Source organism: Stegostoma tigrinum, chromosome 1, assembly GCF_030684315.1.
Source record: "Stegostoma tigrinum isolate sSteTig4 chromosome 1, sSteTig4.hap1, whole genome shotgun sequence".
Taxonomy (NCBI): Eukaryota; Metazoa; Chordata; class Chondrichthyes; order Orectolobiformes; family Stegostomatidae; genus Stegostoma; species Stegostoma tigrinum.
In genome coordinates, this window is record NC_081354.1 from 123,834,137 (window position 1) to 123,948,444 (window position 114,308).

The 114,308-nt window shown below is 40.5% G+C and overlaps 2 protein-coding genes across 7 annotated transcripts; one reads left to right on the forward strand and one right to left on the reverse strand.

Annotated features, from left to right (window-relative positions):
• Window positions 1-1,098: 1,098 nt before the first annotated feature.
• On the forward strand, window positions 1,099-76,721 carry mier3b (mesoderm induction early response 1, family member 3 b). Of its 6 annotated transcripts, none has more exons than XM_048533626.2 (14): window positions 1,424-1,440; window positions 10,792-10,816; window positions 11,371-11,528; window positions 25,466-25,611; window positions 30,502-30,630; window positions 30,750-30,870; window positions 42,901-42,983; window positions 45,200-45,272; window positions 49,490-49,641; window positions 52,326-52,407; window positions 53,161-53,255; window positions 60,491-60,618; window positions 63,571-63,713; window positions 72,048-76,718. In XM_048533626.2, exons 4-14 carry the CDS (start codon window positions 25,513-25,515, stop codon window positions 72,506-72,508), a joined length of 1,566 nt encoding a protein of 521 aa, XP_048389583.1. In that variant the 5' UTR covers window positions 1,424-1,440; window positions 10,792-10,816; window positions 11,371-11,528; window positions 25,466-25,512; the 3' UTR covers window positions 72,509-76,718. The 6 variants fall into 6 exon arrangements, with proteins under 6 accessions (XP_048389601.1, XP_048389577.1, XP_048389583.1 ...); XM_059648383.1 differs by lacking the exon at window positions 1,424-1,440 and adding an exon at window positions 1,585-1,599; XM_048533644.2 differs by lacking the exons at window positions 1,424-1,440; window positions 11,371-11,528 and adding an exon at window positions 1,099-1,127 and having other exon boundaries at window positions 72,048-76,717.
• Window positions 76,171-113,539, reverse strand: setd9 (SET domain containing 9). Its single transcript, XM_048523876.2, has 6 exons — window positions 113,417-113,539; window positions 107,345-107,724; window positions 100,058-100,181; window positions 95,571-95,686; window positions 90,897-91,002; window positions 76,171-81,718 (listed from the first exon to the last, which is right to left on the reverse strand). Exons 1-6 carry the CDS (start codon window positions 113,500-113,502, stop codon window positions 81,631-81,633), a joined length of 900 nt encoding a protein of 299 aa, XP_048379833.1. The 5' UTR covers window positions 113,503-113,539; the 3' UTR covers window positions 76,171-81,630.
• Window positions 113,540-114,308: the final 769 nt, after the last annotated feature.

Here is a 114,308-nt window from a genome sequence, read left to right on the forward strand (position 1 = left end):
TCCAGATGCAGAGGTCTTCGGGTCTGGAGATGAGTTTGGTTTGAATTATGGTGTTGAAGTTGGAGCTAAAATTAATAAATAGGAACCTAAGGTAGGTGTCCTTGTTATCCAGATAGTTCAGGGATGGGTGTATGGCCAGGGAGATGGCATCTGCTCAGGCCCCGTTGCGATGGTAGGCGAATTGTCATGGATCAGGCAATCTGGGAGGTTGGAGTTGAGGTGTGTCATTACAACCCTCACAAAGCTCTTCATAATGATGGATGCCAGAGCCATCAGGCAGTAGGCAGTAAGGTCCACTGCCTGATACTTTCTTTGGCACCAAGGTGCTGCTGGTCTTCTTGAAGCAGGTGGAAACTTCAGGATGGAGGAATGAGAAGATGAAGGTGTCTCTGAATATTCCTGCGAACTGGTCTGTGCAGAACCAGAGTGCCAGTCGTTTTGCATGGGTTCACTCTCAGGAAGGCTGACCTGACATTTGCAATGGTGTCAACGCATACAAGTGCACTTGAGGCTCTCAGGACAGGTGACATTATTCCACTGATCATCTGTCCAAAATGGGCATAGAATGCATTGAGCTCATTGGGGAGGCATGCATTGTTGCCAGTGATTCTGCAGAACTTTGCTTTGTCGCCCGTCGTATTGTGTAAATTGACGGCTGAACTTATTTGAGGGGATGAAGTTGGATTAAAAATGGAAAGAAGATGTTAATTTCTGGAAAAAGAAATAACATGTTTATTCAGAGTATCCTGTGTAAATGTCCATTTCTCATAAAAACACAGGTGGTTTTACGTTGGGTTTCACACAACGCGTGATTTTATTCCCTTCTCCAGGCCAGGCATGATGGACGCACTCATGGTTCGCTTGGAAAGAAAATAGAGGTTTCGCCTTCCTGAAGAGGAGAAACAAAACAAAACTTGTGCATTCCCGTCGCTTCGATCAGTTGAAGCCTCAAAGGTAGATCGTGAGTCAGGGGAAGCCTGTCTTGGGCTCACTTGAGGTCACCCTGAGAGGTAGTTAGCACATCTACCTGGACATCCAACAACGTTCAATTATTATTATTGGTCCAGCATCGCCACCAAGTGCGGCCAATCCGCTCAGCGAAAGGCGGGACATCTCAGCATCTCCAGGTTTGTTTGCGGGAAGGTGGAGGTTCGGCGCGGTTTAGTTTTGTTTCTGAAGATTTGGAGTTTTGTTTAGTAAGCTTCTGTTGGCGGGGAGGGAGAGCCCTGGAGAAGGGTGATGTTGAGCGGGGTGGGGGGAGAAGTTGGTGGGTGATGTTGGTGCTGGGACGGGAGAGCCGCTCGAGTTGAATTGACATTTGGCTGTTTTGCTGCGGCGGCTCGGCCAATGGAAAGCGGTGTCGCGGAGCCTGGCTCTGCCTGCATCCGGGTCTCGGGCTGGCCAGCTCGCTCTCCGGGAGGGCGAACAAACATGGCGGAGGTAAGGAGACGGCGGAGCGGAGCGGTACCGCACCGACTCGACTCGACCCTGCCCGTCCCCGCTGACCCAGCCCGTGAGGACAGGGGAAAGCGTCAACCTCGTCCCGACTCCGCCACCCGCGGCTCCGAGAAGCGGCAAGGGAAGGGAGACGGTTTGCGGGTAAATAAGAGATGGAGGGAGAGCAGCGGTACCGCCGCCGGCTTCCCGGGCCCTCCCCCCTTCTCCCCACCCCCTCTTCTACTCCCTCCCCGCGTATCTGTTCCCCCCTGGGTGGGGTATCTTGAGTTGAGGATTTGTTTTTTGCTCTCCTCCGGTTATTTTCACGGGAAGGTGGGTTGGGCGCTGCTTGTTGTCGACTGCCGATGCTGATCGCCGCTAGGCCCCAGCCGGTCCCTCCACCTACCCCCACCCACCCCGCTTCTCGGTCCAGCGCAGCCCCTTCGCTGCGAGAGAGGGAGCGTCCGACCCGATTCCACTGCCTCTGGACTGCCGGCTTCCACCGGGAGGAAGCTCCACCGTCGGCGGCGGACCCAGTCCCTTGATAACTTCCAGTTTCGGCCAAAGTGCAGCGGAATCTGTCCCGCCAGGGCTGGCTGGGTTTTGGGGGAATTGGGCGCAAACATCTGCAAGCAAAAATGAGGGAGCAAAAACTAGGCGGGGAGGTGGAAACCGGGCTCAGGGAAGACGAGACGCAGAGAAGCGGAAAAGAGCGAATACAGCGGTGTAGATGCGTCAAGCAGAAGGGCAGGGAAGTGGAGGCAAAGAAAAAAGTGGGCAGAAGTACCGACCAAACAAGCAGGGAGAGAGGAACTTGAGCAATAGGAGTCAGAGTAAACGGTACAGCCCCTCGCCACCTCTACCGTTCGATACGATCATGGCTGATCATCGGTAGCACTTTTCTGTGGTTATTTAAAATTTCTGGCATCTGCACTCTATAGCTTTCAATTTATGGTTAATTCTCGACGGGACCAAATTCCCAATTTCTCGTCCACTTTTAAGAGCGTACGATTCCCAGGAACAAAAATCTGCCTTAAGGTAGTGATGCAGCGTCCACAATCCCCCTGAATAGAGAATTAAAAAGATTCACAATTCTTTTGAGTGAAGAGGTTTTGCCTCATCTGTGTTTAAATCATCTTATTTTTCTATGGTTTCATAAAGTATAGGCTGTGTTAACTCAGCCTCTCATCATAGGATAACTCCCACCCCATCCCTGACCTTTGTGCTGTTCCCATACAAATATCATAGAATCATTACAGTGCAGAAGGAGGCCAGTCAGACAATCGAGGCTGCAAAACATCCCACCCATAGCCCCATTTACTACAGCCAGTCGCACCTAACCTGCTCGTTTTTTTAACTGGGGGAGGAAACCAGAGCATCTGGTGAAAATCCATGGGGAGAATGAGTGCAAAGTCCGCACAGAGGGTCACCCAAGGCTGGAACTGAACCTGTGTCCCTGCCACCGTGAAACTGTAGTGCTCACCACTGAGTCACCGCACTGCCCATAATAAGGCAGCAGTGCTGTTTCTGCACAGTGATGAACCAGGGACCTTTTGAGTGTTTGGCAAATGTGATGACCATGAGGCGACAAAAATATCAAATATCCGTAGCATATATTCTTCCTTTAAATATGCAGATCAAAATAGAGCCACTGCTCTAAGTGTGTTCTCAGCAAAAACCTATACATTTGTGGGAAGATGTTCTTAATCTTGCATTCCAATTTCCTTGCAGCAAAGACAACCATGCCATTTGTCTTCTAAATGGCTTGCTGTGTCTATGTGTTGATCTCCTGTATATCTTGTATAAGCTCATCCAAGTCTTTCTGAACATTATCATTTAAAAGTATCCTGTCTTTTGTATTATTCTTAGAAAGTGAAGAACTCTATCTGCCACTTTATTGTCCACTTTCTAACTCGATGCACTCTGTATTGTCCTTGCAGTTTATGTAGACACTTCACGTTGAACTGTCTGCAAACTTAGATACGTTACTCATGACCTAAGCAAAGAGATTAAAAGTATAGATAATAAATCGTTGAGGACCCAGCACTGATTCTTGTGCCACTCCACTGTTCACAGCCTCCCAACTTGAATTTGCCCTACTGATCACTGCTTTGTCTCTGTCAGTAAACTCTGTGCATGATGATATGTTACTTGTTATCCTTCTCTTGGGTATAAACAGTTTGTGTAGCACATCATGAATACCTATTGGCAATTCAAATATGTAACATAACTGGTCCTCTTTCATCTCCCCTGTTAACTGCATTCTCAAAAATCTACTGTATGTGTCAAGTTTACTTCTATACATGCAGGAACGAAAACAAAGTTGCTGGAAAAGCTCAGCAGGTCTGGCAGCATCTGTGAAGGAAAAAAAAGTGGTAATGTTTCGGGTCCGGTGATCTGGATAACTCTGTTTTTTTCCATCACAGATGTTGCCAGACCTGCTGAGCTTTTCCAGCAACTTTGTTTTTTTTTCCTGCTTTACAGCGTCTGCAGTTCTTTCGGTTTTTATTTACTTTTATAAATCCGTATTGACTGTGATCTTGTTTATTCGTGCACTCAGAATCTTTCAAGGAAGTCTTTATTCAATTATTTGACTGATAACTGGTGTATTGTGCAGTTTTCTCTTCAGTTTTTAAACAATGAAGTTAAATTTGCTAACTTCCGATCTGGTTTGGACTTGGACATGGAGAAGGAGAGGAAATGGGTGAGGTCCATGAGAGCTGTTGAGCGCACAGAGGGATGCAGGAGAGGAACATGTGGGCAGAGGAGAAAGAAGAATGCGGACAAATGAGAATGTCCAAGAGAAGAATTGAGCGGTTACAGGAAAGGAATAGGGAGAAGAAGGATATCTGGGAATGTTGAGGGGAATAGGTAAGGAAGAAGAATTGCATGGGAGAAGGGAAGGGATGCTGTGAAAATTGAGGGGAATGAGTCATGGGGAAAACAGTTGTGTGGGCTAGAGTGAGGAGTTGGGCTTGGGTTGAGTAGGCACCGGGAAGGAGGAATCTGGCAAGGGGAAAGTGGGGTTGAGAGAAAATGACCATATTGGAGATGGAAGCAGGTGGATACGTGGACAGTATGGAAAATGGGAAGTGAAGAGAGAAAAGTAGAGCATGATCGAGGGGAAAGATGCAAAGGGAGAAAGGATGAGGGTAATAGGTTGGAAGCAGGGAAGGTAAGTAGTAGGAGAAACAATGTTTGCATATATTTTGAGTTTTTAAAGCAGCAAAACATCAAAAAATGTTTTTTAGCATTAGACCCCACGAAATTTGACTGTGAGCCACAGAATACGGTACTCGGTCAGGAATACGTAATTGTTGAGGAGAACTTTGAGGGGAAGTGCAAGGCTGCAAATTTTGGGAACGGAATTCCACGTCTGAAAACGTGGCTGTGAGTGGTGGAGCAATTGAAATGAGGCTGCATTTAGAGATGCACAACCAGACTTTGAGTGTTGCAGGACTGGAGAAGCTTTTGGAGATGGGAGTAAAAGCTGAATAATGCAGAAGAAAGGTTATCAGTCAAAAAAGCTGACTTGGGTTTCTCCATATGGATGCTGCTTGAGCTGAGTTTCTCCAAAATATTTTTGTTCTTATGTTAGAGAATTGAGAGGCCACGGAGCAATGTTCTCTCTAAGCCTCGTAGCAATCCAGAAGTTTCTTTGGCAGCACAAACGTCAACTTGTTTATCCACACTAAAAATTTGGAAAGGATGCTTACTAAAATTGGTGCAAAATGAAATTAGAACATTTTTGTGGGATATGAGAAAAGGAATTTTATAATCGAATCGTCAAGAGGTGAGCACAGGAGTGATGGACCAATCGGACTTGGTAGGCACGTTGCAAGCTGACTTTTCAAGGAATTCATGTTTATTTAGAATGTAAGATAGACCTCGAATCAAGAGTGTCACTAGATTCACAGGTAACAAAGGCATGGATACGTGATGCAGTAGCTGAGCTGGTCACAGTCTGGCTTGGGCCAAATAATACAGGTAAAAGTAGTTCATTTTAGTAATGGAGTCAACATGTAATTGAAGCTGCTTTTGAGGCTGGGTGGGACGCACAGCTTCCGAATATTTGGTTTCAACTTGGACAGAGGCCAGGGATGGGGAGAGCTTTGCAGTTCATGGTATTTAATTGGAGGAAATTTCAGCTCTTCTCATATGAAATGCTGGATAAGCAGTTTGACAATTCAGCAGTGGAGGGGAGCCTGACATACTTTTGAATGAATCTGCCTAGATACAGCGCGTAGGTGAGGGAAAGACCCTCGGACTGGGAGTTTTGTTTCTTGAGCTATGCATGTCGCAGATAGGCCAATGTTCGTTGTCAACCTCTAACTGAATTTGAGAAGGTGATGCTGAGTTGACTCCTCGAACCACTGCAGTCCTTGGGTTGTAGATTGACCCACAGGGCCATTCGGGGAGGTGTTCCAGGATATTGACCCAGCAACAAATAAAGGAAAGGTGATGAACTAGTTCCAGTAAGTGGCTTGGAGGGAGGCAGGGTGGTGTGCAGAGTAGTGGAGTTCCCTTGTGCCCTTGTCCTTCTCCATAGTAGAGGTCTTGGATTTAGAATGTGCCGTCTAAGGAGTGGTCGTTACTGCGATGAATCTTGTAAACGATGCACGCACCTGCCACCGTATGTCACTGGTGAAGGAAATCAATGATAAAGCTGGTAGACATGGCACCGATCAATAGGGATGCTTTGTCTTGGATAGTAGTACCATAAGAAATAGGACTACAAGTAGGCGTTCATCCCCTTGAGCCTGCTCCACTGTTCAACAGGATCATGACTGATATGAAGATCCTTGTGTCCACTTTGCTGCCTTTTTTTGCATCTCTTAATTCCTCTATTGATTAAGAGCCTGTCTGTCAGCCTTCGATGTACACAAGGACGGTGCTCCCAAAGCTCTCTCCAGCAAGGAGTTCCAATGACTGTCAACTGTCTGATATGTTGGGCTTCTTGAGTGTTGTTAGAGCTGCACCCATTTAGGTAAATAGTGGATAGCCATTAGTAAGTCAAGAAATGAGTTAATTGCTGCAAAATTTATAGCATTCTGACCAGTTGTGTCAATCCATTCAGTTTCTGATTAGTAGGAATTTAATAGTAAGGAATTCGGCAACAAAAATGCCATTGAACATCAAGAGATGATGATTAGATTCTCTCTTGTTGGAGATGGGCATTGCCCGCCACTTGTGTCGCACAAATGTTACTTAGCATACAATCAGCCCAAGCCTGGACGTTGTTCAAGTCTTGTTGCATCTGGACATAAGTTCTGATCTACTGAGGGATTGCTGGTTGGAGAATTGGTTCCGCAGGTAAATGAGAGAAGCCCTTACGAGTGCTTCTCAGATGAGGGAGGGGAGCCACAGAGATGGATGAGGAGTGCTGGTAAGATTGGGAGGAGAGGAAATTGAGACTTAGAGTCAACAGCCAGAATGTGAAAAAGCAGCTAGGAAGTAGAGGTGGTAGTTGGAAACGAGGTAACAGTGGGATAAATATAAAAACTAGGGTCAAAATGCAACTGGGACAGAGACAATGTTTAGGAGTTGAGGCAGAACAGCAAACATGATAAGAGGAAAAAATGTGAGGGAATGGGAGAGGAATGTTTCTTTCAAAGAAAGGGCAAATAGAAAACTACTGAGAGAGGATATGAGAGACAGAGCAATAAAATGGTTAGAATAGAATAGAGACGAGAATGCCTTGGGAAGGTTTAAGGGAAACTTGGAAATGCGATGATAATATAGACACAAAGGTGGCTAAAAATGACTCCTGTTTTCAATGAGAGAAATGAGGAGGGAATGAGCATATAAACCAACTAGGGATGAAGAGAAGGGAAGAAACTGGTATGTGAGGCAAAACAAGATTCAAGACCATCCACAGCAGTGTTATCATACAAATTTTGATGCTGGATTATGTGAAAATATAAGGTTGATTAACAAAAAGCTTTCTGTCTGCTGTGCATTTGAAAGTGTGTGTCAAAGGAGGGAATTGCAGAAAGTTGGGGAGATTCAGGGAATGAATTGTAGTGATAGGATCTTGGCAGCTGAAGATATTAACTTGCTGTTGCCAACTGCCATTGTTTTGTGACACTGCCTGTGTAATAGAATGTGATCAGAATTGATCCTTGTCTCCATTATGGCTTAGTGGCATTTGTGGAAGTAGGAACACTACAGAGGGTAACTCACCACCTGACTCCCCAAAGCCTGTCCACCAACGACAGGGCACAAGTCAGGAGCGTGATTGAATGATTCCCTAATTGACTGGAGGAGTGCAGCTCCAAAGAGACCCAAGAGCTTTACCAACTTCCAGGACAAAGCAGCCAACTTGATTGGCACCACATCTGCAAGCATTCATTCCTTCCACCACACGCTCAGTAGCAGTGTGCACGATCTGCATCTTTGTGCAAAATCCTTGGATAGCATCTTCCAAACTCATGATCATTCCATCTAGAAAGAAAAGAGCAGCAAATACATTGGAATATCACTGCCACCTGCAAGTTCCTCTCCAAGCCACTCACCATCCTGACATCGGAATATGTTGTCCTTCTTGCACTGTTGCTGAGTCAAAACCCTGGAATTCCCTCACTTGGCATTGTGGGTCGATCCACTACATATGAAGTGCAGGATTCAACAAGGCAGCTCAGCACCATTTTCTCAAGGGCAACTAGGGACAGACAATGCTAGCCAATCAGCAACACCCAGGATCCGAGAGAATAAAAAAAAGTAAATGACTTGTAACTGCCTTAGGTCGTGGCCAAGCATACCATTAAGTTTGGGGCAGTTAGGAGTTTACACAGCAAATCATCCTTGTCAGTTCTGCCTACACTTCTTAGAAGAATAAAGAGAAAATTAAATATCAGTCATCAAGACAAGATACTGCTGGAAACAAAAACAAATTGCAGATGAAACTCAGCAGATCTGGCAGCATCTAATGGAAGAAAGCAGAGTTCACGTTTTGAGTTCAGTGAATCTTCTTTGGAACTGACAGCAGCTAGTGAAAAGTGCTGAAGGAAAGTTTGGGAGGTGTTTGGTAGAGATGAGTAGATAGGTTGAGATGGAACTCCGAGAGAGACACATGAAGGGGCTCGGTAAACAAGGGGATTATTGATGGCAGGCCAGTGTAGAAGATAACCTGATTGTGGTAATGAGAGTTAATGTGCAGGCTGTGCTGTGAGCAGGGTGGCATGACAGGACCAGGGTGTGGGGATGGGCTTTAAAAATGGAGACAGAATCAGGCTGTGAAAGTGATTGAAATTGATGCAGAATCCCCATGTGAAAATAAGATGTTCGAGCTCGTGCTGACGCTTGCTGGAACACTGCGATGTTGGAGTGGGAACTCGGTGTATTAACGTGACAGGCAATTGGAATCTTGGGATTATTTTTTGGACAGAACATATGTGTTCTGCTGTAGTGGGGATGATACTGAACAGTGAATACGGTATAGTAGATTGAATGAAGGGCAGGTAAATAGCTTCTTTACCTGGAAGATATGCCTAAGGCCGAGGAAAGTTAGGAGGTAAATGGGAATGTGCTATACCTTCAGCGATTGTGCGGGAAGGTGCTGTGAGATATGGGAACACGTTGGGAATGGAGGGGTAGTGAACCAGGTTGCCCTGGGGGGAACAGTCCTTGCAGAAAGCTGACAAAGGAGTCAAGGGGAAGACATGAGATAATAGGAAGTGCAGTTGCTGGAGAATCCAAGATAACAAGGTGTAGAGATGCATGATCACAGCAGGCCAAGTAGCGGCATAGGAGCAGGAAGGCTGATGTTTTGGGCCTAGACACTTCATCAGAAGTGGGGGAGGGGAAGGGGGTTTTCTGAAGAAGGGCCTAGGCCCGAAACGTCAGCCTTCCTGCTCCTATGATGCTGCTTGGCCTGCTGTGATCATCTAGCTCTGCACCTTGTTGCCTGTGAAGGGGAATACATGTCTGGTTGTGGCATCACGTTGGAGACGATGGAAATGGCTGCTTACTGCCAGCAAGTTTTTAAAATAAAAACAAAAAGTGCTGGATAAACTTGGCAGGAATAGAAAAGAAAAGGCAATGGCTCGAAAAAGCACTAAGTGGAGAGAGTAAAGCACAAATTGGAAATTTGAAATAAAACTAAAATCGCTTTTGGGGTCAGACAGAATCTGCGGAGGAAGATGACCTCTCATCAGAACTGGAGAGATCAGTCGGGTAGAGATATCATAATGTGGAATCAAACTAAAATATTTTGGCGGAAAATAATGCTGGAGGCTGAAAAAGTGGGGAGAAAGGTGATATAGGCTCATAAAGAAAAACTGATGAGAAGGCTAAAATGAGGCTGACCAAAGAGAGCTTTTCATTTGAAATGTCTGCCAGCTTGGGGTAAAGAGGAAAAGAGAGATTTTGAATGTGTAGTGAGGCAGGAGGAGTAGAAAAATTAATTATCTGGACTTGTATCCAAATCTAACCAACAAATCAGATTGTGATTTGAAGTCTCTGCTACATTGTTCTCGTTCCTAGTGCAGTTCAGCCAGTGATGGACCAGTACTGAAGACTAAGAAATTGCAAGCTCTAATCTATGATGTTTTACAGTATTTTTTTCAATAAAAGTTCTAAGTGGGAGAAGATGTGAAAAAGTAGGAGAAAGATGGAACTAAGGATGTTAAAGTCAACTTGAAGATTATTTAAAACAGCTCAACTGCAAGAAACTTAATGGGAAGGAGAAAATACAGAGATGTGAAATTTGACATTAGACCCGAAACTGATAATGTCCCGTGTTAAATTAATTGCCATGCAGAGTTTGTGCTGATTGCACCGATTTGTGGATATTTGAAAGGACGATACTTCTTTTAATCTCACAATGACGTGGATAGGTATATTTTAAAAGGTTCTTAAGGCTGGCTGTTTGCCACTGAAGTTAAAGAATGATTGTCTCGTGTTATAAATTTTTATGACAGTAGAGTTATGCAAGTAGTTTTTTTTAAAAAGTTAATTTTTGTGATGCACCTTGTCTTGATCGTTTCCATATAACATTAGAGTGCAGTCCTAAATATTTGTGGTGTATTTAAAGTTTATTTTGAAACCGTAACATGTAACAGAAGGAGGCTTTGCAGCCCTAGTCTGCTCCACTATTCAATGAGATAATGACTGCCTGATGATACTGAAAACACATTATTTAGTTCATGGAATATTTTGCTTATGGCAAGATACAAGTTATTTTGAAATGAAGTTTGAGCAACAAAAACATCATTTCTGCAAATCATTATAATTTAGGCCCAGATTGCCAATTGAAGTCAAAGTGAAACCCTTGAACCGTGTTCATTGTTTGACAGTTTTATTCAAGAAAGATTAAGATTTTTTATTAATACATTTTTATAAAATTTGTTTCAGGCTTCCTATGGAAGTTCGAGTCCAGGTATGTGCTGACTTCCTTCACTTCTATTCCTGCTCCTAGTCGGAAATCAGTTTTCAAGGTGTTTGGGTGACTCTTTTATATTTTTCTCAATGGTTTGGAATAACTTACTTTTGTAAATTATGATTGGCTCTGTCCTGCACACTAAGAGCAAAATGCAGATTTGATCATATGTTATAACAAATAAGTTAGAACTGTAATCATAAATGCACAATAAATATGTTTATAAACAATTATATGTTGAGTTAATTCAGTCAGATCTCTTATTTTGCAATGATGGGAGCAGATTGTAGATTTTATCAAACTAAATTAATTGCATTGGTCAGATTTTATGAAAATTGTTTGACAGCATTGTGAACGATGTGCAGTTCTTGCTTTAGTCTTTGGCTGCTCACTTTAATCATAAGTGCAAAGATAGTCATTATTCATTCTCTTGATGTTAATGCCATTCTTGAAATAAGGACATTTATAACAAAAAGGTCAGATAAGAATTTGAATAAAATATTAATATTTATATGTTTGAAAATGTAGTATAACAATGGCAACCTCTCTTTCAGGCAAAGAAACTCTTAAGCTTTTTATTAAATTTCTTGGCCCTGGCATTTAATCAGTATATGTGCTGATTGCCTCTGGCAAATGTGAAACATTTAAGATATTGTTCAACGTATGAGGGAGGAACAAGAGGAAATTCTAATTAAATTCACAAGAAGTTGAGGCAAGTGATGCTCTTGTTAGGTTTATGATAAGATTTTATTTTGATGTTAATTTGACTTTACAGTAACAAGAGCAACTGCAGGTACACTGGAGATTGGCAGTTTTTTCATGATTAGAGCCATTTGTACAACACAGTGCAAATATAGCTGTATAGTTAAAAATTGAATTGGGTTGTATGTGTGTTCATGGAAGTACAGTGGTGTACTGTCTATGTCGCTGAACTCAACCCAGAGCCAAACTAATGCACTGGGGATATGGATTCAACTCCCAACAATGGAATCTGGTAGAGTTTCAATACAGTTCATGAATCAGAAATATAAATTTTATGTCACCAATAATAACCTTGACGACTATCATTGATCATTGTGAAAACACATTTAGTTCGCTTCAGGGAAGGATATCTACCATGTTTACCCAGGCTGGCCGACCTGTGTTTCCAAAGGCAATGTGGTTGACACTTAACTGCCCTCTGAAATGGCATATCAAGCCACTTAATGCTTTGGGTGACAAATGCTTATATTGCAAGTGATGCCCACATTCCACGAAAGAATAGAATCACTAATTGAGTTGTGGTTTTCCAGTTTAAATTAACATTTGATGGCTATGTTTCTTAAATAAATTGAACATGTGCATTTCGGTACTCGACAAACCAAGGGTGTGTATGGTGCAGGCACTATAATGTTCCCAAACTTAGTTTTATGACATTATCGTGGTAAATCGGAAGTGCAGGTTATCGATTTAGTGGTGAATCAGCCCTCTTAAGAGTATAGCTCAAGTACCATTAAAGTAGTATAGCATTTACATTCATTGAAGTGCTAAAGATTAGTCAACCCGAGTCCAGTCCATTTATTAATGAAAAGTCAGTGATATTGTTACTGTCCATTAATAAAGCATATTTTGAATTAACTTTAATTATCAGGTACTATTTGTTTACATATATTCTTTAACTCTGCATGTATGTGGAAGGAGAACCGAAAAGTAAATTTGCAATGTTGGATTTGGGCTCCATAAATCAATTTTGAGTACTGATATTTCATGTAAATATTCTGCTTGTTTGCATATTCTGTATTAAAATATGTCCCTTCAATATGGTTTAATTTGGATCAAATGCATTGATTTCTTTGGGCAGCACTCATCTGCCTTTAGAATGGAATTCTATAGATTTGTTTGATTTAATGTTCTTGAATTCAAAGGAGGTGTTTCAGGTCTCAGCAGTCATGGAAGCTGTGTGGATATTTCAGTTTTTATATCAGAAGTTCATTTTACACTCTTAATATTGTGTAGTTACCCCAAATGGTGCTATTGCCTTTCTTATTCTTTCTGGCTTCAGAAAGGGTTTAGTTGCAAGGACAAAAACAGAAATTGCTGGAAAAGCTCAGCAGGTCTATCAGCATCTGTGAAGGAAAAAAAATCAAGAGTTAACGTTTTGGGTCCAGTGACCCTTCCTCAGAATTGATCAGTTCACTCTGATATTTTTCCTTCGCAGATGCTGCTTGACGTGCTGTGCTTTTCCAGCAACTACTGTTTTTGTTCCTGGTTTGCAGTATCTGCTTTTTATTCAGTTGCTAGTATATGCACAATTGGGATAACTGTGGCAGGTGAGATATTTAGCATACTGAGCAAGATTTATTGTTTGAGTACATTCACTATTTCTGCACCCCTGATTTTTGTAAGCCATCTGCACCATGATAGTTTTCTTTACCCCATCAGGATGGTCTGAAGGCTGTCCAGTTCTTTCTTAAATTGTCCCTGATTACTACCACTCACCTTTGCTTTTCCTTAAACTCGTCTGCCTTTCTCCCAAATCAAAAATTTGGCCATGATTTTCTGCCTGGGTCCCAGTTATGACTGTCTCATTGTGTAGAATGTGGAACTTTCCTTGTTTCAGAACTACCCAGTTAGAGGGAACACTCACCTCTTTCTCTGATAGATCATTGATGCTGCTTCCTGCTCTTGTCTAGAATTGAAAATCTTAATGCGGTTTTGCGTCCACTTTCCTTCCTTCTCTCACCTTCACTTGGTCTATCTTCGCCTCTCCCCTTTCTTCCTTGACCTCTCAATTTTTTGTTTGTGGGGATGGGCTGTCCACCAACATCCATTGCAAATTCACCAACTCCGGCAGTTAACTACACCACCTCACGCCCTGTCTCGTGCAAGGATTCCATTCTATTCTTCCAGTTTCACCATCTCCATTGCACCATTTCTGATTGTCACCTTCTACTGTGGTCCTGACCATGGTTAATGCCCACCCCCTATGAACAAGAGCACGTGTGCGGCTCCTTCCTTTTCATGTCCATGGTCCTAAACATACCTACCAGTCTGCTGCTCATAAGTGGTCTCCTTGACATTGTGGAAACAAAATGTACTTTGTGGAACATCACCACGATGTCTGTAGTATTGACCCCAACCCTGTCATTTCATTAAACCATCTTGCTCCTGTGCTAATATTTCTGTCCTGGGCCTGCTGCAGTCTTCCAGTGAGGGATAACACAAACTGGAGGTACAACACCTGCTTTTCTCATTAGACACTTTACTGTATCAAGGACTCTGTATTCTGAAGCTGTGGAACTCAATACTATCTGTGTGTCCTTCATTTTTCATACTTCCTCAGTTGTCATGTTGGACTTCGCTTCCACTTTCCAGAATTCCAGATTCCTACCGCACCCTAGGGGGAAATTATTTTTCCTCTTCTCTCCTTTTAAAGCTTACGGCCCTTACCTTAAAGCTATGGCCCCTGGTCATTCACCCTCTTGTCAAGAGAAAAAATTTGTTTCTGTCTTCCCTAACTATGCCCCCTTGAGTTTTTACATCTCGATCATGTCCCCCCCTCAATCTCCTCTGCTATAAGGAACACAACCCCAGTCTGTCCCATCTCTGTTCATTGCTGAAACTCCTCTAGCCCAGGCAACATACTGATAAATCTCCTCTGCACCCTCTTCAGTACTATTACATTCCTCCTATAATGTGCAACATTAGATTTTTGTTTCCTTTGCCTCTTTGAGAGGATCAATGTTCTGAAGATTGATGTTTTTCCACATTTACGAGTCATAGTTCAAGTAATTTTCAGTGAATCTCAACCTTTTTGGAACCGGGATGATAGTTATCCCTATGTTTTAAGTGAAATTGTTTTGATCTATTGTTTTGAAATGTGCTGGATTAATGACTATTTTAAGGGAATTATTTGTTTGGGGAAAATAAAATAAACTTTTTCTCCCTTTCAATTTAGGGCAGTTTGGAGAAGTTTTGGCTAAAACCGCTTGTGACAAACTGATTCTCCTGAGAATGGGAGGTGGTTTAGGTCTGTTGGGAAATGCATTATCTCAGCATAAGGTGTTTAATTAAAAACATTATAGATCAGAACTGTTTGGTTGAAGCTCTAAATGGGTTATTTGAAGCTAGAAAGTCTAAGCTAAGGTGCATGAAGGCTCCGGGAAGAGCTCAACAGATGCTCAAGATCGAGAATTGAAACATAGTTAAATCAAGCCCAAATGTTGTGAAAGCGAAGGGACTTGTCTCTGGTGAAAGTATTGGAAAATGGCGTTGATGGGATGAATGGAACTATAGTATGCCACATGTTTCAGAATCTTTCAATTTGTGTTTATACATCAGTAGATTAATTAGTTCTATTTTCTCTTAGTTTCTTTTACTTAGGAAATGTCTGTTTTATTGTTAAATGTGAATATGCCATGTAAGACCATCTCCTTAGAATCAATGCAACCAAGATATGACCTATCAAGCCAGGTTTCAGTCTAGGACATGACTTGTCCAGTAATCATAATGATTTTTGAAATCACTAGATTAAGGAAAACCTGTATCTTTTTAAAAGTAACCGCTTTGTGGTGGTTCTGGACATAAAATCCTATGTATTATGGTGAAGTTGATTGTATGGAGTTGGTAGATGGTTATGAATGTTGCCAAGAGCTCGCTGAAGTGGAAGATAAAACAGTGGATTATTTCAAGCCTTTAACTCAAGCTAAACCGAGAGAGGTAGCAGATGAGCAGAAGTTTAAAATAAAAGTAGGATCTCATGAGAATAAGATGCCTCAAGCATTTAACTGATTATCCAACATGTCAAATCAGAAGAAAGGAAACCTTGAAATTGATACGTCACAACTGGGATTACCCAAGATACAGTCAGGAATTAGCCACTTGATTTGGTGGAGGCAGAGGGAGGTAGAAACTAAGAAAGATGAAGGGACGTAGAGTTTAGAAAACTTCGGTTGGAAATGGAGAAAAGAAGAAAACAGAAGTGGGAAAAGTGAGGAAAAAGAAACGCAGAGAAAATGGAAAGGGAAATGGAATTGAGATTGGGAACTTAGAGAGCATGAGTTGCTGAAGAAGGATTTGATTTGACTGAGGTTAACTATTAACTGTGGTTAATGCCTAAATTTATTGAAGAAGGAGTTGAAAGGTATTTTAGCGAATTGGCGAATGGTGATGGTCAAGTGAAATAGCCAAAAGTAGTTTGGGCCTTAAGTTCAAGTGTTTTGAAGACTAAGTGGTGATAGTGTGCCTCAGCTGGTCAGAAAACATCTGCAGAGTACAAAACTGTCAATACTTTAGCATTAATGCCTGAAGCTTATCAATTAAAGTTGAGGACTGTACAAGAAAGACACCTAACCTGACATGCAGAATTTGCAAAGGATAAATGTGTATTGTGGGAACAGTAATTTAACTCACTTAATCTAGAGAAAAAAGATTGAGAACGCGAAAAAAACGATGATCATGGAAAGATTCAAATAAAGCATTTCTCTAAATGTAAAGAACTTATTTGGATGGATGTCAAGAATTCAACATCAGAGAAGCAGAAGTTCTGGCAGATATTTATGATATCTTTTATGGGGAAATGGTTACATAGAAATCTACAAGGAAGTTTGAAGATTTTAAATTTTGAGGAAATCTGAGAGTGGAAAAATTACTGATTGTAGGGAATAGACACAAAGACACCATCTTATGAACAGAGAATGGTTAGAACCAAGAAATGACATAATGTCCATGCATCTGTCGTAGTAAAATAGGACATACCAAAGCTAGTTACTTGATGTTAAATGGGAAACTCATTGCAGTGGAAGCCAAGTTTCAGGAACCTTCAGAGAAGGGAATGCCAGTAAAGGAATTAGGTGTTAAAACTGTTGTGGTTGTACAAAGTGAGCATTTATCTTTAAAATGTACGAAGAAGGGAGAGATGGCTCAGAATCGTCATGAAGGAGAATCAGACCACTGGATGTTCTGGGTATTACCTCAACAGGGAAGATAGTTCCTAAGGGTTAAAATTAAGGAGGAAACAATAGAGATTTTGACAAACACTGGAGAGTGAGTTAGACATTGATATTGGTTGATGATCCTATTTGTCTTCCAGAGGGGCTTAGGAAAGTTTAAAAAATATAATTTAAGACATACATGGAGATTTTAGAGTTGGACTATAGAATGACTTTGTAAATTAAGAGCTTGAAGTAGGAGTAATGAAGCAAATTCCCGTGAAAAAAATGACCTGGCAAGTTCAAGAATATCAGATTGACCAAGTGTGGTGGAGCAACCAGTTGAGGTAAAAGAAACCAAATTCTGGCCTTGTAACTAAATCTTGGGACCATTGAGGTGCTGACAAGAAAAGGATTTGTTCACACAGGTAGATGGCTTAGAAATGCGGTGAACAGGAATCATTTTCAAAATTTAGCTGAAAAGGATGAAGTTGACAAGAATAAAACTTGGAATTTTTGACTGTCATCTTTAATAGAATTACAACAAATGGATTTGCGATTGAAAATGTTTCATCCAGTGCTTGCTCAGAAACTGAATTGGAAACAGACTTCACTGATATTATTTTAAAACTACTAAGTACTGATGAGAAAATGGAGATCTCTTCAAATATCATTGGATGAGGAACAGAGTGTAATCCATCACATGGTGGTTCTATTGAGTATTGCAACTGAATATTACCGTTGGCTTGCACAATTCCAAATGACAGGTTATTTAAGTGTAAGGGAAATACCAGCTATCATATTAATCAGGATTCAAGTTTTTTTTTAAATGCATTCATGGGATGAGAGCATTGCTGGCCAGAAAGCATTTATTGCCTATTCCTAATTGGCCACAGGACAGTTGAGAGTCAGCCACGTTGCTGTGGGTCTGGAGTCACATGTAGGCTGGACCAGGTAAGGATGGCAGTTATCCTTCCCTAAAGGACATTAGTAAACCAGACGGGTTTTCCCTGATAGTCGACAATGGATTTATCATCATCGTTAGATTCTTAATTCTAGATTTGAAATAAATATGCAGTTTTTACATCAAAGACTGGATGTCAGTCGTGACACGCCAGGTAGTGGAACAAACCAACTGTCAATTAACTGGACCCGAAACGGTAACTCTGATTTATTTTTTCTTCACAGATGCTGCCAAACCTGCTAAGCTTTTCCAGAAACTTCTATTTTTGTTCTTAATTAAACCTTACAGTTTTAATTCCAATACTAGATTTTGAAGAAACATTTAACAAGGTCTCAATAGATTGTGTTGGCCTCCTAAAATCTGGAAAGGGAACTAGTTTCTTTTAATGGTTATGGGTGTTTCTACAATATTTCCTGAAACAGTCTGAAAAAATATAAATGTAAAATTAGTGATTAAAAAAATTAGTGATAACGGGAACTGCAGATGCTGGAGAATCCAAGATAACAAAGTGTGGAGCTGGATGAACACAGCAGGTCAAGCAACATCTTAGGAGCACAAAAGCCGACGTTTCGGGAAGGGTCTAGGCCCGAAACTTCAGCTTTTGTGCTCCTAAGGTGCCGCTTGGCCTGCTGTGTTCATCCAGCTCCACACTTTGTTAAAAAATGTGTTGTTTTTTTAAACAAAGACATAGATTACCCAAAGAAATGCAGTCACATAAAGTCTCCTCAAATTTTATGTCAGAAATATTCAAAGCAAAAATGAATAGTTTGCAAATAAAATAGTATGTACCTTCTGCTCATCATGTGCAATTGTAAGGTGCATGAGAAAGATGGCATCAAAATTTGAAGACCACAATTAAAGCTTATTGTCAAAATGCCCTCATGATTGGGATGACACATTCTTTCATTACTGTTTGCAATCAGGAACATTGGATTTAGTATTTTTGAAGTAATATATGGATATAAATTAAGAGGAGCTCTTAAAACTGATTAGAAAAGTTGATAAACCGAAGTTCAGTGATTCCAACTGTGTGTCAAGTTTGAGAGAAGCTTCTTTGGGTCATGTGAGTTAGCTGAACAACATTTGAAAGATGCTCAACACAAAGACGAGCACACAAAACGGCTGAAGTAAATTTTTTTCAATGGAAGACGCTGTGTATTAGTGTTACAAAAACAGAAAATGCTGGAAAGACTGAGCAGGCCTGGCAGCATTCGTGGAGAGTTGGTGTTTGGGGTTATGAAGATGCTGTAGCTTTGAGGTTATTTTGCTGTTGAGAGGGATTGAACAAGAAGCTCTGAGCTGACTGGTTAAAATCACTTGAGTAAACAGCTTGGGAGGCCTTGGATTTATTTTATTTAAAAAGCCTGAATGTGTGTGGCCATCTCTGTCAGATTAGGATTTCTGGATGTTGGTTTTTTCAGTAGCTTCAGAAGCTAGTGGGGCCTCGAGTTGAGAGCTTCAGTGAATTTTTCCTGGCTGCTATTCTCTGAATTTTCTCTTGCTGTTTCTTTTCTTCCTGGGAATTGGAGAATTGCATGTGAGAATCTGTGTCTGAATTTGTATTTTTGCCAATGGATGCATTTATGGCATGTTGGTATTTTGGAACAGCAAATTCGTGACAGTTGATGTGTCTATTATTCTGTTAAATTTTCCAGTAGGGTTAATTTATTTTCTAACTTTCTTTCGTTGTTTGTATTTAACCAGAGTGTTTAAATGAATTGTGTTTTGCTTAATGTCAAGCAGTTTACCATTCACATTGCGCTTGGAACAGGCACTTTACATTTGCCTTTAAAATAAGAAAAAGTTAGGGTCTCGGCTAATTCATAAGATATTTTGAAGGGGTCTGGACTGGTCCATAACAGGGTTCAGTGACCCTTCCTCAGAACTGATGGTTACGAGGACAAAGTTGTTTTTTATGCACACCATAGAGTGATGGAAAGCGGTAAGGAGTAAGCAATAGGTGGAGGTTGAGCCCAAGGACAAAGAAAGAGAGTTGGATGTGATCAGCCGAGGAGAATGGTAGCCACTAGTAATCGCATTAGAAGCTATTCAGTGTGTGTAACAGCGGACCGTGAGATAACAAGGCCTGGTGTTGGGGTAAGGACATTGGGCTTCAGGCACCTTCTCCTAAAATTTGCTGAACATGACATTGAACACAGAAGGCTGTAGACTTCCCAAGCAGAAAATGAAGTGCTATTCTTCCAGCGAGCATTGCAGCAAGCCTGAGACAGAGTTGTTGTCTAGAGAACAAGGTGATGTGTTGTAGTGGCAGGCAACTGAAAGCTTGGGTCCAACTGTGCTAACAAATGCTCAGTTTTGGCAGAGCCTAATTGAGAGGCTATTCAAACTGGCTTGTTCCACAGCAAGATGACAAGTTACGTTGCCTATAATTCTTTTTCTGAGTGGACTCGACAGTCTATGTAAGGCAGCAAATTATGAAGACAGATGTCAGTGCTGGGCACTTGTTGATTGACATGTGTGGACCCTCTGTGCAGATGTGTATTAGTGTTGTTACCTGCCTCTGGGCAGCCATTAAAAGCAAGGTTCACCGGATATTGTCAAATCAGAAAGAAATTTCATGATGTTAACTACGCGATGAATATTCCACACAGGAGAGAGAATCGACGAATGTAACATTGAATAAGTTGAAAAGATATTGTGACAGATGATAGTGAGGAGAAAAATGTACTTAGAGGAGTAAAAGAAATCAGAAGTGAAACAGAAATAGCAGAACAATTGGAGAAGCAATCAAAAATAGAAAATTCTAAAGTTGATCCACCATAATCAGACTGGCAAACACGTAGTTGCTTAAACAGTTAGAAATTTTATCTTCCAGAAGATTGATTGAGCTGACTTATGAAGATTATTACAGGACTGTAAACCAGTTTGTAGAAATGGGCCAGCAAAAACGTTGGACTGTTCATGTTAGTTTGGGGGTCAGTTACCTGTAAAATAACATGCTTACAGACTCAGTCTGGAGAGGTTCGGTCAAGTGAAGGATAAGATTAAGTTTGTGATCAATAATGACGTTGTTGAACTAAGCTATAGTAACTATCATGATGGTGTTGAAACTGAATGGGTCATAAAGATTCTCTTATTACAAAAAGAGCATGATGAGGAAGACAGACTCATCTGCAATGCCAAGAGTGGAGGGTTGCATTGAATGCGTTGGACGAGTGCAATTTGTTTTGTAAGTGGTCTTGCTAAAAGGATATTAGCGAGTTCCGCTAATTGACCAAGTGCAGGAAAGATCAACTTCTTGAAACAGCAATTGGATTTTATTGATGCAAAGGCACGCCACTTGTTTGGAGAAATGCAGCAAAGACAATCACAGTTAACCAGTAAAGTCACTGAATTTTAAGACTGTATGACTGTTGCTTATAACAGTTTAGTTGATTTTGGCCAGATCTGGAAAGAACATTTACACCACTTAACCAAACTGTTTGATTTGCTACGAAAGGCCAATTTGATTATAAGTATGTTAAATGTGAGTTTGGCAAGGCAGAGGTGCCTTATTTTGGTCAACTGTGGGACAAGAGCAAATGGTACCGAGAGAAGCCCGAGGACTATTTTGGATTTTGCTGTGCCTAAAACATAATGTGGAATTTTACATGATGGCATGATTTATTCTATGACAGTTTGTTCCAAATTTCACTGTTAATGTACTTTTAACAAACTTGTTGAAGGAAGTCAGGAATTTGAATGGACACAAGTGGCGATGTGTCTGTGAAAACTTGAAAGCTGTGCTAACAAATGTGTAATTTTGGCAGAGCCTAATTGAGATGCTGTTCAAACTGATTTGTTCCGCTGCAAGATGACAAATTGTGTTCCCCGTAATCATTTTTTTGAGTGGACCTCTGATTCGTGCACAGCAAAAGATTGTGAAGCCAGAAGTCAATGCTGGAACAGATGGGTGTGTGTGGACCCTCCAAGCAGCTATTAGGGGACTGTTGGTGATGAGATTGGAAATGATCAGTCTGCCAATTAATTCACCAAGAAAATGGTGGCAAGCATATTCTGAAGTGAATATTATAAGTAAAATGTTATCAAGGATATTCTAAAGTGGAAAAGGAGCCGTTGAGTCTTGTGATTGCTCTCTAACATGGTGTGATCAACGTTAAAAAATGTCAAAGTGCCTTTGAAAATTTGAAACCTGTACTGGAAACCACCTGGTTTTGGTAACTCCAAGCTGAGAAGCCATTCATGTATTGAAAGTTCAACATTTGATCCTCTAAAAGTCTGGCAACCATAGAGATACTTAAAAGGTTAGATGTAAAATTATTGCGGAAATTTATTGAGATGAGTTATGAAGACTCTTGATTGACAGAAACGAAGTTGTGAGATCTGTTTCGCAGTTAGATGATGAGGTACGTTCCCTGTTGTTCTGTTTCCCTTGTGCACGGATCTCTGAAGTAGAAGAAACTTTTACTTGTATGGACATCAGCCTTTGATATTCTGAGAAAAACAAGTGGCAAAAAGCTGAACATTTGCTTAATTCTTCTGTCGTCAAGTTTGAAAATTGGCCATGTTTCTGGAAAAGTAAATGGTACAGTGGAAGCTTTATCAAGAGCATTGTGATGTTGTGCCCATGACCTTATGTAAAATAAGGTTGCTGTGTATGTTGTTTAATGACAAAATATTACAACTATTGGTGGGCCAGACAGTGTTGAAATAATCTTTGATAAGTAATTAAAATGATTCTTTGACAAATTTTCACTGTGTAGGGAGATAAAATATGGGTTACATATTTTAATATTTATTTTGGATTTTGAATTTTGAGCTAGTGGCACATGGGGTTTTTGTGTCTCTAAAAACACTCTTTAATTATTATCTTCTAGGTATTTCTGTAGCCATGGTGATTTTTTTAAGTGTGTGTGTGTGTGTGTGTGTGTGTGTGCGCGCGCGCGCGTGTGGCTACTGGGGATTTATTTACATTGAGAGAATTTACTAGTGCTTAAAGTAAATTGCACAGTGCATTAGGCTTTGAGATAGAAGATTCTGGAATTTTCAGAGGGATGCTGAAGGAAAATGCTATTTGCCAGGGCAGGGGTCTTTTAGTTTCAGTTCTGAGCAGTTTGCAGGCATCTTGGTCAAGGTCAATATATACACCACTGTTTCTGAGAAAGCGATGTTATTTGCTACTTGAATGAATTGGATTACTTCCGTGTGGGGATCTTAACTTACAAGTTAGAGACCAGAACCATTCAGTTAGAGATTATTTGATGTTGAGAAAATCAGGGCTTGGTTGCATGAAGACTGCACAAAGTTTCTCGAAATGAAGAACTGAAGCTTCAGGATTAAGCTGCTTTTGTTAAAGAAAATGGAATTCTCTCCAGCATGAGCATTGCAAATGAGTTTTTCTGGGATTAGTTGGATGGTGTCTTGCTGTGTGTTTCAAAGTCTTAAATTGTATTATATGTAAATAATCCATTGTTCTGTTTTGTCATCTTTGTAAAATAAACTTCTGTTTTAATATTAAAGTTGAATCGACAGCATTGCATGTATGTTTTAGTGACAGGCTGCCTTGCTAAAACCAAAAAAACCCCCACCCAACTGAGGTACCAAATGCAGGCTTCAGCCTAGGACCTGATTTGCCCAGTAATATTATAAGCTGGGATCATAATTTTAAATCATCTTTTAGTCTTCCCTTTTAATTTTTCTGCAGTCTGCCTTTCATGCATTTGGTTGTACAGCAATGAAGAAACTTTAGGGAGTTCTTTCGGTGGGGAAAGCTAATTCTGAGCTTAATTCTGTATACCTTTCTATTGAGTAATCATAGAATCCCTACAGTGTGAAAGCAGATCATTCAACCTATCAAGTTCACACTGATCCTCTGAAGAGCATCCCACCCAGATCCCCCAACCCCAAATCACTGCATTTCTGCACCACCTAGCCTGTACACCCCTGGAAACAATAGGCAATTTAGCACAGCCAATCCACCTAACATGCATATTTTTGGATTGTGGGAGGAAACCAGAGTATCCAGAGGAAACCCACAGACACGCAGAGTCTGTGTGGCATTTGCTCAGTCATTTGAGGGCGGAATCGAATCCGGGCCCTTGATGCCATGAGGCAGCAGTGCTAACCATAGCCACTGTGCCACCCTAAATTTTGATTACGTATCTTAGTACAAAAAACATGTATATGCAGAATGGCCAAAGTGCCACTGAATCCAACAGAAAGATCATGTCCCAAGTCATTAAACCTAGCTTCATACACCTACCGTCCCCTGTGCCAGGAAGACAGAAATTGGAGGGGCTCTGTGAAGTAATGCAAAATTTACTGGATTATACACCTTGATCTAAAACAGTAAATGCTTAAGACATATGTAGGCAGCTAGATTATTTTATTCAGCTATGCCTAAGTTATGAGACCCATTGAAGACTGACTGCATAAAGATGTAGGATAGTTGAATGACAACCAGAGGAAGTACTACACCAGTGCTGTCAAAATGTCTCCGATTCTCTTGCACGTTGGAAAATCTGTAATGACCAACTGTGAATCTGCACCTCTCGGTTGCCCTGCATGATCATGGCAGTGCATTTCAACTTCTGGAATTGAAACTTTTTCGTGAGCACTAGGAAGGTATCTGTAGGAAACTCGCTTAAGTTATCACCTAAAATTGTCAGGAAAATAATTTTAGGAATGACCTTAGATTTCTCACAGATATAATGGGAACTGCAGATGCTGGAGAATCCAAGATAACAAAGTGTGAAGCTGGATGAACACAGCAGGCCAAGCAGCATCTCAGGAGCACAAAAGCTGACGTTTCGGGCCTGGACCCTTCTTCAGAGAGCATCAGAGGCTCTCTGATGAAGGGTCTAGGCCCGAAACGTCAGCTTTTGTGCTCCTGAGATGCTGCTTGGCCTGCTGAGTCCATCCAGTTTCACACTTTATTATCTTAGATTTCTCACACTTAGCTTGCCATCAGTCAACACAAGGTTCCATGTCAAGCTTTAAGGTGTGCATATACTCTTAAACCTTTGGTGCACTCCATTTGAATGACCTATGTGTTTGTGATATTGGTAGTATTCAAGGCTGTTATCCGACTCATCCGTGAATGACTGTTGGGATTGAGTGACAATTTCAACAGATTTGGTTCATGAGCAATGCATTGGGCTGGCAAAAAGGGGGCAAGGTATTGACTCTTCTGCAGCCTGGTGCTGGACTCCCATTGCCTGAATGAAGACCGTATGAATTTTGCATTTTACTTAAGTTGAATGATGTTAGAATCATGGCATGATTTGGTACATAAGGGGGCCATTTGGCCCACATGCATGCACTGTGTGATGGAAACCCTTGACTTAAACTCAATGACTCGTTATTTTTCTCGCAATTTTTCATTCCTTAGTCCTCTCCTTTCTTTCTCGTGCTTGTTTTCGTGTTAAATCTCTTACTTGCTCCTAATTGTGTTAATTTTGGTTTCGTCATTTATTTGAATATAATTTTTTTTGCATATCTAAACATCAGTTTTTTCCTATCTTGGTCTCTTATCCACTTCCTTTTACCTTTTGCACAATGCCATTTTATAAAATAAATCTATTTGTATCGAAATTTGTGTGGGACACTTTTCATGCACCATTTTTAATGCCAAAAAAAGCCCTTTGCATTCAAATTAAGTGACTGACGTTAAGTACCATCTAAATGCAATTCAATTTGGTTGCCACCATGTTAACATGATACCTATTTTTTGATATGATTCAATTACTGAGAACACACAGCTGAACATATATCAAAGATTTAGGATGCTCATTTGATTTGTTTTTACTTTTATAGTTGGCTCATTGTCTTCTGAGGATCATGATTTCGACCCTACAGCAGAAATGCTAGTGCATGAGTATGATGATGAGCGAACACTTGAAGAGGAGGAAATGTTAGAGGGAGGGAAGAATTTCACATCTGAAATTGAAGATTTGGAGAGGGTATCTAAAGTTTTTTTTTCTTAATAGTAATTAAGGTTAAAGTCAAACTGTCGAAACGGTAACATAAGACAAACTGCAGATGTTGGAAATCTGGAACAAGAGAAACTGCTGGAGCAACTCTGGTCTCGCAAAATATTTGATGAGGGAAACAGAGTTAATGTTGAGTCCAGTGCCCCTTCTCCAGAATAGTTCCAGTTAACTCTGCATCTTCCTCACAAATGCTGATAGACCTGCTAGGTTTCTCCAGCAATTTCTGCTGCTGTTGAAACAGTGCAGTTGAATGTTATAAAGTTGATCAGTAATCTTGCAAATTTAAAGTAAAACTTTGTAAGGTTGTGGGAGTGTTCTCTGTGATTAGGGAGCCCATAGTATGCACAAAACAGCTATTGATCTTCTGGGTAACATCAAATGAGGTTATTAAAAAAACATTGTCGTACTCTTCACATTGATGCCTTCATGCGAGGCTCATAAATTTGATATCCTTCGAGTAAAAGAGAAAATGCTGTGAGCATGATTCGGAGACATGAGCTAGCTCCTCTTTGTTGAACTTTGTCAGTCGGTTTGTTTCTAAAAGTTCAGAGAGTATTTGATACAGAATTGTTTTTATACTAAGATTTAGCATTGAGATATCTTTCTAGAGCATATGGGCCTTTACTGTGCAGGTTTGAGAATAAGTGCTCCTTGAGGAGAGGTAAAATTAGAGATCAGTTACCCTTGACAAGATACATGTAAAACCTGTTGATAGCTAAGTAATGTTCGGCAGCTCAGTTCAGAGGGCACCTTTAGGCTGTACCTTTTGGTGAAGCAAAGTACTGAGAATTATGAGCAATTTGGGGCGGAAAGGCAAGCTTACGCTGTTGGTGTCCAGCAGAAAATAATTGTTCAAGAATGATGATCCTTTCAAGTTCAAATTTTAGACTGGTTTCTAGGCAAAAGTTGCAGTTATGACAAGTGAAGCAAGAAATATGCCAGAAGTAGAGTTGATAGCCAGAGACTTTTCCCCAGGGCAGGATTGACTGCCACGAGGGGTCGTAGTTTTAAGGTGTTCGGAGGAAGATATAGAGGAGATGTCAGAGGGAGGTTCTTCACCCAGAGAGTTGTAAGCACATGGCATACTTTGCCAGTGGTATTCGTGGAAGCAGAGTCATTAGTGACACTTAAGCGACTGCTGGGCATGCACATGGACAGCAGTGAATTGGGAATGTAGGTTAGGTTATTTAATTTTTGGATTAGGATTAATCCATGGCACAACATCATGGGCCGAAGGGCCTGTACTGTGCTGTACTTTTCTAAGTTCCTTTACTGATGGAGTCAATGAATGTGCCAACACTTGAACTAGTATGTTTTAGCTTTACAGTTGTTTGTCTATGATTTTCATTTGTCAGTTGTACCAGCATGGAGTTAGGTCAAGTTAGGGACCAGGTACTACTTTGAGGAGGAAAAAAAGAATAAGCTCATTGAGCTTGGCATCTTAGGAACCTGCAATGCTGTGATCTTCAGTGAGAGAAATTGCAGCTGGAGTTGCTCAGTTAGTATAGCATCATGTAAATAATGCTGTATGCATTTGAAATTGAAGGTTTTTAAAACTCCTATTTCAGATAGTGTCTATTAGTGTGGAGTCTTTATGTGCTTTTTCAGTTCTAGGCTTAGCTTCCTACTCCACAGCCACTCCATCACTGAAGACTTTTTTTCAATTGTGACATCAATTAGCTTTTATCTGTTCGCTGCTGAAACTCTTATCTACAACCACCCTTTGATATGTTCCCTTGTGGGGAAAAAAAATGTCATGAATAGGTTCAGAGGCTATGAATGCTCAAGTCAATGTGTAAAGATCTGTTGAAAAATGACAGCTCTTTATTCCCTTTTGAAACCGAGTATCCTAGTTTTCAGTGTTTCAGCTGAGGGAAGTAGTGTTACATCATCCACCTTGTCAGAATGAGTACGGTTCAATTAACTCACTTTCCTTCTCGCCTCCAGAGAATATTGGCCCATTCTGCTTAATATTTTTAAATGAGACAAGCTGTCAACCCAGGAATCGATCTAATGAACCATCATTGCTCAGGCACTTGCATCCGTCCTCCGGTAAAGACCAAAATTGTGCACAGCATTGTAGCCGTAACCTCCTCAGAGCCCTGCATAGTTGCACCAAGACTTCCTTATCCTTGCACTCCAATCCTTTCTTGATAAACGTTGAAGTACTGTGTTCTTGATGAATTGCTCGCTGTAGCTGTATGTTAACTTTCTGATTTTTGTACAAGGTGATGCAGTTCCTCTGAATACCAGCGTTTCTTTCACTTTGGAAGAGCAAAAATTTAAACATTAGGATTGAGTTGAGAATTTTGCTCTAGTGCACATTAATGTTCATTTGCTAGGTTCTTGCCTAATTACTTAACTGGTCTATATCAATTTGGAGCTTCTTTGTAGCATCTTCACAGCTTAGCTCTCTTAACCACCTAGCTCCTGTATTATCAATAGCAAACCGAGGTATACCACATTCATTCCATCTCTAAATCATGAATATAGATTTTAAGCAGCTGCTCCAAATGTTTTACACCTGTCCATCTTAAATAATTCCTCATTTATACCTACTGTTAACTGACCACGAAGCAATCCAGATAATAACATTACTTAGTATTCTGTAAATCTGAACCCTGTTTTACAACTTCCTGCAAATATTGATTATCTCCCCTTTTCTTCCATCAATCGTGCTCGTTAGATCTTCAAAAATTTTGAAATTTGCAGAACACAACCCGCTTCATGACTCTATTGGCTGTCCATCCACTCTATTATGATTCACATTACAGACCAGACCAGACCAAACCAAACTGGCTAGACTCTAACTGTTGTCTGATTTAATGGCAAATGGTAGATACTGCATTCTAGATATGGTTCGCTTGGCCAAACTAGGCTTCAAGCAAAACACACTTTTTTATTCTTAGACCACAATTAACATTCAAACAAAAAAGACGAATTGACGTAAGTTAAACTCTGTTGAAATAATTAACAAAATAATATTTTATTTAACTACTGGTCAACAGATCTAATAGTGTCCCATATACACAACCTTGGTAAATTCAGCAAAACAGACTCCCTCACTTGCTATCTCTTTCAATCCAGGAGAACGAATACTAATCATGAATTTAGCAGCAGAGAAAGCGCTGCATCTAGCAGCTTCACTCCAAAATCCCAACTGCAACAACTTAAAGCAAAAACTCAAATCCTCGGTCTGTGTGAACCTGAATCCACCCACTCATGCTTCTTATGACTAATTTTAAAAGAACCCAAAGCTATTTACTGTGCTTTTCATGGAGCAGTAACCTCAGCACTAGATTTACAACACCTATCATCAAAAGAAACAGGACAGAATAACTTGCTTTTAAAAGCATATATTGTCACATTTATCAAATGCCTGTTCCATATCCTTAATAGTAAATGCTAGCATGTTCTGTAAATATCAAGCGTATTGGCTTTTGTTTGTTTGTTTGTTTTTGCTCTCTCTACGTAGCAACTGTTGGCATGTTATTCAGTTACTGTCATATCTACTGGAGCCTTCCCAATGCATCCCCCAATGCACCCATTTCCTCTTCTAGCCCCAAGTGTAAGCTGTCAAGCCTGGGTGTTTGTTTTTTTAAGATTAGTTTCATTAATTTCCATGATAGCTTCACTTAAGTTCCAATACTCGAGACCTTTTACCAGTGCTTAAAATCCTTTAAATCTTCAACTTGTCACTGCTGTTTGCAGTATTGTTGTCTAATGGTAATGCAATAGTATTGTTGACTCCCATGCAGTAAGGCTGTGCCTTTTTACCAGTGGAGGTTTTATTCTTCAAGAACATGTATATTTGTTGAATGAGTTGCCTGCTTTAATGTTTGTCACTGTTTATCTACAACCATATTTTTAGCAAATATTCCAATGTACATCTGTCAATCCACCCTTCTGTGTTTGACAGTTTAAAATTCAAGACCATAGTTTCAGACTTTACTGCGTCACTTTCAATATTATGAAATACTCTCCTTATGATCAATCTTCCCCAGATGATCCTTTATTATGAGGCTATTAGTTGACCGTCTCTTGCACAATCCATGATCTAAAATGTCCCAGTCTTGGATTTGGTTTCATGGTATGTTGTTTCTTCAGAAAAAAAACAATGCATTTCAAGATCTTTTCCACCAATTTATCCTTGCAAATTTGGTTTGCCCAGTTTACGAGACTTAGTGCTGTGTGATATCTGCATTACCCCATTACAGGCTATGATTACTTCTTAGTGGGCCACTTCCTGCGAGTGTTCACACTCTCTCTCCCTCCTCCTTCCATTACTCCTTAGACTTGATCCTCTCTTCCTTCTCCAGATAATGACATCTTGGCTTGCACTCTTCCTTTAAGTTTACTTTTTGTGTACCATGATAACATACTAACATGTTCCTTTGCCCATGAGTGGTATAGAAATATAGGTTTTCTCTTTCTTTGTGGATGGAGTTTCTCCCTCTAGCAATCAAATTTGTCCAATAAGCTCTACTTACTTGGCTTGGGATTCTTATGAACATCAACTTTTTAAAAATTATTATTATTTGAATTTGGGAGATTGCTAAGTCTGTATTTAATTCCCTAGTAATGTTTTTGGGGATGAGTTTTTGGAATTTTAACCTGGCAAGGAATAAGAAATTGTAAATTCTGGTCAAGTCAGAATTGTATGAGACTTGGAGAGAAACTTTTTTTAGTTAATAGAATTCTCATGCTGTTGCTATTTTTGTCTTTCTCAGTAATAGAGGTTGGAGGTCTGAGGGCTGTTGCTTAAGCAAGTTATGTGTATATCAGATATATTAAAAATGATTAAGTGAAAATGCCAGCATGGTTAAGATTTTATAGAGTGCAACTCTTTGTGCTCAACAGGAGAGCAACATGCCACTTGATGATTTGCTGGCGCTTTATGGGTGTGAACCTCCAGTGATAGAAAATGAAAATCCAGGGAGTTCGCCAAGTGAGCTCGCTGATGAGTTACCTGACATGACTCTTGATAAGGTAAGTTTAGTAACACCCATCTTATTATGTTGATGGATGAAGATTTCATGAAATTTTTCATCTAGGTGTTCAATATGATTGACTGGTAAATGAAATTCCTTTTTATCTGAACCAAATAGGAGGAAATAGCAAAGGACCTACTTTCAGGTGACGATGAAGAAACACAGTCTTCCGCTGATGACTTGACCCCATCTGTTACTTCTCATGAAACAACAGATTTATTTCCCCGACACTTGAGATGTAAGTTTATGGATTAAAATTGACACCTTGGGGCTAGAGTGGATCTTTCGGAAGTTGCGGTTTTTAAAAAAAACGCTCTCATTAAGTTTTGAAGTGTGTTGCTAGGAATAGATAAGGATTTGACATGCTAAGTTGCAAAATAAAATTGTCACTAAGTGGGCAAACTAAGAAACTAACCTTTGTTTCCCTTTCATTAAGCCTAATATTTAATGTTTATCTTGTAATTAATAGGTATTTTAAAAATATACTAAGGAAATTTGGTTTGAATTTTACTTGAGTACAAAATTATGTCTGGCTTAAGTGGCATTGTGCACCGATATAGAAAAATAACTGACAGGCCTCTCAAACTGCCAGCCAGCCACTGACTTAACTTGGCCAGTGGATTTTTTTTGTCATTTTCCGCAAGGATCATGTAATGAAACTACTGATGCTAAACCTTAATGCTAGCAAAAATATTTTTGGTTTTCAGGAGGCTTAGAGTACCACACCAGTACAATGCTTGCAAGTGTAACTTTGTTTCCACATCAGATTCATATACATTTTTGGATACATTATTTTGAATTGTCCAGGTATCTATCTCGACTTGGTACGGGCTGTTTGCTAAGGAACTTGGGCAGAAGTTGATGATTTGGGTCTTTGGAGACTGTCAAGGGATTTTGAGATTAATGAGTCATGTGTTTCTGATTTTGGCTATCTTACCAGTGTATTTTTCGGTCATTTCATTCATTTTCCGCAAGTGGCAGTTGTTTGATTTAAATGCGATATAATTAAATTATTGTTACGCGAAAATATTAAGGGATATGGGCCAAAGCCAAGTATATGGAGTTGGGCCACATATTAACCATCATCATCTTGGGGTTGAATGACATACTCCGGTTCATTTATTCCAGAGATTCTATGTTGGAAAAGAATATTTTTATAATTTATGTTTTTGGTGTTAGCATGAAGTTTGATCAAGCAGTAAGATTGCCCCACACAATCTCTGATTTAAGACATATATCCAGCATGATACTTCATGAAGTTGCTAAACTGACAGAAATTCAAAACTTATAATTTGTTGCCAGTTAGTAAATGAATATATGCCTTTGCATTATACAATTGCATCCTCAAAAACATTGGATGTAGTTTCAGTGCAACCATTCTCTCTGTTGATGGAGAATGTAATGATATCTAAATGGAATTGGAAGCACAATCTCTTTGGGTTGATGCAACCTAGGAATTGTCAGTTCACAATGTAGTATGGTAAAGTTTTCAGTTTTGGTTTTTTAAGACTACAGCATTGATTGAAATACGTGGGAGCTTCCATTATATTTCTGGTGCAAGCATAAATATCAAAACCAGTATGTGTATGGTCCCTTGACATGATGGGCTACGACTGAGTTACTTGTTTCTCTTTGTGATCCAACAGTGATGAAACACTTTGTCGACTTATGTTGAAAATCATTAGTTTCTCCACATGCAATTCAGAAATGATTTTGTTGGATCAGTAAACTGAAGTACTTTTTTTGCCATTTGTCATGAACTTGAAAACAACTTCCAGACTTGGATACAACATTGAAATTGGAGATCTAGACCTCTCTGGATTGATTTGAGTATTTGACTAGATTGTGATTACTCAGCATTTAAATTTGTCTGTGAGAATCTGTGGGAAGAAGAAATCAAGTACAGACTCGAGATAAATGAGAATTTTATTTCCAAAAAATTACAATTTCAGTAATGGGGAAATCAAAACTCAACATTCAGTGTTACATAATCATTTGATAATGCAGAACTTGAATATTGCTGAGAATGGATGCATTTTGTCTTGCACTTTGGAGAACATTCTGCAAGTAGACAAGTTTCAAGGGTTAAGCCAGTACTTTGGCTGCATGAGAGAAGAGTGCTGATTGATCCATAGCCACAGTTATGCAGCACCCTTTGTTCCAACTAGTCCGCACCAGCTGGAAATTGTGAACTGATGAAGTCGCATTTGCTAAAGTCTCCTATCCCTCTAAGCCCTTCCTATTCATCTACCCATCCAGAAGCCTTTTAAATGTTGTAATTGTATCCTCCTCCATCATCACCTCTGGCAGTTTGTTTGATTTATGTGCCACCCTCTGTGAAGAAGTTGCCCCTCAGGTCCATTTTAAGCCATTCCCCTCTCACCTTAAACCTACGCCTTCTAATTTTGGATTCCCCTACCCTGGGGAAAGAAAACACCTTGGTTACTCCCCCTAACCTTGCCCCTCATGATGTTATAGATCTCTATAAGGTCACCTCCCCCTCAGCCTCCGATGCTCAAGGGGAAAATGCCCCAGTCTAAACTGTCTTTCCCTGTACCCAGAACCCCCCAATCCCGGAAACATCCTTGAAAATCTTTTTTGTCCCCTTTCCAGCTTAACAACAATGTTTCTATCGAAGGTTACCAGAATTCTACACAGCACTCTAAAAGTTGCCTCACCAATGTTGAGTACAACCAGAGCATGACTTTGCAACTCCTCTACTGAAAATTCTGACCAATTAAGGCAAGTATGCCAAATGTTGTCTTTGCACCCTGTGTACTTGTGATCCCATTTTGAAGGATCTGTGCACTTACCCTCCCAGGTCTCTTTGTTCAGCAACACTCCTCATGGTCTTTATCTGTGTAAATCCTGCTTTTATTTGTCTTTCCAAAATGCAGCGCATCAAATTTATCTAAATTGAACATCCATCTGATCGATGTCCTCTTGTATTCTGAGGTAACCTTCTACACCGTCCACTCCACCACCTAGTTTGGTGTCAAGTGCAGACTTACTAATCATACCTCCCATGTTCACAGCCAAATCATTTATAGAAATGACAAAAAGCAACGGACCCACCACTGATGCTTGTGGCACATGTTATGGTTACAGGCCCTAAGTCTGGAAAAAGAACTCTCTACCACTACCCTCTGTGTCTACCTTCAAATCAATTTTGAACATAGCTGGCTAGGTCTGTCTGGATTAATTATGATCTGACCTTACTAACGAGTCTACCATGCAGAACTTTATCAGACACCTTGCTGAAGTCCGTATGGACGATATCTACCACACTGCCCTCACCAATCCTGTCATCTCCCGAAAACAACTCACGCCAGTGATTGAGATGATTTCCTACGCACAAAACGATGTTCACGATCCCTAATCAATCCTTGTTTTTCCAAATGCTTGTAAATCCTGCCCCTCAGAATCCCCACCACCCGCCACCACTGAAGCCAAGCTTGCTGGTCAGTAGTTCCCTCGCTTTTTCTTACCATCTTTCTTAAAGAATGGCACCACATTAGTCATCCTCCAGTCTTCTAGCCCCTCGTCCATGGCTGTTGGTGATACAGATATCTCAGCAATCTCTTTCCTACCTTCCTACAAAGTTGTGGGATGCGCTGAACGGGTCCTGGGGATTTTTTGATTTAGTGCTATTGCGTGTACCAAGGTATAGTGAAAAGTGTTGTCTTACGTGCTTTACAGGCAGATCATACTTAGACACAAATCCATTGGATAACAGAACAGAGTGTGGGATAAAATGTTACAGCTGCTGAGAAGGAGCGGAGAGAGATCAACATTGAAGAGGTCCATTCAAAATTCTAATAACAGCGGAGAAGAAACTGATCTTGAAGCTGTTTGTAATATATCTACTTCAATGCGTGGGAAGACCTCCAGCACCTTTTGTCTTGTAATATGGACACTTTTCAAGATTGTTTGGCACATAAATTTTAATTGTTAAGCGTAGTTGCCGTGGAGAATCAAAACTGGTCAGTGTATGCTCTGAGAAATTAGCCAAAGCTTGATTTGAAGTAGGCACCGTTTGGCAAGTGTGGGCTGGTTGGGTACATGAGTATCGAAGATTTAGATGTTATTCTGCAATTGGACAAGATTTCCCAGATAATCCTGAACGTGCAAGGAATTATGGTGACAGCCAATTTAGGATTGTCATTTGGGCTCAGAGTGTAGTGCTAACTTGTGTGTAACGAAAGCATATTTATTAATTATTCTGGCCCTACCTTTTGCAGACATCAAAAGTCTGTTGATGTTGTTTGCCTGCTTCAACTCAACGAATTGGAAGACAACTGTTCACTGGTTTATTTTTCAGGGCAGTGCTCTGATCATTCAGTCAATCTGCCTGGTTGAAATTGAACAAAGTCTGACTATATTTAAACTATGAACCACCATTTATTGGAGCAATCTCCATGACAACATTTCCTCCAATTAGACTGCACTTGCTATACCATGAGTACTCTCCTCTCATGCAATTCAATAATGGTTTTCCCCTTGAATTTGTATTCTTGCACAAAGACTTGAGAGCAAGACAGTTCGGACAAAGTGTCTATTTTTCAGCAGTACGTTAAGATTATTTTTAAAACTCAAATCTGATATCCTAGGTGGTAGTTTCTTTTATCAAACAATTTATAAGTAGGCTATAAAAGTAATTCATTCTTACTCATACTGTGGAAGTATCTTTCTTTCCAGTGATGAGCATAACTGTTGAAAGTGCCTTTTTAGTTGGGCTACAGTTCCACTTTATTTCCCTTTCCTCAGTCATTGAAAGACTTTACCCTTCATCTGATGTATCGTAACATTTCCCCCAGCAGCATAAACCTAGCCACTATTTTCTCACATGGTTGAGCTCTGTGTTCTCTTGTTTTCCAGCTTGGAAAGATCATTGATCTTCAAGCAAGTTGTCTGCTGGTTTAAAACATTGCACAAAATATAATGGCATCTTCGTGGTGGCACCTGGCCACTTCAGGTTCTTGCAGTTATGTTTGAAGCACAACATGGCTTGTGCACTGTATGATTGGACGTCTCCTCCCGCACCAGACGGGAGAGTCTTCATCAATCCTCCAAGAAAAGAGTCACTGCAGGAGTGAGGTCTGGGAGCCAGGTAAGTTGGCCCCCACCAGAAACCTGCTCCACAGGTCCCAAAAAGTATGGTCCTTCTCAGGTCACCCCTCCTGCTGTGGCTCAGCTTACTTTTGTAATGGCTTATCTGAGGAGTCAGTCAGTCTGGTGCCAAGTATGCTTGGTGCCAGGATGTCACCTTTTTATTGTTAAACCTACCCCATCCAACCCCTTTTGTTGAGAGCAGGTCTCAGTCAACAAGACAGTCTGGGATGTGCAAGCAGTTGGTCAGCTACCAGCACTTAACTGCCCCATTTCTGCTGGTTGAATTCTATATAGTGAGACAAGTTGATGTTGACAAATGCTCCATTGCTGGTAAACATTTTTTTCTTGAAAAATAACTTGCCTGTGTGACTAAATTATGTGGTCCTCAAAAATAACCTTAACAGGTGGCACTTCATCTCATAGTGCCAAAGACAGAGCTAGCTCATGCTGACTTTTCGTCAAATGCTCCTTTATTTGAGACTGAGCTAGATGGTACTTGGAAGTGAAACTTCACCCATGATGGATTGCTCTTTAAATACTCTTTCTAGTCTTTCTCCATCACCTTAATCAGTTTACCCTACTTGGGATCAAAGGAGACAAGAAATCCTCATGTGATGTTCATGTGATGCCTTCAGTTTGTTCTTCTCCCCACCCTCCAGAATCTTGGTTGCCCAACAGAGTGGGTGAGAACACTGCCATTTTTGTGCTGTTGTCCCTATTAAGCTTCCGATGGTGCGAAGGAAATCTGGTTTGCTTATGTTGAAAAAAGGTTTTTGCATCCATTCTTGCATGTTAAGCTTTGTCCGGACATTAGTCCAATTCTTCATTGGTTGTTTTGATGGTTGGCTGATGTTTTTCTTGTGTATGCCAGTTTATGCAGAGGAAGCTTGTGAGTTTTCACATGAGAAGAATAACTCCTGAAATACTTTTCTCTCAGCATCAACTGTCATCTCAAATGATATTTTTTGTTTTGTGTTGCAACACTTTGAATTTTGATTGTTAACTTAGCAGGGTTGCCCTTCCAGTTACAGCAGGACCCCCGATTATGCACATTTTCATACTAAATTGTAGGGTTTTTAACAGGCTACGGAGAAATCTGAATTAATTTTTATTTTGTATCATGCCATAAATGCATTTCTGTGCTGCTGGAAAGCAGTCATTAACTGGTGTAAAATAACTTGTAATGATTGCCTTAAAATCGTAACCAAAGAAAATTTACACATGCATGTCGATCACTGGGTTATAAAGGAAATTTAATCCCTTGGATTTATGTTTGTGCATGTGTCTTTATGGGTGATGAGCCATAAAATTTCTTTTGTTCTTCAAAGGCAATTGCAACAGCTTTCTGGAAATTGATGTGTTTGAGGACTCTTAGGTGGTATAGATCATGTGATAGGCAGAGCAGAAATCTGAACTGCAATCATCAAGCACTTTTAAGCACAAACTTACAAGAAGCCCCTCTGGCAGCACTCCACGTATTTTTTCTGTTGTTTGCTAAATAATTCTTATGAATTATGTTTTTACAAGTGGCCAGGATCACAGCCAAGTTTTATGTATTCTTGGTGTGTTGATTGATTTGGCTTACATTAAATTAGCTGGATGCAAAAATTCTTTCAGTCCTCCATTTTAGATCATCTCTGTTGGCCATCTGGAGACCAATTACTTGTGTTCTATTGGAGGTATAGCCAGGTGTCACCTTGAGTCTTAAGGTGAAGAATCAAAAAGTGCTTGCACTTCTGATTAATGTTTCAACCACCCTACCCCACCCCATCAAAACCATCGACCTGATTATGGTTGCATTTATGTCAGGTTAGCATACTCAAGTATAATAGGGTGTGAGAGCCTAAGGTCTTTCTGAAATTGCATTTTCTTGCAGCTTTAAGCAAGAATCTACTTCCAGTACTCAAGGAAGAAACTGGCCTGGATGTTAAGCAACCGTAGCAGTTGGTAATTTGATCCATATCTATGCTGATTTTGCTTATTCACTGCAGGGTTATCACCTTCAGAATCACATCTGGACCAACCAGATTTTCCTTAACAGTTTATATAATGCAATACATTGCTTATTAGCCACCTCTCTCGTGGAAACTCGTCACTTGGTTACAGTGATTTGCGGTCGTGAGGTAGTTTCTGGTCTGGAATATCTTAAATATTTGCTCAGCTTGATCTGTTGCAGATTTTACAAACCCATCTTTTATAAAGTTTAATTGGGATCCATTTCGCTATATTTTCTAAAGACTATTCGTGCTGACATTCATTTACAAAGGAAAAGTTAATTGGTAAAGAGATGTTAAATTCATTTAATTAAGCATTCTTTGAGATCACAATTTTTGAATAGAAAACTTCTGATGGTCTTAATTTTGACGGACACTCTTCTCAGTTCAGCTCATCACCACTTCCGGGAGTGCTGTTTTGTGGTAGACAGCAAACGGTGGTCTAGTTAATGATGCCAATACCCCGTGAACATACAAATTTGAAAAAGTTAATAACTGCAAATAATGTAATATGAAGGCTTAACTTTGATAAATGGCATTTTTTTAAAGTGAAGTGGACTTTTAAATGTCAAGTAGTCATTTCTTAATCTATTAGTCCACATTCATGTGAAGTGAAAGAACAACCCGGATTCCACTGCAGAAGAGTGAATTTTTTTTTTCTTGAATTCAAACTTCGTGAAACTAGACAGTATATATCATATGAAATGATCTGGTATTACCGGTTATATAATACTGTCAGCGTTCAGCTATCTCCTCTCACCGGAGTATCTTTTGAGGTCATGCGTGAAAGAGTCTTCGTAATTGTTTGCTTGCAGTGTTTTGATGTGGAAATATTTTGGCTTTGGCTTTTGTTCAGGTAAGCATGTCATCCTGTTTAGAAGTCTGACGCGGCAGACACCAGTGATGCAAGCTGGATGCTGAGAAGCAAAAAAGCGAAACAATTTGCTCCTGGTAGTAGTTAATGTTTGACATTGAGATACTGCTCCTCTTGTATTTGGTTGCATTCAGAGGAATGCGAGGAAAAAAAGTGATCCAGCCTTTACAGCAAGTTTGGTGCTATCTTTGTATTCCTTTGTTTCTTGTTGAATCTGGAAACTGTTTAATCATTCAGCAGTAGGTGAGATCTATCCCAAGTGTTAGAATTATTGTGAGATTTTATTGCTGGATTGAGGTTTTTAAGTTGTATGAACATACCCTTTGGCTATAATCTTATATCAATGAGGAAAACTTGGCTTACCAAAGATGAACTAGTAAAATTCTCTTTGATTTTGTCCCTGTTGCCAGAGAAGGAAGCTTTTATTTGGTTTAAAAGAAGTGATTTTAGTAATTTAGAGACTTAATTTGAGTAAATCTCAAATTAATGCAGAAATGGCCTTGTTAACAGGAACAAAATAACTCTGGTAAAGGAAGAGTAGGCTTGTTGAGTTTTCTGACTTTTCTCCACGATCATTGTGATCCTGCACAGCTGCTGCGTTTGTCACTTCTGGTGGAAATTGTACTTGACCTGGTATAGAGAGAGATTGGTACTGTTCAAATGGTTGTAGATCACTGTATTCCCTAATTACAAATTAATTTTAACGATACATTTGAGAAGATATTATGCAGCATTGAGATACTTTTGTTCATTGAGGGGCGCTTATTGCTTCTGACTACGGTTCTGGCCCTAATTGGATCAAAAGCAGGAATGTCTGAAAACTGCACTTTTCTCTTTCCTGCGATGATGTTCTTTTTGGTGGTAGAAGTAGGATGAAAGACATACCCATAAGTATGATTTTATGGAAATGATTCAGAGTAGTTGCAATAAAATGTATGTTTAAAATTGGCGCACAAAACTGGGACTATTCTAATAGCTGACAAATAAGACAGTTAACAGTATTTGGAAAATGAAAATGGCTTCCGAGATATTGGCACCTAATCCATTTACTGTGAGGGCGAATTGTGTATGGTTTACATTTAATTCTTACAGGTAAGATTGGTCGTTAAGAAGAAATTTGATCCTGTATTTTTGAAGTGTCTGTTAAGCCTTTTTAAAATCTTTGACAAATTAAGGCATGGTCACGTGTTACTTAAAGTTACTCGTGTAGGATGTTTCCTTTTGAGTTCGAAGTGCAAAGCCTGTAAACGCGCCCAAGGTTTTCTTCCAGATGTGTAACTCTGTTTTGTGTCCTTCACAATTAGGTAAAATACATCTTTTTCATCACAAATTGTTCAAAATCTCATCATTGAACATGGTAAATATTTCTCAAACATTTCCTGTTAACTTGAACCTTTTTATTCATTGGGATGACAATGTTGCTGGCTAGGCCAGCCTTCACTGCTCATCTCTAATTGCCCAAAAGGCTGTTGGGTGTCAGCCACATTGCTGAGAGTCTGGAGTCACATGTAGGCCAGGCTAGATGAAGGTGGCAATTTTCTCTCCCAAAGGGCATTAGCGAACCAGATGGGGTTTATTTTGACAATCGACAATAGATTCATGATCATTAGACTCTTAATTGCAGTGTTTTATTGTATTCAAATTTCATCTACTGAAGTAAAATTAGAACCCAGGTCCCCAGGATATTAACTGGGCCTTTGAATTAATGGTTCAGTAATGATACTGCTCAGCCATCATCTCCCTATTGAGCCGTTAACATTATAAACATAAACAACATTTTATACTTGTCCAGAATGGTCAAGCTGTAATTGCATCCTATGATCAGTTGTGCTGCTGCTGCTGCTACTGTTGGAAAAGTATAATTGAAGTGTCAATTATGCAGAATTTTTCTCGTAAATGTCTGTGGAATTTATGATGGAAATATAAAAATAATTAACAACTGATTTGCATTGGGTTTAGTGGATCACCTAATCTCTGCTTTACCTGAGACTGTGCCTGATGTTAGCTGCTTTGTATAGCCCCATGGCAGTTTGACAAGAGAAAAGATAAATTGGATCAAAGCTGTGATGGTGAATACTTGGGTTAAGGAATTGAGGAAATGGAGGTATGAGCAATGAAAGGCATTGCATTAATCCAGGAGGTTTCTAACCACAAGTGTCAAGTAGATGCATTATCTTGGCTTCTTTCCAATGTCCCATCCCACAGATGGTAGTCTTTGGCTAATTTGATTTGCTCAGAGGGATTAAGATTTAGCTGAAGGTACTGGATACAGTAAGGTTGTGGCCCCTAATCGTATCGCTTTGTGCTGAATGCTTGTGTTTCAGAATAAGCTATGGCCCTAGCCAAACTGTTGCAGTAGACAGGTTATCGGTGTCAATCTGATAATATGGACAACAAAGTGTGGAGCTGGATGAACACAGCAGGCCAAGCAGCATCTCAGGAGCACAAAAGCTGACGTTTCAGACCTAGACCCTTCATCAGAGAGGGTCTAGGCCCGAATCGTCACCTTTTGTCCTCCTGAGATGCTGCTTGGCCTGCTGTGTTCATCCAGCTCCACACTTTGTTATCTTGGATTCTACAGCATCTGCAGTTCCCATTATCACTGATAATATGGACAGTTGCCTATGTGTGTTGTGTCCATAGAAAGTAGGATCAATCTAATCCAGTCAATTACATTTCATCAGTCTGCTTTCGATTGTCAGACAAATGAGGAAGATGACTTTGAAAGTGCTATCAAATGGTACTTATTCCACAGTCATCTGCTCATCGTTGCACAGTTCCTGGCCCCATGGCAGCTTTGATCCAAATATGAACAAAAACCTTCAGAGGTTAGGTTGGAGTGACTGTCTTTGGCATCAAGGCAGCACTTAATCCAGTGTAGTATCAAGAAGTTTTCATGGAATTCAAGTTGGTTAGAACTCGGAAAATATCTCCACTTGTGGGGAGGGGTTATAGTTAAGATTCCAATATATAAGTTCAGAATTTGAGATGTTTGCTGGTGATTTGATGTCACCTAGCAGCATTACTGCTTGTCAGATAGTAAAGCGGTTAGTGCCCATATATAGGAAAACCTGAACATTGTTTGGCCTTGGGTTGGTAAATTCAAGTAAAATTCACACCGCATAAGTGCCAGGCAATGTCCATCTCCAACAAAAGAAATTAGAACCATTTTTTATTGACATTCAATGGCCTTATCAACACAAATTCCCATCAACATTCAGCGAATTCCAGTTGATCAGAAACAACTGGCCTGACCATGGTCATACAACAGCTACCAGAGCAGGTCGGAGGCTGAGAATGCTATGATGACTGAGGAATGAGTGATCAGGTGAGTCCAGGATTTTGACCCTGTCATTGAAAGAATGGTGATATAATTCAAAGTCAGGCTGGCCATTGGTTTAGTGGGAAGCTTGCAGGTGGTAGCCTTATCATTCTTGATGATACTGGCCCCAGATTTGGAAGCTGAGGGGCTTTCATGAATTTCTGTAAAGTATCTTGTGGCTGACCCACACTATTGCCACTGTTATTGATGATGGAGGGAGTGAATGTTTATGAAAATGCCGTCAATTAAGTGGACTGCTTTGTACCAAGTGGTGTCAAGCTTGAATATTGTTGGAGCTGCATTCCTGCAGGCAAGAGGGATGTACCCCGTCACCCTGCTGAATTGTACTGAATAAATGGTGATCTGACTTCTGGGAAGTCAAGTTGAGTTACAACAATATTCCTACCCTTTGACCTGCCCCTGCTAGCTGAATTATTTAATTATGCAGCTAGTCCTGTTCATTTACTGTTCAGTGGTAATCCCTGGATGTTGAGAATGGGGGATTCAGCAATGGCAGTGCCTTTTAAATGTCAAAAATGAGATGGTTCGATTCTCTCTTGTTGGATGTAATTCTTTCCTTGGCATTTGTGTGGCATCCATGTTATTTGTCCTTTGACCTAAAACACTAGATATTGATTTGTTGTGTCTTCACTGTCACTAGCTCAGACACCTGGAACATTAGTGCGTTTGTATCTAAATCTTTCCAATTGCAACTGTTCAAGAAGGCTGTTTACCACTTGGGCACTTTGTTGTGGGCAATATATGGCGGCCTTTCCAGCAATGATCTCACTATGGATCAACAAAAAAAAATCCATTATTCACATGCATTCTAGGTATTGTCTTTAGCACTTGTGGTTGATTTGAATCTTCCTCAAGAAAAGAATTTCCTTCCATCTTGAGAATAATGAAAATATTCAATTTTATTAGCCATTTTCTGACAAGTATCTTTTATTTTCTCATATCAAGCAAGCACCACCTATGATGGTGATAAAGAATCTGAAGATGAAGAAGGACAAGATGATTGTGTACCACCTGAAGACTTAAAAAAGGTACTGTAAATTCAGCATTATTCAATCTGACCTCAGTGTACTAAAAGCTAAAATCAGCAAGACGTCTTTGGTTGTACATCAGAAGGAGTAATAACTTTGTCAGACGTAGTAAGAAAAAATTTATTCAGCTTGATTGATTCTTCAGCTATTAGAGTTGAAATGAAATTTGTTATTTAGACGAATACATGGGATGAGTCAGCAACTAAATTGAACTCCCTGTGTAAATATTCCTGAGTGTTAGTTCCTAAATCATGTTGTGATTTGTAAAGTTGATGCAATGGATTTTATTTAAATTATTTAAAAGAATTTGGGATCCCCATACACATAACCAGGACACGCCCGTTATTTATCCTCACAATGGTGGTCGTCTTAATATTTTTTTAAAAAGTAAGGCAGCAAATGAAAAGCAGTAGTCAGTTCTGTTGCCATACACTATCACATTTTTCTGATGATTTGCTATCAAAGAAAGTCCAAAGCTTTGGAATCCAAAAACTGACAATTTTTTTAGCAAAACAATTTAGTGTAAGGACTTTTTTCTTTATTTATTCATGGGAGGAGGGTGTCATTGGCTAGACAGTAATTATTGCCGGCCTAATTGTGCAGGGAGGATAGTTCAGAGTCAGCCACATTGCTGTGGATTTGGAGTCACATATAGTTCAGAGCAGGTGAGTATGGTAGTTATCCTTCCCTAAAGGATATTAGCAAACCTGGTGGAATTTTAGGATAATTGACAGTTGAATTTGTGACCATCACCAGACTCTTAATTCCAGATATTTTATTGAATTCAAATTCCTCCATATGCCATGGTGGGATTTGGACTTAGGGCCCCAGAATGTTATCTAGGTATCTGATTAACAGTCCAGCGATAATGCCAGTAGGCCTTCACCTCCCACAAAGTTAATGGGATATGAATAATTCTTTACATACTCCCAAACGTTGCATAACTTTTGAATTGTACAAATTTTGTAATAACAAAAATGCCATTTTTGAATGCCAAGAGCAGTGATGTGCATCAAACATTTCTATTTTGTGTCTCCCTACTTTCCACCTAAATGTGCTCACGTGTATTCAGACAGGATTCAAGGCACTTGCTGGACCTTTGCTATCAATTTATAATAGATTTGATTTATGAGTTTCTTGATGCATGTCTTCCTGATTCTTCCTTAAAGTACCTTAAAGTATCATCTGGCATCCACGCGTCCGACAGGAGTCTCGAGATAGGAAAATAGAGTGATGGCTGTGTTGCTTTCCTAATTAGTCTGGATGATGGCATCCCACTGTTGAATACCACTTCTATTCTGTTACAGCTGAGTTCTGACTCTGACTGGTGATCATGTAAATTCAGATTTCTGAAAAATCTAATTTGGTAGCAATGGAAACAACGATCGTTTAAATGATGCAGCGCCTCCATGATCTCCAGGTGCTTTGAAGCACTTGATTCCCAGTGAAATTGATTGTGTCATTTGAATTTGCTGCAGAATAAAAAATACATACCTTGAGGCAATCCTGTACGTTTCTTGTGGGATAATACAAAGAAAATTATAATTGTTACTGAGTTTCCCTTAATAATTGAGAGATTTCCTGCTCAAGATCCATAGGTTCGATAAATGATGAAACTATTACTTGAGCACAATAAATTTAATGTTCATTTTAGTAATGAATTCTGTGCATCTTAGTTAAGAGAGTCAGCTATTTACACAGTTTATTTTAATATCGTGACTTTGAACTTCATGTGTGGTTGTAACGGATGATTTGTCTATTTCCACATATCATGTAGATTCACTCCCTGATTTCAACTCTTGTCAGAAGTGAAGTGATTTTATTTCCTGTGGATAGAACAGGAAATGAGTTTCAGTAGAACATAGTTCTCAAGTGGTGTGATTTTTATGTTTGTACTACAGAGTGTTGGCCTTTACCATTTATGTTTTAAGAAGCCACTGCAGATCCAAAATCTGTTGCAGTGTAACCTGATGTTGGGGGGATAAACTGAAAGGGAATCACAGTTATAAGTAAGATAGATGCAATTTTCAGAAGTTAAACCATGAGCAGTAGATAATCTGAATTAAAATGATTTAACGTCTTTGTAGCAAAGACCTAGGGAAGGTTGTTTCAAATTTACATTGCAGTAAGCCACATTATGTCTAATCACAATATTATTTTATGAAAAGTAATCTTAGTTGGATGCCTTCAGGTAATATTCGGTTGCATTTATTTAGGAAATAATGGTGGGTTCGGCATATCAAGCTGAAATTCCATCCAGCTTGTGCAGATATGAAGATGGTGATCGAGGTAAGGCATGTGTTTGTGAATTAAATCTTTATTGAAATCAGTGCTAAACTTGAGTGCTCCATACATTTTTTTTTCTTTTAATCACCATTATTTCTAGATCTCAGGGATATTTTTTAGTGGTTTGGAATGAATTGAGTGTATCAGATTAGTAATCACTATGGACAATCCTTTTGTACTGAAATTAATGTCCATAACTTGCACACTATGCCTATTTATTCCTTCTCGCCTCCTCAAGGTATTGGCTCCTTGAAGTAGTTTATGGAACATAAATTGAGTATCCAATGAATGGATGTTGATTCTGGAAATAATTGACAGTGAAGATGTTCTGGCTGATGCCAGGTCTCATTCATTGATTACTGAAGTGCTCATTGAACTACACCTAGCGTCAGTCCTGGCTGCAATTTGAATATTCTAATCCTTGAGTTCACATTCCATCCATGGCATTGTTTTCGTGATATTTTTAACCTTCTCCATATCCAAAATCTTCCTCAGAAATCTGCATTCTTTGAATTCTGACCACTTGTCCATCCCCTACTGTCTTCCCATTATTATTGGCAGGCATGCTTTGCAGCTGCAAAAAGAAAGTAAACCAAAGAAATGTGGATGCAAGAAATCATAAACAAAAACAGAAATTGCTTAGAAAACTCTCTAGGTCTGAGCATCTGTGCAGAGAAAGTGGAGTTAATGTTTAAGGTCCAGTGACACCACCTTGCTTTCCAGCTGTTCTAGTATATAGGTTCTGCAGTTCTGCCCCCCCCTCTTGTTCTTGCCCTCCCCCTCGTTCTTGTCCCCCCCCCCCGATCTGCCCCGTCTTTTCTTTGCTTTAAGATTCCCTCTTAAAATGCATGGCCAAGTTTTTGGTCACTTCACCCAATGTCTCATTTAATCTGATGTTAGCTTTAGTCTGATCATCCAATGATATGCCTTTGTCCATTTTAGAATATGAAAGATGCTGTGATAATCCATGTTGTCATATAGCAAAGATATTCTTCCAGTTTCTGGCAGTAAGGTTTCATAATGTGAACAGTATTCTTAATAAAATTTGATTGCCTCTGAACTTCTGACAAAAAAAAGGAGATATTCTCGTGTCGTTTCCATTTATGTGGAAGTCACAGGGTTGTAGCCATGGGTGACTTCAACTTTACAAATATTGATCGGAAACATGTTAGTTGTAATAATTTAGATGGAACAGATTTTGTCCAGTGCATTCTGGAAGGATTCCTGACACAGTATGTGGATAGACCAACATGAGGAGAGGCCACTTTGGATTTGGTGCTTGGCCATGTATCGGGCCAAGTGTTAGACCTGTTGGTAGGAGAGCATTTTGGCAGTAGTGATCATAACTCTGTTTCTTTCACAATAGTCATGGATAAGGATAGGTACGTATGGCAGGATAAAGCTTATAATTGGAGGAAGGGTAATTACAATTCAGCTAGGCAAGAACTGGGTAACATAAGTTGGGAACAGATGTTGTCAAGGAAGAGCACTGCAGAAATATGGAGATTATTTAAGGAATGCATACTGCACGTGCTTGACATGTTTGTCCCTAGCAGGCAGAGAAAGTGGTCGAGTGAGGAAGCCAAGGTTCTCGAGAGAGGTCAAATGACTGGTTAAGAGGAAGAAGGAGGCTTATGTAGGTTTAGGAAAAGAGGAACGGAGAAGGCTCCAGAGGGATGCAAGTTATCCAGGAACGAGCTGAAGAAAGGGCTTAGGAGAAATATAAGGGTGCATGAGAAAACCTTGGCAGATAGGCTCCAGGAAAACTCAAAGGTTTTTTACACATACCTGAGGAATAAGAGAATGACCAGAGAAAGCATAGGGCCGATCAAGGATTGTAAAGGGATTTTTTGCATGGAGCCTAAAGAGATAGGAGAGGTCCTTAATGAATACTTTTCTTCAGTATTCACAACTGAGACGGACCTAGTTGTAGAGGAGGACAGTGTGAAACAGGCAGGTAGGCGAGAGGAAGTTGATGTTAGTAAAGAAGACTGCTAGGAATTCTGAGGAAGTTGAAGATAGGTATGTTCCCCGGGCCTGATGGGATTTATCCAAGGATTCAATGGGAAGTGAGGGACGAGATCGCAGGGCCATTGGCGATGATCTTTTCATCCTCACTGTCCATGGGTATAGTGCCCGATGATTGGAAAGAGGCAAACGTCATTCCCTTGTTCAAAAGAGGGAATAGGGATAACCCCAGAAATTACAGGCCAGTTAGACTTAGGTCAGTGGTGGGCAAATTATTGGAAAGGGCTCTAAGAGACAAGATTTATGATCACTTGGAAAGGCACAGTTTGATTCGTGATAGTCAGCATGGATCTGTGAGGAGTAGATCATGCCTGACAAAGCTTATTGAATTCTTTGAAGAGGTGACCACACACATGGAAGAAGGTGGAGCAGTGAGTGTGGTATACACTGATTTAAGTAAGGCATTTGATAAGGTTCCCCATGTTTGGCTCATGCAGCAAGTAAGGAGGCATGGGATAGGGGGAAATGTGGCAGATTGAAGTCAGAAGTGGCTGACCCTTAGAAGACAAAGGGTGGTAGTGAGCGGAATATATTCAGCATGGTGCTCAGTTACGAGTGGTGTACCACTCCAGGTCCTCGACTACTTGTGATTTTTCTAAATGATTTGGATGAAGGAGTGGAAGGGTGGATGAGCAAGTTTATGTTGTAGACAGTACGGAGAGCTGTTTTAGCTTACAAAGGGACATTGATAGAATGCAGAAGCTGGGCTGAGAAGTGGCAGATGGAGTTTGAAGAGTGTGAGGTGATTCATTTTGGAAGGACAAACTTGAAAGCAGAATACAGGGTTAATAGCTTCTTGGCAGTGTGGATGAGTAGACGGATCTTGGGGTTCATGTTTACAGTTCCCTGAAAGCTGCCACCCAGGTGGATAGAGTTGTTAAGGTATATGATGTGTTAGCTTTCCTCAAGAGAGATTGCGTTCACGAGCCGTGACGTTATGCTGCAGCTATACAAAAGCCTGGATCGGCCACATCTGGAGTATTGTGTCCAGTTCTGGTCACCACATTACAGGAAAGCTGTGGAAGCGTTGGAAAAGGTGCAGAGGAGATTTACCAGGATGTTGCCTGGAATGGAGGGAAGGTCTTACAAGAAAAGGCTGAGAGAGCCAGGGCTTTTCGCTTTAGAATGATGAAGGATGAAAGGTGACTTGATAGAGGTGTACAAAATGATCAGAGATATAGATAGACAGCCCGAGACATTTTTCCTAGAGTGGAGGTAGCTTTTACGAGGGGACATAGTTTTAAAGTGAAAGGAGGTAGATATTGGGGAGATGTCAGAGGTAGATTTTTTTTAACCCAGAGAGAGGTAGGGGCGTGACATGCATTGCCAGAGAGGGTAGTGGAGTCAGCCTCATTAGGGGCATTTAAGCGGCTATTAGATAGGCATATGGATGATAGTATAAGGTAGTAGTGGAGGTGAGATAGACCTTAGGTTTTGGGTAAAAGTTTGGCACAACTTCTCGGGCCGAAGGGCCTGTACTGTGCTGTACTGTTCTATGTTCATGTGGAAACATACTTTTTAATTCCTAGTTAAATACCACTTCCAAGAGGTATCATGAAAAATCCTTAATTTATTCATCAAGGCTTGTGAAACTCTGAAAGCTCTGTAGTTATCGAGCCACACAGCATGGAAACAGACCCTTTGGTCCAACTTGTCCGTCCTGACCAGACGTCCCAATCTGAACTCGTCTTAAGTCCCTCTAAACCCTTTCTGTTCATGTACCCAGGCAGGTATGCTACTCAGCCTGTCCATATAACTCAAACACTCCAGTCCAAGTGCAACATCCTTGTAAATCTTTTCTGTACCCTTTCCATTTAACAACATGCTTTCTATAGAAGACGACCAGGATTATATGCAATATTCTTAAAAGTGGCCTCACCAATGTCATGTGCAGCTGGAACATGACATTCCAGCTCCAATACTCAATGCACTGACCAATGAAGGCAAGTGTATCAAACACTGCTTTCATCACCATCAACCTGCAACTCCACTTTCAAGGAGCAACACATGATCAAGGGTCTAGGCCCGAAACATCAGCTTTTGTGCTCCTGAAATGCTGCTTGGGCTGCTGTGTGCATCCAGCCCCACACTTTGTTAACACTTCTGCTCAATGTATTTTTTAATTACATGGGTTGAAAATATTTATTGCACTAAAGCTAATTAGTAAGTTTATTTCGTTACTTTATTTCTAGTCTATGAAAATGAGGACCAATTACTTTGGACTCCCTATTTGCTTCCTGAAAGTACGGTAAAGGAGTTCTTGCATGAAGCAGCTAAAAGATCTGCAGATGAGAAAGGCATTGGTGGTATTCCTGAAGGGACACATGTAAGGGACAATGAACAGGTGAATGTTTACTTGATTACAGATCTGATATATGACTCAATAAATTTCGCTAGGGACTGTTGTTTTATTTTCCATGATGGGTTATCAATGCGGAGGTTTGGAAATTTTGTTTTTGGCTACAAGAAAAGGTAGAAAAGAGAAAGGGATGGGAGCTATTGGATGGTTGTCAAAAGTAGTGATCAAAGATATTCTTATAACTCTAAGAAGGAAATATGTACTCAATGGTAAAGAAGAAAATATAGTAGAATTAAAAAATAACAGAAATGGATCTGTTACACTTGAGGCATATGTAGTGTAGTCCATCAAGTAATGGAAAAATTAGAGGTGCATCAGAAAGATAATTCTCGATTGTTTCCAGCCCAAAGAGGAAGAAGCCGCAGCTGAAACTTTCACCTTTGGTTAAAGGGCAATTAACGATTAAACTCAAAAATGCTCAGCTGGGGGAAGGCTCATTTTAGTGAGATGAAAGGATAAAACATCAAATGTGCAATCGTAAATTAAATGTAGGGAAGTGTATCAGCTGTTCCATTTTGATAGGTAAACACAAAAGAAATGATACATGTTTAATTAGGATACAGGAACAGAAAAATCACTGTCTCTTCATTGTTTTCAGGAGAGGTGATGACACTAGGATATTGTGGCAAATATAGCAGTCCAGAGACCCAGGTAAATTCTAGGGAACTGGTAGGAACTGCAGATGCTGGAGAATCTGAGATAACAAGGTGTAGAGCTGGATGAACACAGCAGGCCAAGCAGCATCAGAGGAGCAGGAAAGCTGATGTTTCAGGTCTCGACCCCTCTTCATCTAGACCCGAAACTTCAGCTTTCCTGTTCCTTGGATGCTGCTTGGCCTGCTGTGTTCATCCAGCTCCACACAATGTTGTCTAATATTATGGGGACCTGGGTTTGAAACCTGCCATTGGCAGATTGCAGAATTTGGATTCATGAAGAACTTGGATTAGCCTCCATGAAACTCCAGACCCATAGCAAGTTAGTTTACTGTTAAATGTCTTGTGATTTATCTGGCAAGAAATTCAGTAGTATCAACCATTAAGAAGTTTTTAAAAAAGAAACTGAGGGACGACGTGGGCATGGACTACAGCACTAGAAATAACAATGACATTTGGAAAATATTAAGAGGAGTGGACAAAGCCAGCGTAGGTTAATGAACAATAACAAAAGTTGCTGGAAAACTCAGCAGGTCTGGTAGCACCTGTGAAGATAAAAATCAGAATTTATGTTTCTGGTCTGGAGACCGTTTCACAAACAGGACCCAAAACATTAACTCTGATTTTTGTTTCTTCACAGATGCTGTCAAATCTGCTGAGCTTTTCCAGCAACTTCTGTTTTTGTTCCTGATTTATAGCATCTGCAGTTCTTTCAGTTTTTATTTAATGGCAAATGCAGCTGTGCTGATCCTGCACATTTCTCCTTATGAACATGTTGGCGCTAATTCCAAATTAGAGCTGTGTCAGATAAGGAACAGCTGTCTATTACTGCTGTGTTCGCCACCCACAAAAAAAGTGATACGCAATTTCGAGGAAGCACTGAGGGAGGCACAGAATATGCTGTGTGTAGGGGACTTCAGTCTCAATTATTAGGAGTGGCCCTACAGCATGATGGATCTGGTCAAGTCCTTCAGGGCATAGTTTCTGAACTTGATCCGTGGCAAATTGTGATGGGACCAGTGAGGTGCAAAGATATTTCTCCTCATAGTCAACATCGTATCTGTTGCAGATGCCTCTTTGCATGATAGTATCAGTAAGAGTGACCACTGCACAGTCTTAGTGGAGACTAGGTCCTGTCTTCACATTGAGGGTACCTGTAATCGTGTCATATTGCATTGACACTGCACTAACTGTGATAGGCTTCAAACAGATCTAGTAATTCAAGACAAGGCATCTGTGAGGCACTGTGGCTCATCAACAGCAGCAGCATTATATTCTAATGCAATCCGCCACATTGTGCCCTTTCATTCAGTCTTTCTGTCAGTGACACAGTGTGGCAGCTGTGTGTGCTATCGACAAGATACTCTGCAGAAATTTACAAAGTCTCCCAGACAGCACTTGGCAAATCTACAATTGCTACCATCCAGAAGGACAAGGAAAGCAGACACATGGAAACACCATGCAAATTTCAGTCCCAGCTCCTCTCCACCTAGACTTGGAAATATATCATTCTTTCATTGTTGCTGGGTCAGCACCAAAGTCCTAGAATTTTGTCTCTGACTGTTTTATGGTTCTGACTTCTGCAAATGGACTGCAAGCAGTTGAAGAAGTCAGCACAGAACTGTCACTTGGGCAAACAGGGATGAACAGTAGTTGCCAGCTGTATTAGCGATGCTCACTTCGTGACTGATTTTTATTTCTAAAACTATGCAAGTTTATGTATAGACACTTTTGGAGGTGACAGGACAAATTGAGATGGCTGCTTTCTTTTTTTAAAAAAAAGTCATGCAGAATCCTTAAGGTTTTAAAATCAATACACAGCTTTTTAGATTAGTAAGGTAGTATGCAAGAGGGACTTCACTCGAAATGTGAATAATCAGTCCACTTTAAAGAGGCAGCTCAGTCACTGAAAGCCTTTTAAGGAGCTACTTCTAAGAGTTGACCACCTTCAGTTGTGAAGTTAACAGTAAACTGATTTTTAAGTGTATTTAATCCTTTTATTTTAACTCTTTCCAGGCTTTGTATGAACTTCTAAAATGTAACCATGTTGTTAAGGAGGCACTCGGAAGTTACCACTCAAATATAAAGGCTACACGAGGTGAGTGCCCAAATCTGATAGTGAGGTTGTTAGCATTTAGCTTCTTCACCAAAACCAACAGCAACTTTGAGAGTTCACAACTATGTGGAATAAAATTGAAATCTATCAACGGTTGTCATTAATTCTGTACTCCTCTATAGAATGCATTTTAATGTTCTGAGATCAATTCCTAAACAACTGGAATCTATGAAAAATTTGACTTTAATCCTGTTTAAAAATTGAAAGAGTCCACCTTGTTGAATGAAATATGACTTGGTTTACAGCAAGTGATAATTTTATGATTACAACTAAACATCTGTAAACTCCTTGAAAAGCTAAACTCTTGTAATTGCTTTAACAAATTCGCATGTTTTAAAAGTTAATGTTTTAGTTTCTATCATAATTAAAAAATCTTAATTTCATGACAAGGATTTTTAAAGCTGGTTCATTACTTGTTTTATTTTCATGGGTTTGCTGTCAGTGAGAATACTTGTGATTGGCTGTTTATCCTGTTTGTTGATATCCCTGTTTCTGGACCCTTGGAAAATTTCTTGCCACAGCAGCATATTGAAGTAGTATCATGTTTGGGAATATATATACCACAGAGATCGCAGTAGCTTTCTGCGCAACTCTATTCAAAGTCACCTGCAAATGTTAAATTGTGAAACTTAACCACAAAATCCAGCCCAGCAATGACACACTTGAAACTTAAGAATGTAGTGCTTGTAGAATGTTGTGTTCTGTGATCCTAATTCCAGTTTACATAATCCATAGATGAACGATCTGCTTGGACGGAAGAGGAGTGCAGAAACTTTGAACTTGCTCTTCGACTCTATGGTAAAGATTTTCACCTAATACAGGCAAATAAGGTAAGACAGATTTGTGGTATTTTAGAGTTTGATTTGTGTTTAAGATTATTTAATTAGATCTGTTGGGAGTCACAATACTGGCATTGACCTGGCAATGTAGAAGATTGCTTAAGTACGTCCTGTTCACTAAAAGCAAGACCAATAAATCCACCCATTACTGTCATAAATCCATTCTGAATCATCAGCCAAGTAGTGAAAGAGTCATCAAAGTGCTACCAAGCAACACTCACTCAACAATTACCTGCTCATTAAGGCTCAGTTTGACTTCTGCCAGGCCTACACAGCCTGTGACCTCATTAAATTCTTGGTCCAAACATGGATAAAAGAGTTGAACTCAGGAAGGGAGCACGGACCTTGGTAATGAGGCAGCATTTGACTGAGTATGGTGTCGAGATGTCTTTTCAACATTGTAATCAGTGGAACTAGGAGAAATCTCTCTGATTAGAGTTGTACCTGACACAAAGGAAGATGGTTGTGGTAGTTAGAGGGCAGTTTTCTTGCTTCAGGAGATCTTTGCAAGAGTTCTGCAGGGTAGTGCCTGAGGTCCAACCATTTTGAGCTGCTTCATTGGTGGCCTTTCCTCCATCATAAAGTCAGAGGTGTGGATGTTCACTGCGCAATGTTTAGCACTGTTTTTGACATCTCGGATACTATAAAACAATCAATTTTCAAAGGCAGCAAGACCTGGACCACATTCAGTCTTGGATTGATAAGAGGGAAGTAACAATGCACTATGCAAGTGCCAGACAGTGACCATCTCTAACGAAAGAGAATACAACCTTTGTGGTTTGACATTCAGTAGTATTACCATCACTGAATGCCTCCTTCTCATTCTCCTGAGTGTCACCATTGACCAGAAACTAAATTGAACCTGTCATATAAATACTGTGGCTACATAATAAGTCAAGGCTTGGCGATTTAGTGATGAATTAATCAAAGCCTGTCCAACATCTAGAAGGCATAAAGTTAAATATTAAGAAATACCACTTGCCTGGTTGAGTGCAGCTCCAAAACACTTGAAGCCTGATGCCATCTAGGACAAAATGACCCACTTAACTGCATCCCAACCACCACCATGAACATTCAGGCTCTCTCCTTCCCTCCTCACCCCCACGCGACCACCACTGTGGCTGCAGTGAAACCATCTGTAAGTTATGCTGCCATAACTCACCATGGCTTCCTAAACAGCAATTTCAAAAGCAATGACCATGACCACCTGGAAGGGCATGGGTAGCATACGAATGGGAACACCGTCTCATGCAAGTTCCCCTCCAACCCACACAGTATCCTGACTTGGAACTGCATTGGTGTTCCTTCACTGTCACTGAGTCAAAATCCTGGAACTACGTTTTCATCAGCATTGTGGGTAGACCTCATCTTGAACTGCAGTGTTTCCATAATCCAAATCAACAACACCACCTGGAGAACATCGAATGATGGGCAAAACATGCTGACCTAGCCAATGAAGCCCACATCCTGTGAAGTGGATAAAACAAACGGTTGGGCAAGAATTATGCAATTTGTTTCAAATAATTTCAGTTCATGCTTACGTGAGCATTGCAATCAAAACCAGCATTTATTGTCCATCCTTCCCTAATGGAGAAGGTGGCCAAGGAGTAATGACGAATGTCGGCAGCGTCTTGATTAGATATGATAACATGATCAGATTTATAATTTGAAGCATGAATTTGGTTTAACCACATTTGGAATACTGTGTACGGTTGTGGTCACCACATTACCAAAAGGATGTGGATGCTTTGGAGAGGGTGCAGAGGAGGTTCACCAGGATGTTGCCTGGTATGAAGAGAGGTTGAGTAGATTAGGATTATTTACATTAGAAAGACGGAGGTTGAGGGGGGACCTGATTGAGATCTACCAAATCGTGACAGGCTGGATAGCAAGAAGCTTTTTCTCCCAGAGTGGGATCTCAATTACTGGGGGGGTGGTCGGGGGGGGTCACGATTTCAAGGTTAGAGGGGGAAAAGTTTAAGGGAGATATGTGTGGAAAGTTCTTAACACAGAGGGTGTTGGGTGCCTGGAACTTGTTGCCGGCGGAGGTAGTAGAGTCTGGCATGAAAGCGTCATTTAAGATGTATCTAGACAGATACATGAATGGGCAGGGAGCAGAGGGATACAAATAGTTGGAAAATAGTTGACAGGTTGAGATAGAGGATCTGGACTGGCGCAGGCTTGGAGGGCCGAAGGGCCTGTTCCTGTGCTGTAATTCTCTTTGTTCTTTGAATAATGAGTTGGGAAGTGTATTCCCTAGTTCTGAATATAATGAAGACACCCACAAGTTTTTCAGCCCAGGGATATTTGATTGTTAACAAACGGAGTCAGAGAGTCATACAGATGAAAACAGACCCTTCAGTCCAATTAGTCCGCACCGACCACGTTCCTAAACTAAACTAGTCCCACTTGCTTGCGTTTGGCACGTATACCTTCAAATCTTTGCTAATCATGTACTTATCTGAATGTCTTGTAAATGTTGCAACTTTGTCTGATCACCACCATTTCTGGCTCTTCATTCCAGAGACGAACTACTCTGTGTAAACAAAAAAGTTGCCCTTCATGTCTGTTTCTATTTTTTTAAAAAGCTTTCTCTTCTCAATTTAAAAGTGGCCCCCTAATTTTCAACTCTTTCCCCCCCCCCCCGCAACTTTGGGGAAAAGACCCTTGCTATTCACTTCATGTATGCCACTCAAGATTTTATAGAACCTACGCAAGGGTCACCCCTCAACCTCCTACGTTACAGTGAAAAAGGTCCCAGCCTCTCCTTATAACTTAAACCCGCCGTTCCCACCAACATGCTGGTAAATCTTTTCTGAACTCTCTCCAATTGAATGAAATCTTTCCTATAACAGGATGACCAGTACTCCAGAAGAGGCCTCACCAACACCTAGCACAGCCCCAACATGAGGTCCCACTTTCTGTACCCGAAGATCTGAGCCATGAAGGCAAGAGTGCTAAACGCCGCCTTAGCCACCCTGTCCATCTGTGATACACTGGTCACAGGCCACAAGTCTGAAAAACAACCTCCAACACCATCCCATGTGATCTAACTTTATTAATTAGTTTACCATGCGAACCTTGTCAAAAGCTTTACTTAAGTCTACGTAAACAACATTTACTGCCTGCTCTCATCCATCTTTATGGTTACTTGCTCAAAAAACTGAATCAAATTCATGAAGTATGACTTCCCTCCCACAAAACCATGCTGACTATCAAGGGCACAACAGCTCTGATTTCAAAATCATGAAGTGCTTTGAGAGGTTGGTCATAGCCCACATCAACTCCAGTCTCCCAGCCTACCTCAATCACCTACAGTTTGCCTACCGACACAAAATGGCCACAGATGATGCCATATCACTAGCCCTGCACTCATCCCTGAAACATTTGGACAACATGGACACCCACATCAGATTTCTGATTGTTGACTGTAACTCCACCTTCGACACCCTTCTCCCCTCCAGACTGATCTCAAAACTTCGTCTCGATTCTGCTCTGTACAATTGGATCGTCAGCCTTCTGACCCATTGGCAGCCATCAGTGAGGAAACATGACTGCATCTCCTCCACAATAAAGCTCAACACTGGAGCCCCTCAAGGATGTGTCCTCAGTGCCTTGTTGTACTCCTTGTACACCCATGACTGTGTTGCCAAATTCCAAAGAAATGCCATTAACAAGTTTGCTAATGACACCACTGTAGTGGGATGGGTACCTAACTAGGACGAGTCAAAATACAGAAGGGAGATAGAGGGCTTCCTGTTGTGGTACTATGAAAATCATCTCTCTCTCAACATTGGCAAAGCTAAGGAACTGATCATTGACTTCAGAAATAAACGAGGAGAACACGCCCCCCCCCCACCCCCAACCTATTCTACATCAACTGTTCTGGACTTGACAGGTAGATGTGACAGTCAAGAAGGCACAACAATGCCTGTTGCTCCTTGGGTGGCTCAGGAACTTTGGCATGTCCATAAGGCCCCTCACCAACTTCTACAGATGTACCATTGAGAGCATACTGTTCTGGTGCATAACAGCCTGACATGGTAATTGTTCTGCCCAGGACCGTAAGAAACTACAGAAGGTGGTGTGCAAAGCTCCAATCAGCATGGAAACCAACATTCCATCTGTGGATTCTTTTTATGTGGCTCGCCATCGTGAAAAGGCTGCCAACATCATCAAAGACCCATCACACCCTGGTAATGATCTCCTACAATCTCTTCTGAAAGGTAGAAGAATCAGAAGCCTCAACACATGCAGAAGCAGGTTCAGGAACAGCTTCTCTCTGGCCAGTATCAGACTGTTGAACATACTCTAGCCTCAAATAATGTAACCGGCAATATAACCTGTATACTTGTAAGTCTTTTTGATGTGTGCATCCTTTGCTTGCTGTGATCTGCCTGTACCAGTCGTAAACAAAGCTTTTCACTGTATTTCAGTACACGTGACAATAAAATTCATCGATCTTGTAAATCTGTCTTTTAAAGGTGTTAGATCGGACGTGTTCTGAATGCCAAACTATTGTCATGGAAAAAATGGAGTAGGCCATTCAGCATTGGAGCTTTCTCTGTTATTAAATATGATCTCAGCTGATCATCCCCTCAGTATCCTGCTCCTGCTTTCTCCCCATGCCTCTGATCCCATTAGACCTAAGAACTGTGTCTAGTTCCTCTTTTCTTGAAAACATCATGTTCTGGCCTCACCACTTTTGCCAAAGAAATCCAAATTTGCCACTGCCTGGGTCAAGATGTTGCTCCTCATTTCAGTCCTAAATGGCCTCCTCTTTATCATTCGACTACATCCCCTAGTCTGGACTTCGCAGTAATTGGGGGTCATCCTTCCTATGTTTAACTGTTTCTCATCCAGTTAGAACTTTACAGGTTTCTGTGAGCTCTCCCTCATTCTCCTTAACTCCAATGAATGTAGTTCCAAACAGTTCAATCTCTGTGCGGAGAGCTGCCTGCGGAGTGGGTTTGTTTGTTAATGTACCATAGAAATAATTCATTGTCCGTTGCAACTTTAATTTTCTCATTTTTGAAAACTTGCTGAACTGTGTAACCAAAAAGGTGGACATGAAAATTTGACAGATTTCATTTGACTTCTACTTGGTTGAATGTCTGCTTAAATGTACTGTCTCAATGAAAGCTGGTGTACCTACATCACTGCCCTGAAAGGAATGATCAGGATCACGCTGTCTTTCCGTGATGGCCCATGTGGGATGGAATGAAGTCTCATTAAATGCCTTTCCTGTTATCGGTAGTGCCAAGCAGTGTTTGTCTTGTTGCTCTGGTTCTGTTTGCTGTCCACTTTTCAGCCATCCTCTCGTGTTTAATCAGAGATTCCAACCTACGATTAGGCACTCACTTAGAGCATGGACTCTTAAATCTGCGAAGGCTCTTGGCTGACGAAAGAAAGAAAATACCAGACAGCTACTGTGAACTCCTCTGTTTGCTGATGACTCTGCTTTTTAATTGCACATTCTAGAAGACATTCGGTTGCATATTGATTACTTTGTCCAAGTCTCCACATCAATCAAGCTTACAATAAGTCTGAACAAGACAATTTTACTAACATTGTACAGGCATAAAATGCCAAGTCATGACTTTACAAGTGACGGTGGATACAGCTGCAGTCAGTCGATAGATTCTGAGATCTTGGCAATATCCTTTGCTGCCATTGCATGTTGGATGAAGAAGTCACCCATTCTTTGGCAAAACTGAGCTCAACATTTCACTGACTCACTTAAAGGCTTTGGAGAGAGCAAAGAGTTTGTGTCAAATTGAGACCTCTTGTAATTTCTCTGACCACAAGTAGACAGTCTCCCTGTGCCCCATGAACCAACTAGAACTGCTCCACCTTTGCTGCTCAAGATCTATGTGCAGCATGAAGTGGCAGGACAACAGTCGTAACTCCAAAGTTCTTGTGTTGCATACCTGGTGTCAAATTCATGTTTACTTGAGCTCAGTTTCACTGTGTTGACCATGTTATTCATATAGAAAATTTGCTTGCAACAAAGCTGGTGTTCTACAGCAAGCTGCACACAGGAAGTCTCATCATTAGATGCCTCAAAGCTCTGTTACAGAAATAACCTGAAACCCAATGCCCAAGTCTGTAAATTGGACTCTTCAACTTTTTGTTGGGGAAGAAATGTGGAGAAATCCAAAAAGCGAAGACTCGTGTCATGGCAATCAATCGAGCACACCATAAAGCCAGTTTCTTCATCCACTAAAAATGTTGCCATACAGACTGATTTAAATTTTTTTTCTGACAGTGTGAACAGACATGTAAGGAAAGTAATTACTTTTAATGCCTTTCCTTCCCAAAATTATTGTAGAAAATAAACAAGGGAAATTTCTAATTTGATGCAGCTTGCCGTTTTACAGGGTAACTGTTCCTATATTTGGATACAGCAATTTTAGACCCGGCAAGTCAAGGTTTGCATGCAGGACCTTTGCATTAATAGGAATGTGATAATAAGCAGATATGTTTTCTGAAATAACAAGGTGAAGAGCTGGGTGAACACAGCAGGCCAGGCAGCATCGGAGGAGCTGGAAAGCTGATGTTTCAGGTCCGGATCGTTCTTCAGAGGACCCAGACCCGAAGTGTCAGCTCTCCTGCTCCTCTGATACTGTCTGGCCTGCTGTGTTCATCCAGCTCTTCACCTTGTTATCTCAGATTCTCCAGCATCTGCAGTTCCCGCTATCTCTGAGATATGGTTTCTTGTAGTTTTGTTAAGTGGTTAATTATTGGCCTGGGCAGGAATAGCTTACTATTTGTCATAATAGTGTCATTGGATTCTCTGCATCCATCTGAGGGGACAGTTCGGGCTTCGTTTAATGTTGCATCTGCAAGCTGGCATTTCTTGACAGCTCAGTACTCGTTGCTCATGCTGTACTGAAGTGTCAGCTTTGTGATAATGAGATGTAAACCTCTGATCTCGTGACTGAAAAATAAGAATTCTGCCATGGCTGATGCGCTGAATTACATGCAAATGAGGGAAATCAATTTAAGCTGTCCTCATTGCTGTCCTATTCAGAAAAGCTTTCGGGGGGTGGGGGGGGTGTGGATGAAATGTGATAACTTATAAATTCGGTGTCTTTTAACTTCATGTTTAGATTTCTTCATGTTTTGTTTGTTTAAGTATCTAGATGGTCTTGGAAAAAGTGCCTTGTTCTAAACATATCTTAGGTTTCCAACTCCACCATTCAATTTATTGGGTTATATCTTAGGTCAAGAGTCGAACAGTGGGAGAATGTGTGGCTTTCTACTATATGTGGAAGAAATCGGAAAGATATGATTACTTTGCACAGCAAACCAGGTTTGGGAAGAAGAGATACAATCTGCATCCTGGAGTTACGTAAGTAGACAAGTTTGTGCTTTTGGAGAAACTCAGTTTCAGATGGAGCTGAATTGTGTTGAGGGACTCCAAATAATATCAGTACATTGATTAGTCCTAAATACTTTAACCAAGTTAATTCATCTTTTTAACTTTGTTAGAATGTAAAGACAAGAGCAGGAGTAGATGATAGTTCTTTCACTACTGAATATGACCATAACAGATTTGTCTCAACTCATCTTTCTGGCCCACCCGTCTCCAATGATTTCCCAAGAAACCAAAAGCATGTCTGTATCAGTCTTAATTCTTCTTGATGGTAGAGTATCTTCGACCTTCTTGGTTAGAAAATTCCAAAGATTCACACCGACTTTGAAGAAATTGCTCTTTATTTCATCCCTAAATGATTGTTTACTTTACCTGACATTGCGCCATGTCCCTATTTTGTGGCTTCCCTGGCCGGGGGAAACAATCTTTGTGCATGTTCTGTCAAGCCCCATCACAATATTGCGTGTTTCAAGTGATTACATGAAGACACCTGCAATTTACGCAGTCTCTTGTTTTGGGACTATCATTTCATCTTGATTATCTGTCTCATGAACCTTCGCTGTATGCTCCCAGTGTGAGTTTTTACTATAAATCCTGAGATTAAAACTATTGACAGTCTGCCAGAAAAACTCAAATGGGCTAACTTTTCTGTCACTTTCTGAATTAAGGTTTGATCAAACTACCAGTAGCTTTTGTAAAACAGTTGTGTTTCATTTCGTTAAGCCTTATTTCCACCATATCAACTTAATGAAAATTTCTGTTTATCAAGTCTACTGTCAAGCAATTATAAAAAGTTATAACTCAGAAGAATACCAGTTTCAAATGATCATAATTCATACAAGACAAACGATAGCTGATTGACTGAAGCACTGCAATGGGGAATTATCGAACACATCACAAGAATTTGGAGCAGGCGTGACCTATTCTGCCACTCAAGGTGGCTCCACCATTCTGTTTTTAAAAAAAAGCTGACCTGACCATAGTTTTAATTCCACTTTGCTGTGTGAGCTCCTTGTCAGTCAAAAATCTCCCAAACTGGACCCTGAATCTGGTCAAATACACAGCCCCTACTCCAGTCTGAAGAAGAGAATTCCACAGACAATGATCTTCTGAAATAGAAAGCCCTCCCCATCTCCATTTCAGACAGAGGACCCCCAATTTTTAAACCATGCCCTATAGTTCTAGACACCTGCCCTTACCCCAAAAAAAACAAGGAGAAGATTATGCTCCCACGTTCCTGGAGAATTCCAAAAGATGCCAAGTTCGGACCTATTTTTTGTTTACGTGGGTGAATTCCTGTGTGTGAAATGTGTCCCTTCACTATCTCCTGCAAAGTAAAACATGCACTTGATATTTAAGATAACAAAGTGTGTAGCTGGATGAACACAGCAGGCGAAGCAGCATCTCAGGAGCACAAAAGTTGACGTTTCGGGCCTAGACCACCTCCCCCCTTTCTGTTGACTTCAATTTTCATAGCGCTCCTTGATGTTCTGGACTCAATCCAATGTTGTCTTGATATGACTCTGCCCATAATTTGAAATAAAAATGTATTTATTTGTAAACGTTTTACACATCAGAAATAAATCGATAAAATACTCTTACAAGAGATGCTGCTTGGCCTGCTGTGTTCATCCAGCTACACACTTTGTTATCGTGGATCCTCCAGCATCTGCAGTTCCCATTATTTCTGATCACACTTGATATTTAAGTTGTTCATTGAATCTTACAGTTCAATAAGGTCACATCTCATTCCCCTAAACTTCAGTCTCTTCAGTATTTCCTCATAAGACAACCCGTTCACCTTGGAATCTGAGCTTCAGTGGTATCTGAAGCTGATTCACAGAGTTGTTATGTTGCAGAAAGAAGCCATCAGGCCCATTGTGTCTGCAACAACTGATCAAACGAGTATCATTACCTCGTGCCAATCTCCAGTATTTTTCCTAATATCTTTGCACACAATTTATATCAAAATAATCATCCAGTGCCCTCTTGACTGCTTCAATTGAACAAACCTGTACTACTTTTCCAGGGATTGCGCTCCAGAACTGATCATGGCATGACCAATATTTATTGTCTGTCTTAAATTGCTTTCAGTTGGGTGGTGAGCCACTACACTGCTGCGAGGAAAAGTGCTCCAAAGTTTTGCCAAAGCGACAGCATAGAGAAGACGTTATAGTTCCAAGTCAGGATAATTAATGACTTAGCGAGGTTATTGCAGGTAGCAGTTCTGAAGAACTTGTCCTGGACTTGAAAGATTAACTCTGTTTCTGCCTCTGCAGATGCTACCAGACCTGTTGAGTTTTACCAGCATTTTGTTTTTGTTTCAGGTTTCCAGCATCCATGTTTTTTTTTTGTTTTTATTGCAGGCGATAGTGTTCTCATGTATCTGCTCTTATCCATTTTAAGTGGTAGAAGTTCACATGTTAGAACACCACTCTGAGAAATTCCTACAGTGTTGATCTGGAGTTAAGAAGACTGGCTTCTAATAAGTGCCACCAGTTTCCTTTGCATTAGCTTTGACACTACCAAGCAGGAGAATTTCCTCTCCCACCTCCCCCCTTTCTGTTGACTTCAATTTTCATAGCGCTCCTTGATGTTCTGGACTCAATCCAATGTTGTCTTGATATGACTCTGCCCATAATTTGAAATAAAAATGTATTTATTTGTAAACGTTTTACACATCAGAAATAAATCGATAAAATACTCTAACAAAGACCTTCACAAGGATGGACTTGACAAAATGAGTGGATAAGCTAAAAGGATAAGCATTCCCTTTGGCACTTTGCACTGTAGTGTAGTTTTAAATACTATGTGTCAGCTAGGTGGGTTCAATGAGTCCTCATTCAAGAATTATCAAGTCTGTATTTCAGTATGCTTTAAACTTGAACACCTTGTGCAGTAGTTTAACAATAAGGTATTTCTTCTAAGGGATTACATGGATCGCTTGGTAGATGAGGCTGAAATGGGAATGTTAAATCGGTCAGTACATTCTCCGTCTATCTGTTCTTCAGTCAGCAGAACAGAAACAATTTCCGATCACAATCTGATGAGCTCTGGACATGAGTTTGTTGGTAAGAGCTGTTCACATTTAGTGTTTTCATGGAATTCAAAACTGAGGATTCAAAATACCTCAAAGTGCAAATGTGAGATTTTATTATGAAAAATTGGAGAAAACCTAAAACTAAAACCTAAACTGATGTTTAAGATTTTGTCTTTGTGGATACATGTTGCACCAATTTGATGGTAATGAAAGAATGTTGATGTTCTGGTCAAAATTTTAAGATGTCAATCCAGTTCAATCCCTTGGCTCACAAAGTAAGTACATTTATACAGTAGGATTTAAATAACGTTTTAAACGTGAGGCTGGAGAAATGGGGGCATTGGAAATCAAACAGCTCCTCCTGCCTTCAGGATTACAAAGTTCACTGATAGGATTAAATGTGGTCATTTCTGTCAATTTTTTTGTGGAGATTGAATCTTAGCCTGCTGCTAGTCGTCGCAGCAGCTCAGGGTCTGAAGGGTGGCTACCTACTTCACTGCCACTCCAATCCCCATGGAAGGCTGTGGCTTGGGGGAAATTCCGCTTTTGTACTCGTTGACACTCTGAGGCTGTGCTGAAGATGGATCCTGTCATTATATCTATTGCTGCCTAGCAGATTAGCCACAGCAGTGACCAGTATGTGTCCACAGTCACCTTGTTTGACAGCCTCTTCATCCTCGAATGGATAACTGCATGGTAACTCGGTGATTAGCACTGCTGCCTCACAGCACCAGCAACCTGGGTTCAATTCCACCCTTGGGCGACTGTGTAGAGTTTGCACATTCTCCCCGTGTCTGCGTGGGTTTCTGCCGGGTGCTTCAGTTTCCTCCCACAGTCCAAAGATATGTAGGTTAGGTGGAGTGGTTGTGCTGAAATTGCCGGTAGTGTTCAGGGATGTGTAGTTAAGGTGGGCTATAGGGGAATGGGTCTGGGTGGGATGGTCTGAGGTTTGGTGTGGACTTGTTGGTCTGAAGGGCCTGTTTCCACACTGTAGGGATTCTGTGATTCAACTTACCAAAGTTAGAAGTCACATGACACCAGGTTATAGTCCAACAGGTTTATTTGAAATCTCAGGCTTTCGGAGACCTGCTGCTTAGTCAAGTGACACCCCCCCCCCCGCCCCCCCCCCCTTGCCGATGAAGGAGTAGTGCTGCGAAAGGTTGTGATTTCAAACAAAGACTTTGAACTATAACCTCATGTTTTATGACTTCTGACTTTGTCCACTCTAACACTGGCACCTCCACGTTGTTACCTGCCAGCTATCCAGTGCTATTGTGGCCCAAAGAACAATGTTAGGGGAGTGAGTGCTTCTTACACCTCGTCAATCTTCATCAAGAGCTCTTCTTTAAAAACTTTGCACTGCATCAGCTAGACTTGAATTTTGGCAGTTGCTGAGTCTCTGGGCTGGATTTTTATTCTTGAGGTGAGTAGTGGAAGTTGAGGAACAAGTGCTTTGTTTAATTATAATAAGTCAGGTCATTTGACCCAAAAGACACAGCCATGGATTACTAGCTACGTGGACAGTTAAATGGCCTGTCTGACTGCTGTTAGACTGCATCGGCTGTTTTTTTTTAAAAAAGGCCTGCAGCCCTATCCAGCACATCCTCGGCTTCTGTCCCAGCATGTAAGAACGTAAATAGGAGCAGGAGGAGGCCTTTGAGTCCACTCCACTATTCAATGGGATCATGGCTGAACTACTTATATGCCGTTTTTCCTTCACTGTACCCATCCCGTGATGTTTTTAATATGTCAAAATTGGTAAATCTTAGTCTTGGATATACTCCATGACGGAACCTCGACACTTCGCTAAAGCAGAGACTTTCAAAGATTCATTGCCCTTTGAATGAAGAAATTCCTCCACTCTTAGTCTTTCGTGGCTTACCTCTTATTCTGAGAATGTGTCTCAGCAATGGAAACATCTTGTGTCTACCCTGTCGAGCCCTTCAAGAATTTTTTGCATCATTGAGATTGCCTCTCATTCTTCTAAACTCCAGAGAATATAGGCCCAGCCTTTTCTTCAGAGTAGTTTGTTCTGTCTCCTGAATTAGTTTGTTAAACCTTCATGGAATTCCTCTGTGACAGGTATGTCTTCCTTTGCATAAGGAGATCAAAATTGTGCACTCCAGTTCATGTGGTTTAACCAAAGCTTTGTGTAATTATAATAAGGCATCTTTATACCTATACTGAAATCCTCTTGTAACAAAGGTGTATATAGCACTTGGGTTGCTAATTACTTGCTGAACCTGCACATTAGCTTCCTGTGACATGTGAACATGAAAATCCCTTTGGAGTGCAATACTTCCCATCTTTCAACATTGACGAAATTTTGTGTAGTTTCCATCAAAGTGAATAATTTCCTATTTCTGCACATTTATAACAGGGAACAAAGAAATGGCTGACCGACTAAATGCATACAGTAGTTCTATGTTCACAAAGAAGGGCATAAGTAACATAGCAGAAATGTTGGGGAATGCAAGGTTTATTGAGAGGAAGTAAAGCAAATCAATATTAGTAAAGAAATGGTATTGGGGGAAATTGATGGATTTGTAGGTCAAAATTCCCCAGGGCCAGATAATCTACATCCTAGAGTACTGAAGGAAGTGATTTTAGAAATAGTGGATGCGTTGGTGGTTACCTTCCAAGATTCTATAGACTCTGGAACAGTTCCTACAGATTGGAAGGTAGTTGATGCAACTCCTTTGTTTAAGAAGGGAGGTAGAGAGAAACCAAGGAATCATACATCAGTCAACCTGTCAACAGTAGTGGGGACAATGCTAGAGTCTATTGTAAAAGATTTAATAGTTGAGTATTTGGAAAACAGTGACAGGATTATACAGAATCTGTGTGAATTTATGAAAGGGAAATCATGCTTGACAAATCCACTGGCGTTCTCAAAGGATGTAACTAATAGAATTGATAAGGGAGACCCAGTGTGTATGGTTTATTTGGACTTGTGGAAAGCTTTTGTCAGATTCCTGTGTAAGAGATTAGCGTACAAAATGAAAACACATGGGATTGGAGGTAGTATATTGAGATGTATAGAAAACTGGTTGGCAGACAGGAAACAGTAGGAATAAATAGGTAAATTTTCAAATAGCATGCAGTGACTGAGGATACCGCAGGAATCGTCCCTAGGTTCCCAGCTGTTCATAATATATGTATTAATGATTTAGATGAAGGAACTAAATGTGATATCTCCAGATTTGCAGATGACACAATATTGGATGACGGATGCCTGTGTGGAGGATGCAGAGATGCTTCAGTATGACTTGGGCAAGCTAAGTGAGCAAATACATAGCCGATGTAGTGTAATGAGACATGAGAGGTTATCTACTTAGGTAGGAAAAAGGAAGGCAAATTATAATCTAAATAGCTATACATGAAGACAGGAACAGGTGCAATGAAACCTGCTACTTTGCTGCCCCTTTTGCCTTACGTTCCTGCCTTAGGTTCTCCTTTTCACCCCACATAACCATTTGATGTGTCCTGGAAGTGTTTCCATGTCAATGCACATTTTGTTTTGAAAGTTGTTGGAGAGTTCACTGACCCCTTGCACTATAGTGCCTTTGTCACTTTGCACTGTAATATGTACAAAATTCTGTGCACAAAAAGTTCAGACCTTTTTTTTTTTACAACTGTTTTTATTCCTGTGGTTTCATTTGTTTGTAGAATTATTTGGTTTCTGAGCACTTTGCTTGCTACAGTTTATATGACCAGTGTTTTTCAGATCGTTCAATGCATCTCACTCTGAAAAAAGCCTCAGTTTGCACATATCCAGAACACCATTTTAGTAGTTCAACAACATTTTAAGAGGTGGAAATTTAGAAGTAATGTAACAAGGTTTCATTTTTAGGTAAAATTTAAATAGGTAGCTCAGCCTTCTGAACTTAATCCTGTACTGGCAGGTAGTACAATGGGAGATCACTAATTTTTATGAAAAATATTTTAGCAGAGCCTGAAATGTGAAAAGGCCAATAACTGAAATGCAAACTACTGGTAAAAATCCAAGAATCCTTTGAGTTCACTTAGTCACGTATAAACTCTGTCTCAGTTCTCTCAGACCTAAATGGATATGACAGTGGAGTTGGAAAGATGTGGCTGCAGGGTGACCAGGAATAGAAACTGAATTTCTCAGGGTTTCAGTTTTTAGAGAAGACTGACGAAAAGAAAAAGGAGATGGTGTAGCACTGCTCATTAAAAAGGACAATAATATTACTGTGACAAAGTATATCAGCTCTTAAGCTCAATCCGTATAGATTCTACTTAGAAACGTAAAAGGACAGAAAAGTTAGGGTTTGCATACAGACCTTAACTATATCTAGTAGTAGTATCGAGGTAAGCGTTAAAAAGGAAATTAGAGATGCAAATCATAAAGTTGCATTATAGTTGTGGGTGGCTTCAATCTGCATGTAATTGGGCAAATCAAATCAGCAGCAACAGAAGTGAAGTCATGGAGTTTATATAGGATAGTTTAATCAATGCATTCAGAAACCAACTGGAGAAAAGGCCAATTTGACTGGGTATTGTATAAAAAAGAAGGAATAATTGGCGATCTAGTGTATGGGCTTTAAGGGGGGTGTGACCACAATAGTATTGAATTCTTCTTAAGATGGAGAGTGATGTTGTTTCTAAGTCTAGGCTCCTCAATTTAAATAAAGGAAATTGTGATGGAATGAAGTCCCATACAGTCAGAAACAGGGGGACTCATAATCAGGAATGAAGGATGACAGACCAATTAAATTCACACTTCAATTCTGCCTTTACAAAGGAAGAAACAAATGAAGTCCCAACAATATGGGGAACTTAGTCTGATGGGGAGCAGGAACTGAAAGACATTAGAATTTATGGGAAAATGGTTTTGGGGAATCCAAACAGGATTGAAAGCAAATATATCCTTAAGCCATGATAACCTTTATCCCTCGGTATTTAAGGAAGTGGCTTCAGGCATAATAGATGTGGTAGTGGTCATATTCCAAAATTCTGCAGACTCTGGAACAGTTCCTATGGATTGAAGGATAGCTAACATAATCCCTCTGTTTAAGAAGGGAAGTAGTAAGAGAATAGTGAATTATGGAGGAATATTAATTATAGAATTAACAACATCAGCAGTGAGTAAAAGCGAGAGTCCATTGTAGAACACTTGGAAGGTAGTAACTTTCTCCAATCTTGTCACAATGGGATTTCCAAAGTTGTGCTTGACAAATCTGCTAGAATTTTTTGAGGATTTAACTAGTTGAATAGATCTGGTTTGGGGCAGGGGGGTGGAAGAGTGTGTGGTGGGTAGGTAGCAGTGGATATGGTTTATTTGACTTCTCAGAAGGCTTTCAGTATGGTTCCGTTTAAGAGATTAGCATGTAAAACGAAAGGGTTTGGGATTGGAGGACATGTACTGAAGTGGATTGCGAATAGGTTGGCAGTCAGGAAATAAAGAATGGGAATAAACAGGTCTTTATCTTAGTGGTAGCAGTGACTCTGATCAGTGCTTGGATCCAGTCCATTTACAATATATATTAATGATTTAGTTTAGGAAACTGTCATATCTCCAATTTGCAGATGACACAATGCTGGTTGGGAGGGTATATGGAGAGGAAGATGCAGAGCAGCCTCATTGTAATTTGGATAAATGTGTGGTAGACACAGTGCAATGTGGATAAATATGTGAGATTATTCAGTTTGGTAGCAAAACAGGTAGATAGATTATTATCTAAATGGTAACAGATTAAGATGAGGAGGGGCAACAAGAACGGGGTGTCCTCACTGAAAGTAAGTATGGAGGTGCTGCAGGCAGCAAAAAAGGCAGATGATATTCCAGGGCAGAAGCAGGGCATTTGCCAGACCACACCTGGAATATTGTGTGCAGTTTTGTTCTCCTTATCTGAGGAACAGTGTTCCGGCTGTTAAGAGAGTGCAAAGCAAGTTTACCAGAACAATTCATGGGATGGCAGAACAGATGTGCAAGGAGCAATTGTATCAGTTAGGACTGTGTTCACAAGAGTTTAATAGAATAAGAAGCATCTCCTAGCACCCTGTAACATTCTAACAGGGTCAGATAGGGTAGATGATCAGATTAGATTACCTACAGTGTGGAAACAGACCCTATGGCCCAACAAGTCCACCCTGCCCCTTGAAGCATCCCACCCAGACCAATCCCCCTGTCACCCCCACACACCTGAACACTACAGGCAATTTAGAATGGCCGATCCACCTAGCCTACACATCTTTGGACTGTGGGAGGAGACTGGAGCACCCGGAGGAAACCCATGCAGACACCGGGAAGAATGTGCAAACGCCACACAGACAGTCACCTGAGGCTGGAATCGAACCCGGGTCCCTGGCGCTGTGAGGTTGCAGTGCTAACCACTGAGCCATCGAGATGCATGAAGGATGTTGCGGATGACTGGGGAGTCCAGAACTAGGAGTCATGTTCTAAGGATAAGGAGTAAGCCTATTAGAACAGAGATGACAAGGAATTTCTTTACCCAGAAAGTTGTGAACCTGTGGAACTCTCCTCCAGAAGAAGCTGTTGAGGCCAATATATTGAATACTTCCAAGAAAGTTATAAATACATTCCTTAGAACTAAACAAGACAAAACAGAAACAAGGTACTGAGTTGGATGATTAGTCATGATTTTGAATGGCAGAACAGGCCTCTGGGGTCAAATACCCTACACCTACTGCAAAATTCTTAGTTTTTAAACCAAATTGGCAGGAGAACATATTTAATCTTTTTTTATTGATAATTGAATTTGTGTGCAGAGCATACCCATTTTAAAGTGCACACATGCATGAGTGTCATTTGTGTTGCATCATGTTATGATAGAATTGGGAATAGTTACGTTTATAAAATACAATAAAATATAGTTGTCGGGTGCAAAAAATATTAAAAACAATGAAATGTTAGTCTTTAACAAGAAAGCTAGAATATAAAGAGTAACATGTGCTCCAGCATTAAATTGCATGTGGCATAAGTATATGTATCTGGACATTGCACAGCTTTTTAAGGCCCATGTTTTCCATTATACATAATGCATCTTGGGTTACAAGAGTTAGGTTAAGAGGAACTCAATCCACCAGGCTTCCATTCCTTGGAATTTCAACATTAATCTCAGAATTGCTGAAAAGGCTATTCAGCACATTCAAGGAGCAATTAATCTAGCGCCATAACTCCACATTTTCTACCAAATAGTGACTTGGTCATATCACATTTGAGTATACCTGGAAAAAAATTATTGTTGAAGCTATTTCTGATATTTTTGTGAATTAAGTGAAAGAAAGAATCAACGTTATACCGCATGAAAGGACAGTGTGTTTAAATGGTACTCTAATGTAGTACAAACACTGGTTTACCCTTTGAATTTCTTATGAACTGTCGTGATGAGTGCAAGATGCAAGACTTCAACAAATTTTCTTTTTCTCAGCAATACTTTTTCTTCCCTTAACCCTGAGCATTCTATCTTCTCAAATAATAATTCCGTTAAATACCTTGTTTGAACCTAGTGCATTCTAGGTCTTAACCACTTGCTGCGTGAAAGGATTTATCTTTATGTATTTTGTCTTCTGCCTGTTGTCTTAAATTTATGTTCTCCTGTTTTGATCCTTTGACCAATGGGAGCAATTTTTCTTTTTTTCTATTGAAACCCTGATGATTTTGACTCCATCGATCAAATCAACTTTCACTCTTCTACAAAAGAAACCAGTCTCATCATCTCAAATATATCTTAGAAATTCAAGTTTCTTAGGCCAAGAACCAGATCCCCGTCCTTAGAACTAGTCTTGTGAACCTTTTCTGCACACTCACATGTTTTCACATTCTTCCTAAACTGGAACTAGATGTAATTCTTTATTCAAAGTGTTTTATGTATACGGCCATTCTATAAATGGTATTGTTTGCAAACATGTGTTTTGTCAATGCTTTTCTGCCTCGTGCTTCTGTGCTAAGTTTTTTGCAAACTATCCTATGTAAAAGGAAACCAACATTTTATCCTGCATGAGAAGAGAATGCTGGCTGGTTGGCAAGTGGATTCTGATTGGTAGAGGTATTATCATGTTGAATGCACTAATTAAATGATGACTGACAGCTAACTGTAGAGTTTTGTTTAGATTTAAATTATAGATCATTTTTTAAAGTATTAGCCTGAGAAACCGACCAGAAAGTGGTTGTCAGCTGTTTTCTTAAACTGAAAGAGGCATATAATGGTTTATGTTCTTTATTTGCAGAGAACAGGTCCATGTATATGAGTACATGTAGATTCGAGTAGCTCCTATATTATTTTTATCTTTCACAGTTTACAATCACTAAATTAGGAAGCTATTTTAGACCATGTTTATGAATTTGAAAGAAACTAATGTTTTGTTTTTCTTTTAGCACTGACCAGTGTTGGTACAACATGCAATGTGACAGATGTAAACTGTTTGGATTCCTATAATTTTCCTCCGTTGGACAGTTTACACTCAAAGGGACCAACTACGCATGTGCCTGTTTTAATAGAAGAGTCACTTGGTTTGCCTGCGAATGGTGACACAGACTGTCTAAATTTATTTGAGACTGGATTCTACCATTCTGATTTAAACCAGATAAGCATGTGCAACGATGAATCTGAAAGACCTGCAAAAAGATTGAAAATGGGGATCGCTGTCCAAGAATCTTTTATCAATGACGTTTCTGTAAATAACCTGAGTGTGGATTTCGAGAATCGTACACATCACATCACTAGTGCCAAAATGTCTGTTTCCGTTGCAGATTTTAGCAGCTTGTCTGGTAGTGAAGCAAATGGCTTCATCAATCCCCATGCACTACACCAGCACACAGCTCTACAATCAGAGTGACTTCTGCATTGAAACTTCTTCTGGAATGGTGGTATGCAGTAACAGTGAACTTGGTGGGTGAGCCATCAAGTTTGTTCAGTCATTCACTGGAAGTTTGAATTTTTTTACTATGACATCAGTGATGTCTTTTTACTTATAGAACCTAATCTTGATTTCTCAAGAGTTAAATAGCCATTTATTTTCAGTCCCTAATAACATAGAAATTCAGAGATTATGTTCACATAGCAGAGTTGGGGACTTAAAATTGAATTTTATGATGCAGTCTTGAAGTCTCAAGCCATTGCATCTCCTTTGTAGCCAGTAGACAAAGGAAGCATTTCACCTCTTGACACCAACATTGGGAATCTGAAACAATAGAAATGGCTTCCATGAGTCCATGCTACTGTGACAGTAGTGGGTACAGAGGAATACTAATGTTTACAGGTACCTAGCCTTGTCCCTGGCTAATGTAGCATTTTAGAAGTGAACTGCGCCTATCAGTGCAAGGACCTGCATGAATAGAGCGTTCTCTCATCCATTGACTTAGAGCAGAGCACTTCAGTTTACAGTGCCGTGAGTGTATCCTTGGACGAAGATTGCTGGATGAAGTACAAGTGGGAGGAAGCCTACAGACATGCATTTGTCTAGCAAGAGTTGGGCATGGCTGCCATCTGTAAACGGGTTGCAACTACTGCCAGATTTCTGAGTGCTTAAAAACTCTTGAAGTTTTTATTGATTAGATTAAATATTGAATTTTGTGATAATTGTATATGGATGTTTATTTTTTTTAAAGACTTTAAAGATTGTACCATAGTGTATCTGAAACTACGCAGTGCATTGTATATCTTATGAGATTTCCTGGGGCAGCTGAAACCGTTTTCACACAGCTTGGGACTTGCCACTTTTCAACATGATTCTAATTTGACAGTCTCGCCAAATTTCTTGCAGCAGTTCATTGTGTTTTGTACAAAATAATGTGTCCATAGCTATATAATACAGCAAAACCTTGATTAATCAGATTGAGCTTAACTCCTTCCCAGTGCATTCCAGTGTTTTTAAAGTCTGTTGTAAATGTGACTCTGAAGATAAAGGTTTTGAAATAAAACACTTGTTAGACTGAAGCAAGAAGCAACTGTTCAATATTAGATTATAGTAGTTATTACTGATCAGAGATACTTAGTATCCATTTTTGCAAATCTGAAGTAGGTGCTTTTGCATATAAAATTGCTGCTGAAAATTGTCAGCTGCTGATTAAGGCACCTTGGGAAGTCTTATTTAGAAGTAGGAAAAGCTTAGCATCCTAAAATATATAAGTATATTTTGCATATTTACAGTACATGCAGTCATGTTTCATAGTGTAACTTTTTCTATTATCTGCATAACTCTACTTCCTCAAGTTTCTAATTTACATCGTAGGCCATTATTGTCCAAAATCATATTTGTTTTGTGGGTTTCTGGATTTGACATTATTTAAAAATGCAGCTACGGCTGTTTCAAAATATTAATCCCTGTCAGATAGCTACCTTTAGATTTATTTACTAATGTTAAAAAATCCAGGGTTTTACTGTATCGTATTTGAGAAAAGTTTTATTGATTGTGCAAGGGAGTGAAGATGTGAAGGAGGCCAAGTAATTTGGATACACAACATGATGAACTGCTTTCATTTTTTTGTAAATATTTATATTCTGTCTGAAAAGAGTGACTATCCTTTTCCCCCAACCATATTCTTCACAATCTCTGAAAAAGTAAATGAATTTGTATCGAATTACCTTGAAGGTTGGCCTAGTGGGCATTTTAAATGCTGAAGAATAGATACTATGGTTTGAGAGATTGGTTGATTTTTTTTTCTATGTAGATGCATATAACTGTACAGCCATAATCTAATGGTCTTTCAGTTTTTATGCAGGAATCTTGTATGATAGACAAAGCTTTAGATTCTGAGACGATACAGAATGACATAAAGGTACAAGACACAGAAGTAACGGGTAGCCTTGGCTCTTGCCAGTATTGCGTGAAATTGTAATCCAAGTCATCAGCTTCTTGTAGCTGTGTTTATGTGCTGATCTATGCATTTGTCTTTTGTGAGTTTCTTTTCTTAATGTTAACTGAACTAGTCATGTATTTGTGGAAATGCTATACATATCCCTTCATTTATATATTTGTGTGACTGTGGATTTGCAAAGGCTAGTCTGTAGTAATGTTCACACAGGTTTATGACTGATCACTCACATCAGTTGCACTTTCTGAAATTTTGAAAACCATTCCTAGTGCATTATAAATACAGAATTTAACTATGCATTCAGACTTTGTAAGTTCCCTTGGTAAACAGAAGTGTGTGATTTTATTACAGGGTTTAATTTAAAATTTCCTAGAACTGATTTGCTTGTGATTTTTTAAAAAAAAATAAAGAGCCACAAATCCTTATTGGATATGTATTCTCTTGCCAATTGTATTGATTAACTCTTCTGACTGAATAATGCAATTTGTTTAAAAGCATTGTCAGGCCTATTATTGATTATTTGCTATCAACTTAATTTTTTTCAGAATTGTTTTTGACATGTTGAGCAAAACGTTAATCAACATATGCTAAACTAAGATCATTGCGATGTGTATGATACTGGCAACTTACCAAAATTAAAACCAAATACTTGTTGGGAAATGCTATTTTAGAATTTTGTACATTTCCTTTGTGTTCATACTAAAGGCCATAATTTAGACAATAGACAATAGGTGACAACAGACAATTTAAGAATGTAATTATGTACAGTTTCAACATAGAATATACATTTTCCCCAAATATTTAGTGCCATGAAACATTGTTTAGTTTGCTCTTTCTAAATGAGGATCTCATCATTTAAACCACTGGGATTTAGAAGATCTTGCTGTTTTTTTTTGTTGAGTTTGAAGTGCTGGCCAAAGATTGTGCTTTCCATTTTCATGTTGGGAAGTCAGTTCATTTATTTTGTTTGCAAGTGTAACAGGTGCTGTAAAGAATATAGCAATACTTCACGATGAAGATGATGCTTTTTCTCACTAGTCTAAATGATTAGTTTCCTAATATGAATTCCATTTACTTGAAAGCTGAACATGGCTTAAGAATATCAAAGTGCATACAATTAAGGCATTTAAAATTATGCAGTCTTCCTTATTGGCTGAGGATAGACAATTGTACTGCAAATATTTTGAGGTTCCTAATATTTATTTTTAACCAAAGTCTGTAGTCTGAATTAAAATTACTCATTGAAAGAAAAAGAGATTAATTGACATTCCAACTATTGCAATTGTAACTGAAATCTGAAAAGTTGATGTATTAACAGAAGAGGGAGTTTGTACAATGTGAAAAATTGTAAACAACATGGTATTGGTAATCAATACAGATATGCTGATTAAAATGTTTTGGTAAACACCAGCAATACTGTTCTGAAGAAATGGTTCTACTGCTCTTCTGTATTGTTTCAGAGTTAGCAGAACTGCCGGTACAAAAAATGGGCTAATTAGTGACAATCAAGACAGCGTTTAGTTTTGAAGGTATTCAAGGGGAAAATTCTAATGTTGCATTTGGTTTTAATATTTGTATATAAACATTGAAGGTTTTTGTTCAGCATTATTTTGTACTTGTGTTGTATCTTGATATGTGGTGTGCACCATTCCAGAAATAAAAGGTCTGGAAGTCTCATCTTTATTTTAATCAAGTGTAACTTCAAAGTTACTAATGAGGAATACAGTTAATGTTTAAAACTTAGCCAACGGAATATGATGTAATGTACTAAATTACATTTAAGAAACCCAAGCAAAATTTATGGCACACAAACAACGTGAGACATAGATCATCACACCAGTCCGATTTGTTGTTGATGTTGATCTAAAGTATAGTAGAAAAATCTGCTTGATCATCAGAGAATATGGACTACAGGTACTTCTGCTATAAAACATTTTGTTTAGTGCAAAATTTGCTGTAATGAGATTGATGAATAGTGGACGCTGTTTGGATAACGTGAACTTTCTGCTGTTCAGATATACTATTTCCCTATAACGTGATTTTCTATAGCGTGAGGTAACACAAGGGCGTGACTGTTGTGTTATAGGAGAAATACCTGCATTAAGTATTGCAGTTCATGGCTGCTCAAAGATCGAGAGCTCCAATGAAATTCTGAGTGGTATTTCACAATCTTTTGGTAACCATGGTCTCATCACCTTTGCAACCAGGACCATATTTCCTAATATATTTGAAGGCTTTGGTGTAGAGTTATGATATCTTTAAAAGCTGTATCTATAAACTACACAACCTGTTTCTAAACTGATTTATTGTGTTAATTGATACATTTATTGAATGGCTAACAGCAGCCAAGGCAATATATGCAGTTTTCATTATTTTTGCCAGGGAAAGACTTTTTGTGCCCAAGTAGCTTTGTTCTTGTGACTCGCTGGTAGCTGAAATTAATGCCCAGCTTAAATTTGATCTGTGAACATTTAAACAGTTTAAAGGAGAATCCACCCATTATGCTATTCCTTTCAGAAGTATTGATCCAGTTCTTTCAGTGTGTGGATAGCTGGAGACAGGAAAGATGCAATCTGGGATACCTTGGAAGTCCGAAATATTGGACTTGCCTAGAAAGTTTGAAGTAGTGATCAGTTATTCCCCTGTTCCCAAAACACTCCAAAAATAATCTCCCAATTAAGTTCAGTCAAAACCACCTTATCTCCCTGATTCTGACATCTGGATATTAAGAAAAATACGTGTAACTCTTAGTTAATCATGTAACTGATACCCCATTCAGGTTGATGCACTGCCTCCCTCCCTGATCTCTCCCAGTAACCCACAAACCCATGCAAGAATCTTGCAACCTACTCATTTAACAACAAACACTTTACCCACTAGCATTCTTACACCTTACAGTTTTCCAAAATAAGCTCTGAAACATGTAAACTTACCCAAATTATGTACCTAGATCTGCAGACAGTTGCTTTAACATTGGCTGACACCACAAGTTTTCTTCAGTTTCAACTTCTATCATGTAGGAGTTTTTTGAAATAAATGTAATTTTAAGTGGGAAACAGTGGCACATAACCAGAAATAGGAATTGCAAAATATACTGATTCAGGAAAGGTGAGTTTTGATGCCTTGGCAAGCTGTAGTTTAGGCAGCTTTTTAAATTTGTGTTTGGTAGCAGAATAATTCCACCCTTTGGCAGGATATACTTTATTGTTAAATGATGAGCTCTTTGCCTGCAATAAACTAAATGCAATCAACACACTGAATAGAATTCAAAGTAAAGATTAAGTCTAAACTTGCCTTTTGATGGTTTGACCTTTTGCTTCTTATTTTAAACATAATTTTTCATAGTTTGCAATTACATACACCACCAAAGATCATCACCTTTCAACACTAAGGTTTCTTCAATGTTTGAATATCTCCCTCATGTTGCAGTGAACAGAACTAGGAACAGCCCTTCAGATTTAGGCTGATTAGAGCAATACACAGTTTGATCATCACTTCCTTCAATATGTATTCTGCTGTTTGAGCACAATACGCAGTTGGCTTTGACTGTTATTCTGCATTGGTTAGATGCATTGCCAGATTTATTGCAGTTAAAGGCAAAATAGTGTAGATGGTGAAAATCTGAAACAATGCTGGAGAAACTCGGCAAGCCTGGCAGCAACTGCGAAGAGAAAAAAAGTTCATGTTTTGAGCCTTGTACAACTCCTCTAAAGTGTTAGCTCTTCACTCCATAATTATTCCATTCGTGTGTTGCTCCTTTTACTTTTTCTGTTCATTATCTTAGCAGATGACATTAAACAAGTGATTGTATTAATATTCTACCACTTGGGATATTTTATCTCACTTGATTCTTTGGTTTCTAGACTTGCTCCAGCTGCCTTCTGTCTTGTACATTTGCCCCATGTGCAAAGACTATAATGATTCAAACAGTTAATGAGAAACCCTGTGTTGTACTGAATTGGGGGTAAATAGGATGGATTGAAGATTTGTTAGTGTAATGAATTGGAATTATTGGATCTTTTTCAGGTTGGGAAGACAACTAGTGGAGAGCAGACTCAGTTAGCCCTAGGGCCTCAATTATTTGCCATCTATATGAATGACTTGAAGGAGGGAGCACAGTCTGCCGTATCAAAATTTGCTGATAATACAAAAAAGTGAGGGCTGGTTGCAATGAGAACATAAGGAATCTGCAGGCAAAATGAGTAGACTGAGCGTGAGTGGGTGGAAACCTGACAGATGGAAACTAATGTAAGAAGGACCAACAGGTAGACTGTTAACTGCAGAGCGATTTCAAAAAAGTGCAGCGTGAAGGGATCTGGTTTTTCTTAAGTATGCAACACAAAAATCCAGTATGCAAGTGCAGCAAGTAATTATGGTGAATGGAACACGGCCTTTATTGCTAGAGGCTAAAAAGATGAATGTCTTATTACAACTGATGTTGGTATAGATGTTGGTGAGGCTGCACTTGGGATTCTGTACAATTCTGATCCTAAAAACTATATACTAATGTTGGAGACTGTTCAAAAATGATTCATTAGTTTGATTCCTGGGATGAAAAAGATGACTTGTCAAGACTAGCTATATGGATCAGGCCTTTATTCATGGCAGTTTAGAAGAATGAGGAGTGATCTTAATTGAAACATAAAAGATTCTGAGGGCTCTTGCCAAAATAAATGGAAAAAATGTTTCTACTAGTGGAGGTATCCTGAACTAAGGAACATGTATGGGAATAAGGGGGTGTTCATTTCAAGCTGGAAATATCAAAGAATATCTTCTGTCAGGCCAGTGATTTTCTAATTCTCTATCTCAGTTGTTGGAGACTTGGTTACAGTAGTGTAGCTCCATTGTTGAAATGTTGGGGAGTTGATGGCTATGTTGATCTTGCACGAGAATTTGAGGCCTGGGCAGATCAGCCATGACTTTGTTGAAGGCCAGTTTGAGAGGCTGACTGGCCTCTTCCAAGTCCTTTTGTCTTGTGTTCTTAAGTTCTTAGCCTAGCCCCAATCTAATTCAAATTGCCTAATGTCAATTATTTTCTACTTTTTACCAATTATTTTACACGTAACTAAAAATTATCTTTGAAATATTCACTTTCTTGGCTCCCTGGAACACTGTAGCAGGCCTGAGACAGAAATGTTGGCATGGGATACGCGGCAGTGTGTTGAATGGCAGACAACTGGAAGCTTGGGGTCATTTTCTCAAGGCAATCACCTAGCTTGCATTTTGTCTCCCCAGAGAACCACGTTGTGAACAATGAATACAGATTGAATGAGGTACAGGTGAATCACTGCTTGGATGGTGAGGAGGAAGGAGTTAAAGGAGAAGTTGTTTCAAGTGAGGACAAGCTTGGCTGGGCAGAGGAGATGATTTTCTTTCTAAGAAAAAGTGGCCACCACATTACACTCCTTGTTCATCCCTAACATTTTCTCATGCTCCCACAGCACCTTCCTATGAAATCACAGGTATAAGAGCTACCATTTACATCCTGCATCCTCAATTCGAGGTCCCAGACAATGTTGTCTCTTCTATATTGGGGAGATGAAATGTAGGCTGCATGACAGCTTTGCAGAACACTTATGGCCAGTCTGCAAAAGTTCCTGTGAGCTTCCAGTTGCTTGCCATGTCAACACACCACCATGTTGCCTGGCCAACATCTGTTTCCACCTGCTACAGTCCTTCAGTGAGGCTTAGCACAAGTTCAAAGGACATTTCATTTTACACTTGAGAACGCTGCCGCCTCTAGGACTCAATGTCCAGTTCAATAACTTTTTGAGTGATTCCATGTTTTTGTTACCCACCCCACACTTGGTCCTGTTATGATATGAGACAGTAGGAACTGCTGATGCTGGAGAATCTGAGATAACACGGTGTGAAGCTGGATGAACACAGCAGGCCAAGCAGCATGAGAGGGGCAGGAAAGTTTGATGTTTTGCGTCAGGACCCTTCAGAAAGAAACGTCAAACTTTCCTGCTCCTCTGCTGCTTGGCCTGCTGTAATCATTCAGCTTCACATTGTATTATCTCTGTTATATGAGTTGCTTTTAGCACAGCCACCCATTCCCATATACTCATTGGCCATTATCACATTTGTGGCTTGCATTTAGCAAAGCTAATCCATTTTCTCATAATTTATTTTTATAATCTCCTATTCATCTTCTGTTTTGACCTACTATCCATTATCTCTTTGTTTCCTATCCCTGTCATTTTGCTGTCTTTTCTCCTGCTTACCTCCCCAGCACCTTGGCATAAATCCCAGTTTTTTCCTGATGAAGAGTTACCAGACTCCCAAATGTTAAATTTGCTTTTTGTCCCCCTTCCACAGATGCTGCCAGACCTGCTGAGTTATTCCAGCAATTTTTTTTAATTTCAGATATCTAGCAATTATATTAATCTGGTGACTTGGGTAATACTCTGGAGTCCCGTGTTAAAATCTCACCATAATGGAATAGTGGAATTTGAATTTAATAAAAATCTGGATTAGGAGTGTAGCAATGACCAGAAACTATTGTCAATTCTTTAGCAAATGAAGCTGCCATCCTTACCTGGTCTGGTTGACAGATGGCTCTGGAGTCACAAGTAATGTGGACGACTCTTAACTCAAGTGGAGATGGGCAACAGATGTTGACTTAGCCAGTGATACCCACACCCATGAATAAATTTTGAACAAGTAATAGCTCAATTTAAAGAATTTCCAGCTCATTACAATTTAATCTGTTTTAGGTTCTACATCCGGATGGCTGCCTAACTCTAGCAGCAGTGCACATGATACATTAATAAACTATGAAGTCGGCAAAGAGGTCCATTTGAATTTTTTTCCAGAAGTAGCACCAATAGACTACAATGATCTCAACAGGGACAGTTGTTATCCTGAGTTTTACGGAGGTCTTTGTACCAGATTGCTACTGTGCAATGACTATATCTTGTTTTAGACACAGACACGTATTTATGGCTGTCCTCTACAACTTTAGATAAATTGGACCTTGCACTCCAGTAGGGAAAGAAGGATGGTGGCAGTGATTGGTAGTACTCACTCATAACACTCATCATCAAAAGAAAATCAAATTCTCCATTGACTCAATTATTTAAAATGTGAAAATCCACATTGCATAGAATGAAGTTCCTGATGTTATTTATGTTCTATTTTTTCAATGTATTATTGTATAGTAATTAGAGAATAACTCTTCTCCCTCTTCTATGTCTCTGAGTGCCACAAGAACCACACATCGCAAAGGTCTGCAATACAAAACAAATTATAAGAAATTTTAAGGACAGACATAGATGAAACGTAGATTACAAAATCTGTAAGTATCACAACTCATCATGGAAATGCAGCAGAAAGCAATTTCAATCCTTATTTCCTGTGTTAGGTCTCAAGCTGCTGGTATTGTTTGTATTCCTGGTCTTTCACTGTAACGTTTAAGATTTGATTTTAAACAATGTTACCATTTTCATAAATAATTTATTCACTAATATTGCAAGAAAAAGGCTGATTCCAACTTTCATCTTCATTCTCAATACTAATCCAAAATTTATAACAATGTTACCAATTCATAAATAAGCAGAAATAATATTTCACTTTTTACTGTCTGAAATCCTTCATAAATCTGAACATTTTAATTAAATGTTATTGTAACGTTGTCAAGTATTCCTTAATTCCATCATATCCTCTCAAGCACATTTTTATTGAATTCATTTTAACCTCTCTTCCGTTAGTTTTGCATTGTTTTCTGATTTTTCTAACTATGTTGCCCTACTACATGGTTAAGTAAATATACTGGAGGTTTCTAGTTGTGATTTTTTAAAAATTATTTATTTTTGGAATTTAGTCATCACTGACTGGGCCAGCATTTCTTGCCCATATCTAATTGCCCTTGAGAAGGTGGTGGTCAGTTGCCACCTTCAAAAGATGCAGTCAATTTGACATAGGTACGAACAATGCTTTTTAGAGTGGGATTTCCTGGAAACAGTGGATGCATTGATGGGCACCTTCCAACTTTGTCGGATCTGAGGAAGTTCTTATGGATTGGAGGATGGCAAAAGCAACCCAACTATTTAAAATGAGAGGGAGAAAATAAACACAATTACAGACCAGTAGTGGAAAGCTGCTAGAGTCTAATGATAAAAATCGTAATAACAGAACACCTGGAAAGCATTAAGGGGAGTGAACAAATCCATCATGGGTTAATGAACAAAAACAGAAGTTGCTGGAAAAGCTCAGCAGGTCTGGTAGCATCTATAAAGAAAAAAATCCAGAATTGATGTTGGGTCCGATGACCCAGGTTTGAGGAAGCGTGTGAACAATGCTTTTACAGTGGGAGTTAACTCTATTTTTCTTCACAGATGCTGTCAGATCTGCTGAGCTTTTCCTGTAACATCTGTTTTTGTTCCTGATTTACAGCATCAGCAGTTCTTATTTTTATAGGTCAAAGAAGAGGTAAATCATGCTTAACAAGTTGACTGGAGCTTTTTTTTTAACAAATATAATTAGTAGAATAGATATGGGAGAACCAGGAGAATATGTATTTGGACTTTCAAAATACTTCATGCTAAATTTCCTCATGAAGTTAGCGGGAAAAGTTAAATCATATGGGATTGGGGTAATATACTGGCACCAATCAAGGATTGGTTGACATAGGAAACCATGGCAAGGATCTCTTTCCTGAGTAGCCAGCTATGACTAGGCGGGGGGGTCCCTCAAAGATCAGTGTTTGGGCCCCAGCTGTTGACAACACATATAAATGACCTGGATAAGGGAAATAAATGCAACATTTCGATGTTTGCCGATGGCACAAAAATTAGACAACTGAGTAAGTGGGCTAACACATGGCAAATGCAGTTCAAATGTGGCTAAATATGAAGATATATACTTTTAATGTGAAAAACAGATAAGAGTATTATTTAAATGGTGATATATTGGGAAGCATGGATACACAAAGGGATCTGGATGTCGTTGTGCACTAGTCCATGAAAGTAGGCTGGCTGCTGCAGCAAACAATTGGGAAAGCAAAGTTGTCTTCATTGCAAGGTGATTGCAAAAAGGATAACTATTTCCTTATTTTTCAGTACTAAATGTTCAGTTTCACTATAGCCTGCTCTCTGGTTAGATTAGGAACATGCTGTTCTAAAAAACCATCCTAGAAACATTTTATGAACTCTTCACCAAAGATACTTTGCATATACAACTTTGCCAGAGGATTGGAAAAGTTCCAAGGTAACACCTTTATTTAAAAAGGAAATGAGACAAAAAAAGTTAACTATAGGCCAGTAAAATTTACAACATTGGAAAAATGTTGGAGTCTATTTTGAATATGTAATAGCAAAGCTTTTAGAAGTATTTAATCTAGCAGAATCAGCATGGTTTTATGAAGGGAAACTCATGCCTGACCAGCTTACTATAATGCTTTGAGGAGGTAACAAGCAGGATAAATAAAGGGGAAGCAGTGAATATATTTGGATTTTCAGAAAATGTTTGATAAGGTACCACACATTTGTCTCCTTAACAAGATGAGCTTAAGGTGCTGAAGGTAGTATATCAGTATGGCTTGTGCCTTGGCTAACTAACAGAAGACAGAGTTGGGATAAGGGGTATTTTCAGGATATCAATGGAACCTATGACTCTGGAGGGTCAGCGGTCAATACCGGGGCCACCAGAATTTTATTCAATGTATATTGATGACTAGGAGGAGGAAATTTGAATGTATTATCGCTAAGTTTGCAAATTATATAAAAATATTGGGAAGGCAAATGGGGAGGACGATACAATAGGTCTGCAGAGGGATTTAGGTAGTTTCAGTGAGTGGGCAAAGTCTTGGCAGATAGAATATAATGTTTGAAAATCTGGGGAGATGCACTGTGGCAGGAAGAATAGAAGAGTTGAATATTATGTAATTGGAGAAAAACTGCAGAAAGCTACAGAACAGAAAAATCTTGAATTCACAAAAAAGCTATCAACCAAATTCAGAAGGTAGCAGGAAAAGGAAATGCAATGTTGGTCTCCATTTCAAAGGAAATGGAGTATAAAAGTACAAAGGATTTTCTAAAACTATACAAGACAACAGTCAGACCACAGATAGAAACACTGAACAGTTTTGGGCCCTTTCTCAAAAGGAAGACACACTAGCATTACAGGCAAACCAGATATGGTTCAGCAGGCTGATCCTGGATACGGAGGGGGTCATCTTATTAGGGAATATCAAGTAGGTTGGGTTGCACTCAGTAGAAGAAAGAGACAACCTTGTCAAAACTTACAAGATTCTTAGTAGTCTTGGCAGGGTAGATGTGGAGAGGGTCTTTTCCCTGGTGGGTAAGTCTATGACCAGAAAGTATAATCTCAGAGGAAGAGGTCGCCCATTTAAGACAACAATGAGGAAGAATTTCTTGACTCAGAGCAGTGATTTATGGAGTTCTTTATTGCAGAAGGCTGCCAAGGTTGGGTCTTTAATTCTTTTACTGAATAATTAAATGTTATGGGTTTAAAAAATAGAATTGAGGATAATCAAATTAGCCATGATCTCATTGACTATTAGAACAGACTCAGTGAACTGAATGGCCTACTTCTGATTCCACGCCTTAAGGTCTTTTCCAGTGTAAACATCGATCAAAATCTCCTATGATTATTGTCGTGCCTTTCTGATAATTTCTTGTCTTTTCTTCCTTTATGGTGTATCCCACCATGTGGTTCCTCTGTCAGGGGACCTGTACACCGTTGCAATAAGTGACATCTTGCCTCTATCATCTCTCACGTCTACTCAAATCTCTTTCCACAATTTGTTTCCTAAATTTAGATTATCTCTCTACATGATGCTAACTCATCATTAACTAAGACAATTAATTAAACAAGTGACAAATTCCTTATTTTTCTGCATTTTTACAAGTCTGTGGACCAATATTTTAGTGCACATCTATAATCTTATCTTCCTAACTGCTTATAACTATTTAAATTCCTGCCTCACATAGGCAACAGGTACAGATAAATTTCCTTCTACCAGCAATTAGAATTGGCTTTGATTCTGCAGCACCAATCTTAATTCTGGATAAGCTACAGCTTTCTCCAAAATAAGCAAAAGGGTTCCTGCCAAAAACTGGAAGTGTCTCTGTGTGCACCAAGTCTTGAATTTTGGATGTGCATGGTAAATAAGCAGACGTGTTACTTTGATAAACTGAACAACTAAGTGATTCAAACCTGTATAAGATTCATGATAAAGACCACTTGCTTCCAAGATTACCTCATTCTGTCACTTCCTTATTTATACTTTTACATTCGTTCAGGGGAAAAAAAAATCAAATTTCAACATGTTTACCACCTCTCCCGCTCCTCTATCCTTCTAATGATTTGAATTCAATATCTTGACCTTGTTTACAATTCCCTTCATTACCATACCTCACTTGCTGGTAGCAATTACCTGCAGAACTGCACCCCAAGCCTTCACTCTTTGACTGCTGATCCACTGCTGTTTGCTGTGGTGGGAGTTTTCAGCCATAATGGATGTACACTGGTATCATGCCCTACATCACTTAAACCATAAGAAATAGGAACAGAGTAGGCTGTCCAGCCCCTTGAGCCTGCTCCACCATTCAACACTATTCAATATTCCTCACGTCCACTTTCCTGCCCTTTCACTGTCACCTTTGAATCCCCTACTTATCAAGATTCCATCTCAGCCTTAAATACTCACGAGGACAGTCCTCCCACATCTCTCTGTGGCAAGGACCGTCAACTGTCAGAGAAGAAATTCCTCCTCATCTCATTCTTCTGAGACTGCCCTCTGGTCCTCGACTTTCCCCCGTGAGAGGAAACAACCTCTCAGCATTTAAGCTGTCAAGCCCCTTAAGAATCTTATGTTTCAATTAGATTACCTGTCATTCTTCCAAACTCCATTGAGTATAGACCAGATTCCTCAATCGCTCCTTATGTGATGTGGAGGTGCTGGTGTTGGACAGGGTTGGACAAAGTCAGAAGTCTCACAACACCAGATTGTAGTCCAACAAGTTTATTTGAAGTCACAAGCTCTTGGAGCACTGCTCCTTCGTCTGACAAAGGAGATGTGCTGGTGTTGTGTGGCTCTTTATGTCCTCATTCCAGGATCATTCTTGTAAATCTCCTCCGGGCCCCTCCAACACCAGCACATCTTTCCTAGATATGTGGCCCAAAACTGCTCACAACATTCCAAATGGAGCCTGACCAGAGCCTTCTACAGCCTCAGCAGTATATCTCTGCTCTTGTATTCTAGCCCTCTTGAAATGAACGCTAACATTGCCTTTGCCTTCCAAACTGCCAAATGAACCTGCATGTTAACCTAAAGTCAATCCTGAAGTAGACTCCGAAAACCCTTTGTAGCAAAAGGGATTTCCAAATTCTTTGCCCTTTGAGAAAACAGTCCATGCCTTTATTCTTCCTATGAAGGTGCATAACCTCAACTGTTCCCACACCGTACTCCATATTCCACTTCTTTGCCCACTCTCCTGACTTGTCCAAGTCTTTCTGCAGCCTCCCCACTTGCTCAACAATACCTGTTCTTACACTTATCTTTGTGTCATCTGCAAACTTAGCAACAATCCCCTCGGTTCCTTTGTCCAGATTGTTAATGTATAACGTGAATAGCTGTGGTTCAAACACAGGCCCTATGGAACTCCACTGGTCATGGGCTGCCGTCCTCAAAAAGACACCTTTATCCCCACTCTCTGCCCGCTGCCAGTCAACCAATCCTCTATCATGTATATGTCCTTAAATAAGGGGACCAAAACTGCTCATAATACTCTAGATATGGTCTCACCAGTACCTTGAGATAATGGGAACTGCAGATGCTGGAGAATCCAAGATAATAAAATGTGAGGCTGGATGAACACAGCAGGCCAAGCAGCATCTCAGGAGCAGAAACTCTGATGAAGGGTCTAGGCCCGAAACGTCAGCTTTTCTGCTCCTGAGATGCTGCTTGGCCTGCTGTATTCATCCAGCCTCACATTTTATTATCACCAGTACCTTGTATGGTTACAGTAAGAGTTCCCTACTCTCTACTCCAACCACCTCGAAATAAGGGCCAACATCCCATTAGCCTTCCTGATTACCTGCTGCCCCTATGTGATGGCTTTCTGTGTTCTGTGCACAAATACCCCAAGTCCCTTTGTGTTGCAGCTTTCTGCCGGTATTCTCCATTTAAATAATTTTCTGTACTTTTGTGTTCCCTCTTTCAAAATAAAAACATTGTATTTTCCCACATTATTAACCATTTGGCAACTTTTTATTAATATCTCTCTCTAAACTGCTTCTCTGCCTCTTGCAACCTGCCTTTCCACTTATTTTTCTGACTTCTGCAAAACGTGGCAACAGTACATTATATTCTCTTCTCCAAGTGATTAATATATTGTAAACAGTTGCAATCCCAGCACTGATCCTTGCAGAATCCCACTGGTCAGGGGTCGCCAACCTGAAAAAGAATCATTATCCTCACTCGCTGTTTCCTGCCCATGTGCCAACTCTCTACACACTCCAAAATATTACCTCTAACATTGTGGGATCTTATTTTATGTACCTTTTTAGATACCTTGTTAAATGCCTTCTAGAAGTTCAAATACAACAGATCTACTGGTTCCCCTCTATCCAATCTGCTTGAGACTTTCTCAAAAGCTCTAGTAAATTAGTCAGACATGATTTCCCATTCACAAAACCATGTTGACTGCTGGATTAGATTATGATTTTCTAAATGTTCTGTTACAACTTCCTTAATTGATTCCAAAATATTTCCAACAGACTAATGAGACATTAAAATTTAACTAAAATTGGCCTTTAGTTATTTGCTTTTTGCCCCTTTCCCTTTTTGAATTGGAGTCCCACATCAGCAGTTTTCCAATCCTTTGGTACTTCTCCAGAATCTAACAATTTTTGGTAAATTACAACCAATGTATCCACTGTCCAAGGATGCGAGCCATCAGGGTCTAAGGACACATCTTCCTGTAGTCCCATTAATTTGTTTAATATTACTTATTTAGTGATTGGTGGTGCTACTTAATTCTCCCCTATATTCTTCAGTAAGAATGGAATGTTCAAAGTATCTTCCACCATAAAGATCTGTTTAATTCCTCTGCCATTTTCTTGTTCCCCAAAACCGTCTCCCCAGATTCATTTTCTAAAGGGTCTATATTCACTTTGACCTCTTTTCATTTTTATGTATTTAAAGAAGCTCTTATTGTCTGTTTTTATATTTCTCAATAGATTTCCCTCTTAGCTTATTTTCTCTGTCTTTATTCTCTTCGTAGTCATCCTTTGCTGGATGCTGAATCTATTCCAGCCTTATGAGGTATCACTGATTTTGGTCTCTTTGGTTAGCCATGGGTGATTTTTCCCCCTCTTAGAACTATTCTTCCTTTCAGGGATTTATTTGCTGAGAGTCAAGAATGGCCACCTTAAATATCTGTCGCTACTCACTTGTCATTCCTGCTAATCTATCTGCCCAATTTATTTTAGCTAACTCTATTACTATTTCACTGTAATTCCCTTTGTTTAAATTAAACGCAGGTATTTTTGTCCCAAGTTCCTCACACTCGAACTGAATATTAAATTTTGTCATGTTATGAACATTAATTCCTGAGGGTCCTTCATTCAGAGGTCATGTGTTATACCTGCTTCATTATCCATTACTGAATCCAAGACCGCTTTCTCCCTGTTTGGCTTCTGTACCCTACTCCTACCAATGTCTCCTTTCTCTTTGTTGGGTTTTTTTTTAAACAACTCCCAAATGAAGCCTAAATCATCCGAGCCTTGATCATCTCTCACAACTGTCCCCATTTATCTCTTTATTAATGGTGCTACTCCACCAGCTTGTTCATTCCTCTTGTTTCTCTGAAAGATCTAGTATCCCTAAATGTTAAGTTCCCAGTTTTGATCTCCTTGTAACCATTTTCCATAATGGCTATGAGATCATATTCATTTACCTTGATTGCACTGTCAGTTCATCACCCTTGGTCCAGAAGTTCTGTGCATTAAGAAACAGAGCCTTTAAATTTGTTCCATTATTGAGTTCCCCTACATTTTTATGGTTCCTTCGTAAAATAGGACATTCACACATACTGTCATTTCCTTTCATTTTCTGATAACAATCAACCCCATGACTAATCTGAAATCCAACCTTCTCAAAGTCTCAAACCAGCCAGACGAAACAGTTTCTATTCCCTCGACCATAAAATCCTTAATTCAACTACGTTTTTCTTGTCTCCCAATTCTTGGGCTCCCTGCATCAATGATATGGTCAGTTTGCTCATCCTCCCTGCAGTCCCTGCTCTCATCCACACGGACAAGAATCTCAAATTTGTTAGACAAGCCCAGGGGCTGAGGCTCCTTCAGTATTACCTTCTGGATCCCTCTACCTGCCTCACTGGTGGTCACAGTCTCTTGTCCCTGGCTACAGGGTAGTTAATCTCAGGGCTATGACTGCCTTCTGAAACAGTGTCCAGGTAATTCTCCTCCCTAACGTGTTGCAGTGTTCAAAGCTCAGACTCTATCTCATCAACTCTGAGCCAGAGTTGCTCAAGCAACCAACATTCCTGCCCCTGCATCTCTATTTTATTTATTTAGTTTTTAATTTTTTTTAAATAAATTTCCTACTGGTCCTACCTTTTCCTACTTCTTTGGTCATCTCCCATAATCGTTCAATTACATCTCGGTATCTGCCTATTGCAGGAACAGTGGCACAACCTTCAGTCCCACAAGTCTGTTTTGTCATTAACTTAGATCACAACTGTTCTGGATCTTAACCACCTTCATCTGTAAATTTTGATAGCCTTGACAAACAAAAATCTATTAATCTATTTTCGATTAATTTAGGTGCAACACAGTGGTAATGTACCTGCCTCTGAAACAGAAGGCCTTGGTCAAAGTCTCATCTATCCTGGACGTGTGTCATACCATGTCCAACAGATTGATTATGGGACAGGGGACATGTATAGATTTCAAATATACATTGTGCAAAAATGTGTTTTCTGAAATTACCCCATAACCCCTCACAGGCTCACTCTAATTTTAAGGCTTGCACCTCATTTTAGACTCCTCCACCACAGAACATTTTTTGCTCTTTTTCTATCCAGTGCCTTAAGGGGTCTATAAAAATGCAAATTGTTGTGTAATTGTATTTTGTGCCCTGTCGTGTTCTGTGCAACACTTTGGCAGTTTTACTCATCATGGAACTGAATGACACCCATCAAATACTTTGTATAAATATAAACGAGTATCAATCAGTGACAAATATGAACAGATCAAGTCTGCAGTATTGCTTCTATGCATTGTATAAGTGATCACTGTCTAAATCTCTAACTGAACAAGACTTTAGATAGTCATATATAAAGCTTTTTATTCAATACATTTTGCTAATTTTTAATAGGGAAATAATAAATCTTGACTGAACTATCAGTTGGGACCAACCTTTCCGCATTATGACCATAGTTAACATTAGGAATGTACTGACGGAGCTCTATAGGAAATGTCGTAGGAACATCAAACTCCTGATAGCACACGTTGGCTGCTTTCTCTGAAACAAAGAAAACCAGGATTAGTCTTTACTTAAACATATGAATTAAATTTGCAGACTTTTTCCTTAATTTTCTGTTTATTACTGTACTTGAAGCTTGTTATAGGTTTCAAATTCTGGTTTAATACACAATCATTAGGAAAGTTTTTTTTTGTGGCCATTTCACTGGACTTGTTCTGGGAGTCTACTCCTGAATGTAGTAATGATTGTCTGTCATGTGTTGAGCATTGCCAAAACTTCTGATAAAGCTGACATTGTTCATTTTTAAACAAGGTGCTGTTATAATGACTCTCCGTCAAAGTTACAGTTATAGTTAGTTTCCCTTCATATGTTTCTTATCTGCAATAGATCTGTAATTGAGTTTGCTAAGGGCAGCGTTTCTTTCATTATCAATAACCTCGTGTATTCATCATCTATTTTCCTAACCGCAAAGATGTTTGCTTCAGTGTTCTAGTCAATATGTATCCCTGAACATCATCATTAATTATCTATGTATAAATTGACTGTTGTATTTTCAAAAGAAAATCATTAGTTTTAAGAAGACTTTGAATGCCTTAACACAGTGACAAACATCATATAAGTGCAAGACTTTATTTCTCTGCATTTGTCAATTTCTTTAATATTCCATGCCACCAATTATATCTTAATCCTCGACATGTGCCAACATTGACACGGTTTCTCATTAATCAATTAAAAGGTAATAATTGCCTCCACTCTCAAATGGTTATCACTAATTAATTGTAGTTGTAACAAAATTCAAAATGGGATGTCTATCATATTTAGTCCTTTCTTGTTAATGTTCATAAGTACTTAGTTTTAAGTTCAAGTAAAGGTTATCCATGCTGGGTAGATAAATGCTCGTGTAGAAATGTAAGTGATTGAATCAATTTCCAGTTACAACAGAACAAGAGACATATCCATTACCTCCTGCTCCAATCAAGCTTAATGCAAGTTTAAATTACAGGCAACAAGTATGCTTGCGTGAAGCTGCCAGGATAATTATTCTTAATCAATCTGTTTGAACATGTTATGACATACGTCCAAAATTGATGGGACCTTGACCAAGACCTTCTGTTTCAGAGGCAGGTACAGTACCACTGTGCCACAACAGCCCCCAAGAGGAAGATGTCAAATCTACTTCAGCTGGAATGAGAACTGAACCTACGTGGTTGGTGTTGTTGTAGTAAATTGAGCCCTGTCAGCTTCAAATATACAGAAAGGATGCTCTTGATGTAATTGCAGCCTCAGTGGCTATTTTAACCTGAAGCCCGAGTGAGGGAACTGTGACTAAACCTGCTGAGCCTGGGTAAGATGAAGCTCAACAAGATGACATTTTCACATTTATCTATCTTCTGGTCTTACGGTGCCAGGAAATGGTACTAAGTCAGAAGTCACATGACACCAGGTTATAGTCCAACAGGTTTATTTGAAAACACAAGCTTTCGGAGCGCAGGCCCTTTGTCAGGTGAAGTGAGACAGAAGAGCACAGTCAGAATTTATAGGCAGAGAGATCAAAAGATCATACAACTGCTGTGAGTGTAGTGCTGAAAGTAAGTCTCTGCAGGTGACCAAGAGTGTTAGGCAGCGACTGAAGTGTCAACAGGTAAGGATGAAGGATGATTATAATCCAATAAATGAGGCAGAAAGATAATGACAAAAATATAAAAATAAGGTGGTGCTGGAAACAAACCAAATGACTGGAATAAGATGATAGGTAGAAGAGTCGCAGGCTGAGAGTCTAATCAAAGTCATAAGTAATCCAAAACAGTACAAACTAATTAAAATGGAGAGATCATAACAAGTTATCAAGGTGATGGTGTCAGAACAGAACAGTGAGAAAGGTTTTACAAACACACAACAGTGTAGCACATGCATAACATGAACCCAAGATCAATTTCTGCTCAGCGATTCTGCCTTGCTGTGTATCTCAAAGGGCACCTACCTGAAGATTGCAGGCAGAATGTCCTTCACTGCTGAAGTGCTCCCCAACTGGGAGGGAATATTCCTATCCGGCAACTGCCAATTAATTGGCTTGGTATGGTGCTTCATAGCCCAAATCAAACAGCTATTTTGTTGTCTTCTGAAGTCAAGGACATCATGTGAGGTCATAACGCATAGTGCAAGGCTGAATACAGTGACAATGTTTTTTTTTTGTTTACCGTGGAGGGTGTTACAATTACCCATGCATAAGATGTGTGGGGTCATATACTGCGTTTAGGCACAGTTCACTCATATGAGACTCCTGGTGTTCAACACAAGGAAAGTATCTAGCAGTACATCAAGATATGCTTTAGAATTTATTTTTAGTTGACGACATTGATACATAGAACATAGAACGGTACAGCGCAGCATAGGCCCTTCGGCCCTCAATGTTGTACCAACCTGTGAAACCACTGAAGCCCATCTAACCTACACTATACCATTATCATCCACATGCTTATTCCATGACCATTTAAATGCCCTTAAACTTGGTGACTGTTGCAGGTGCTAAATGAATATTTTTCGTCAATATTCACACAGGAAAAAGACAATGTTGTTGAGGAGAATACTGAGATACCAGCTATTAGACTAGACGGGATTGAGGTTCATAAGGAGGAAGTATTAGCAATTCTGGAAAGTGTGAAAATAGATAAGTCCCCTGGGCTGGATGGGATGTATCCTCAAATTCTCTGGGAAGCTAGGGAGGAGATTGCAGAGCCTTCGGCTCTGATCTTTATGTCGTCATTATGTTCAGGAATAGTGCCAGAAGACTGGAGGATAGCAAACGTTGTCACCTTGTCCACGAAGGGGAGGAGGGACAACCCTGCTGATTACAGACCAGTGAGCCTTACTTCGGTTGTTGGTAAAGTGTTGGAAATGATTATAAGAGATAGGATTTATATTCATCTAGAAAGGAATAATTTGATTAGGGATAGTCAACACGGTTTTGTGAAGGGTATGTTGTGCCTCACAAACTTTACTGAGTTCCTTGAGAAGGTGATCAAACAGATGGATGAGGGTAAAGCGGTTGATGTGGTGTACATGGATTCAGTAAAGCGTTTGATAAGGTTCCCCACGGTGGGCTATTGCAGAAAATACGGAGTCGTGGGATTGAGGGTGATTTAGTGGTTTGGATCAAAAATTGGCCAGGTGTAAGAAGGCAGAGGGTGGGGGTTGATGGGAAATGTTCATCCTGGAGTTCAGTTACTAGTGGTGTACCGCAAGGATCTATTTTGGGGCCACTGCTGTTTGTCATTTTTGTAAATGACCTGGAGGAGAGTGTAGAAGGATGGGTTAGTAAATTTGCAGATGACACGCGAGTCGGTGGAGTTGTGGATAGTGCGGAAGGATGTTGCAGGTTACAGAGGGATATGCATAAGCTGCAGAGATGGGCTGAGAGATGACAAATGGAGTTTAATGTGGAAAAGTGTGAGGTGATTCACTTTGGAAGGAGTAACAGGAATAGAGAGTATGGGCTAATGGTAAGATTCTTGCTAGTGTGGATGAGCAGAGAGATCTCGGTGTCCATGTGCACAGATCCCTGAAAGTTGCCACCCAGGTTGACAGGGTTGTTAAGAAGGTGTACGGTGTGTTAGATTTTATTAGTAGACGGATTGAGTTTCAGAGCCATGAGGTCATGTTGCAGCTGTACAAAACTCTGGTGTGGCCACACTTGGAGTATTGCGTACGGTTCTCGTCGCCGCATTATAGGAAGGATGTGGAAGCTTTGTAAAGGGTGCAGAGGAGATTTACCAGGATGTTGCCTGGTATGGAGGGAAGGTCTTAGAGGAAAGGCTGTGGGACGTGAGGCTGTTTTTGTTAGAGAGAAGAAGGTTAAGAGGTGGCCTAATAGACATATACAAGATGATTAGAAGATTAGATAGGGTGGACAGTGAGAGCCTTTTTCCTTGGATGGAGATGGCTAGCATGAGGGTACATAGCTTTAAAGTGAGGGGTGATAGATATAGGACAGATGTCAGAGGTAGGTTCTTTACTCAGAGGGCGTGGAATGCCCTGCCTATAATGAAAGCAAGACAATCTCTGCTGAACTCAAAGGGAGTTCCTATAACTACTTCATTGTTAACATTATCTTCAACAATCTCAAGTTTTTGTTTTAAAATAAAAACCAAAAGAACTGCAGGTGCTGTAAATCAGGAACAAAAGCAAAGTTACTGGAAAAGCTTAGCAGGTCTGGCAGCATCTGTGGAGGAGAAAACAGAGTTAACATTTCGGGCCCGGTGACCCTTCCTCAGACCTGATGATGGCTGGGAAAACGTCAGTTTATATGCAGAAAATAGGGAGGTGGGTGGGGTAGGGAGTAAACGATAGGATAGAACCCAAAGAGAGAGAAAGACAGTTGGACAGACAAAGGAGTTGCTAACGATCAGGCTGGGAGGGTGAATAGTTGTTAATGGGGACTGTTAGTGACTAACAACAGGGGGTGTGTAATGGCAGGCCTGCTGAGCTTTTCCAGCAACTTTGTTTTTGTTCAGTTTTTGTTTTGGTAAGATACACATTTACTAATTACACCAATGTCATGTACAGCAACATATTTTACAAAGACCATAAAATGAAAATATTTAACATACCATTAGAACAGTTGTTGACGTATTGGCCCACAGCTAACGGATTGACTGGGATTTCTGTAAGCCAAGTGACATCATTGGTTTTATAAGGGCCAAGCCTGTCTCGTCCACAGCATGATCTGAAAGTGGCCAGAGAAATTTAAACAAAACTTCGCATACAAACATACTTACTTTGTTAAACTGTGCAGGTAGTAACCCTTCTACATTTTTAAAAGTTCTTATGAAAGTTTATAGCGTTCCAATAAATAAAAATTTTATGGTCCCATACTGTAATGTTTCAGAGTTTTAACATACTGTACCACAGAAATCTAACTTGAGTGTGTGCCTCCAAACACCCAAACCCAAAACTTCCAGTTGCAGGTACACTATTATGGACAGGAGCTCAGTGCAATCAAGGAAAAGAATTGGCAGATAAGTCACTGTCAACTTGTACTATGTTTTTTGTACCAAATACCAAACTACAAGAAAAAGAGATTCAAGATCAAGTCATAATGCTCCTGATCTTGCCCATGAGCAGTATCTTCTTTTATTCTTTACTCATTAACAGAATGAGGACACAGCTGGCCAGGCAGCATTTAGTGTCCATCCCTAATTGCCCAGACAGCAGTTTAAAGTCAACCCAAGACAACAAGGGAGAAGGGGGACACAAAGAATGCAAACATCTGAAGTTGTTGACTTGCTCACCAAGCTGGCTTGTTTTTGTTCAATCGTTTCATTCCCATGATGGTAACATCCTCAGTGAGGCCTCTGATGAAGCAGCGTTGTTCTGCTCTGCTTGGAATTTATACTGTCCCAGTCCGTTAGGGTGAGTTGTGTCATTTCCGGTTTTGTTCTGAATGGGTTTGTATATTGGGTCCAATTCTGTATGGTTGTTGATTGCATTATGTGTTGAGAATCATGCCTCCAAGAATTTCCATGCGTGTCTGTTTTTGGCTTGGGCTACTCTAGTTACCTTGTCCCTATTAAACTGATGGCCTTCATTGTCTGAGCGTACTGATATTAATGAAACTTTGTGTCGTTTTGCTGCTAGCTGATGTATATGTATTCAGATGGCTAGTTTTCTCCTTGTCTGTCCAATGTAATGTTTGTGGCAGTCGTTACAGCACATGTTTTAAAGTACGTTAGGTCTACATGTGGGAATGGGATCTTTAATCCTTGAGTGTTTGTCATAGTGTGGCTGTGGGCTTGTGTGTTACCATGATTCCTAATGGTCATAGGAGTCTCATTGTCATGTTCATGATGAAGGGCAATCTGTTAGGTCATACTGTGTCCTCTTCATGGTGTCTATTTAATAGGCACCTGTGGATAAAGTTGGGAGGATATCTGTTCATAGCGAAGGTTTTGTACAGCTGCATTTCCTCTATCCTGTGTGGTTCTGGTGTGTTGCAGTAGATGGTGGCCCATTTAAACAGTGTCCTAACACAGCTTTATTTGTAGATGTTGGAGTGGTTGCTGTGGAAGTTGAGGATTTGGTCAGAGCGAGTGGCTTTCCTGTATACTGAGGTTTGGAAACTGCCCATTGGTCGTCCATTCAACCCTGACGTTCGTTTTTCCTTCTCTTCTCAATTTAATACCCACAAATACATTGTTGATGAGGTGGTGGGTCTTTTCTAGTCTGTTGCGTTTAATAACATGTCGTCCACGTATGGAATCTACAATTTAGGTTGAGTGCGGGGGAGGGTGGAGTGTTCCAGTATTTGTTTGACTGCCTCTGCGATGAGTCCTGAGATGGGTGACCCCATGAGTGTGCCATTGATCTGTTTGTATACTTGACCATTAAAGATGAAGTGTCTGGTGAGGCATAAATTTAGTAGTCTGAGTATGTTGTCATTGCTGATGGAGCTGCTGGTCTGCGTTACTAGTGAAAGCAGCAATATGGCCAGTACTTCTTTGGCTACTGGGATATCAACACACTGGCCACACTGCCCTCCATCAAGAACATATCAGAACTGACAGTGAGACTCCTGCGACCACCAGGAATCATGGTAACACACAAGCCCACAGCCACTCTATGACAAACACTCACAAGGATTAAAGACCCCATTCCCACAATATGCAGAACTAACATAGTTTATAAAATACCATGCAACGTCTGCCACAGACATTACATTGGATGGACAAGAAGGAAACTGGCCATCAGAATACACAATCATCATCATGTCATTTTGCTGCTAGCTGAAATTTCATTAAAATCAGTACACTCAGACAATGAAGGCCCTCAGTTTAATAGGGACAAGGTAACTAGGGTCGCCTAAGTCAAACACAGCACGGAAATTCCCAGAGGCATGGTTCTCAACCTGTAATGTGCTCAACAACCATGTAGAATTGGACCCCATATACAAACCCATAAAGAACAAAACCAGAAATGACGCAACTCACCATAACGGACCGGACAGCAGTATAAATTCCAAGCGGAGCAGAACAGCATTGCTTCATCGGAGGGCTCACTGATGGTATTACATAGCACGGTAACAAAATGTCTGAACGAAAACAAACCAGTTCAGCGAGCAAGTCAACAAACTCACCCACAATACAAGCTACAACTCTTTGCTAAAACCTTAAATGCAAACATCTTTTTACTTCGATCACGAAAGAAACAGACAAGATGAACAAACTGTGAAACACTCCAGGTTTGTTACATTACCAGATTCAACTAATGTTAAGGTCATTGATCCATGGAATTAAACTAGCAGTTTTCTTAATGAATGCATGCATGTACCTCTGGACATTCACAGGATAAATGCACATTCACTTTAAATCCAATCAGCAAACCTTTAATAAAAATAATGGGCAATGCTCAAAGGATAAAAAGTTCATTAATTATTTTAAACTTGCTCTTAATTCTTTAGTTATTAGCAACATGAATATGCATGCCTAACACAAGGATAAAGGTCCAAGCTTGCAGATGACACAAATATAGGTGGAGGGACAGGTAGTATTGAGGATGCGGGGAGGCTGCAGAAGGATTTGGACAGGTTAGGAGAGTGGGCAAAGAAGTGGTAGATGGAGTAACACATGGGAAAGTGTGAGGGCATGCACTTTGGTGAGAAGAATAAAAGTACGGACTGTTTTATGAATGGGGAGAAAATTCAGAAGTCTGAAGTGTAGACAGACTTGGGAGTTCTAGTCCAGGATTCTCTCAGGGTAGGCTTGCAGGTTGAGTCAGTAGTCAGGAAGGCAAATGCAATGTTGGCATTTATCTTGAGAGGACTTGAATATAAAAGTGGGGATGTACTACTGAGGCTTTATAAGGCGCTAGTCAGGTCACATTTGGAGTATTGTGTGCAGTTTTGGGCCCCATATCTCAGGAAGGATGTACTGGCCCTGGAGCAGGTTTGGAGGAGGTTCATGAGAATGGTCCCAAGAATGGAAAGCTTTAACATATGAGGAACGTCTGAGAACTCTGGGTCTATACTCATTGGAGTTTAGAAGGAGGAGGGGGATCTAATTGAAACTTCCATAATACTGAAATGGCCTGGACAGAGTGGATGTTGGGAAGATGTTTCCATTGGTAGGAGAGACTAGGACCCGAGGGCACAGCCTTAGAGTGAAGGGAAGGTCTTTTAGATTGGAGATAAAGAGAAACTTCTTCAGTCGGAGAGCGGTGAACCTATGGAATTCACTGCCATGGAAGGCTGTGGAGGCCAGATCACAGAGTATATTTAAGAGTGAGATAGATAAGTTCTTGATTTTCAGGGGATCAAGAGTCATGGGGAGAAAGTAGGAAAATGGGGTTGAAGAACTTATCAGCCATGATTGAATGGCAGAGCAGACTTGATGGGCCGTATGGCCTAATTTCTGCTCCTATGTCTTATGGTATTATAATGTATCAGTGCATTAATTCCCTGTGTACTGAAGTTCTGATTTGGATATAGGAAGACTAATTATATATTAGTGAGGAGTTCTTGAAAAGCCTAGAATTGTCCAATTATAAGTGTACAACTAATCCCCATGATTTTCATTGGGCTGACAGTACAATAAAAAATACAATATATTTTAAATGGATTTAAAAAAAGACACCGTCCTTCAAGAAGGCATCAAATAACATTTGATCCAAATGGTGACATTAGGACAGGTGTCCAAAGGTTTGGTGAAAGAGGTAGGTTTTAGGCAGTGTCACAAAGAAGGAAGAGCTGAGGAAGAGCATTCTAGAGTGAAGGGCCTCAACAACTGAAGGCACAGTCATCGATGGGGGGGGATGATGAAAATACAAGAGATCAGAACCGGAGGAGTTCAGATATTGGGAGAGATGTAAGCCAGGACAACATACATAGAACACAGAGCTGTACAGCACAGTACAGGCCCTTCAGCCCACGATGTTGTGCTGAACTTTTCCCCTCAACCTAAGGTCTATCTAACCTCCACCCCCACAAAGTGAGAAAGCGCAAATCACTGAATTCAGTTGTAACTTCACGCTGAGACTAATTTCACAAATTTATAAGTTCAGTATCTGACCTCACAACTGGAATTAAGAGGTGGATAAAACTCACTTGTAAATAACTTTAGAAATTCCTTTATCATTCCCATCAATCAACATGCCATCAATACATCGAAAAATAAATGGGTTGCATATTGACTGGAAAAAGATGGGTTCATATTGTTGATAGATAGTACCTGTTAGCTCAAAAAAAAGACCATTAGTTAAAATACAATTACACATGTCATTAGATTTTATACACATATGCACCTGCTGAGGACAGGCAAAGATTGGCCAACTTATTCAGTGGGAATGAGACTATTCATTACAAGGTTAAACCCCAGCTTGTCAAATTTAATCAATGGCTTGGTTCTGTGAGCTACATTTACAAATCACAGAACAGAATTACAGAATCCCTACAGTGTAGGAACTGGTCATTCGGCCCACTGAATCCACACCGACCCTCGGAAGACCCACCCCATCCCAGTCACCTAGCTTTTTCCACGACTTATCTCCCTAGCATACAAGTCCCTGAACACCATGGGCGATTTATCATGGCCGGTCCATCTAACCTGCACATCTTTGGACTCTTGGAAGGAAAATGGAGCACAGGGAGAATGTGCAAACTCCACACAGATGGTTGCCTGAGGGTGGAATCAAACCTGGGTACCTGCACTGTGAGGCTGCAGTGCTAACCATTGAACCACTGTTTCACCCCTGTGCTGTACTGTTCTATGTTTATATAAGACTTGTAATCCAAGTCATCTGCATTCTTTTATTGATTGTATAGTAAATAGTAGTTGTTTCCCATAAATTTACAACTTTTGGCAAGAAAATGAGGGTGATTCAATGTTATCCCAATTTGACACAAGTCCTTCATTAGAACATAGAAAAGTACAGCACAGTACAGGCCCTTCAGCCCACGATGTTGTGCCATGGAATAATCCTAATCCAAAAATAAAATAACCTCACCTACACTCCCCTCAATTCACTGCTGTCCACGTGCATGTCCAGCAGTTGCTTAAATGTCACTAATGACTCTGCTTCCACAACTACCACTGGTAAACTATTCCATACACTCACAACACTCTGGGTGAAGAACCTCCCTCTGACGTCTCCTCTATACCTTCCTCCTAACACCTTAAAACTATGACCCCTCGTGGCAGTCAATCCTGCCCTGGGGAAAAGTCTCTGGCTATCGACTCTATCCATACCTCTCATTACCGTGTACACCTCGATCAGGTCACCTGCTTCTTTAAAGCATGTGGCTCCCTAGTGCAATTCAACAGAGACAGATTGTCAAGGAGCTGCTCTTTTGTGAGGAGACAGCTCCCAGCTGCCTGTGGTGGTGTGATGAAATTTGGCAAGAGGTCAAAAGTAGTTGAACCCCCAGAACTGCGAAGGGTGAGAGAGAAGGATGGCTGAGACCATACACAGACTTGTAAATACGTTTGATAATTATCAAACCAATGTGCCGCCAGGATGCTAATGCAGATCACCAAGCATGGGGCTGGTGGGTTAACAGCATTTTGTCTGCATTAGGATGTAGGCAGTAGTTATGGACAAGCTCAGTCTTGCAGATGGTGGCAGATAACAGGACAGCAGCAGCACATTGAACCAATCAAGATCAAAGGAAACAAGTATATGGACGATGGCCTCAGGGGTCTATGTAATTTCTAACAGCAACCTAACATCCAAAATGACTTCACTGTCCTAAAATCATTGTGTGTCCATTACTTTTATACAAAGTATAAACATTTAGACGACTAACTCAAACAGGTTTAATGGATTTAAAACCCTGAAAGAAACACCTGCTGAGAATCACAGAAAACTAAACGCAGAATAAAAACCAAAAGAGCTGCAGATGCTGTAAGTCAGGAACGAAAACAAAGTTGCTGGAAAAACTCAGCAGGTCTGGCAGCATCTATGAAGGCAAAAACAGAGTTAATGTTTCAGGTCCATGACCCTTCCTCAGAACTGATGGTGGCTGGGAAAACGTCAGTTTATATGCAGAAAATAGGGAGGTTGGTGGGGTAGGGAATAAACGATAGGATAGAGCCCAAAGAGAGAGAGAGACAGTTGGACAGAAAAAGGAGTTGCTAATGGTCAGGCTGGGAGGGTGAATAGTTGTTAATGGGGACTGTTAGTGACTAACAACAGGGGGTGTGTAATGGCAGGCTATGTGGTAACAAGGCCTGGTGTGTGTGCGGGGGGGGGGTGGGACATGGGAGAGCTTAGGCCCTAAAATTATTGAACTCAATATTGAGTCCGAGGGCTGCAGGGTCCCCAATTAGAAAATGAGGTGTTGTTTCCCCAGCTTGCACAGGGCTTTGCTGGAACACTGTAGCAAGCCGAAGTCAGAGATGTTGGCCAGGGAGCAGGGTGGTGCATTGAAGTGGCAGGCGACAGGTAGTTCAGGGTCTTTTTTTTTGTGAGTAGAACGTAGGTGCACAGAACGGATGAACTGAGAAGATGGGATGGAGTCTCTCGTTTGGAATTGGAAAACTTCATCTATTTCACCTCCAATTTGCACCCAGCCCTCACTTTCAGCTGGTCTATCTCTGAGTCCTCCCTTCCCTTCCTCAACACTTCTATTTCCATTTCTGGGGATCGACTGACTACTGATATCCACTACAAACCCACTAACTCCCACAGCTACCTGGACTATACATCCTCACATCCCACTTCCTGTAAAGGCTCCATCCCATTCTCTCAGTTCCCATGTCTCCATCATATATGTTCAGATGAGGCCAACTTCGACAAGGGAGCTTCCAAAATGTCCACCTTCTTGCTCAACTGAGGATTCCTCAGCTCTGTTGTCGAAAGAGCCCTCAATCAGGTCCAACTCATCTCCCACATTTCCGCCCGCAACCCTTCTCTTCCTTCATGTAACAGTGACAGGGTTCCCCTTATCATCACCTACCAATCCACCGGCATTCACATCCAGAAGGTTATCAGATTTCATTCCCGCCACCCGGTCCCCTCCCTTGTCCGCCTTCTGTTGGAACCATTCCCTCTGGGTCACCCTGGTCCACACTCCTTCACCCCCAACATCTCCCCACAGCCCTACGGCACCTTCTCCTGTAACCAGCGAAGGTGCAACACCTGCCCATTTACCTCCCTCCCCAGTATCAAAGGACCCAGACATACCTTCCAGGTGAAGCAACACTTCACTTGTACTTCCCAGAACCTAGTCTACTGCATTCGCTGCTCACAATGTCATCTCCTCTACACTGGGGAAATGAAGCATAGACTTGGTGACCACTTTGCAGAACATCCACGTTCTGCTCACATAAAAGACCCTGGACTGCCTGTTGCCTGCCACTTCAATGCACCACCTTGCTTCCCGGCCAATATCTCTGTCTCCAGCTTGCTGCAGTGTTCCACCAAAGCCCAAAACAAGCTGGGGAAATAACACCTCATTTTCTGTAAGGGGCTTTACAGCCCTCTGGACTCAACATTGAGTTCAGTAATTTTAGGGCCTAAACTCTTCCATGTCCCAGCCCCCGACCCCACACACCAGGCCTTGTTACCACATAGCCTGCCAGTACACACCCCCTGTTAGTCACTAACAGTCCCCTTAACAACTATTCACTCTCCCAACCTAATCGTTAGCAACTCCTTTGTCTGTCCAACTGTCTTTCTCTCTCTTTGGGTTCTATCCTATCGATTACTCCCTACCCCACCCACCTCCCTACTTTCTGTGTATAAACTGACGTTTTCCCAGCCACCATCAGTTCTGAGGAGGGATTACCGGACTCGAAACATTAACTCTGCTTTCTCCTTCACAGATGCTGCCAGACCTGCTGAGCTTTTCCAGCAACCGAAAGCAGCATTTTGCCACATTTAGAACATAGAACATAGAACAATACAAGCACAAAACAGGCGCTTCGGCCCTCGATGTTGCATGACCTGTGAACTAATCTAAGCCCCTCCCCCTACACTATCCCATCATCATCCATATGCTTATCCAAGGACTGTTTAAATGCCCCTAATGTGGCTGAGTTAACTACATTGACAGGCAGGGCATTCCACACCCTTACCACTCTCTGAGTAAAGAACCTGCCTCTGACATCTGTCTTAAATCTATCACCCCTCAATTTGTAGCTCTGCCCCCTTGTACAAGCTGACGTCATCATCCTCGGAAAAAGACTCTCACTGTCCACCCTATCTAATCCTCTGATCATCTTATATGTCTCTATTAAATCCCCTCTTAGCCTCCTTCTCTCCAATGAGAACAGACCCAAGTCCCTCAGCCTTTCTTTATAGGGCCTGCGCTCCAGACCAGGCAACATCCTGGTAAATCTCCTCTGCATCTTTTCCAATGCTTCCACATCCTTCCTGTAATGGAGTGACCAGAACTGCACGCAATATTCCAAGTGAGGCCGCACTAGCGTTTTGTACAGTTGCAGCATGACATCACGGCTCCGGAACTCAATCCCTCTACCAATAAAACCTAACACACTGTAAGCCTTCTTAACAGCACTATCAACCTGGGTGGCAACTTTCAGGGATCTATGTACATGGATACCAAGATCCCTCTGCACATCTACACTACCAAGAATCTCTCCATTGACCCAGTATTCTGCCTTCCCATTATTCCTCCCAAAGTGAATTACCTCATGTTTATCCGTATTAAACTCCATTTGCCACCTTTCAGCCCAATTCTGCAGTTTATCCAAGTCTCCCTGCAACCTGCAACATTCTTCCACACTGTCCACCACTCCACCGACTTTAGTGTCATCTGCAAACTTACTAACCCATCCACCTATGCGTTGCATCAACAAGTATAAAATCACAGCAAACAGCAACATCAGGGTGGTCCATTTAAGTAGCATAAAATCACACCCATAATTCTTAACTCATGAGTTACAATCTAAATTCAATTAGATCTACAAAAGTAAAAGCAACAGCAATGGGCAAAAAAATCCCTGTTAATCCATTGTATAATATAAAAATATTAATATATAGTATATGCATGTTCACCCACAGAAAATACAGAGTGGCTTGCAGTGGTTAATCTCAAATTAATGAGTGAAAATTCTTTCTAGCTTTGTCAATAGGAATTTCATGTTTAAACTGTCAACATTTACCTACATTATCTCTTCTGTCTGTGTATGATACTGTGATTTCCACTTTAAATATTAATTATTTAATCTTAACATTGCTTCAAACAAACACACACATTTGTATTTTTGGTGTTTATGCCAGCCATGTGTCAATGCATGCAGTTCCATTGACATTCCACTGGGTGGCAGTGCACAATAACTTTGCCGAGATATAAAAGTCACCAATTTCTTAGACTCTCAATCAGATACTGAACGAAATTACATTTCTTCTACAGAAATGTCAAACCCAATCACACATTACACCCATGTATCTGAAGATCGCTGTGCCTACGGTTCTGTAAGAATACTGAGCCAATTTTCAACTCTACCAAAAGCCACCCAATTACAGAAATGTAGAAGATAGGAGCAGGAGGCGGCCATTCGGCCCTTCGAGCCTGCTCCACCATTCATCACCATCATGGCTGATTGTCCAACTCAACTGCCTAATTCCGCTTTCTCCCATAGCCTGTGATTCCATTCACCCCAAGTGCTATATCTAGTTGCCCCTTGAATACATTCATTGTTTTGGCATCAACTACTTCCTGTGCTAATGAATTCCACAGGCTCACCACTCTTTGGGTGAAGAAATATCTCTTCATCTCCATCCTAAAACATCTACCCCGATTCCGCATACTGTGACCCCTGGTTCTGGACACACCCACTGTCGGGATCATCCTCCCTGTACCTACCCTGTCCAGTCCTGTTAGAATTACATAATGAGATTCCACCCACTCCCAGCCATTCATCTGAACTCTAGCGAAAACAACCCTGACCTAGTCAATTTCCTCATTACATCAGACCCACCAACCCTCAAATCTGCCTGGTAAACTTCTGCTGCACTCCCTCGAAAGCAAGAACATCCTTCCTCAGAAAAGGAGACCAAAACTGCTAACAGTTCTAAGTGTGGCCTCACCAAGGCACTGTGTATCTGCAACAACACATCCGTGCTCCTCTCCTCAAAACCCTTCACAACGAAGGCCAACATACCATTTGCCTTCTTTACTGCATGCTTACCTTCAGCGACTGGTGCACCAGGACACCCAACTCCCACTGCACACTCTCCCAGTTTACAGCCATTCAGGTAGTAATCTGCCGCCTTGTTTTAGCTTTCAAAGTGAATAACCTCACATTTATCCAAATTATACAGCATCTGCCATTGATTTGCCCACTCACCCAAACTGACCAGATCATGCTGAAGAATCCCTGCATCCTCATCACAGTTCACCCTCCCACCCAACTTGGTATCATCTACAAACTTGGAGATGTTACATCCAAATCATTAATATATATTGTGAATAGCTGGGGTCCCAGCACCAATCTTCACTGTGAGCCTCCCCCATTACTGCCCAATGTTCCCAAAGTAATGTATTACAGCCACTCTGACAACAGTGACATTTTTCTCCCCTTCTGACACTGTTTAGGGGCTGCTGCTTTATCTTCATTCTTTATCTTCAAATCCATTTCGCTTCCTTTTGATTTTTTTCTCAGTTTGTTTCGGTTATTAAAAATCAGTTAATGTTTCATGGTATTTTGATTGGATTTTTTTTGGATATTTTCTGGCAGCAGATTGAGAAATTCAGCTCGATCGCTCAAATCATTCAACAAGAAATGATCTTCCACTAACAGAGAAATGGCAGCCCCGGAATCACACCTCCTCCTGCTCCCACCCCTTCTCCATCACCCTCTCAATCAAGCATCCTTAAAATCCTGTCAGTCTCACTTGTGATAGTTATTTTGAACATTGTACTGAAGTTCATCTGTGCCTCTCCCTAACTAATCACGGTTTTTGTTCTCAATGAAAACTGTCCCCACCCAGGGGCAGGCGAGGTTGGGAAAGGGGAATGGGAATGTGGAGGACGGGACAGACAAGAACGAATGACAAGACAGCGGCTGTGCATTAAGAGAAAGGAGGAACAGTGTGGAAGGGAAGAAATGGGAAGGTTGGGCTGGATCAATCAGGAAGAAGACAAGGTAAAGAGACAGGGAAGACTCACTGAGCACGCAACAAGATAGGACCAGGTGAAAAGCCAGGGATAGGGGTGAAGGAAGATGAAAATACCAGCAGAGAAAAGCACGCACATAACAAGCAGTACAATTGCTTTCAGCAGATGGAATATGAAGTGGCCTGGCACTAATCTACAAAATAAAGAAAGCGGTCACACTGACATAAGCAGTATCTTAATAAAACATGTATAAAATGCTAACAAAGAATTGCAGGATAGTAAGGTTGTTTAAAAAAATGACTACTGTACCAGGATACATGCAAACAACTGCTCCTTTCGGCACTCTTCCTGTGGTAACAAACACCCCTCTTCCTGCAAAGGAAAGGGAACTAGTTGCTCGACTGATAATGAATCCAAATGTTTTAAACAATGTCTCATTAGGGTTCAAATCCATTTCACTTCCTTTTGAATTTTTCTCAGTTTGTTTCGGTGATTGAAAATCAGTTAATGTTTCATTGTATTTTGATTGGATATTTTTTTGGATATTTTCTGGCAGCAGATTGAGAAATTCAGCTCGATCGCTCAAATCATTCAAGAAGAAAGCACGAAATAGCTTCAGTAATGACGCCTCAACCACTTGATCAGAAATAACTTTATCCAAAGAATCTTCTGCAACCAATCGTACTGTCCTGCAATTATCAATGAAAAAGATTAGTCACATACCTTAAAAATGTCTTGCATCATGTTCCCTGGGGATTTTGTAAAGGCACAAAACTTCAATAAATTCTTTTCATATACAGAAAACAAGTCCTGCATTCAAATATCCACCATTTCTAACAAGCATAAATGCGTCACATTATGAGCTTGATTGATCATCTTAAATTGTTTGTTAGTGTGCTGTTTCGGTACTGGACCATCAGCCTCAGTTTTTCAGCTAAAGATATGGAATGGGATTTAATCCCAGAATCTTATGATTCCGAGACTGCCGACTGAGCATCGGTGACACTGATTAATAGGAGATTTGATACAGGCATTGACAACGTACTATCTCATCTCAACAACCATGAATGGTTTCTGGCAGAGTGAATAAAGCTAAACGATTGCCTACAGTACAAAAATCAATAAGCAGAGGGACATAGATTTATGGTTGTGTAAGCAAAAACCACCTCCATAGACCACAAACCAGTACTGCAAGTCTGTGCTGATCATGATGCCATTCTAAAATAATCCCACCTGCCTGCACATGGTCAGCATCCCTCTCTTCTCTACCTATTTGTGAGTCTGTTGAAATGACTCTGAAATGTTGCTATCGTATCTGCTTCTCCCACCTCCCCTGGCAGATCATTTCCAGGTGCCTTCCAAACTTGCACATCTTCTTTAAAGAAATCCCTCTCTCAAGTTAAACCTATGCTCCCTAGTGTTTAATATTTCACCCTGAGGAAAAAAGAGTCTATCCACTGTGCCTCTCATGATTTTATATTCTTCTATCAAGTCACCTTGCAGTCTCTGAAACTCTAACAAAAACAATCCAAGTGTGTCCAACCTCTCCTTATACCTAATACACCTCAATCCAGGCAACATCCTGGTAAACCTTTTATACCCCTTTCCAAAGCCTCAAGGTTCTGGAATTTAACTTGAGGCACAGCAGATAAGGAACAGTTGATGCAGGACTGAGGGTGTTGTATATTTAAATGCACGCAGTAAACAAAACCAGGTAAATGTGTTTGTAGCAGATGAAATTGGCAGGTACAATGCTGTGGGCTGCAAGTGGATCAGGGCTGCCAATAAATATCCAAGGTACACATCCTATTGAAAGGACAGGAAGATAGGCAAAGGGGGTGTGGCTACCTTGTTAGAAATGAAGTTGAATTGATAGCAAGAAACGATATAGAGTCAGAAGATGTAGAATCTGTACTGGTAGAGTCAAGGAACTGCAAGGGAATAAAATTCCTCCTGCGAGTCGTTTACAGGCCTGTTTGCAGTAATCAGGATATGGGGGAGAAAATAAATCAGGAGAAAGAAAAGCCATGTAAGAAAGGCAGTACAATAATCACGGGGTCTGCACTATGCAGGTGGACCGGGAAAAATCAGGTTGGTAGCAGATCTCAAACAAAGGAATTTGTGGAATGTCAACGCGATGCTTTTTTGCAGCAGCTTGTGGTAGAGCCCACGAGGAAATAGGCAATTCTAGATTTGGTGCTGTGTAATGAGGCAGACTTGATTAGGGAGCTTGAAGTGATGGGATCCCTAGTGAACAGTGACCATGTAACGACACAATTCACCCAGCAGTTTGAGAGGGAGAAGAGTGGGCCAGATGTCATAGTATCACCATTGAGTAAAGGTAACTACAAAGACATGAGGGAGGAGCTGGGCAGAGTTGATTGGAAGAGAAGCCTAGCAGGGAAGACAGTGGAGCAGCAATGGCAGGAATTTCTGGGGGTAATTCACGAGGCATAGCAGAAACTCATCCCAAGGGACAAGAAACATAATGAGTCAAGGACAAGGCAACCATGGCTGACAAGGGAAGTCATAAAAGCAAAAGGAAAATGCACACAATATGACAAAAATTAGTGGGAAGACAGAGGAGAGGGAAGCCTTTAAAAACAGCAGAGGATAACTAAAAAAAGCAAAAGTTGGGGAGAAGATAAAATATGAGAGTAAGCTAGCTGTAATGTAAAAGAAGATTGCATTTTTTTTTAGACATGTAAAAGGTAACAGAGAGGCAAGAGTAGACATTGGGCCGCTGGAAAATGAGGCTGCAGAAGTGGTAATGGGAAAACAAAGAAACGGTGGAGGATCTGAATTAGTATTTTACATCAGTTTTCACAGAAGAAGACACCAGCAGCATACCAGTACTTCAAGAGTCAGGGGGCAGCAGGAATGTAGTGGCTATCAGTTCGGAGAACATGGTGGGGATGCTGAAAGGTGGGTAAACCATCTGGACCATATGGACCACACCCGAGAGGTCAGAAGGACACAGCTGAGGAGATCGTAGAGGCATATCAGTGATCTTTCAGGAATCACTGGAGTCAGGAAGGGTCCCAGAGAACAGGAAAATCACTAATATAACACCCACGGTCAAGAAAGGAAAGAGACAGATGACATGAAACTGTAGGCCAGTTAGCCTGACCTCGGTTGTTGGTAAGATTTTAGAGTCTATTATTAAGGATGAGATTGCAGTGTATTTAAAAGTGCATGACAAAATAGAGCAGAGTCAGCATGGCTTTGACAAGGGGAGGTAATTAGCAAGTTAGACAGGGGGAGCAAGTGGACATGATCTATTTAGATTTCCAAAAGGCCTCCAACAACGTGCCACACAGAAGGCTGCTAAATATGACTACAGTAAATTAGGGGCAAGATACTGGCATGGATAGAGGATTGGCTGACTGGCAGAAGGTAAGGTAAGGGAAAAAGGGGTGTTTTTCAGGATGGCAGTTTAGTGAATAGTGGAGTTCCACAGGGTCAGTGTTGGGACCACAACTATTTACATTATACATTTACAATCTGGATGACGGAACTGAGGGCATTGTTGCTAAGTTTGCAGATCGCGCAAAGCTAGGTAGAGGGGCAGGTAGTGTTGAGGAAGTGAGTATGCTGCAGAAGGACTTGGACAGGCTAAGAGAGTCGGCAAAGAAATGACAGATGGAATACGAGAAAAGAATGTGTGCGGTTGTCACTCTAGTAGGAAGAATAGAGGCATAGGCAATTTTCTAAATGGGGAAAGGCTTCGGAAATCTGAAGCACAAAGGTACTCGAGGGTCCTAGTTCGGGGCTCTCTTTAGATTTACATGCAGGTTCAGTTGACAGTAGTGGGAGAGGTGAGAGCGTGAGCCATGGGGCAGCCAGGAAGGTAAGGTTTTCCTTATAAAAAGTTACCATCGTGAGTCAGCAGCCTTCTTGCTTTTAGCGGCGGGAGAGGTGAGAGTGCAAGCCGGGAAGTGAACTATTATAATCCGGCATTGTCTAAACCTGAAACACTACATGTGCAGTGTCTCCTACCCATCCTCCTCCTTTAAGGCATTAGATCCCTCAAAGTTGCTACCCAAGTTGCCAGGGTTGTAAAGAAAGTGTACGGTGTGTTGGCTTTCATTGGCAGGGGAATTGAGTTGAAAATCCATGAGGTTATGCCGCAGATCTATAAAACCCTGGTTAGACAACATTTGGAATATTGTGTTCGGTTCTGGTCGCCTCATTGTATGAAGGATGTGGAAGCTTTAGAGAGGGTGTAGAGGAGATTTACCAGGGTACTGCCTGGACTGGAGGCAGGTCCTATGAGAAAAGGTTGAGCGAGCTAGGGCTTTCTTCTTTGGAGCGAAGAAGGATGAGAGGTGACTTGATAGAGGTGTAGGACATGATGAGAAGCATGGATAGAGTAGATAGCCAGAGACTTTTTCTCAGGGTGGAAGTGACTGTTATGAGGGGGCATAATTTTAAGGTGACTGGAAGAAGGTATAGGAGAAATGTCAGATGTAGGAAGCACGCTGTGTGCCTTCTTTACCAGCTTATTCATTTGTGTTGCCACTTGCTTGGATGTATGAACTTAGACCCCAACATCCCTCTGTATATCATCGTTCCTAAGGATTCTGCCATTTACTGAATACTTTCCTCTTGTATTTGATCTCCCAAAACACATCACCTCACACTTGGCTGGATTATGTTCCAACTGCCAATTCTGTGCCCATGTTTCAACTGATCGATATCCTGTTGTATGTATCCTTTAACAACCTTCCTCACTAACCATAACTCCACCAATTTTTGTGTCTGTCATTCTTTTATTCTGTTCTATTCGTCCTGTTGTTCATTAAAAGTACACCATCTCACCTCTAGAAACAAACAACATTTTAAAAGGCCACAGTTTCTCACTTAACTGTGCTAAATGCCACTGTAGATTTATTTTGCATTGTTGGAATACCAACATTAACAATGTTAATAGGTACAAAATAACAAGGTGTAGAACTGGATGAACGCAGCAGGCCAAGCAGCATCAGAGGAGCAGGAAAGCTGACGTTTCGGGCCTAGGCCCTTCATCGGAAAGGAACGTCAGCTTTCCTGCTCCTAAGATGCTGCTTGGCCTGCTGTGTTCATCCAGCTCCACACTTTGTTATCTCGGATTCTCCAGCATCTGCAGTTCCCATTATCTCTAATAGGTACAAAATCTGTCCAGCTCTTCAAGTGTGAAAGTTAAGGTAAAACGTACATAAGGCACACTAAGGAAAGGGAACAGCCCGATGATAATTAGATTTCTTAGATTGGATTCCCTACAGCGTGGAAACAGGCCCTTCGGCCCAACAAGTCCACACCGCCCCTTGAAGCATCCCCCCAATAACCCACACACCCTTGAACACTACAGGCAATTTAGCATGGCCAATCCACCTAACCTGCACATCTTTGGCCTGTGGGAGGAAACTGGAGCACCTGAAGGAAACCCATGCAGACACGGGGAGAATGTGCAAACTCCACACAGCCGCCCGAGGCAGGAATCGAACCTGGGTTCCTGGTGCTGGGAGGCTGCAGTGCTAACCACTGAGCCACCGTGCTGCCCCTTACTGCTGGACTGTTAATCCAGAGATCCATGTAATGTTCCAAGGATCCAGCTTCAAATCCTATCACAACAGTGTAGGAATTTGCCTTCTATAAAAATCTGGAATTAAAAGTCTAATGACGACTGTGAATCCATTGTTGAATGTCAGAAAAACCCATCTGGCTCACTAATGTCCTTTGGGGAAGGAAACTGCCATCCTTCCCTGATCTGGCCTACATGTGACTCCAGACCTACAGCAATGTAGTTGACTCTTAACTGTCCTCTGGGCAATTAGGGATGGGCAATAAATGCTGCCTGGTCAGTGCGCCCTCAAACTATGAGTGACTTTTTTAAAAATGGGATTTTCAAAATAAAGCAGTTGGTGAAAACCTGGTCGCTTCTTTTTTAAGAAAAAATTGTAGGTGTAAAAATGATACAAAAAGTCTTCAATTTTCAAGCATGAAAACCAAACGCTACACTGTTAAGCAGCTTTGCTAGTTTAATCCTAGTGAGGTTTGACCAGTTATTGAGATTCACTTCATATGGAGTCAGTCCGCAGGATCTGAAGAAGATGCAATTTTTGCACAGTACGAATATTTGTTATGATATAGTTTAATATTTATCTATTAATTATTTGGTGCATGTTTATATATTTAATGTTACTGCACAATTTTATATTTAATGCATTTCATATCTTGCTGTGTTTTAGATTTGCTGAATTTATTGTTTAATCAATTTCCGGGATTTAAATGTCTCATCTTGCCCGGTTGCAAAGGCAATGTACAGATAGTTTTAATCAGGCAGTATTTATTATTGTGCCCAGTTATGGATTAATTAATTGGTTGGTCACTCGGTGTTACCTCTCGTTTTTCCACAGGTTCAGGGCGATCCACGGTACCAAGCGGTATTTATAGCGATTCCAGCGGGACACCAGTTTCTGCAGCATCGTCGCGGCCCAGAGGCCGGCCCGAGACCGAAGTCGCGCTCCCGGCCGCGGAAGGAGGAAGGCCCCGCTCTCCCTCTCTCCCCCTAACCCCCCACACTCACACTCTCCCCCCACACTCACTCGCTCCCCCTTAACCTCAACACTCAGTCTCTCCTCCGCTCCCCCCACACTCACTCTCTCCCCCCCCCCACACTCACTCTCTCCTCCGCTCCCCCCACACTCACTCTCTCCCCCCTCCACACACACTCTCCTCCGCTCCCCCCACACTCACTCTCTCCCCCCCCCCACACTCACTCTCTCCCCCCCCCACACTCACTCTCTCCCCCCCCCCACACTCACTCTCTCCCCCCCCCCCACACTCACTCTCTCACCCCCCCCACACTCACTCTCTCACCCCCCCCACACTCACTCTCTCCCCCCCCACACTCACTCTCCCCCCCCCCACACTCACTCCCTCCTCCTCCCCTAACACTCACTCTCTCCCCCCACACTCACTTCTACACTCACTCTCTCCCTCTCTTCCCCTACCCACACTCTCTCTCTCTCTCTCCTTATTTCACTCCGTGCTCTCTCTCTCTCTCCCCTTATTTCACTCTGGGCTGTCTATCTCTGACCTTTGATAGTGAGCAAGAGATCTTTCCTTAAGAAGGGTCTAGGCCCGAAACGTCAGCTTTTCCTGCTCCTCTGATGCTGCTTGGCCTGCTGTGTTCATCCAGCTGTACACCTTGTTACCTCTCTGACTTACTCGGTTTTTGTCTCTCACCCTGCCCGAGCCGTTCCTCTGCCACTGGTCAGAGATAATGGGA

Bases quoted from the DNA above. Each gene is read 5' to 3' on its own strand.
- mier3b (XM_048533620.2), top strand. From the start codon at position 1,348: ATGGAAAGCGGTGTCGCGGAGCCTGGCTCTGCCTGCATCCGGGTCTCG. The intron at 10,817-25,465 runs GTATGTGCTGAC...TTACTTTTATAG, and splicing joins CTATGGAAGTTCGAGTCCAG to TTGGCTCATTGTCTTCTGAG. The intron at 30,871-42,900 runs GTAAGTTTATGG...TCTCATATCAAG, and splicing joins ATTTCCCCGACACTTGAGAT to CAAGCACCACCTATGATGGT.
- setd9 (XM_048523876.2), bottom strand. From the start codon at position 113,502: ATGCTGCAGAAACTGGTGTCCCGCTGGAATCGCTATAAATACCGCTTG. The intron at 107,725-113,416 runs GTAACACCGAGT...TGATAATTGCAG, and splicing joins AACCTGTGGAAAAACGAGAG to GACAGTACGATTGGTTGCAG. The intron at 91,003-95,570 runs GTATGTTAAATA...TCTTTGTTTCAG, and splicing joins CGTCAACAACTGTTCTAATG to AGAAAGCAGCCAACGTGTGC.